The 144179-nt window shown below is 44.4% G+C and overlaps 3 protein-coding genes across 8 annotated transcripts in view; 1 reads left to right on the forward strand and 2 right to left on the reverse strand.

The window, feature by feature from the left end:
• Positions 1-850: 850 nt before the first annotated feature.
• aspa (aspartoacylase) lies at positions 851-32720 on the reverse strand. Its single transcript, XM_078422187.1, has 6 exons — positions 32298-32720; positions 16991-17186; positions 15216-15309; positions 10875-10982; positions 6973-7082; positions 851-4501 (listed from the first exon to the last, which is right to left on the reverse strand). The coding sequence occupies exons 1-6, from the start codon at positions 32534-32536 to the stop codon at positions 4304-4306; spliced, it is 945 nt and encodes a 314-aa protein (XP_078278313.1). The 5' UTR covers positions 32537-32720; the 3' UTR covers positions 851-4303.
• A 14721-nt stretch (positions 32721-47441) lies between these two features.
• spata22 (spermatogenesis associated 22) lies at positions 47442-102527 on the forward strand. Of its 4 annotated transcripts, XM_078422079.1 has the most exons (10): positions 47442-47641; positions 48323-48504; positions 51392-51478; positions 57781-57912; positions 58404-58563; positions 69410-69511; positions 73729-74017; positions 77260-77389; positions 92965-93062; positions 100466-102527. In XM_078422079.1, the coding sequence occupies exons 3-10, from the start codon at positions 51436-51438 to the stop codon at positions 100655-100657; spliced, it is 1146 nt and encodes a 381-aa protein (XP_078278205.1). In that variant the 5' UTR covers positions 47442-47641; positions 48323-48504; positions 51392-51435; the 3' UTR covers positions 100658-102527. The 4 variants fall into 4 exon arrangements, with proteins under 4 accessions (XP_078278205.1, XP_078278204.1, XP_078278208.1 ...); XM_078422078.1 differs by lacking the exon at positions 48323-48504; XM_078422082.1 differs by lacking the exons at positions 48323-48504; positions 69410-69511.
• A 19771-nt stretch (positions 102528-122298) lies between these two features.
• Positions 122299-144179, reverse strand: part of lhfpl7 (LHFPL tetraspan subfamily member 7) — a 244771-nt gene continuing 222890 nt past the window's right edge. For 2 of the 3 annotated variants that reach the window (XM_078422209.1, XM_078422210.1), the window contains exon 4: positions 122299-124460. In XM_078422209.1, the coding sequence (XP_078278335.1) occupies positions 124234-124460 (227 nt within the window). In that variant the 3' untranslated portion in view covers positions 122299-124233. The remainder of the gene's footprint in view (positions 124461-144179) is intronic. The other variant, XM_078422211.1, reaches the window with a different exon arrangement.

Raw genomic sequence — 144179 nt, forward strand, 5'->3', positions numbered from 1 at the left:
CCCCTTTCGCCTCCGGCAGCCCCTCCCGCGGTGCCTGCTTCCCCGTCCCCACCCCCGCTTGGGCCTCCCTCTCCTCTCCGCACCCGCTCCGGTCGGGTGGTCCGGGCACCTGCCCGGTATCGCGCTGAGGGTTCTGGGGGGGGTCATGTAGGGGCACAGGGATTGGTCCAGACCATCGAACCCTCTGATTGGTCGAAGAGGTCAGGTGGTGCGCAGGGGAGGGAACAATCAGTCTGGTTTTGAACTCCAAGAAAGACAGTTGAATTTATGGTTGTCTGTCGTTTACAGCGTTGGTTTTGTCACGGTTGTTAGCCTTCTAATAAACGTCTACCTCAACGCACATCGCCTTACGACTCGCCATAAGTCTTTACTTTAGAGGTACTGCTCAGATACAGGCCCTTCGGCCCATCGAGTCCGTGCCGACCAACGATTTCCGTACACTGGCCCCATCCTACACACTAGGGACAATTTACAATTTTATCAAACCCAATTTACCTACAAAGCTGCATGTCTTTGGAAAGTGGGAGGAAACCGGAGCATCCGGAGAAAATCCCAACACAGGTCACGGGAGAACGTGCAAACTCCGTACAGACAGCACCCATAGTCAGGATTGAATCCGGGTCTCTGGCGCTGTAAGGCAGCAACTCTACCGCTGCACCATCGTGGTGCCCTATTCATTGCTAGATTTAACCAAAACTTGGTATCGTACTACTTCCCAATGAAATTTAAACTAAAATATTTCACTGTTTAAAATGAAACAAAAACAAAGGAACAACATTGAGGTTTATTTGGAGTACTGTGAACAGTTTTGGGCCCCATATCTGAGGAAGGATGTGCTGGCTCTGGAGAGCGTCCAGAGGAGATTTACAAGAATGGTCCCAGGAATGAGTGGGTTAGCATATGATGAGCGTTTGTCGGCACTGGGCCTGTACTCACTGGGGTTTAGAAGAATGAGGGGGGAATCTCATTGAAGCTTACCGGATAGTGAAAGGCCTGGATAGAGTGAATGTGGAGAGGATGTTTCCACTAGTGGGAGAGTCCATGAGTAGAGTCCAGAGACTCAGAATAAAATGAACGACCTTTATAAAGGAGATGAGGAGGAATTTCTTCAGCCAGAGGGTGGAGAATCTGTGGAATTCATTACCACAAATGGCTGTGGAGGCCAAGCCAATGGATATTTTTAAGGTGGCAATTGATAGATATTTGATTAGTATGGGTGTCAGGGGTTATGGGGGGGAAGGCAGGAGAGTGGGGTTGAGAGGGAAAGATAGATCAGCCATGACTGAATGGCGAGGTAGACTTGATGGGCCATATGGCTGAATTCTGATCCCATAATTTATGAAGATGATCACATTTTTTATTAGCACTTAAAACATTTTATTTGAATGCATTTTAATACTGTTAAAACGTGTCCAGAAAACATAATGGCAGTTTGAACAATCAAAATTGAAGAAATTATTAAGTAAAATAAATCTTTCTGTCAATTATAATGGGTAGATTTCATAAAGAACCTCGATGTTGAAAAACTGACTGCACCTTTACTGGGAAGGACTCCTCCAGTGATTATTTAGTTTGCATAGTTAGCCAATGATACATCAATAACTACCACTAAACCTCCAAAACAAAAACACAAAGTAGATCTATTTTTAAAACATTGAATTTGTAGACACCTGCAATAATAATAATGCCTGAACAAGTAAAATTAGTGAAAAATCTCTTCCTTGGATTTTACAAGAAAAAATTAGTTTGAAAAATACCATAGAAAATTAATTTCCTTTCAGTTAAAACAGTTAAAATTTGCCCTGAGTGTTGCTAAACATAATGATTTCACTTGTAAAATAAATATCACAAAACTGGCATTTTCTGAAATTATTATATTTGAAGAACTTATCAATGAGTTAGAATTAAGTAAAAAGTTATTTGGTAGTTTAGATATTAGGTGGGATAAAAACACCACATGCCTTCAAAAAATTAACTTTTCTAACAAAAGTTACATCTCAAATTACAAATGGGACACTTTGTTGGATCAACGAGACAGGGACTATCCCACCGTTTAAGAAACAGTTGGACAGGTACGTGAATAGGACAGGTTTGGATGGGTATGAACCAAACGCGGGCAGGCTGGGATATGTTGTGGGCAAGTTGGACTGAAGGGCTTGTTTCCACACTGTATGACTCACTCTATGACTAAAGTTTAGAATTAAATTTTGAGTGTAGAAACTAAAGGGTAATAGGGTATACCACCTCCAATCTGAGGAAAAAAGCTTTATATATCCGTACTTGTTGATCTCCCTACTATTATCGGTCCAATCTCGAGTCTTACTTGACTTTTAGACTTTACTTTAGACTTTACTTTAGAGATACAGTGCAGAAACAGGCCCTTCGGCCCACCGAGTCTGTGCCGACCAGCGATCACCCCGTACACTAGCACTATCCTACACACTAGGGACTATTCACAATTTTACCGAAGCCAATAAACTTACAAATATGTACGTCTTTGGAGTGTGGGAGGAAACCGGAGCGCCCGGGAAAAAACCAGGGTGAATGTACAAACTCAGTGCAGAGAGCACCCGTGGCCAGGATCGAACCAGGGTCGCGAGGCAGCAAATCTACCGCTGCGACTCCGTGTCAACTCTGATTAGTTCTTCGGAGATCAGCCAAGGTTGGCTGGCTTCTACAACACAGTGTGCTGTTCCCTACAAAATGCACAGCACCAGATCTCTGCTGAAATACAACTGCAAGTAGCATTGACAACAGTCCATGCATGAGTCTGCTGCATCCTAATCCAGAACCAGAGGGTCTATACCCTCTATGCCTTTAAGGTGAAGGGGGAAAGATTTTATAAAAATCTGAGGGGTAACCTTTTCACACAAAGGGTAGAATGTGCATGGAACGAGCTGCCGGAGGAGGTAGTTGAGGCAGGTACTATCACAATGTTTAAGAAATATTTAGATAAGTACATGGATAGGACAGGTTTAGAGGGATATGGGCCAGGCGCAGACAGGTGGGACTAGTGTAAATGGAGCATGTTGGTCGGCATGGGCAAGATGGGCTGAAGGGCCTGTTTCCATGCTGTATGACTCTAAGATTCCTCACCTGTATTAGCAAAGATTCATATCCATTAATTAAGAGTTTTCTTTAGGAACAACTTTACATTTATGTAACTGTTTATCAAAGTGCTGCACAGAAAATCAGAACAAAATAAATCTCCCGTAATGCTGAAAATTTAAGTCACAATATGCAAATAATCTAAACTAAGTACTTAGTGAAAAATTAATTAAATTTCAATCAAAAATAATACTCGACTGATGTAATCTTTAGTCAGCACAGTTCCAATCCAACTGGTCTTGTGTCCAGGAAGTCATGGACAATGGGTTAAGGTAAACGATTTTCACATTTTAAGGGTGGCACAGCTGGTAAAGTTGCTGCCTCACAGCACCAGAGACCCGGGTTCAATCCTGACCTCGGGTGCTGCCTGTGTGTGGAGTTTGCACCTTTTCCCTGTGACCTCGTGGGTTTCCTCCGGGTGCTCCGGTTTCCTCCCACATCCCAAAACGGGTGCCGGTCTGTAAGTTAATTAGCCTGTTAATTGCCCCTAGTGTGGATGAGAAAGTGGGATGAAACAAGTGTGAACGGATGATCGATGGTTGGTGTGGACTCGGTGGGCCGAAGGGCCTGTTTCAATGCCGTACCGTTGTATCAATCAATCAAGTTGAGTGGACATACAGTACTTAATATCTTGTGGCAACTATGTTCTCCCACATTGTCTGGGGAAAAGAATACATTATACATATCTCTTATATAGATGTATATATATATATATATATACACATATATACACACACACATATGTGTGTGTGTCTGTATATTAACATGTGTGTGTATGTATACACACACACACACACACACACACATATATATATATATACATATATATATATATACACACACACACACACATATATATATATATACATACAGACACACACGCATATATACATATGTGGGTGTGGGTATATATATATATATATGTGTGTGTGTGTGTGTATGTCTTTGTGTGTTATGACTGTCTATATATATATATAGATAGATCTATCGAAAGATCAGCCTTGATTGAATGGCGGAATAGACTTGATGGGCTAATTCTGCTTTTACAACTTATGAATATATATATATATATATATATACTGTATATATAAGAGTAATTAAAAGCAGCACCAGTTTTCCCATTCATTGTACGTGCTACTGTTGGGACCCATCTTTGGTCTGACATCATTTAAGACTTTGAGGAGGATTCCTTGAGTTAATGTTTGGACACCTTCACACTGTTTGCCGTCAGCGTGACTTTCTGAGTTAACAGAAAGGCCGAATCCTTCTCGTAATAAGCCGCTTCGTTCACGAACACGGGGTACACAGCTCTCCTGCCGCTGTAAGGAATGGTCTTGCCATCCAAGGTCAGGAACGAGGGGTCACCCGGATTCAGCTCTTTCCAGTCATTGTCCTGGCAAAGAAACGAAAAAGTGTTTATTTAACTACCGAACGTGAACACTAGTGCCAGAGTCTGCACCAAAGATACTAGAGGAACAAGATGGACCACTCCGTTAAAATCGCCTATACTGAAGTGTAGTACGCAAAGGAGCGTAACGTCCGCCATTTTAGTAAGCAAAACCCGCCGTTCGCTATGCCTCTCGCAGTGTAATCAGTGTTGTGGTGGAACAGTATGTGTGATGATACCATTAAAATGCAGAATATATCTCATCTATAAATTCACAGATTTTTGTTATTTTTCCTTTTAAATGTTTCTGCAAGTTTCTGCCTACTAAAATGGCCGCCGTGACATACTACGGTTTTTAAGGTCGAGTGGTCTATCTTGTTCCTCTAGTATCTTTGGTCTGCACTTGTTGTCCACCCTAACTTGCCCCCAAACACAGAACATAGAACAGTGCAGCACAGGAACAGGCCCCTCGGCCCACAACGTCTGTGCCGAAGGTGATGCCAGGACCAACTCTTATCTGTCTGCATATAATCCAAATCCCTCCATTCCCTGCATATCCATGTGCCCATTCAAAAGTCTCTTAAACACCACTACAGGTGTTCCTCAACTTATGATGGGGTCACGTTCCGGGAAACCCATCGCAAACCGAAAATATCATACGTCGAAATGCATTGAATACACCTGATCACGTGGCCGGAAGTGGGCGGGGGCTCGCCACGGGTCACTGCCGTTTGCACCATCGCAAAGTCGAAATATCACAAGTCGAAGCATCACAATATCACAAGTCGGTAAAATATTGTCTTCTCTATATTAACTTTATTAACTTTATTTATATGCTGTAACTGTAATTCTTTTTTTGTGCACAATCCGCAGGCATTGCCACTTTCATTTCACTGCACATCGTGTATGTGTATGTGACAAATAAACTTGACTTGACTTGATCGTTAGTCGGGAAGCACCTGTATTATATCAGGCCCCAGCAGTGCATTCCAGGCACACACCAACCTCTGGTGTAAAAAACCTGCCCCGCACATCTATATCCTAAAACTCTTGTTTGTTTGTTTGTTTGTTCCTGTACTACAGCCAAAACGGTACACGATAGCGCGACAATTTTAGGCCCACCTTAGATCACCGTCGTCCCTTTGGTGCTAATGGAAGAAGTTTCATTGAAATCGGTGTTATATTTTTAAAGTTATTCACATTTTAAAGTTTAAATCTATCTCCTAGAGAGGGAGGGGGTGGAAGGAGGGGGGGGAGGGAGGAGGGTTGGAAGGGGAGGGGAGAGGGGGTGGAGGGAGGGAGGAGGGTTGGAAGGGGAGGGGAGAGGGGGTGGAGGGAGGGATGGAGGGTTGGAGGGTTGGAGGGGGAGGGGAGAGGGGGTGGAGGGAGGGATGGAGGGTTGGAGGGGGAGGGCAAAACGCTTCTCACCGTACCTCGGTACACGTGGCCATCATAAACTAAACTAAACTAAATTGGTAACTTTTGTTGGATTAAAAGCAATGAATCTTGCAACCTGTTGTGCACTCACACGTACAACTTAGACGGTGGTTGCGCAATTTATACCTCGGTGGTCCAATGTAACAATTAACCAACTAATCTGGCTCAGAAAACACACATCGGACCAAGGAATTAAGTCATAGGTAGCCCCACAACTCAAAAGAATTGGTCTTCTGACCTTAACAAAGTTATGGGACAAGGTCATTCAGAAAGCTGTGTTGCTCTGTTAACCTGGGTGAGGTCTTGTACATTTGTCAAACATTTATCAAACCCGACATTCAAACGTTCAGCTCCTCTTATTAGTTGACGAGGGTAAAGCCAAGGATATTGTCCATTAGGGTTGCCAACTGTCCTGTATTAGCCGGGACATCCCGTATTTTGGGTTAAATTGGTTTGTCCCGTACGGGACCGCCCTTGTCCCGTATTAGGCCCGGACGACGCTGTAGGCCCAGACACTGTAGGCCCGCACACTGTAGGCCCGGACACTGTAGGCCGGGGGCCGCAGTAGTCCTGGACAGTGTAGGCCCGGGCGTCGCCTTACGGAGGTTGCATAGCAACCCGCCTCCCAGCCCAGGCGGCCGCCATTGGTGGAGCGGGAGCACGTGGCCGCTGGCTGGGTGAGGTCATGTGGGGCGCGGGTCGGTGTTGTCACCCTTTGTCCCTTATTTGGGAGTGAGGAAGTTGGCAACCCTATTGTCCATATGGACTTCAGCAAGGCATTTGATTAGGTTCCGCATGGTGGGCTGCTCTGGAAGGTTAGATCGCATGGGATCCAAGGAGAGCTAGCTGACTGAATAGAAAATTGGCTTGATGGAAGAAAGCAAAAGGTAATGGTGGAATATTGACGCAACAATCATTTGCATAATGTGATCATTTGGATAAATCTCTTCTGCATCCCTCTACTTGAACGAAGGGCAGATTTCTCGAAGGCAAGAGAGTGTGAGCCAGCCAACGGTGAGGAATACCCATTTCACACGTACCTGCAGCTGAGGGTGGATTATGCCAATAATCTGCCCTTCCGAATCCCTGGGGTAGTTGACCTTCTCAAAAGCCTTGTAAACGTCAAGCGTGCATGGTGGAAACTCCTTGCCTACATGGATATAAACATTGGTCCCATGAGTTTCGTTTAGTTTATAGACAATAGACAATAGACAATAGGTGCAGGAGTAGGCCATTCAGCCCTTCGAGCCAGCACCGCCATTCAATGCGATCATGGCTGATCACTCTCAATCAGTACCCCGTTCCTGCCTTCTCCCCATACCCCCTCACTCCGCTATCCTTAAGAGCTCTATCCAGCTCTCTCTTGAAAGCATCCAACGAACTGGCCTCCACTGCCTTCTGAGGCAGAGAATTCCACACCTTCACCACTCTCTGACTGAAAAAGTTCTTCCTCATCTCCGTTCTAAATGGTCAATGGTGACCATTTAGTTTAGTTTAGAGACACAGTGCGGAAACAGGCCCTTCGGCCCACCGAGTCCGCACCGACCAACGATCACCACACACTAACACTACCCTACACACGCTAAGGACAATTAACATTTGCACCAAGCCAATTAACCTATGCACCTGTACGTCTTTGGAGCGTCGGGGGAAACCGAAGATCTCGGTGAAAACCCACGCAGGTCACGGGGAGAAGGTACAAACTCCGTACAGACAGCACCCGGAGTCAGGATAGAAACCGGGACCCGGGACTCTGGCGCTGCAAGGCAGCAACTCTACCGATGCGCCACCGTGCCGCACTATCACAGCTTGAATCACAGAAGGATTTAGACCAGTGGTTTAGACCAGCGGGCAGCATAGCCGGACTCCGTTAGACCGCGGACGGTCGAGGGAAGAAGCTGCCGCTGAACCCGGCCCTGCTCATCCCCGGCTCCTCATGGAGGTCACCATTGATCGGGTAGATGCACAGAGTCTCTTGCCCAGAGGACATAGGTTTAAGGTGAGGAGGGAAAGATTTAATGGGAACCCGAAGTGTAACTTTTTCACACAAAGGGCAGTGGGTGTATGGAACAAGCTGCCGGAGGAGGTAGTTGAGGCTGGGACTATCGCAATGTTTAAGAAACATTTAGACAGTACAACGATAGGACAGATTTAGAGTGATATGGGTCAAAGGCAGGCTGGTGGGATTAGTGTAGATGGGATATGTTGGTCGGTGTGGGCAAGTTGGGCCGGGGGACCTGTTTCAATGCTGTATGACTCTGTGACTGTAGCTTCCTTGGGTCATCTCCATGACTCACTCTCCTGCTGTGTCTCTCTGGATCACCGGCACATTTAGCAAGCTAACCTTCTGTCCCTTCATCCACGACTTCATTGGTGCTCCATTCCAAATAAAAGACAGGTACATGGATAGGAAAGATTTAGAGGGATGTGAGCCAAATGCAGGCAGGTGGGACTAGTGCAGATGGGGCATCTTGGTCAGCATGGGAAGGTTGGGCCAAATGGCCTGTTTTTAAGTTGTATGACTCGATGGCACTCAAAACATCCTACCAACGTTAAATACCCATCTACGCCCACTCTCCATTTCCCAATAGCCATCCCATCTTCTATCCATGCCAACAGGTCCTTAGAATGACCACACAAAGAACTGCAGATGCTGTTTTACAAAAAAAAAGACACAGAGTGCTGGAGTATTTAAGTGGGGCAGGAAGTACCTCTAGAGAACATGGATAGGCAGCCATTTCTTCCACGATGTCATCCCTTTCCTCCTGTCTCCTTCCACCTACATCCCTTCCTCTGGCTTCACATTTCATGCCTCGTCTCTCTTTATCTCCTTATCTCACAGCCTTTTGTCCTTTCATCTCTGGCATTTGTCCACCCACCTGCCAAGCAACCCACCCCCCCCCCTCACCTGCATCCACCTATCACTCGGCAGGCTTTGTCCCGCCTCCACCTCTCTTCCAGCTTTCTCCCCCCTCGTGCAATCAGTCTGAAGAAGGATCCCAACCCAAAATGTCACCTATCCACGTTCTCCAGAGATGCTTTACCTCCCCTTCCCATTCCCACACTGACCTTTCTGTCCTGGACCTCCTCCATGGTCAGAGTGAGGCCGAACGCAAATTGGAGGAACAGAATCTCATATTTCACGGGTAGTTTACAACCCAGTGGTATGAATATCGTTTTCTCTAACTTCAAGTAACCCTTTCATCCTCTCTCTCTCCGTCCCTCCCCCACCATAGTCGTTGTACTAGTTTCACTGTCGTCCTGGTGAGTTTCATCGTCTCGTTTTCATCTGGCCCACAGCTAACAATGGCCTGTTTCCTTTATCATCATTACTTGTTTGCATATCTTTCAATCATTTGCTCTATATCTCTCTAAATCACCATCCATATCTCTCATTTCCCTGTCCCCTGACTCTTAGTCTGAAGAAGGGTCTCGACCTGAAACGTCACCTATTCCTTTTCTCCAGAGATGCTGCCTGACCCGCTGAGTTACTCCAGCTTTTCCCGTCTTTCTCCGGAGATGCTGCCTGACCGGTTGAGTTACTCCAGCTTTTCCTGTCTTTCTCCTGAGATGCTGCCTGACCCGCTGAATTACTCCAGCTTTTCCTGTCTTTCTCCGGAGATGCTGCCTGACCCGCTGAGTTACTCCAGCTTTTTCCTGTCTTGCCATTGTTAACAGAATGACGTCTGGATGGCAAGGGTTAAGAGGAGAAATTATTGAAACTGGAATTGTACTGGTCGTGTGTTTGTAGGGGTAAAGGTTGATCTGATTCAGGTTTTCAATGAATGGTGGAAACAAGATGAACTAGATAGAGCCGGTTGTGGAATTCAGGCCGAGGGGACATAGTCTAAAAATTCCCCAGGCAGAGAGTGGTAGGAAATGCAACTCTCTACTGCAAACTGTAATACAGTGTAGATACTAGGTTAATTATTCATTGAGAATCTGATGTTGCTATCTTATTGCTAAGCAAAACTATTCAAAGGTAAAGAAGGAGACAAGTGGTATTTGGAGTGGGGCCACAGATTACCAACAGCATTGACAGGCTCAAGGACTTAAAGGGAAAGCCCCCATTTAGTTCTAGTTTTAGACTGCTCTTAAGACTTTAGACTTTAGAGAGACAGTGCGGAAACAGGCCCTTCGGCCCACCAAGTCCGCACTGACCAGCGATCCTCGCACACTGCCGCTATCCTGCACTCACTAGGGACAATTTGCAATTTTACCAAGCCAATTAATCTACAAACCTGTACATCTTTGGAGTGTGGGAAGAAACCGGCGCACCCGGAGAAAACCCACGTGGTCACAGGGAGAACGTGCAAACTCCACACAGACAGCACCCGAGGTCAGGATTGAACACAGGTCCAGCACTGTGAGGCAGCAACACTACCGCTGCGCCACCGTACCGCCCTCAATACGCCACTGTGCCACTCTTTAGACATGCAGCGAAGAAACAGGCCCTTCGGCCCACCATGGCCGCGCCGACCAGCGATCATCCGTACACTGGTGACAATTCACAGAGGCCGGTTAACCTAAACACCTTTGGAACCTGAGAGGAAACAGGAAAAAAAACTCCACACTGACAGCACCCAAGGTCAGGATGGAACCCGGGTCTCTGGCGCTGTGAGGCAGCAGCTCTACTGCTTGTCGGTGTGTCTCCATTTCTACTATGCCATTGTATGGCAGCTCAGTAGCTCCATGTTATCCCCCTTTCTCATCCACTCCCTGCACAGCAGGGGCCATTTCACAGAGGGGCAATTAACCTACAAATCCACACGTCTTTGGGACGTGGAGGAAACCCAGGTGATCAAAGGGAGAACGTGCAAACTCCACACAGGTAGCATCCGTGGTCGGGATCGAACCCGGGTCCCCGGTGCTGCAAGGCAGCGGCTCTACCAGCTGTGCCACCGCACCGCTCTGAACCAACACTGGCAAGGCTCGATCTCACCTTCATTGTAGAAGTGTGTGAAGTCCAACGCGCTATTGACCAGCTTCCTCATGCTCTCCAAAATGTTTGCCCTCACCACACCCTGGGGCTGGGGTCCCACTTCCAGACCTGTGGAAGGCAAAGGGAAAAGACATTTCACACGGTGGTGCAGCGGTAGAGTTGCTGCCTCACAGCACCAAAGACCCGGGTTCCATCCAGACCGCGGGTGCTGTCTGTACGGAGTTTGTACGTTCCCCCCGGTGACCGCATGGGTTTTCCCCGGGTGCTCCGGTTTTCTCCCACACTCCAAGGACGTACAGGTTTGTAGGTTAATTGGCTTCGTTAAATTGTAAACTGTCTCTAGCGTGTGCAGGATAGTGTTGGTGTGCGGGGATCGACGTGGACCCGGTGGGCCGAAGGGCCTGTTTCCGCGCTGTAACTCTAAATTCTGAAGTCTAAAAGAAGGTATTTGACATCCTTGCTCATTCTGACCTATCCCCACTCACCCTCCACGGTGCACTCTGAAATGGCCTCAGTTGTACCACCACACTGTTTAAACATAGAGCATGGAACAGTACAGCACAGGAACAGGCCCTTCGGCCCACAATGTCTGTGCCGACCATGACGCCAAGACCAACTCTTATCTGCCTGCACCATAATCCATATCCTTCCATTCCCTGCACATCCATGTGCCTGTCTTAAAGTCTCTTACACGCCCCTATCATATCTGCCTCCACCACCACCCCCAGCACCCTCTGTGTGATAAACATCTTTAAACTTTGCCCCCCACACCTTAAAACTATGCCCTCCAGTATTTAATATCTCCATCCTGGAAAAGGTTCTGACTGTCTACCCTATCTATGCCTCGTTAATTTTATACACTTCTATCCGGTCTCGCCACAACCTCTGGCATCCCAGAGCAAACAATCCGAGTCTGTCCAACCTCTCCCTGTAGCTAATACCCCCTAATACAGGCATCAGGAAGGGCCCCGACCTGAAACGTCACCCATCTTTATCTCCAGAGATGCTGCCTGTCCCGCTGAGTTACTCCAGCATTTTGTGTCTATCTTCGATATAAACCAGCATCTGCAGTCCCTTTCTACACATCATTCTTGGAAAGCTCCTCTGAACCTAATTTGAGGAAGGACGTCCTTGCTATTGAGGCAGTGCAGCGTAGGTTCACCAGGTTAATCCCCGGGATGGCGGGACTGTCATATGAGGAAAGATTGGAAAGGCTGGGCTTGTATTCACTGGAGTTTAGAAGGATGAGAGGGGATCTTATAGAAACCCGTATAAAATTATAAAAGGACTGGACAAGCTAGATGCAGGAAAAATGTTCCCAATGTTGGGGCAGTCCAGAACCAGTGGACACAGTCTAAGAATAAAGGGGAGGCCATTTAAAACTGAGGTGAGAAAAAACTTTTTCACCCAGAGAGTTGTGAATTTGTGGAATTCTGTGCCACAGAGGGCAGTGGAGGCCAATTCATTGGATCAATTTAAAAGAGAGTTAGATAGAGCTCGAGGGACGAGTGGAATCAAGGGGTATGGGGAGAAGGCAGGCACGGGTTACTGATTGTGGATGATCAGCCATGATCACAATGAATGGCGGTGCTGGCTCGAAGGGCCAAATGGCCTCCTCCTGCACCTATTTTCTATGTTTCTATATTTCTATGCACCCTTTCCAAAGCCTCTACATCCTTGTGAAGGCTCAGTGAAAACCTCATGTGCTGGTACAAGTGAGAGTCGTCATTGTTCAGTTTCGGTACATGTGACTATGAAACACTCGACTCACTTGACTTGATAGGGGGAAAGAATAAAATCCTGTAGGAAGGAACTGCAGATGCTGGTTTACACTGAAGGTAGACACAAAATGCTGGAGTAACTCTGAGGGTTAGGCAGCATCTCTCTGGAGATAAAGAATGGGTGACGTTTCGGATGGAGACCCTTCTTCAGACTGAGAGTCAGGGGAGAGGGAAAAACAGAGATATGGAAGGGTAAGGTGTGGAAACGAGACATCAAAGGGAACGTAGATCAGGGAAAATGTAGAATAGATCATTGGTAGCTAGGGGAAGATGGCAATGGAAGCATACAATGATAAATTAATTTTAATTTCCCAACGGGATCCCACCACTAGCCACATCTTCCCATCTCCAGCCCTTTTCGTTTTCCACAGAGGGAGACGTAGAGTTCTCTCATTTTCACACCTTACCCTTCCTTATCTCTAGTTGCCCTCTCCCCAGCCTCTCAGTCTGAAGAGGATTCTCGACCCCGAAATGTCTCCCATTCCTTTTATCCAGAGACTAGACCAAGTGGACCTGTTGGGCCCAAACTTCTCCTGCATTGGTGCAGTAACCTCTCCTCCCCCTTTCCCCTCCCCCCTCCCTCCCTCCCCCTCCCTCCCTCCCCTCCCCTCCTCCCCCCCTCCCCTCCCCCTCCCTCCCCCCTCCTTCCCACTCCATCCCCCTCTCCCCTTCCCCTACTCCATCTCCCTCAACCTCCCTTGTTCTCCCTCCTCCCCCCTCCCTCCCTCCCTCCCTCCTCCCTAGGAGATAGATTTAAACTTTAAAATGTGAATAACTTAAAAAATATAACACCGATTTCAATGAAACTTCTTCCATTAGCACCAAAGGGACGACGGTGAGTAAGGTGGGCCTGAAATTGTCACGCTGCCGTGTACAGTTTTGGCTGTAGTCCGATCACAAACAAACAAACAAACGAGAGTTTTAGTATGTAGATGTTGCCTGTCTCACTGAGTTTCTCCTGCATTTTGTGTCTCTCAAAGAATAGAATCGGACAGACGTCCTGGACGAACTGAATCTGGCAGAGTAAACTCAACCCCTTAGACCTTGCAAGCCCCTCCTCACAACATCAGAAAGCAGAGTATCAGGTGAGTTGGGTTTGCCTCACGTGGCTGATGGACTCTAGCCTCTCACATCTCATGACTTCCATGCTCCAGCTACCCTTCCCAATCAAAGAGCCCTCTCCTCCAGTTCCCCCCCCCCCCCCCCCTCGACTTTCAGTCTGAAGAAGGGTCCTGACCCGAAACATCACCCATCCCTTTTCTCCAGAGATTCTGCCTGACCCGCTAAGATCCCCCAGCACTTTGCATCTATCTTCAGCATATACCAGTATCTGCAGGTCCTTTCTATACAAAAAGTCCTCTAGTCCATTTATAATAGTTTGGTACTTTGAATCGGCTCCAAAATGCATTAGCTGGGGTACGAGGGTCATGAAAAACAATGGACTAGGGGCAGCACGGTGGCGCAGCGGTAGAGTTGCTGCCTTACAGTGCCAGAGATCCGGGTTCCATCCTGACTACGAGTGCTGTCTGTACGGAGTTTGTACGTTCTCTCGGTAACCATGTGGGTTTTCTCCAGGTGCACCGGTTTCCTCCCACACTCCAAAGAGGGAGTGGATGAAACCTAATCCTACTCCAGGAAGGGAAGGAGGTTTGGAGACAGCACATGGAAATAGGCCCTTCGGCCCACTGAGTCCACGCCGACCATCGATCCCAGTTTCGATTCCTACACATTAGTGGAAATTTACAGAAACCAAATAACCTACAAGCCTGCACGGCTTTGGAATGTGGGAGGAAACCGGAGCACCCGGAGAAAACGCACCCGTGGTCAGGATGGAACCCGGGCCTCTGGAGCTGTGAGGCGGCAGCTCAACCAACTGCGTCAGTGTGTCGGAAATTTTCAGCATTCGGCCGTCTAATTCACTGCAAAGTCCACACCAAAGGTCGGGGCCGAGTCACAGAGCCGGCTCTGTGAAGTGTGTACATCTGCACTAAATAAACTTGCACTGAAATCAGTGCAGGGAAGCATCAGGTTCCACATCTATTGCCAGTGCATTCGGAATGAACTTTGTTCTGGTGTCAGCCAAAAGCATCACTCCGTGCTGGCTGTAAGCCCGTGCTCACTGCGTCCACTTCCCACCCCTCCCGCTCGGATTGTAAGAAGCACAGGCAACATTTTTTGTTCAGTTTAGTTTAGTTTAGTTTAGAGATACAGCGTGGAAACAGGCCCTTCGGCCCACCGAGACCGCGCCGACTAGCGATCACCCCCGCACACTAACACTACCCTACACACACTGGGGACAATTTACAATTTATACCAAGCCAATTAACCTACAAACCTGCTCGTCTTTGGAGTGTGGGAGGAAACCGAAGATCTTGGAGAAAACCCACGCAGGTCACGGGGAGAACGTACAGAACACCACAAGGAGATCCATTTTCCCTGTGGCTATCAAACTGTACAACTGTACCCCCGTTCTGTCGTGGCGCAGAGGGCAGTTTTCCCAAACAGTAAATCGTGATCCTTCTTGCTGAAATGTGCGTGCATTCCTCAGGTCAATGCTTACCCACAGAGTGTTTTGCAACCATTCTTATCGCACCGTATTGAACCGCTGGGTTTTCAAGCAGTAACACGTTACAATTACTAAACGCCAACGTATTCTGGGTAGGAAAGAGCACATTAATTAGATATTAGATTCATTCCAATTGTCCATGGAAAATCATTGTCTCCCCTGTTCTTTCCTTATCTCATATCATTTTCATCTCTGGTCTTTACCCACCCATCTACTAATCACCTGTATCCACCTATCACTTACAAAGGCACAATGGGCTGGAGTAACTCATTGGGTCAGGTAGTATCTCTGGAGAACATGGATAGGTGACGTAATAAAAAAGAACTGAGGTTTTAAAACAGACTATCTTTAATCAGACTTTACTGGACATTATCTTGCCCTGAACATTATTCCCATTATCATGTACCTACACACTGTGGACACACTGCAGTCTGAAGAAGGGTCTCGACCCGAAACGTCACCCATTCCTTCTCTCCTGAGATGCTGCCTGACCCGCTGAGTTACTCCAGCATTTTGTGAAATAAATACCTTCGATTTGTACCAGCATCTGCAGTTATTTTCTTACACACTGTAGACAGCTTGTTTGTGATCATGTATCGTTTCTCCGCTGACTGGTCAGCACGCAACATACGACAATAAAATAAACTAAAGATATTAAAGTGGAAAACTGGCACTTCTTGCATTTTATGACACAGTGTTCATGACTGCATTGCAATCCCATTTTCCCTCTTGTTTTCTGAGGTACTGAGGTACAGTGAAAAGCTTTTGTTGCGTGCTAACCAGTCAATACAACAGACAATACATGATTACAATGGAGCCATCCACAATGTACAGATACACGATAACGTGAATAACGTTTAGTGCAAGATAAAGCCTGTAAAGTCAGAAGTGATAGGAGCCGAATTAGGCCATTCGGCCCATCAAGTCTACTCCGCCATTCAACCATGGCTGATCCATCTCTCCCTTCTAACCCCATTCTCCTGCCTTCTCCCCGTAACCGTGACACCTGTCTTATTATATTCCTCTATCCCGTCACACAGCACGGGGACAGGCTCATCCATATCAAAGATAGTCCAAGTGTCTCCAATGAGGTGGATAGTAGCCGCTCTCTGGTTGTGGTGGTAGGATGGTTCAGTTGCCTGATAACAGCTGGGAAGAAACTGTCCCTGAATCTGGAGGTGTGCGTTTTCACCCCCAAGGTATATTGCAGTGTAGAATCATGCCGTAGATCATAATGGTTACATTATTTTCCCCCCCGGGAGCTCTACAATCTATTCTCTCTCAAAGGCTCATCAACCATGGGCGGCACCGTGGCGCAGAGGTAGAGTTGCTGCCTTACAGTGCTTGCAGCGCCAGAGACCCGGGTTCCATCCTGACTGCGGGCGCCGTCTGTACGGAGTTTGTACTTTCTCCTCGAGACCTGCGTCGAAGATCTTCTCCGAGATCTTCGGTTTCCTCCCACACTCCAAAGACGTGCAGGTATGTAGGTTAATTGGCTTGGTAAATGTAAAATAAAAATTGTCCCTAGTGTGTGTAGGATAGTGTTAGAATGCGGGGATCGCTGGTCGGCGCGGACCCGGTGGGCTGAAGGGCCTGTTTCCACGCTGTATCTCTAAAGTAAACGAAACTAAAACTAAACCCCACTGTGAACCTTTTCACTACGTAACCACACTTGCGGCAATGTATCGTGGCCAATTAACCGACAAGCACTTCTTTTAAATGAAGGACTAAGAGCGACTGTGCACAATGCAGTCATTGAGGGCACTCACCTTGATATAATGAATCAACTGGATGGTAAAGTCATCGTTGGAAGTCTTCAGGATCAGGCAGTTTCCCATGTTGGACGTGGTGTTGTGAAGATCAAGGGCAAGGTCGTAGGCATTTTCGCTGCCTTTTGGTCCAAACCTCTGGTTGATTTGCTGTGCAATCCTAACCTCGTGAGGCATGGAGTCAGACTGCGACATGCTGTAGAGGACAAAGATTACTCACTCGGAAGAACGTGTTTTGCTAAACCTGTAACAAGCTCATTTAATTAGCTGGGTCACACTCAACAAATGAGTGTTATTTGAACAGTCTGACGAAGGGACCCGACCTGAAATATCACCTATCCAAGCACTCCAGAGGTGCTGCCTTGCATCTATCCATGCTCTCCAGGGATGCTGCCTTGCATCTATCCATGCATCCTTGCATCTATGCATGCTCTCCAGGGATGCTGCCTTGCACCTATCCATGCATCCCTGCATCTATCCATGCTCTCCAGGGATGCTGCCTTGCACCCATCCATGCATCCTTGCATCTATCCAAGCACTCCAGAGGTGCTGCCTTGCATCTATCCATGCATCCTTGCATCTATCCATGCTCTCCAGGGATGCTGCCTTGCACCCATCCATGCATCCCTGCATCTATCCATGCTCTCCAGGGATGCCACCTTGCATCTACCCATGCATCCTTGCATCTATCCATGCATCCTTGCACCTATTCATGCTCTCCAGGGATGCTGGCTTGCATCTATCCATGCTCTCCAAAGGTGCCACCTTGCATCTATTTTTCTCCTCCTCCTCCCTTGCTCCCCTCCCCCTCCCCCGACATTCCTTCCACGCGCTGCACAAGTTGCAACTCTTCAATCCTTTTGTCTCACACCTGCACGGTGGCGCATCGGTAGAATTGCCGCCTTACGGCGCCAGAGACCCAGGTTCGATCCTGACTACAGGCGCCGTCTGTACAGAGTTTGTACGTTCTCCCCGTGACCTTCGTGGGTTTTCCCCGAGATCTTTGGTTTCCTCCCACATTCCAAAGACGTACAGGTTTGTAGGTTAATTGGCTTGGTAAATGTTTTAAAAAAATTGTCCCTAGTGGGTGTAAGATGGTGTTAATGTGCGGGGATTACTTTTCGGCGCGGACCCGAAGGGCCTGTTTCCGCGCTGTATCTCTAAACTAAACTAAAGATCCAGGTTTGATCCTGACTACGGATGCTTGTCTGTAAGGAGTTTGTACGTTCTCCCCATGACCTGCGTGGGTTTTCTCCGGGATCTCCGCTTTCCTCCCACACACCAAAGACGTTCAGGTCATTGTATGCTAATTGCCTTGGTACAATTGTAATTTGTCCCTAGTGTGTGTAGGATAGTGTTAGTGTGCGGGGATCGCTGGTCGGCGCGGACCCTCGCTTTTCCTCGCTGAATCTCTAAACTAAAACCAAACTAAACCTTCCGTGTTAACATCTCTGGCCTTTGTACAACTATCTGCCTCTCAACAACCCACCACCCCCTTGTTGTGTTCACCTATTACCCGCCAGGCTTTGTCCTGCCCCTTCCCTCCTGCCCCTTCCTGCTATCTTTCCCCCCACTCCCCCCCCTCGCTCTACAAAATGCCTGACGAAGGGTCTCGTCCCAAAACGTCACCTATCCGTGTTCTCCATGATCCGCTGGGTTACTCCAGCACTTTGTGTCTTTTTATTTGTAAGCCAGCATCTGCAGTTCCTTGTTTACCCTTGCCGGCGGTATCTGGCTTCTCTCTCGGCTGCCTCTGGGGCTGTCTGCACACATAATGCTGGAGCCCTCCTTTCCCTGTTAACCCAGTGAACTGCAGGGGAACATGGTGCTGAATAAACCCAGTGATCACCAGTGTAAAACACTCCACCTAGTCAATTCCAGAGCAAGATGCAAATGTCTCAGAAGTTTATCCAGCTCCAGAAATAAACATGCCAGGTAACATTTGCAAACGACCACTATTAGTAAAAACAAACATTATTATTTTTGTCCACATTTTTTAGAAGGCCGTGCTGGAATTTAACAAATTGCTTGCCTCATTCACAAATCCAGCGCTGCTGAACCGACAAAAGAAAAAGACACAAAGTACTGGAGGAACTCAGTGGGCCAGGCAGCGTCTCTGGAGAACATGGATACTGAAGAAGACTGAAGGACAGCACGGTGGCACAGTGGTAGAGTCGCTGCCTCACACGCCAGAGACCCGGGTTGGATCCCGTCTTCAGGTGCTGTCTGTGCGGAGTTTGTACGTTATTCCTGTGACCTGCGTGGGTTTTTCTCCGGGTGCTCCGGTTTCATCCCACATCCCAAAGACCTGAGGGTCTGCTGGTTAATTGGCCCTGGTGTGTGGGGAGCAGATGCGAAAGTGAGATAACATAGAACTAATGAATGGGTGATCAATGGTCGTCACGGACCTGGTGGGCCGAAGGGCCTTTTGCCATGCTGTATCTCTCAATTAAACTAAGTTCGAAACGTTGGGGCGGGTTCTTTATTTAGTCTGAAGAGGGGTCCCGACATAAAACATCACCAATCCATCGGTCTTAAGAAAGATCCTGAACCGAAACATCGCCTGTCTACGTTCTCCATAGATGCTGCCTGGCCCACCGAGTTACTCCAGCTCTTTGTGTCTATTTTTTTGTAAACCGGCATCTGCAGTTCCTCGTGTCTCCATTGCGCTGCTGAACTGACCGATATTTCTATTCTGGTCAAATGCACACTCGTGTGCTTTGTGGCAACTTGACCCGAAGGCCGGCTTTTGCCATTCCCAGTTTCCACGTCCACCCGGATCAGGTGCAGCAGTTTGCAAGCAGTGGCTGGGATCCCAGGATCGGAAAGTCAATCTGAAACAGCTGCACTCCGTGTTAGAGATGCCGGTGCGATCAGAGGACTGGAAATATGTTTGTACGTTTGTGAGCTTCATTCAGGAGCGCTGCCGTTAAGAATTAAGGGCTGGGGTAACAACACGTTGGAGCAATGACTCGAGTAAACATTTTCCGTTATTAGTTCAGTTCGGTTTAGAGATACAGCGTGGAAACAGGCCCTTCGGCCCACCAAGTCCGCACCGACCAGCGATCCCCGCACACTGCCGCTATCCTGCACACACTAGGGACAATTTGCAATTTTACCAAGCCAATTAACCTACAAACCTGTGCGTCTTTGGAGTGTGGGAAGAAACCGGAGCACCCGGGGAAAACCGACGCAGGTCACGGGGAGAACGTACAAACTCCGTACAGACAGCACCCGTAGTCAGGATCGAAGCTGGGTCTCTGGCGCTGTGAGGCAGCAACTCTACCGCTGCGCCACCATGCCGTCCATTACCATTATAGACAGTACAGACTACAATCATCGACCAATAAAATAAATTCTGCTCACATTCCCGCCATCATTTGCTCATCAGCACAGTGGTGCAGCGGGTAGAGCCGCTGTCTCACAGCGCCAAAAACCCAGGTTGAATCCTGATGTCGGGTGCTGTCTGTGTGGAGTTTGCACGTTCTCCCTGTGACACGTGGGTTTTCTCCGGGTGCTCTGGTTTCCTCCCACATCCCAAAGATATGTGGGTTTGTGGGTTAATTGGCCCTCTGTTAAATTGCCCCCAATGTGTAGGGAGTGGATGCGAAAGTGGGATACCATAGAATTAGGGTGATCGCTGGTCGACATGGACTCGGTGGGCTGAAGGGCCTGTTTCCATGCTGTCTCAGGAATCAGAATCCACAGACAAAGGAGCAATGCTGCATAAAATACCATGATCTCTGAAAATACATCAAGGTGACATCCAGGCCCTCTATGGGAATGACCCCTTCTCTTGTCTCCACCAGTCCCCCTCCTCTTGGACTCCCCCAGATGGCCATCTACCCTCTTTAGACCTTTTCATAGAGTCTGAAGAAGGGCTCAACCCGAAACGTTATCTATTCCTTTTCTCCAGAGATGCTGCCTGACCCGCTGAGTTACTCCAGCATTTGGTGTCCATCTTACATTAAGAATACTGCTCGCTTACACAAACATATTTATCTACCATCCATACCTTCACACAGTCTCACAAATTGGTGGTCACGGTGGCGCAGCGGTAGAGTTGCTGCCTTACAGCGAATGAGGCGCCAGAGACCCAGGTTTGCTCCCGACTACGGGTGCTGTCTGTACGGAGTCTGTACGTTCTCCCCGTGACCTGTGTGGGTTTTCTCCGAGAATTTCGGTTTCCTTCCACACTCCAAAGACGTGCAGGTTTGTGGGTTAATTTACTTGGTAAATGTAAAAATTGTCCCTATTGGGTGTAGGGTAGTGTTATTGCGCGGGGATCGCTGGTCGGCGCGGACCCGGTGGGCAGAAGGGCCTTTTTTCGCACTGTATCTCTAAACTAAAATTGATTTTCAATCCACTCCCACCACATACTCCGCCCTTCCTGAGACCATCTTCCAATCTCACCACAGCACTGTTTTTCCAACCCTTTCTCTCCTCAATTACAGGCAGTACGTTGGCACACCATAACCCTTGCACCCAGGGTAAGAGTCCGGTGACAGACCTGTGACATTTTGTTAACTGGTTGCATTGATGAGATATGCTTGGAGCTTAAGCCAAATCGTTCTGCCTCCATTCAGTCTGCAGCTGAATCCAGCTTGGTTTTTAGTTTAGATCAGAGACACAGCGTGGAAACAGGCCCTGCATCCCACCGAGTCCACGCCGACCATCGATCACCCATGCACACTAGTTCTATGTTAGCCCATTTTCTCATCCACGCCCTACACATTTTTACAAAGGCCAATTAACCTACACACCTGCACGTCTTTGGGATATGGGAGGAAACCGGAGCACCCGGAGGAAACCCACGAGGTCACAGGGAGAACGTGCAAAGTCCACACAGGGAGCAACTGAGGTGGGGATCAAGCCTAGGTCTCTGGCAGTGGTGAAGCAGCAACTCCACCAGCTGAGCCACACTGCCTCGACCAATTATGTTCCCCACTCCAATCCAGCGGTTTAGTTTAGTTTACAGATTCAGTGCGAAAACAGGCCCTTCGGCCCACCGAGTCTGCGCCGACCAGCGATCCCCGCACCCTGATACTATCCTACACCCACACAAAGGACAATTTACAATTTTGATCTAAGCCAATTTGCCTACAAACCTGTATGTCTTTGGAGTGTGGGAGGAAACCGAAGATCCTGGAGAAAACCCACGCGGGTCACAGGGAGAACGTACAAACTCCGTACAGACAGGACCAGCAGTCAGGATAAAACACGGGTCTCTGGTGCTGTGAGGCAGCAACTCTACCGCTGCACCTCCATTGACTCTTGACGATTGTGTTTAGCTGGTGTGGCTGGAGTGTGGATTGGTGTAAACCCACAGATAATTCCCTCAGAGGGTACAGAGAAGATTTACGAGGATGTTGACAGGACTTGAGGGTCTGAGCTATAGGGAGAGGTTGAGCAGGCTGGGACCACTATTCCTTGGAGCGCTGGAGGATGAGGGGTGATCTTCTTGAGGTGTAAAAAATCATGAGAGGAATAGGTCAGGTGGATGCACAAAATCTCTTGCCCAGAGTAGGTGAAACGAGGACCAGCGGACATAGGATTAAGGTGAGGGGGAAAAGATTTAATAGGAATCTAAGTGGTAGCTTTTCCACACACAGAGTGGTGGGGTGTATGGAACAAGCTGCCAGAGGAGGTAGTTGAGGCTGGGACTATCCCAACCTTTAAGAAGCAATTAGATAGGTACATGGATAGGACATGTTTAGAGGGCTATGGACCAAACGCGGGCCGGTGGGACTAGTGTAGATGGGACATGTTGGCCGGTGTGGGCAAGATGGGCCGAAGGGCCTGTTTCCACGCTGTATCACTCCATGTTGGCAGCTGGAAATATCTTGTTAGTGTAGACTCCCTCAAGATGGGTCATGGAAGTGCCAAAAAGAGCACAGCATTCACCATTGCAAAATTCTCCTCATGATCCATGATCAGTTGGATATTTAAGATGTGGAAGCTGTTTAAAACCGTGAACAGGAGTAATCTGCAAGGCTGTAATGCGGGGAAAGAAGTGGGTCAATTTCTGTTGACCCGCTCTGAAGACTTTCTTTGCCAACTTCGTTCTTAATGCAACTCTTTCACTGCCCATTTATCGAACGCTGTGTTATATTTCACTTTACAATGGCACAGCTCAGAATTGTGCAATCAGCATGTTGAGAAGGAAACTAGCCAGCGACTGTGGGAGCACATATTCAAACGCTCAACGTTGAGATCAGTGGTTTTTAGTTTATAGTTTAGAGATACAGCGTGGAAACAGGCCCTTCGGCCCATTGAGCCCGCACCGACCATCGATCACCCCCGTACACTAACACTGTGCTAGACACCAGGGCCAATTCACCCTACTAAACCCGCACGTCTTTGGAGTGTGGGAGGAAACCGGAGCACCCGGAGAAAACCCACGCTGGTCGCGGGGAGAACTTGCAAACTCCGTACGGACAGCACCTGTAGTCGGGTTCAATCCCGGTTCTCTGGCGCTGGGGGCAGCAGCTCTACCCGCTGCGCCGGTTGTTAGTAAAAGGACACAAAGTGCTGGAGTAACTCAGCGGGTCAGGCTGCATCTGTGGAGGACATGGATAGGCGTCGTTTCGGGTCGGGACTCTCCTTCAGATTGATTGTGGGGGGAGTGGGCAGTCGGAGAATGCTGGGTGAGAGGATGGATGACTCCACTTCACCATGGAACCGAATTAATCTCTGAAAACATTACAATTTGCATAAGATGCAAGATATGCTTCATTTTTAAATATTAGAGGCAAAACTTTCAGATGAGATGGGAGTTTTAAAAATGTTAAATTAAGCCATAGTTATAGTTAATCGGCCTTAAAATATACCATTCTGTGCAGACCACCATTACCAACAGTTATATCGACATTCTGGTTTTTAATAGAAAAAATATTTTTTAACAGTTGCATTATCAAGCTTCCATCTGAGCTCATGTACATTTAATTCATATTTCTTTACCATTAAGTCATTTTCATTTAATGTTCCATAAATATAGAACATGAAATGAAAAAAACCCATATAAATTTAGAACATAGAACACAGAACAGCACTGGGTCAGGACCAGGCCCTTCGGCCCACAATATCTGTGCCCAACATGATGCCAAGACCAACTCCTGTGATCCATGCCCCTCCATTCCCTGCGTATCCATGTGCCTATCCAAAAGCCTCTTAAACACCACTACTGTATCTGCCTCCACCACCACCCCTGACAGCACGTTCCACGCACCCACCACCCTCTGTGTAAAAAAAACTTGACCCGTACATCTTTAAACGTTGCCCCTCTCACCTCAAAGTTATGCCCTCGAGTATCTTTGATGTTAGTTTTAAATTAAGCTTTTTGCTTCCTAGTTTGCCGTCTGTGGAAAATTGCTGAGTCCAATTGTTGTTCAGCCTGCTTAATGATATCATTGCCTGCTGGGACTCTGGGGTGACTTTGAGCTAATAGAGTCATACAGCACGGAAACAGGCCCTTCAGCCCAACCTGTTCCCACTGGCCAACACGTCCCAACTTCACTAGCCCCACCTGCCTGCGTTTGGCCCATATCCCTCTAAACCCGTCCTATCCATGCACCTGTCTAAATCTTTGTTAATAGTTGATTGATAGTACCTGCCTCAACTACTTCCTCCGGCAGCTCGTAATGTCTTCCAGCAACCAACAACAGGTAAGGTGAAAGTAAAAAATGCAGCAGATGTTGAAATCCCGAAATAAAAAAAATCCCAGAAAAATGCTGAAACACCCAGCTGGTCAAGCAGCATCTTTGGAAAAAGAAACAGTCTTGACATTTCAGATCAAACCTCCATGCTTTTATTTCAGGAAATGTGGAATTATTAGCTCTATTTTCATGATCGGCCACAAGTACTGTTGCTTTCCTATCGTGCACACTGTCCAGTCCATCACAGGTACTGACCTCCCCACTTTCGAGGGGATCTACAGGAGTCGCTGCCTCAAAAAGGCAGCCAGCATCATCAGAGACCCTCACCACCCTGGCCACGCTCTCATTCCACCCCTGCCATCGGGAAGAAGGTACAGGAGCCTGAAAACGGTAACGTCCAGGTTCAGGAACAGCTTCTTCCCTACAGCCATCAGGCTGTTAAACACCGCAACCTCAAATAGGCCCCAAACGACATTGACTTGGGGCATTGATTTTTTTCTATTATTATTGTATACACATATATGTGTGTCTATGTGTGTCTCTGCAGTTCCTGCCCACACACATATATACATACATACATACAAACATGTATGTATGTGTATGTATGTATGTATATGTGTGTGGGAAGGAACTGCAGATGCTGGTTTAAACTGATGATAGACACAAAATGGATAAGATAGACACTAGAGTCCCCTGAAGAAGGGTCTCAACCCGAATCGTCACCCACTCCTTCTCTCCAGACATGCTGCCTGTCCCGCTGGGTTACTCCAGCATTTTGTGTCTATCTTATATGTGTGTGTTTATTATATGTGGATATATATATCTATATCTTTCTCATATATATTATATAACGGAGAGAGGGAGAGAGAGAGAGAGAGATACACCAAACGCTGTTGTTATTTATTATGTTGTTTACAGAGTACTAAGTTATATCTGTTTCAGTACATATCTGGCAGTAAGAGTATCATTGTTCTGTTTAAGGACATATGACATTAAAACATTCTTGACTCTTGAAATTGGACCATTAAATTAGCTAGATGCTGCACTTTAGATCTCCATCTGGTGATTAATCTTTTATTGCATGCACTGTCTCTACTGTTCTTGCTATCGTGATAACATCAGCAAAGGCCTCAGGTTTATGGTTAGTCCAGGGCACTAATGTCAATGAAAAGCAACTGCAACTCCCACAGGACTCCACTTAGTGACAGTACTCTTCACCTGAGCACTTTTTCAATTACTTTTAAAACTATCTCCTTACCCCTCCTTTCATCAGTGGCTTGTAATGCAATTAGCAACTTCGTTTTTTTAGTTTAGAGATACAGCGCGGAAACAGGCCCTTCAGCCCACCGAGTCCGCACCGAACAGCGATCGTCTGCACATTAACACTAACCTACACACACTCGGAACAATTTTTTGTTTACATTTACCATGCCAATTTACCTACATACCTGTGCGCCTTTGGAGTGTGGGAGGAAACTGAAAATCCATGAGCGGTACGGTGGCGCAGCGGTAGTGTTGTTGTCTTACAGCGAATGCAGCGCCGGAGACTCGGATACGATCCCGATTACGGTTGCAGTCTGTACGGAGTTTGTACGTTCTCCCCGTGACCTGCGTGGGTTTTCTCCGAGATCTTCGGTTTCTTCCCACACTCCAAAGACGTACAGGTTTGTAGGTTAATTGGGTTGGTAAATGTAAAAATTGTCCCTCGTGGGTATATCCTATAGGATAGTGTTAATGTGCGGGAATCGCTGGTCGGCGCGGACCCCGTGGGCCGAAAGGGCCTGTTTCCGCGCTGCATCTCTAAACTAAACTAAAATCTCGGAGAAAGCCCACGTGGTCACAGGGAGAATGTGCAAACTCCTTACAGACAGCACCTGTAGTCTGGACCGAACCAGGGTCTCTGGCAAGCGTTGTAAGGCAGCAACTCTACCGCTGTGCCACTGTGCCGCCCAAACTTCTCCTGTTGGTAAAATGATTGTCAGATAGTTCCATCTACATCAGAGATTAAAACGTAGCGACATGGTGGCGCAGCGGTAGAGTTGCTGCCTCACAGCGCCAGAGACCCGGGTTCCATCCTGACTACTGGTGCTGTTTATACGGAGTTTGTACATTCTCCCTGTGACCAGGTGAGTTTTCTCCAGGTGATCCAGTTTCCTCCCACGCTCCAAAGACGTACGGGTTTGTAGGTTAATTGGCTTTGGTAAAATTGCAAATTGTCCCGAGTGTGTGTGTAGGATAGTGCTCGTGATACGGGGTGATCGCTGGTCGTCGTGGACTCGGAGGGCAGAAGCCCCTGTTTCCACGCTGTATCTCTGAAGTCTAAGGTCTAAAGTCTAAAGGATATCTCCTGTTTTCTCAGTCAATGCTTCGTGATGACATCCAGTACCCTGAGAATTTTATCCCAAGATGATTTATCACCCAACAAACAGCTAACAATCGCCTGTTTCCTTTTTTGCACATCTTTTATTCATTGTTCTTTATCTCTCAACATCACCGTCTATATCTTCCGTTTCCCTTGCCCCTCACTTGTCTGAAGAAGGGTCTCGACCCGAAACGTCACCCATTCCTTCTCCCAGAGATGCTGCCTGTCCCGCTGAGTTACTCCAGCATTTTGTGTCCATCTTCGGTTTAAACCAGCACCTGCAATTCCTTGTTTCTAGCTCTCAAATAAACCTCCCTTTCCCATAAAAAAAAGGACACAAAGTGCTGGAGTAACTCAGCGGCTCAGGCAGCATCTCTGGAGAACACGGAAAGGTGACGTTTCGGGTTGGGACCCTTCCTCAGACTGATTGCACTATGGGAGGGGGGGTAAGCTGGAAGAGAGGCGGGGGCGTCAGAAAGCCGAGCAAGTGATTGGTGGATACAGGTGAGTGGGGGTGGGGAGAGGGGGGGAGGGGAGGGGGAGGGGGAGGGTTGCTTTGCAAATGGTTGGACAAAGGCCAGAGATGAAAAGACAAAAAGTGTGAGATAAGGAGAGAAGAGGCGTGAAATGTGAAGCCAGCGGAAGGAATATAGGTGTAAGGAGTTGGCGGGATTTTGGGAGAAATTAGTGCGCAGGTGGGACACAGGAAAGGGAGGGGCAGAGGGAAAGGAAGGGGAGGGTGTGTTTGTAGATTGGAGCATTCAATGTTCACACCATTGGGTTGTTAGCTACCGAAGTGGAATATGAGGTGCTGTTCCTCCAGTTTGCGTGTGGCCTCACTCTGGCCACGGAGGAGGCCCAGGACAGAAAGGTCAATGTGGGAATGGGAAGGGGAATTAAAATGGTGAGCAACCGGGAGATTTTATCTTAGACTTCAGTTTAGTTTACTTTGCTTTAGACTTTCAAGATACAGCACGGAAAAAGGCCCTTCGGCCCACCGAGTTCGCGCCGACCAGCCATCACCCCGTACACTAACACTATCCTACATACTAAGGACAATTTACAATTTTTATCAAAGCCAATGAACCTACAAACCTGTACTTTGGAGTGTGGGAGGGAATGGGAGTGTCCAGAGAAAACCGAGGGAGCAGTCCCAGGGAGAATGTACAAATTCTGTACTGACAGCACCCTTAGTCAGGATCGAACCCAGGTCTCTGGCGCTGTGAGGCAGCAACTCTACCGCTGCGCCACTGTGCAGATCCAGCAGGTCTTGGTGGACTGAGCGCAGGTATTTGGTGGCAAACTCAACACAATCTCCCAACAGAGGCAGCGTGAAGTGTAGATGGAGTCAGTGGAGTGGGGAGTCTGGTCTGTGTGATGGACTGGGTTACATCTACAACGCCCTGCAATTGATGGACTTGATTCACTTTACTTTGGAGATACAGCACGGAAACAGGCCCTTTGGCCCACCGAGTCCGCAACAATCAGCGATCGCCCCGTAACACCAGCACTACCCTAGTCAGTATTGAACTTGGGTCTCTGGCGCTGTAAGGCAGCAACTCTACCGCTGCGCCACCGTGCCGTCCCCTGTGCTAATCTGATGTCCATCCACATACAGTATGAAGACCCTCACAACACATTCCTGCAGCAAGTCGAACTTGCATTGTTGCATTTCCCCTGCAAGACTATGTCGTTGCACGGTCTCGGACATTTTTGTTAAAGTCGGTGATGTTCGGTTGGTCTGTCCGCTATAACCAAAATCTGTTATAAAGGGGTCCGTTAAAACATGGGTTTATTGCATGCAACATCAGCGGAGAGAAAAACCATATTGGTGTTTCATGTTACTTCGTTGGAAAAGAAACATGAGAAAATGAAGGGACCATACCCACTAATCCCCTAGTCTTTCATCTCCACCGACCATTTCCCCTTGTGTGGCACTTTCCCCTACAGCACGGGCCTCCAAACTTTTCAGCATGAGGGTCACATTATATATTTGGCACATTTTTGCGGGCCGTAGGAAAATATAAAGAAGTGTGAGTTGGCTGCCTTTCTGAGACAGCACCTCCTGTAGATTCCTTAGATGGTGGTGAGGTCAGTACCCGTGATGGACCATCGCCAAGTTTCCCTCGTTTGCAGCAACAATCCCGGGCAGCTTACAGCACGCAGACCAGTGTCCCTGAAGGGAAGCAGTTGTTTCAAACACAACTCTGTTTCTGTAGCACTCCCGTTTGATCACAGTAAACGTCGGCAAGATCCATTTCTTGCGAAGAACATTTAGTTTAGTATAGAGATGCAGCACGGAAATAGGCCTTTCGGCTCTCTGAGTTCACACCGACCATCGATCACCCGTTCACACTGGTTCTATGTTATCCGACTTCCTCATCCACTCTCTACGCACTAGGAGGGATTTGCAGAGGGCTAATTGTCCCACAAACCCGCACGTCTTTGTATTGTGGGAGGAAGCTGGAGCATCCGGAGGAAACATACAGGGAGAACGTGCAAACTCCACACAGACGCAGACAGCATCCGAGGCCAGGATCGAACCCGGGTCTCTGCAGCTGTGAGGCAGCAACATTCTCTATCCGCTGCGCCTACGGTAGTCGCTGCAAGCAGGGCCTGTGACATTTTGGGACTGAAAGACCCGAAACGTCATCTATCCATGTTTTCCAGAGTTGCTCTAGATCTCCCTGTTCCTGTGCGGTTCACTGTTCTAGATCTCCCTGTCCATGTACAGTTAGTTCACTGTTCTAGATCTCCATGACCATGCAGGCTGTTCTAGATCTCTGTCCATGGGAGGGAGATCTAGAGTTCACTGTTGGTTCACTGTTCTAGATCTCCATGACCATGTGCAGTTCACTGTTCTCGATCCCCAGGTCCATGTGCAGTTCCATCACTGTTCTAGATCTCCACGACCATGCACGCTGTTCTAGATATCCCTGTCCACGTATAGTCGGTTCACTGTTGTAGATCTCCATGACAATATACAGTTCACCGTTCTAGACCCCAGGTCCATGTGCAGTTACATCACTGTTCTAGATCTCCATGACCGTACATGCTGTTCTAGATCTCCATGCCCATGTACAGTTGGTTCACTGTTCTAGATCTCCATGACCATATACAGTCCGCTGTTCTAGATCCCCAGGTCCATGCACAGTTACATCACTCTTCTAGATCTCCATGGCCGTGGACGCTATTCTAGATCTCCCTGTCCATGCATAGTTGGTTCACTGTTCTAGATCTCCCTGTCCACGCATAGTTGGTTCACTGTTCTAGATCCCCAGGCCCATGTGCAGTTACATCGCTGTTCTAGATCTCCATGACCATGCACGCTGTTCTAGATCTCTTTGTCCACGTATAGTTGGTTCACTGTTCTAGATCCCCGGGTCCATGTGCAGTTACATCACTGTTCTGATCTCCCTGTGCATGTGCTGCCCACTGTTCTAGATCTCCCTGTCTATGTGCTGCCCACTGTTCTAGATCTCCCTGTCCATGTGCTGCCCACTGTTCTAGATCTCCCTGTCCATGTGCTGTCCACGGTTCAAGATTTCCCTGTCCACGTGGTGTCCACTGTTCTAGATCTCCCTGTCCATGTGCTGTCTACTGTTCTAGATCCCCAGGTCCATGTACAGTTACATCACTGTTCTAGACCCCCATGTCCATGTGCAGTTACATCACTGTTCTAGACCCCCATGTCCATGTGCTGTCCACTGTTCTAGATCTCCCTGTCCATGCATAGTTGGTTCACTGTTCTAGATCTCCATGACCATATACAGTTCACTGTTCTAGATCTCCATGTCCATGTGCTGCCCATGGTTCTAGATCTCCCTGTCTATGTGCTGCATCCTGTTCTAGATCTCCCTGTCCATGTGCTGCCCACTGTTCTAGATCTCCCTGTCCATGTGCTGTCCACTGTTCTAGATCTCCCTGTCCATGTGCTGTCCACTGTTCTAGATCTCCCTGCCCATGTACAGTTGGTTCACTGTTCTAGTTCTCCCTGTCCATGCACAGTTACATCACTGTTCTAGATCTCCCTGCCCATGTACAATTGGTTCACTGTTCTAGATCTCCCTGTCTATGTGCTGTCCACTGTTCTAGATCTCCCTGCCCATGTACAGTTGGTCCACTGTTCTAGATCTCCCATGTTCATGTGCAGCCACATCACTGTTCTAGATCTCCCTGCCCGTGTACAGTTGGTTCACTGTTCTAGATCCCCAGGTCCATGTGCTGTCCACTGTTCTAGATCCTCAGGTCCATGTGCTGTCCACTGTTCTAGATCTCCCAGGTCCATGTACAGTTACATCACTGTTCTAGATTTCCCTGTCCATGTACAGTTACATCACTGTTCTAGATCACCCTGTCCATGTGCTGCCCACTGTTCTAGATCTCCCTGTCCATGTACAGTTGGTCCACTGTTCTAGATATCCCTGTCCATATGCAGCCACATCACTGTTCTAGATCTCCCTGTCCATGTACAGTTGGTCCACTGTTCTAGATCTCCCTGTCCATGTGCTGCCCACTGTTCTAGATCTCCCTGTCAATATGCAGCCACATCACTGTTCTAGATCTCCCATGTCCATGTGCTGCCCACTGTTCTAGATCTCCCTGTCCATATGCAGCCACATCACTGTTCTAGATCTCCCTGTCCATGTACAGTTGGTCCACTGTTCTAGATATCCCTGTCCATATGCAGCCACATCACTGTTCTAGATCTCCCTGTCCATGTACAGTTGGTCCACTGTTCTAGATCTCCCATGTCCATGTGCTGCCCACTGTTCTAGATCTCCCTGTCCATGTACAGTTGGTCCACTGTTCTAGATCTCCCATGTCCATGTGCTGCCCACTGTTCTAGATCTCCCTGTCCATGTACAGTTGGTCCACTGTTCTAGATCTCCCTGTCCATATGCAGCCACATCACTGTTCTAGATCTCCCTGTCCATGTACAGTTGGTCCACTGTTCTAGATCTCCCTGTCCATATGCTGCCCACTGTTCTAGATATCCCTGTCCATGTACAGTTGGTCCACTGTTCTAGATCTCCCTGTCCATGTACAGTTGGTCCACTGTTCTAGATCTCCCATGTCCATGTGCTGCCCACTGTTCTAGATCTCCCTGTCCATGTACAGTTGGTCCACTGTTCTAGATCTCCCTGTCCATGTACAGTTGGTCCACTGTTCTAGATCTCCCATGTCCATGTGCTGCCCACTGTTCTAGATCTCCCTGTCCATGTACAGTTGGTCCACTGTTCTAGATCTCCCTGTCCATGCACATCTCTGTGTTGTGGGACTGACTCACCTCAGGTTCTCCGCGGTGAAGGCTCGGTTTAAATCACAGTCCACGTATCGGGCGCACCTCTGCACGGCCGCCGGGTTAGCGAGGAAAGGGTGGACCTCGCACGTCTCCCTGTGGATCTCCGTCGTGTCCCGGAGCCAGTGCCTGACCAAGAATACCCCCGACAGCTCATTGCCGTGGGTGCCCCCGAACACAGCGATCCTCCTCACAGCCGGCAGGCAGGCAACTCCAGCAGAGGCCATGTCCGCTGGCAGTCAGAGACAGACACAGCAGCAGCAAACAACTAACTAACTCTCTGCAGCGAGCAAACTTTCACACACGAAATAAACTTGGGACCAAAGTGAAACTCCACTCGTTTGTCGACTGAGTTTAACTTCCTCAAGACGTGTAAAGGCCAACTCAGTCAGCAGGTGTCTGTTACTGACATAACCATCTTTATTAAACATATGGGCGTTACTAAACACGCCCTGGTAATGAATATGAATAGACCGCCCAGCCTACTCTGTCTCTGGTTAAAAGTACACCAACTGCTGGAGGATGTTTCTGGTTCTTTTTTTCAAAATGAGATTTATTCAAGTATTTATACTACTCTTTACAATACTAAATAATTCAAAACAAAACTCACCCCCATAGTACAAATCAAACAAATATTCTTAAATATCAAATATACTATTAAACAACTATTTCCCCATCCTTACTAAGGATACATTCCACCCCCCCTGTGCCCAGCGGCCAACCTGAAAAAGCACCTTTTACTGCAACTCTTTGCCTTCTGCCATCCAGCCAACCCATGGACTCCAGCAGTCCAACAGCATGGACTCTGTGGACCAAAGGGCGAATTTCCGTGCTGTCTCTAAACTAAACTATAGAGTTTCATCTTGGCCCGTTATCCTGGGTTGGAGGGGTCGGCCTGGCCTGGGGATGCTGTTGATGGCCAGGAAGGAACTGCAGATGCTGGTTTGCACCAAAACGCTGGAGTAACTCAGCGGGACAGGCAGCATCTCTGGAGAGAAGGAATAGGTGACGTTTCAGGTCGGGACCCTTCTTCAGACTGATGTCAGGGGCTTGGGCGCTACAGGGATAAAATGCAGTCGGAGACAGTAAGTCTGGTTGGAGAAGTGGGAAGGGGAGGGAATGGAGAGAATGGGAAAGCAAGGGCTACTTGAAGTTAGAGAAGTCAATGTTCATACCGCTGGGGTGTAAGCTGCCCAGGCAAAATATGAGGCGCCGTTCCTCCAATTTTCGCCTGGCCTTGCGATGCTGTTGATGGGCAGGAAGGAACTGCAGATGCTGGTTTACACCGATGGTAGGCACAAAATGCTGGAGTAACTCAGCGGGTCATGCAGCATCTCGGGAGAGAAGGAATGGGTGACGTTTCGGGTTGGAACCCCTCGATGTTGTCGTTGTTCTCCACTGCTGCTCCGCGCCGCCGCAGGCCGTGTCCGACCCGCACGCCCGTCTGACCTCTGTGTCACCTCCAGGGGGTCTCGATCCACTCGATCCCCAGGCTGCTACAGGGCCTCCACCCACACCTTGACCCGCGAAGCACCATCCCCTCGCCTCCCGCGGCCCACCTCAGAATCCCCCAGAGTATCTCATTGGGGGCTAAGGTGACGGGCCCCACCCCCCTCACCGGCAACAATCCTCTCCTCTGTCCACCATCACTATCTGACCGCCAGTTTTAGTGAGGAAAACACAAAATGCCAGAGGAATTCAGCGGTTCGAGCAGCATCACATTTAATTCACATGCACCTCCTCTAACCTCGTCCACTGCATCCAGTGTTCCCGACGTGACCTCCTGTACATCGCCGGCGAGACAGAGCGTAAACTCCGTGAACGTTTTGCCGAGGACTTGCGCTCAGTCCGCCAAGGCCTGCTGGATCTCCCGGTTGCTCACCGTTTTAACTCCTCTTCCCATTCCCACACTGACTTTTCTGTCCTGGGCCTCCTCCATTGCCTGAGTGAGGCCACACACAAACTGGAGAAACAGCGCCTCATATTCCGCTTGGGTAGCTTACAACCCAATGGTACGAACATTGAATTTTCCATTTTTAGGTAACTACAAAATTCCCCCCCTCTGCATTCATCCCCACAACCTCCCCCCTCCTGCACTTCACCTCGACATACTCCTATTTCTCCCCTCCTCTTCCCTCTCACCTTCATTCCTTCCTCTAGATTCACAATTCGCAACTCTTCAATCCTTTTGCCTCACACCCTCTGTCTTTTCATCTCTGGCCTTTGTCCAACTGTCTGCTATCAACTCCATCCCAAGAGGGGCAAAACATTTCAACTTCATGTTTATATTGCAAACAGCTAACTTGCCACCTCAGCTCATAAACATCTGCACTCACCTGTTTACCACACACTGGCTTTGTAAGCTGTTTACTAAAATGCTCTGTAGCAGATAAAAGGCAAATGTAGAGAACAACATAATGTAAAAAGTTTCCACTTGAGAATTACAGTAGCTTTCTTGTTGTTTGCTTTGCTTTAAGTTTAGTTTAGTTTAGTTTAGTTTAGAGATACATCGCAGAAACCGGCCCTTTAGCCCACCGAGTCCACGCCGACCAGCGATCCCTGCACATTGACACTGGATAGAGCTCTTAAGGATAGCGGAGTCAGGGGGTATGGGGGGAAGGCAGGAATGGGGTACTGATTGAGAATGATCAGCCATGATCACATTGAATGGCGGTGCTGGCTCGAAAGGCCGAATGGCCTCCTCATGCACCTATTGTCTATTGTCTATTGTCTACCCTACACACACTAGGGACAATTTACAATTTTACTGAGGCCAATTAACCTACAAACCTGTACGTCTTTGGAGTGTGGGAGCAAACCGGATATCCTGGAGAAAACCTACGCAGGTTATGTGGAGAACGTGCAAAGTCCATACAGACAGCACTCGTGGTCAGGATCGAACCTGGGCCTCTGACGCTGCAAGGCAACAACATTACCACTAGGCCACCACACCGCCCTTGATCTGGATCCAGTTAATGCACTGGATCAATTACATTTTGACCAGCAGGCATTTAAATACTGGACACGTTCTGCAGCTTCAATTACCCATTTAGTACTGGTTTACCGTCAACACAATTCTTCTATTCGATACGCTGCAATGTTTGGTACATTATAACATGGGGAATTATTTGCTTAATAGTAAATGGAAATATATGTGCCTTGGAAATATGTTGCACTAAACCCAGAAATGAGCATAAAATGTGTTAAATTACTATTTAATTGTTCACAAAATAGGACATAACTGCTGCCTCAGAATGGCCGGAGACCCGGGTTCGATCCTGACCTCGGGTGCTGTCTGTGTGGAGTTTGCACGTTCTCCCTGTGATCACGTGGGTTCCCTCTGGGTGCTCCGGTTTCCTCCCACATCCCAAAGGAAGCCCGGGTTTGTAGGTTTATTGAATCTGAAAATTGCCACTCGTGTGCAGGTAGTGTTTGAAAAAGTGGGATAACATAGATCGGGTGTGAAGGGGTGTTCGATGGTCGGCATGGACTTGGTGGGCCGAAGGGCCAGTTTCCAAGCTGTACCTCTGAACTAAAACTAAACATTATATCTCAAAATCAGTGACTTTGTAATTAGCATTGGTGAAATTAGATTTCTTGAAGTCCAGGATAATATCTAGGCTTCAGATTGGACATGTTAAAGAACCTTGTACAAAGAACTACACAGAGAATGATATACACTTGTGCTGTCTATGAGATGCTTACCTAAGAAGTATCTAAGTGCTTATGCATAGTGATATGTACTGAACTGTATATAAAAATGAATTTCACTGTACCTCGGTACAAGTAACAAATAAAGCATGTCATTGTCAGTGTCATATTTAGAAACATAGAAAAATAGGTGCAGGAGTAGGCCATTCGGCCCTTCGAGCCAGCGCCGCCATTCAATATGATTATGGCTGATCATCTAAAATCAGTACCCCGTTCCTGCTTTTTCTCCACATCCCTTGATTCCTTTAGCCCGAAGTGCTAAATCTAACTCTCTCTTGAAAGCATCCAGTGAATTGGCCTCCACTGCCTTCTATTTGAGTTCTGTGTGGTTGGCCCAGTTATGCTCCAATGATTCAATGGTTCAATAGTCCAATGGTTCGTTATTATCACTTAAATCATAAGATCATAAGTGATAGGAGTAGAATTAGGCCATTCGGCTCATCAAGTCCACTCCGCCATTCAATCATGGCTGATCTATCCCTCCCTCCTAAACCCATTCTCCTGCCTTCTCCCCATAACCTCTGCCACCCATACTAATGAAGAATCTATATCTCTGTCTTAAATACATTCACTGACTTGGCCTCCACAGCCTTCTGTGGCAAAAAAATCCACAGATACACCATCCTCTGACTATGGAGAAGATGTTATCCTGGACTTCAAGAAATTCCTCCTCATCTCCTTCCTAAAAGAATGTCCTTTAATTCTGAGGATATGACCTCTGGTCCGAGACTCTCCCACTATTGGAAACATCTTCTCCACATCCACTCTATCCGAGCCTTTCACTATTCTGTTCATTTCAATAAGGTCGCCCCTCATCTTCTAAACTCTAGCAAGTGCAGGCCCAGTGCTGTCAAACGCTCCAAGATACAGCAAAATTATTTTTTCACATGGCCACAAAGTCCCGTTACAACCATTGCCTCCATCTAGATCGTCCCACAAACTGACGTCCCTCTCCCCGCCCGACCACCTTCTGCCTTTGTTCTTGCCTCCCGCAGCCGACCTTAGTTAGTTAGTTAGTTTAGTTTCGTTTATTGTCACATGTACCAAGTTACAGTGAAATTCATTTTCGTACACAGTTCGGTGAAAAGCTTTTTGTTGCGTACGAAACAGTCAGCGGATTATAATCAAGCCTTCCGCAGTGCAAAGAAACAAGATAAAGGGAACAATGTGCAGTGCAAGATGAAGTCCGGAAAAAGTCCCACAATAAGGTAGATTGTGGCCCAGGAGTGGCCACTCTCCGGAGTGATATTGGGTGCTTCAGTTGCCTGACAACAGCTGGGAAGAAACTGGCCCTGAATCTGTGTTTTCACACTTTGATGATGCTGCTGGCCTTGCCGAGGCAGCGTGAAGTGTAGATGGAGACAATGGAAGGGAGGTTGGTGAGAAGATAAGAGCCCTAGTTCTTCTTACCGGCCCTTTGTACTAACGACCGCCACAGTTGCCGACTCCCTCCGGTTCCCAGGCTCAGCGGCTTCACACTCCAGACCGGTTTCTGGTTCGAGTTAAAATTGGTTTTAGTCTTGGATTTGGTGTAAAATGGAAGAGCAATGATGCAATTTCAGAAAGAAAGAACTACCTTTAAGATTCGAGATTCAATTTAATTGTCACGTGTGCCAATTAAGGCACAGTGAAATTCGAGTTACCATACAGCCATACTAAGTGAAAAGCTACAAGACGCACAACCACATAAAATAAAATTTAATATAAACATTCACCATAGCGGATTCCACATTCCTCACTGTGATGGAAGGTAATAAATTGCAATCAGCTTCCTCTTTGTTCACCCGCGGTCGGGGCTGTTGAACTATCTGCAGTCGCCACTGCCGACTGTCCAAAGCCCTCACGTCGGGATGATAGAATTCCCGCATCGGGAATCAGACTTTACTGGGCTTTGCCTTGCACTAAACATTATTCCTTTGATCCTGTATCGGTACACAGTGACTGTACCTGTTGATAGACACAAAATGTTGGGGTAACTCAGTGGGACAGGCAGCATCTCTGGATAGAAGGAATGGGTGACATTTCGGGTCTTGACCCTTCTTCAGACTGAGAGTTACGGGAGAGAGAGACACAGAGATATGGAAGGATAAGGTGTGAAAACGAGACATCAAAGAGGATAAAATCAGAGAAAATGTATTAAAGATCATTGTTAGCTACGGGAAGATGACAACGAAGCATACAGATATAAAATTTAATCAGGAAGACAGTCAGACTGGTCGGAGAACTAGGATGGGGGAGGGATGGAGAGAGAGGGAAAGCAGGGTTTACTTGAAGTGAGAGAAGTCAATATTCATACTGTTGGATTGTAAGCTGCCCAAACGAAATGTGAGGCGCTGTTCCTCCAATTTACATTGGGCTGTACTCTGACAGTGCAGGAGGCCCAGGACAGTATTTAGCAACCTGTGATAGTTCAATTGTAATCATGTGATGCCTTTCCGCTGACGGGTTAGCATGCACAAAAGCTTTTCACTGTACACATGACAGTAAACTAAACTCAACTAAACAATATGGTGGTAACATTGGTATAAAATCATTAGGGGAATAGATAAGGTGAATGCTCGTACACAGTGCAGTGAAAAGTTTTTGTTGTGTGCTAACCAGTCAGCGGAAAGACTATACATGATTACAATTGATCCATCCACTGTGCAGACACAGGCTAAAGGGAATAACGTCTAGTGCAAGATAAAGACCAGTAAAGTCCAATTAAAGATAGTCAGAGGGTCTCCAGTGAAGTTCATAGTGGCTCAGGATCAGTCTCTAGTTGTTCATTGGATGGTTCAGTTGCTTGATAACAGCTGGGAAGAAACTGTCCCTGAATTTGGAGGTGTGCGTTTTCACACTTCTGTAACTCTTGCCTGATCGTAAGGTCATATGGTCATGTGATAGGAACAGAATTAGGCTATTCGGCCCATCATGTTTACTCGCCTTTCAATCATGGCCGATCTATCTCTCCCTCCCAACCCCTTTCTCCTGCCTTCTCCCCATAACCCATGACATTTGTACATTCTCCCCGTGACCTGCGTGGGTTTTCTCCGAGATCTTCGGTTTCCTCCCACACTCCAAAGACGTGCAGGTATGTAGGTTAATTGGCTGGGCAAATGTAAAAATTGTCCCCAGTGTGTGTAGGATAGCGTTAATGTGCGGGGATCGCTGGGCGGCGCGGACCCGGTGGGCGCTGTATCTCTAAAAATCTAAAACAATCACCTGATGGGAAAGGGGAGGAGTGGGGAGAAGAGGGAGTGGCCGGGGTGAGACTCATTATACAGCAGGGTGCAATTAAACCCCTTGGCCACATGAAGCTCCCAGAGTAAACAATATACATACAACAATACAGCAACAAGCACACTGCCCACAATGTGTGTGCTGAACATGATGTCAAGACCAACTCTTATCTGCCGGCACATCATCCATATCCCTCCATTCCCTGCATGTCCATGCGCCTATCCAAAAGTCCCTTAAATACCACTCCATATCTGCCTCCACCACCAACCCTGTCAGCATTTTACTGGCACTCACCACCCTCCGTGTACAAAACTTGCCCCGCGCATCTCCTTTAATCTTTGCCCTTCTCAACCTGAAGCTTTCTGCTATATACAGGGCAACGCTAAATACAACTAGAATTACAACAACGAGTGCAAAACAGCAAAGATTGTCTTGCAAAATTCAAGTTGTGCAAACGAATAATAAAGTAAAGTAACAGAATGATGGAATGAGAGTAAGAATATGGGGCAACACCTCCGGAAATAGGGTGTGAAAGAGGTAATTGGTTCAGGAGGCAGTTAACCGTGGGGAAGAAGCTATTCTTACGTCTTGCAAGCTCTTGTATCATAAGTTAATTAGTCATAGGAACAGAAGTAGGCCCTTCGGCCCATCATGTCTAATCGTGTGTCTTTCCCTTACCAACAAAGGGGTTTGTTCTTCTTCGGCTCATAAGTTGAAGGAGCAGAATTAGGCCATTCGGCCCATCAAGTTTACTCCACCATTCAATCATGGCTGGCCTATCTTTCCCTCTCAAACCCATTCTCCTGCCTTCTCCCCATAACCCCTGACACCCTTACTAATCAAGGGGCGGCACGGTGGCACAGCGGTAGAGTTGCTGCCTTACAGCGAATGCAGCGCCGGAGACTCAGGTTCAATCCTGACTACTGGCGCTGTCTGTACGGAGTTTGTACGTTCTCCCCGTGACCCGCGTGGGTTTTCTCCAAGATCTTCGGTTTCCTCCCACACTCCAAAGACGTACAGGTATGTAGGTTAATTGACTGGGTAATATGTAAAAATTGTCCCTAGTGTGTGTAGGAGGGTGTTAGTGTGCGGGGATCGCTGGGCGGCGCGGACTCGGTGGGCCGAAGGGCCTGTTTTGACACTGTATCTCTAAATCTAAAAAAAAATCTAAATCTAAAAATCTAAACCTATCAATCTCCACCTTAAAAATCACCATTGACTTGGCCTCCACAGCCGTCTGTGGCAATCAGTTCCACAGTTTTGGTTCCGTTTTGAATCAATGTTTCAGGCTGGGACCCTTCTTCAGACCATATGTATTCTTTGGAGAAATAGTGAAACAGTTAATGTAAATTGGTTGAGTACCAACACAGATAGACGGTGGTTCTTTGAAGATAGACACAAAATGCTGGAGTAACTCAGTGGGACAGGCAGCATCTCTGGAGAGAAGGAATGGGTGACGTTTCGGGTCGAGACCCTTCTTCAGACTGATGTCAGGGGAGTGGGCGGTATATAGATAAGGAAGTGTACAGATAAGGAAGTGTAAGGTGTGAAAACAGGACAAAGGGACTGGAGATCAAGGCAAAGTGGAGCAGATCATTGTTAGTTGGATCTTTGAACCATACAATCAAAGCCTGGATTGTTCTGGGCTAAACAGATTTGAATAAATGGCCTAGATTCTTTTGTGACCAATTTGCGCTGTGGAACAACTCAAAATCATTGCAATCATTGCATCCTTGCACACCTGTAAATATTTTAAAACTTTTTTTGCACTTTTTGTTACTTTTTGGTGTAACAGCAACATTTATCTGAAATAAAATGTTACAAAATGGCGACCGTGCATGAATGAAGGGTGATGATAGCATCTAGTTGTTAGGCAAATCCGTACCCTATTATGAACTACAGACTGTAATTGGAACCAGTCTGATGTAGGGAGGCGCATCTGATGTTTGTTAGGTGCGTTCACTTAGTCAGACTACCAGCCCCTCACCCCCCCATTCTGTACTTTATCCCGTTTGTTGAGTACATGTTTTCAAATTCATATTTTAGTTTAGAGATACAGCACAGTAACAGGCCCTTCGGCCCACCGAGTCCTCGATGACCATCGATCATTTGTTTGCACTCTTCTTCTTAGGCCCCCTCGGTCATGGCTGACCATGGGTGATGCATCCTAGTTGGCTGCTTGCTCCACACCTCGGCTAGAGCAGCGTCGCTTGTGGCTGAAGAGACCAATGCGGGAGTGACAGTCTCTGACGCAAAGGTCACATTTGTGTGTGGTCTCTAGTCTGTTGAAGTTGCTGTGTTCCTTTCTGCGTGCCCGCTTGTCTGCCGCTGCGTTCATTAGTTTCTCTTCCCCCGTTTTGAGATGTTGGTTCGGGATACCTCTCCACCTCGTGTGGTCAGCTGCAAGGCTCTCCCAGGACTCCACATCGATGTCGAGCGCCTTCAAATCTCTCTTGCAAATCAAATTATTTTTCACTATTTCTATGTTATCCCACTTTCTCATCTGCTCCCTTCGTGTTGGAGGTTAATTTACAGAGGGCCAATTAACCTTCAAGCCAGCATGCCTTTGGGATGTGGGAGGAAACCGGAGCACCCAGAGGAAACCCGCATGGTCACAGGGAGAACGGGCAAACTCCACGCAGACAGCACCCGAGGGCATGATAGAACCCAGGTCTCTGGCGCTGTTGGGCAGCAACTCTACCATCTTGCTATTACTTCCTTGAACCGCAGGACAAAGATCCCTGCTCTGAGTCTCACCAGTAATTCCTACAATTGCTTGATCTCCCACCTCACACAACAGAGATGTTGTTTTGTGAACTTCTTCACACACCAGTCTCATTCTGACTGGTCTTTGTTGCTACTGTAATGATTCAAAACTTTGTAATGCCTTCACGTCTCTGCCATTCACCTCCATGGATGCTGGCCCTAGTTACAAACTAAAGTGAAAATCAGAATACTTGGTACTTGAATACTTAGAACATTCTTACTTAGCGCTGATGAACCACTCCACCAATGCTTTGTCAGTAAAGGACACAAAGTGCTGGAGTAACTCAGCGGGTCAGGCAGCATCTCTGGAGAACATGCAGCAGTAGAGTTGCTGCCTTACAGCACCAGAGATCCAGGTTCGATCCTGACTAAGGGTGCTGGCTGTACGGAGTTTGTACGTTCTCCTTTTGACCGTGTGAGTTTTCTCCAGATGCTCCAGTTTTCCATCACATCCCCAAGACGTACAGGTTTGTAGGTTAATTGGCTTCCATAAATTATCCCTGGTGCGGCTGCGTACTCTCCCCTCTCCTTTACTCTCTCTACACCAACGATTGCACCTCCACAGACTCCTCTGTCAAGCTCCTCAAGTTTGCGGATGACACTACCCTAATTGGACTGATCCAGGATGGGGAGGAATCTGCCTACAGATGGGAAGTGACACAGCTGGCATCCTGGTGCCATTGCAACAACCTGGAGCTCAATGCTCTCAAGACAGTGGAACTAATTGTAGACTTCCGAAGAGATCCCCATCCCCTCCCCCCACTCACCATCAACAACACCATAGTCACATCTGTGGAGTCATTTAAGTTCCTTGGAACCATCATCTTCAGGGACCTTAAATAGGGGGCTGCTATCTACTCCACAGTCAAAAAGGCCCACTGCGGCAACTGAAGAAACACAATCTGCCACAGGTAGATTCTATACTGCTATCATTGAGTCCGCCCTCACCTTCTCCATCATGGTCTGGTTTGGCTCAGCCACCAGGCACAACATCCGGAGGCTGCAACGGATCGTTCGCACAGCTGAGAAGGTTGTTGGCTGCAACCCTCCCCCCATTGACGAACTGTACACTGCAAGGGCCAGGAAGCGAGCGGGCAAGATCATCTCTGACCCCTCTCACCCTGGCCACAAACTATTTGAAGCACTTCCCTCTGGAAGGCGACTCCGGACTGTCAAAGCAGCCACAGCCAGACATAAAAACAGCTTTTTTTCCACGAGTGATAGTTCTACTCAATAACCAAAGTCTGTAATCTCTTTTTAGCTCTGGTTTATTTTCACCCACATGTTTAGACCGTAATGTTGTATCCTTATTGTTTTGATGTGTTTATGCTTTATTCTTAATTGTTAACTGTATGTTTGTGTTGTCATTTGTGACGGAGCACCAAGGCACATTCCTTGTACATGCACATACTTGGCCAATAAACTTATTCATTCATTCATTCATAAAAATAGTGTATGGGTGATGGTTGGTTGGCAAGGGCTTGGTGGGTTGAAGGGCCAGTTTTCACTCTGCATCTCTGAACTAAACTAAACTAAACATGCAGAGGTGACGTTTCGGATCGGGACCCTACTTCAAACTGATTATAGTGGGGAGGGAAAGAAAGCTGAGTGAGAGGACAGACAGGACAAAGCATGGCAGGTAATAGGTGAACACAAACAAATGGGGGGGGGGGGGGTTGATAGGCAGATGGTTGGACAAAGGCCAGGGATTAATACAGATGGTGTGAGACAGAAGGATTGAAGTGTTACGAATCACCAGCGTAATAGTCATTTGAGATTTTGGTAGCATAATCCTTCTATATTTTCAGTGGAATTAGGAGTGTCAAGTAAATGATAGAGACAGACAGGGAATTTGATTTCTTTAGGAGACATTCTGCACTCTTCAATATTAATCACGGTATTAGATTAAATTATTCTAAATGGCCACTTCTTCATCACACAGACTGTTTTAGTCTTTTGGATTTTAGCTAATAACCTAAGATGCTTAGCTTAATACAGGTCTGGCCAAGTTAATACGTGGCTTGACCTGACTGATATTTTCAAGCGCGCAGTATTAAAGAGTCAGATTATAGCTGGAACTAAAAATGTTAGTTATTTCGAATTAACTTCAATGATAAGCCGTATGGAGATACTGAGTTGTGCTTTTTTGCTTCCATCTTGTGGTCATTTTAATAACATCGCATTTATAATCATTCAATTCTTGGTTTGGTTTGTAGGTTGATTACATTTTCAGAAGGGCATAGTTAGCAAAATGTTGCAAAAAAGGTAGTAATTGTGGGAAGGAACTGTGGGTGGCACGGTGGCGCAGCGGTAGATCTGCTGACTAACAGCGCCAGAGACCCGGGTTCGATCCTGACTACGGGTGCTGTCTGTACGAAGTTTGTGCTTTCTCCCCGTGACCTGCGTGGGTTTTCTTTGAGATCTTCAGTTTCCTCCCACACTCCAAAGACGTGCAGGCTTGTAGGTTAATTGGCTTGGTATAATTGTAAAATTGTCCCTAGTGCATGTAGGATAGTGTTCGTGTGCAGGGATCGCTGGTCGACACGGACTTGGTGGGCCTAGGGGCCTGTTTCCGCGCTGTATCTCTAAACTAAACTGCAGATGCTGATTTACATCAAAGATAGACAAAAAATGCTGGAGTAACTCAGTGGGTCAGGCAGCATCTCTGGAGAGAAGGAATAGGTGACATTTTCACCTTTCCTTGATCATCGGTGCTGGTTTTGATTGGTTCTTTTTATCTGTACCCATCCAGGGTAAAGCATCTGCTTGACTGGACCCCATCCATCACCTTAAACATTTCTTTTCGCAGGCCAATAGTGCACATTAGCTGCTGTGGCATCACCTCCAACATGCACTAGGCTACTTTTACAGCACTTTCCAAAGCCATTGCCTCTCCCACCAAGAGGGGCAAGGGCTTCAATGGATGGGAGCACCACCGCCTACATATTCCTTTCAAACAACATACTACTGGGAAACATGGTAATCTTTCTTTCATTATCCATGGGACCTTAGATGGAATCTAATGGAATCTATGGAACTGCTGTAAAAAATGACAGCACTATGAAAGTATATTCAATAGAAGGGCTACCTTGATTCAGATAGAGTGCAAATGGAGAGGATGTTTCCAGTAGAGGGAGAGTCTAGGATCAGAGTGCACAGCCTCAGAATAAAAGGATGTACCTTTAGAATGGAGATGAAAATGAATTTCTTGAACCAGATTGTGGTGAATCTGTGGAATTAATTGGCACAGACGGCTGTGGAGGACGTCACTGGGTATTTTTAAAGCAGAGATTGACATGTTTTATTGATTAGTAAGGGTGTCAAAGATTATGGAGAGAAGGCAGGAGAATAGGGTTGAGAGAAAAAAATAAATCCGCCATGATCAAATGGCAGAGCAGACTCGATGGGCCGAATGGCCTAATTCTGCTCAGATGTCTTATGATCTATGATCTTATGAAATGTGCTCACCTTACGAGTAACAAATATAAATAGGCAATAGATGCTGATACTGGAAACCTAGAGAACATCTTACATCAGGTGATAAGTGGCAAGTAATATTTGTCAGACAAAGGCCACCTTCAATCAGAGAGTGTCTGACCATTTACCCTTGATTTGAAATAGTACAATGTACATTGTAAAATTTTCCCTCCATCATGGAAGTCACTATTGATCAGGATCTCAAAGCCTAGATCCTATACAATGAAAACATTTTTAAAAAACTTATCATACCATCCATTACAAATCTATATTGTACTGTAACCAAAAGGAAGATTTACATTGAAAATATTGATTTTCTTTAAATCGAAGGTAGACACAAAATGCTGGAGTAATTCAGCGGGACGAGCAGCATCTCTGGAGAGAAGGAATGGGTGATGTTTCGGGTCCTGACCCTTCTTCGAAAGAAACTTGCAGATTATTTTTTGTGAGTAGTTTAGTTCAGTTTAGAGATACAGCGTGGAAACAGGCTCCTTGGCCCACCATGTTCACGCCAGCAATTAAACTAAATAAACCAAACTAAAGATGGTGCTGTACGACTCTTTTTTTTCAATGCAAGGTTTAATTTTATTTTTAAAAAAATTAAAACAAATTGTTCACTTGGTTATGGGAAGCAAAACAAAATAAATTAACAGTTTCAGTTGAGTTTATTGTCACATGTACCGAGGTACAGTGAAAAGCTTTTGTTGCATGCTAACCAGTCACCGGAAAGACAATACATGATTACAATCAAGCCATTTACAGAGTATAGATACATAAGGGAATAACGTTTAGTGCAAAGTAAACCCAGCGCAGTCTGATTAAAGATAGTCTGAGGGTCAGCTATGAGGTTGCAGTAGGTTCTGTGTCACATTGGGACTGGTTGCTTCAAGTCAAGAACCAAATGAAGAAGGATCTCGACCCGAAAAACATCATCCATTCCTTCTCTCCAAAGAAGCTGCCTGTCCCGCTGAGTTACTCCAGCATTTTGTGTCCATCTTCGGTTGAAACCGGCATTTGCATTTCCTTCCTACACCAGAATGGCCAAGTATTCATTGGTACTTTATTGCATATCTTTCATTCATTGTTCTATATCTCTCCACATCATCGTCTATATCTCTCTTTTCCCCTCTCCCGTGACTCTCAGTCTGAAGAAGGGTCTCGACCCGAAACATCACCCATTCCTTCTCTCCAGAGATGCCGCCTGTCCTGCTGAGTTACTCCAGTATTTTGTGTCGATCTGCGGTTGAAACCAGCATCTGCAGTTCCTTCCTACACCTTTCTCATCCACTTCCTACACACTGGGGGCAATTTATAGAGGTCAATTAACCTGCAAACCTGCATGTCTTTGGGATGTGAGAGGAAATTAGAGCACCCTGAGGAAAGCCACGCTGTAACATGGAGAAGGTGCAAAGATTATGTCTATCTTTGTGTAGGAAGGAACTGACGATGCTGGTTTAAACCAAAGATAGACTGGTGTAACTCAGCGGGACAGGCAGCATCTGCCTGAAGAAGGATCTCAACCAGAAACATCACCCATTCCTTCTTTCCAGCGATGCTGCCTGTCCGGTTGAGGACGTTCTTTTAGGAAGGAGTTGAGGAGAAATTTATTTAGTCAGAGGTTGGTGAATCTGTGGAATACAGAAGGCTGTAGAGGGCAAGTCAGTGGATATTTTTAAGGCTGATATAGATTCCTGATTAGTACGGGTGTCAGAGGTTATGGGGAGAAGGCAGGAGAACGGGGTTAGGAGGGAGAGATAGATCAGCCATGATTGAATGGCGGAGAAGACTTGATGGGCCGAATGGCCCAATTCTACTCCTATTCCTTAAGACCTCATGACTTTATGATTCCAGCTGTTTGAGCCTACCTGCGTGACTGTCTTTGGCCAAGTCAATGACGTCAGTTGGCATGACGTCACGCGAAGGGTGGCCGGCGGGAACGTGATGACGTCGCGGGTGAGGCCGGGCTCCCGCCGCGCCTCGTGTCACCGCCGTTTGCCGCCCGTTGGGCGGGAGAGAGGCCGAGGCGGAGGCGCCGACGACACCAACACGGCTCCACTCGCAGGGCCGAGCGTCGCCTCGCCTCGCCTCGCCTCGCCTCACCGCGGAACAGCTCACCTCTTGCTCAGTGTGGAAAAGCACAAACGTCTGCGCCCGAGGTTCGTCAGCCGGTTTGTGACTGAATGAAATGGCGTTGGTTTGGAGCTTCCAGTCGGGAGAAAATAAAACTATACATTGGATGCACTGAGGGGAAATAAATCTGTGCATTGGATGTATTGAGGGAAATAAATCTGTGCATTGGATGTACTGAGGGAAATAAATCTGTGCATTGGATGTACTGGGGGTGGGGGGATATAGAACTGAGCATTGGATGTACTGGGGGAAATAAATGTGCATTGGATGTTTGAGGAAAATAAATCTGCATTAGATGCACTGGGGGAAATAAATCTGCATTGGATGTACTGGGGGGAAATAAGTCTGCATTGGATGTACTGGGGGAAATAAGTCTGCATTGGATGTACTGGGGGGAAATAAATCTGCATTGGATGTACTGGGGGAAATAAGTCTGCATTGGATGTACTGGGGGGAAATAAATCTGCATTGGATGCACTGGGGGGGATATAAAACTGCATTGGATGCACTGGGGGGAAATAAATGCATTGGATGCACTGGGGGGGATATAAAACTGCATTGGATGCACTGGGGGGAAATAAATCTGCATTGGATGCACTGGAGGGGGATATAAAACTGCATTGGATGCACTGGGGGGAAATAAAACTGCATTGGATGCACTGAGGGGAAACCCAGTTCGCTGATGGCCTCTTTGTGTGTTTTGAAAGGGCAAAGGTGCTTGGAAATGGCCAGCATCCTTCCAATGGAAAAGGTTCCCACAGATGGACACAAAATGCTGGAGTAACTCAGTGGGACAGGCAGCATCTCTGGAGAGTAGGAATGGGTGACATTTCGGGTCGAGACCTTTCTTCAGACTGAGGGTTGGGAGAGGAAGACAGAGATATGAAGGGTAAGGTGTGAAAAGGACAGATCAAAGCAGACTCTAATCAAGGAAATGTAGAATGATTCATTGTTGGCTGAGGGGAAGGTGACAACGAGGCATTTGATGTAAATTTAATCAGGGGGAAAGTGAAAATAGTCAAAACACAGTGACAGAGAGAGAGAAAGGGAAAACAAGTTTACCCATTGACCTTCAGCAAGGCAATGGATGGTTTGCTGCAGCTCTCTGCTCCACATCTTCTTGGAGTGTAATATAGTTTTGGAAATCAGTAAGAGTTGCTTTGGGGAGACACAAGAGGCACCAGACACTGGCATCTGGAGCAAGAAAACAAACTGCTGGAGGAACTCAGTGGGGCGGGCAGCATCTATGGAAGGAAATGGGCAGATGATGTTTCTGGTTGGGACCCTTTTTCAGATATTTGGTATTCAAGCAACTTGTCGTGGAACCGACTGGAGTTCTGTGCCCCTAGTACTCGATCATCAATGCTTAATTTCAGATTAAGGGTGAACTGACAATAGACAATAGGTGCAGGAGGATGCCATTCAGCCCTTCGAGCCAGCACCACCATTCAATGTGATCATGGCTGATCATTCTCAATCAGTACCCCGTTCCTGCCTTCTCCCCATACCCCCTGACTCCGCTATCCTTAAGAGCTCTATCTAGCTTTCTCTTCAATGCATTCAGAGAACTGGCCTCCACTGCCTTCTGAGGCAGAGAATTCCACAGATTTACAACTGACTGAAAACGTTTTTCCTCATCTCTGTTCTAAATGGCTTACCCCTTATTCTTAAACTGTGGCCCCTGGTTCTGGACTCCCCCAACATTGGGAACATGTTTCCTGCCATGAACGTGTCCAACCCCTTAATAATCTTAATATGTTTCGATAAGATCCCCTCTCATCCTTCTAAATTCCAGTGTATACAAGCCTAGTCGCTCCAGTCTTTCAACGTACGACAGTCCCGCCATTCCGGGAATTAACCTAGTAAACCTATGCTGCACGCACTCAATAGCAAGAATATCCTTCCTCAAATTTGGAGACCAAAACTGCACACAGTACTCCAGGTGCGGTCTCACTAGGGCCCTGTACAACTGCAGAAGGACCTCTTTGCTCCTATACTCAACTCCTCTTGTTATGAAGGCCAACATTCCATTGGTTTTCTTAACTGCCTGCTGTACCTGCATGCTTCCTTTCAGTGACTGATGCACTAGGACACCCAGATCTCATTGTTTGTCCCCTTTTCCTAACTTGACACCATTCAGATAATAATCTGCCTTCCTATTCTTACCACCAAAGTGGATAACCTTACACTTATCCACATTAAACTGCATCTGCCATGCATCCGCCCACTCACACAACCTGTCCAAGTCACCCTGCAACCTCATAGCATCTTCCTCACAGTTCACACTATCACCCAGCTTTGTATCATCTGCAATTTTGCTAATGGTACTTTTAATCCCTTCATCCAAGTCATTAATGTATATTGTAAATAGCTGCGGTCCCAGCACCGAGCCTTGCAGTACCCCACTAGTCACTGCCTGCCATTCTAAAAAGGACCCATTTATCCCCACTCTTTGCTTTCTGTCTGTCAACCAATTTTCTATCCATGTCAGTACCCTACCCCCAATACCATGTGCTCTAATTTTGCTCACTAATCTATGTGGGACCTTGTGGAAGGCTTTCTGAAAGTTGAGGTACATGAAATCCACCGGCTCTCCCCTATCAATGACAAAATGACAAGGATACAGCAAGAAGTCTTCTGCACCCAGTGCAAGTTTATATATCTGACTATTATACTAAACCTTCCTGGAATAACTGATACAATTTGGTTCTATTTGAGGCTAGTCTAAGTTACAGATACTCCAAGTAGAATTTAGAAGAACAGAAACACAAATTATGATCTTTGTTCACCTGAAAATGGGAGGTTTATTAACAAATTGCAGAGCTAACTGTTAGATTTAGGCCATGGTTTTCCAATGACTTGTTTTATTGGTTCTCTGTTCAGTGAGCAAAAGATATGTTCTGACAAAGTGATTCCTTGTCTTGTTTTCAATCTGATCTCAGCGCTGATGGGTGAAGTGGTGTGACAAATAGCCCTTAAAAATTAACTGGCCTCAAAATACTTCAGTGCAGGAATTATTTTATAATCCAGTGGTGTTATTTTGTACGAGGTACATTTTGTACTAGGTTTGAAAAATATATTACTATAATGTAGGTAACAAGTCATTTCATTATAATTTATTTCTGAACATATAGAACTATCCTGATGTTGTTTAATGTTGAATTATGATATTACATCATAAGACACAAAATATTGGAGTAACTCAGTGGGCCAGGCAGCATCTTTGGGGAATGGATCGATGACGTTTCGGGTGGAGAAAGGATCTGAAGAAGGGTCCTGACCCGAAACATCATCTATCCATGTTATCCAAAGATTCTCCCTGACCCACTGAGTTACTCCTTCACTTTCTGTATTTTCTTTGGTAAACCTGCATCTGCAGTTCCTTGTATCTCATTTTTACTGCTCTACTGCAAAATCTCAAAACCTAATTTGAAGAAGTTCTCCTCGTCTCTCCGACGAGAGTTCTGTGAGACCCATTCTCACTGCTCCCTCTCCGTGATGCCTGCCCAGTCAGAAAAAGGGTCCCGAACTGAACTATCACTTATCCATGTTCTGCAAATACTCCAGCACTTTGACTTATTTGTAAACCAGCATCTGTAGTTCCTTGTCTCCTGATGATATGTTTTTATCTAAGTTCAAAGGACCCTACTTTTAAATGTTAATTACAATCAGTGTTAAATCAGTGGTATTTTTTTTCTTATGAGGTTAGTGGATTCAAATATACATTAAATCGTGATTTTTGCAATTGCCATTAATACTGGTCTTCAATCCTATAGGTTGCCCAATATATGGCTGTATTCTGTAATACGGAGATTTAACCATGAAGAGAAATATTAGTGAAAATTCTACACGAGCTATGTCAGGTACTTTTATTTAGCAATTGTTTTTCATCTATGAAAAAAAAATCTTATTTGAAGTATTCTTTACAACCTTTGATGTACTCTTTGTAATTTTACAATCACATTCGATGTGATCTACTATCCACCACTATGAATCTGTTTTTATTTTTTAATTTATTCCTTCCTTCACTTTTGAGTCAATGACACTAATCACCAATAATAAGTACTGCAAGGGAAGTTGCCATTAGATTTTTTAAAAGTTACAGGGTGGAAACAAGCCTTCTCGGCCCAGCGAGTCCACGCCGACTAGTGACCACCCCGTACACTAGCACTATCCTACACCACTAGGGACAATTCACAATTTTACCAAAGCCAATTAACCTAAAACCTGTGCGTCTTTGGAGTGTGGGAGGAAACCGTAGCATCCGGAGAATTGCTACGCTTGTCACAGAGAGAACATACAAACTCCATACAGACATTACCTGCATCAGGATGGAACCCGGGTCTCTGGCACTGTAAGCAACTCTACCGCTGCAGTGCAATAAACCTGCAGGTGATGCCTTTGGCATGTCTAGAAGTCCAGATCAGAGCTTCTTAAACTATTTCAGTGTCATTCACCCTTGAGTCTTTATCACAAAATTTCATTCACTTAACTAAATTCTCTTATGTTTTTTGGTAATTTTCGTCATATTCTCCCTTGTGTATTAATTTATATATAATTTATTTTGTCACATGAGCAAAAAACATAAATCAACTAATTTATGTGTTTATTTTATTCAACTTTTTGAGCATCCTAAAAATATGTTAAAAAAAACTAGGAGTGAAAAAAAAGAAGTTTAATTACCACTGGAGTAAGAAAATCATTCTATTAGAATGATAAAAAACCATTCCAACGTCTAAATATTGGGCTTCAGCCCCATCCTACCATTTTGGGCTTTGATTACTTGGAAAATAAATATTTTCTTAGAAAACGAGCTAAAAAAACCATGGAGTATGTGATTTAATATATTAGTATCCAACTATTATAACTTTCTATACCTCTCCCTTACGAAAGCTCACAATACCACCAACTTGCCATATTTGATATACTTCTCTCCAGAAGCTGGCTCTTCCAAATCCAGATATATTTTAAAAGTTGTGCATGTGTACTGACATGTATATGTTTACATAAAGTAAAGTTAGTAAACAACTGTCTTAGAACTTAGTATTAGATTCGTAGAAACTCAATGTTTTCTTATTGGGTATGTTTACCACAAATAAATGACAAGCAGTATACTTCTACACTTATCATCAATGACTAGGATGTTCCTGTACTCCTGTGACAAGCTTCTCAAACCGAGGTTCAATTTCCTTCTTCAAAGCCACCCGCATTATCGAATCAACATACTGAAGTGAATTGCGTTTTTTGGATTTCAATTCTACCAAGGTCGAAAATCCTTGTTCAGACAGGAAAGCTGTTGTCATCATTACTAGTGGTTGAAGGGCTTTCAAGGCAATTGCTTTGTATTCAGGGAAAGCAAGTAATCCAATCCAATAATCTCCATAGTAGGAATACATCTCAAAAGATGATTTTTGAGTTAAGTCATAATGAAGCTCCATCAACACTTCTGACATTTCCCCAAAATCTGCTCGCTTGATGTGGCTGGTGATAAAAGGATTAACTATCCACATCTGATTTTCCAAGTTCTGCAGATGCTTCTGAGGAAAATATGTTTCAAATTTTTTAGACAGCAACTGCAGATGGTCGGAAATGATGTCCTTCAGTGTTTTCTCCAAATCAGGTTGCTTTTCTTCCCACTCACACTCTTTGAGGAAGCTTTCCAAATGTGGGAAATTGGTGAAATTGCCTTTACGAATGTTAATATGCCACATGATGATCTTCATTTTCATGGCTTCTAGTTCCCCAAGGACATCGAAGATGTCACCTCCTTACCTTGAAGTGACAAGTTGAGCCGATTCGAATGTTCAAAAATAGAAGTCATGTAACACAATTTGGCTAGCCAAAAGTCATTGTTGAAATGCATTGCTTTCATAATAATAATAATAATATATTCCTTTATTCGTCCCACACCGGGGAAATTTACAGTGTTACAGCAGCAAAGTGGATGGCAAGAGAGCAAAAGATCATTCATTATAAATAAAAGATACATAAATTGTGATCAGTTTGTTGTGTGTTCTTGCTGTTATTGTTGACTCGTCTGCTGGGAGCAGTGCTGGTTGTGCAGTCTCACAGCAGCGGGAAGGAAGGACCTACTATATCTCTCCTTCACGCACTTGGGGTGAAGGAGTCTGTCTGAAGGAGCTACTCAGTGCAGGGACAGTGTCCTGCATGGGGTGGAAGTCGTTGTCCAGCAGCGATGTTAGGTTTGCCATCATCCTCCTCTCTCCCACCACCTGCACTGAGTCGAGGGGGCAACCCAGGACAGAGCTGGCCTTCCTGACCAGCTTGTCGAGTCTCTTCCCTTCCGCCGCTGAGATGCTGCTGCTGCAGCAAACCACTCCATAGAAAATGGACGATGCAACCACCGTGTTGTAGAAGGTCCTTAGGAGTGCCCCCTGCATGTCACGTTGCTCAATAAAAAATACAGACAGTTCATTCTTCAGGGACAGTACTCTTTCAAGGACTCTTCCACGTGACAACCATTGAACCTCAGAATGCAGGAGGAGAATCATGTGATCTGCAGACATATCCTTGTATAGCTCTGAAAACAGCCAACATTTTTTTGCTTGTGGGCGAATAGCATTGACAATTTTCACCACATCTTGCAACAATTCTTCCAGCTCATTTTTCTGGTCATTGCAACAAGTGTTCAGTTTCTTGGCAGCCAGTGAGTGCTTCTCGATGTAAACAACAATGTAATTATGGGATTTTTCTTTGATGCGAGCGGTGGCTCCTTTATGTTTCCCCGGCAGCGCCATCTGTAGTCACAGCAACACATTTGCACCAAGATAAATTTTCATTTTCCATGAATTCATCAAGCTTGGAGAAAATAAATTCACCTGTAGTTTGCTCTCTGACTGGCAAGCAAAAGAGATAATGTTCGACAATTTTTCCTAAGCTTTGATCCGGGAAACGACAATACACAATGAGTTGTGCATCGTTTTCAATGTCCGTAGTTTCATCAAACTGCAGAGCGTGAAATGGTGCTTCCAACAGTTTTGCCATCAGCTGATGCTTCAGATCTTCAGCAATCATAGTAGATCGAAGTTTCATTGTGTCATTGGACAAAGGAATTTGCACTACTTTATCCACTGCTTGTTTTCCACCATGTTAGTAGATTGGCAACGATTTTCAAACACGGTTTGACAACTTTGTCAGCCTCTGTGTATGGCTTTTTTTCTTTCATGAGCACATGTGCTATTTGAAGAGAGGCAAGAAGAAGAGGTTTTTTAATTGCAGTGTCATTCTTTACCATCGACTGGAAGCGCAGCGGTAGAGTTGCTGCTTTACAGCGAATGCAGCGCCGGAGACTCAGGTTCGATCCTGACTACGGGTGCTGCACTGTAAGGAGTTTGTACGTTCTCCCCGTGGGTTTTCTCCGAGATCTTCGGTTTCCTCCCACACTCCAAAGACGTACAGGTTTGTAGGTTAATTGGCTGGGTAAATGTAAAAAAAAAATTGTCCCTAGTGGGTGTAGGATAGTGTTAATGTACGGGGATCGCTGGGCGGCACGGACTTGGTGGGCCGAAAAGGCCTGTTTCCGGCTGTATATATATGATATGATATGATATGAAATTCTGCTGCTTCTACAAATACAAGTGTTTTTGAAAAACTGTATGGACTTGTTTTGATGATTGCTATGCTTTGTTCTTAAATGTCTGTAATTTTGAAGGAGCCAGGCACTGTTTGCTATATTTTACATTGTAAAACATGCACTGAGTTGAGCGAGTAGGACTTGTTAGTTCATCTTGGGGAAGGAAAAAAGCTATACTTGATATATTCTTTGTTCCACTTTCTTTTCTTGAGTTTTGAGGAGAGGGTACTTTGGTCCTGGTATTTTCTCTTGAGATTAAGTTTTTCCTTGCCCGTATCAATAACAGAGTCATCATCTGTAACATACGTAATTGCACTTTTAAGTTCGTTATCCTCAGTTTCCTTGTTACCCTTCACAAGTGACTTGTCTCCTGAACATACCTCCTCTTGAGTCCTGTTTGTTTTATTTTCTTTCAGAAATGAACTACTTCTTTCTGCACACTCTTCCTCTAGAGCTGGTTTCTTTAGGTACTTCAACAAAGACATAGTGTCTTAATCTGCAAATCAAACTCACAAAATACTGAAGTCGTTAGAATAGAAAATGCAGAATATTAGTACAAGAAAATGGCACAATCTAACTTTATATTGCCTAAAAACGGGGCTTAAATCTTAATATAGCTGGAATTCATGTTGTTTGATGCAAATAAGTGTTGGTAGATTGAAGTACAGTAAATATGTATAGAATTCTAGTTCTAGCAGAAAAGTAGCTAAATTGGCAACACGAAGTAAAGTTGCAGTTAACCAGTTGCATACGGCGATCCACCAATGTTGCCATTTATAAATTTATGATCCCACTACCTCGTCTGGTCTTCCCTAAAAGGTTATATTGCAGTAAATTTGGGAAATATCCTGCTACCTTGAAATTAGAAAAACATAGGCAGAGAGAAAAAAACATATCAAATTTCCAGCTCCACTGCCATTAAAATCAATAAGAGCGTACTAACCACTTTAGTGGCAATGCCTTTTTTAAGTATAGAAAAAAAATATATATATATCTGAATAAATTAAGTCATTCACCCTTCATTCACCCCTCTAGTTTCATTCACCCCAAAAATAATTTAATTCACCCTTGGGAGAACCATTCACCAGTTTAAGAAGCACTGGTCCAGATCATGGCCAAAGTTTTTTCTGCCTTCCTGCAGATGAATCGTCACCATTGAAACATCTGGATTTTTGAATAAAATCTGAAAATAGTTGGAACCCCACATTGCAATACACTTTGATGCATTGGAAACTGTCATCGATATATTGTAATAATTAACTGTTTTAGCTAGTCATGATATGTTAGCCTGCACATGTTAACTTGTGAGCTTTAAGACTTCTGTTCCTTTTAGTTTACTTATTTCTTGATGAACAATCCTAACATTAATCAACCAACATGCAGTCTAACAAGAGGAATCTAAACCAATGCTTTACAAATTTATTATGTTTAGGGTCCCCTATAAATGTTAAAGTACTTAAGAGGCCACTATTAATATTAGTGGAGTGGGGGGGGGGGGGGGGGGTGAGGGGGGTAGAAAGCTGGAAAAGAGGTGACGGTGGGGCAAAGCCAAGAACATGAAAGATGGATGTAGGTGAGAGGGGGGAAGGATGTGATTGGCAAATGGGTGGAGTAGGTTTGAGGTGAAAGAAGACACGTACGGTAACATGGTGGCGCAGCGGTAGAGTTGCTGCCTTACAACACCAGAGACCCGGGTTCGATCCTGATTATGGGTGCTGTCTCCACGGAGATTGTACGTTCTCCCCGTGACTGTGTGGGTTTTCTCTGGGTACTCTGGTTTCCTCCCACATTCCTTACAAGCTTTCTACGTGTGTTTGGCTTCGTTAAAAAAAATTGTAAATTGTCCCTAGTGTGTAAGATGGTGCAGTATATAAGGATAGCTGGTCGGCGTGGGCTTGGTGGGCTGAAGGACCTGTTTCCATGCTGTATCTCCAAACTAAATTAAACCCATCACTGACTGGCCTGTCTCACTTCTCCCCTCTCTTCCTTATGTTGGCTATCTTTCCTCTCCACTCTCAGTCCTGATGCAGCATCTTAATTCTGAACTCTGACAGTTCTCCTACTATCCGCGGCCTATTCCACCCCTGACTTCCTCCAGCAAATTATTAGTTGCTCCAGATTAAAGCATCTGCAGCCTGTTGTGCCTCCTTCATCACAGTGACAGACCTTTTGGTCTATATGGCCCAATTGTGTGGTAAATATACAATCCAATGCAATGTAAACTAAATATTGGTGGTTTCCCCATAACATTTAATGTTATTGTAGAAGAATAAAGGTTAAATCTGTCCAAAGTAACTTTGCATTAACAAAGTAATTGTTTAATCACTGAATTTCTTTTAAGTGATCGTTGCCCTTTGCCCTGAAGCCTATCTAGAAATTGCGTCTTCATATTATCCATTTGAGATATTCTCAAACTATTTTACTTTGATGTTTTTGCTGAAAGGCTAGGGTATAATGAAAGCACGTTTTGGCCATGTTTGACAATTTCCATATATTATTTGCATTTTAATTAGACTTCTGGTAATTATGATTATGGAGATTGCACTAATTTATTTAAATTGTGTTTTTCAGGGTGTCTTCCTTTATTGCTTTTCAACCAAAAGAAAAGAACCCGATTGCCATTAACTTCAAATCCTAAGGAACATGAGTTGGGCTCCAGTAGTAATTTTCCTACGCCAGAGAGTTTTGATTCACCGCCTGCGGGTATCTAAGTTGATTCCTTTCCAAACATTCACCATTTTGTTGTGCTCTGCTTGTTTTAATGGCTATTTCTCCAAATGGGATGATAACTGTCCATTAGTTTGCTGGCTTACAAACTCTTATCATTGTTTCTCTGAGCATGTTTATCCGAGGAATGTGAAGGTGCTTAGAACAACACTTAGAAAACAGTAATGCTTCTGTTTTCTTTCAAAGCAATTGGGAAATGTCAAGGTTCCACATGGTGACATTTACTGCTAAATTTGAAAAAAAAAACACCTTAAGAATCATGACATATTTTCACACTGTCACAATTTGGCTGTTTAGAACAAATACATCTTTATTGTGATGGCAAAAAAATTCTGCCATTGTACAGCGTATGTTACCACAAAACTATCCTAATTAAATAGATATATCAAATGCTATTGTAAAAAGATCCTTTTTCTATTTCAAATCTCGAGGAAAAAGTTTGACACATTTATTTGTTAAACTTTAAGGCAGCAGAGGACCGCTACAAAGCAAGCAACAAGACAATCAGACAACAGTACAGAACAATTATAGGACCCAGTTTCAATATCCCAATGTGAGGAGCAATCTGGGCAATACAAGTAGTGGGATGACACCAATGCCAAGTTCAGCAAAAACCACAAAAACCAGGTAGGTTATGCAATATTAATTTTGAGCGTATATTTGTATTTGAATTGCTGTAAACATAAAAATCTATTTTAAATCAGCATTCTTAAAGTTGATGAAGGCTTAAAGAAGCCTTTAGAGACGTTTCTATAAAAACACCAGCATATTTTGATTTTTTTCCTGTATTCAATTTAAACATTAAAAAATTGGAATCATTAGATTGCTGAATGGATTTGGGGAACTAAGGCAGCCTGTGAGCATCATATTGTGACCATTGCAGGTTTTCTAGTCGGATATAAAAACATAATTTGCTTCATCAGGAACATAAAATGTTATTCTTTGCATACTGCAAGCTTGATGTTCTTCCTAATTGCCTACTTTCTAATTGAGGAGTAAAAACATGAGCAACAATTTACAGTGTTATGTGACCAAATTCCCAAACGACATTCTCTGGTGGTTGATTGGGGCATGAGATGGGTATCTTTGTTTTTCTTTTGTATCTTTCCCAGATTTTCACAAAGATGATTAAAGACCCTTTTGAAGCCTCTCCCTAAAGCACAGCCTTCTGGCGTGGCTCTTCCTTAGGTTTCACTTTTCTTTTTAAAAGCAAAATATTGCAGACTCTGGAATACAATGAAACCTTCTGGAGGTATTGAGCAGGTCAGGCAGCATCTGCGGTATGAGAAATAGGGTTAGCATTTTAAGTCTTCCATCAGAATTTTTATTTATCTGATCATTGTCGGTATCGCTTTTCTTTTCCAGCCCCACCTGCAATTTTCACACAGAGATACACCAAGATTTGTTTTTAAATGCAAGCCCTATATCCATGTCATGTAAAAACTGGCATCAGCTTCATCTATTGGCACCCAGTATCTGTATAACACCCAGTGTCTATGGTATCTGTATAAAACACAGTGTCTATGGTATCTGTATAACACCCAGTGTCTATGGTATCTGTATGCCACCCAGTGTCTATGGTATCTGTATAACACCCAGTGTCTATGGTATCTGCATACCACCCAGTGCCTATGGTATCTGTATGCCACCCAGTGTCTATGGTATCTGTATAACACCCAGTGTTCATGGTATCTGTATAACACCCAGTGTTTACGGTATTTGTATAACACCCAGTGTCTATGGTATCTGTATAACACCCAGCTCTCCTCTCTGAGTAGTTCTAATTTCTGCCTCTATGCTGCCAAATTGCGTCACTGATATTTGTCTTCACTGACTCATAACTTCCTTCAGATGAACATTGGAAAGATGAAAGTCATCGTCTTCAATCCCAACTACAATTTCAGTCCTTTGCCTTGTCAATATCAAAGATTACTTATGCTTTTGGTACCTGGTTATTAGTTGTACTGAATTTACACGACTATACTTTAACCCTTGTAATGTGGCCCATAACTATATTGACTAGGGTTGCCAACTGTCCCGTATTAGCCGGGCCATCCCATATTTTGGGCTAAATTTGTTTGTCCCATACGGGACCACCCTTGCCTCATATTAGGCCCGGGCTGCAATAGGCCCAGACACCGTAGGCTAACGGAGTGTGTTTGGGGAGCGGGGCCGAGTGCGCTTGCCTAACGGACGTTGCGTAGCAACCCGGCCCGGGCGACCGCCATTGGTGGGGGAGCACGTGGTCACTGGCTGAGTGAGGTCACGTGGGGCGCGGGCGGTGACGTCACCTTGTCCCATATTTGGGAGTGAGAAAGTTGGCAACCCTAATATTGACCTCTGTATGTTTTCTATGATAAGCAGGTCTCTTGTTACATGTTTTATTCATCAGTAAACTTGTGCCTTGTGAAATCCTGATGCACAAATGGAATATTATGGTTCACAATCACAGATAAAGCTATTTTTGTGGTAGATATAATCTAAACTTGTGCTCAGTGAAACAGATGCTGAAGGCATTTAAGATGCATCTGTATGTGAAGACTCAAAGTGCTATTTTCCCATCACTTTATCCCCACAGTTGCAACTGTTTTTCCTCGCGCAGAGAAATGTTGTTGTGAGACCACAGCTGTTAGCGGCAGGGGAGAAATAGTGTTTGCAAAGAAAGTAGTCTGGTGTTGCAAAAATGCGAATGCAAGAAGTATCAAAAGACAGAAAAGTTAAAGGAACAAAAGGCACAGTTTTACATGAGGAGCCATTTCCATATGGTATAAGGTTCTTTATATTGTCACGTGTACCAAGGTACAATGATATTTTTTATTGTTTACAGATCAGTAAGATTATTTCCATGCATTTGTACATTCCCTAATTAAGTGCCGAATGCACAGAAACAGACCAATAAGTCGACATGCAATGGTAGCCAGGTTTCGGGACCATTTTCAAAGTCCCAGCTGCAGCTGGCCATAAAGGCCCGTTGCGGCCCTTGCCTCCATCTGGAACATCCCGTAAACCGTCGTCCCTCTCTCGCCTGGCCTTCAGGCTTCATGTCCTGGGTGGGTGCCTCCCGCAGTGGACCTTGAGGCTGTGGAAGGTAAGACTCCCCCTCCCCTCCTGGTTCTCCACACCGGCCCTTTGTTCAGCGTCCAGTACCATTGACGGTTCCCTCCACCATCTGGTTCCCTGAACAGGAGACGAGCTTTGGACGAGGCTCCCACTCCAGGCGGCTTCCCCAGGTTCTGCGGCGGGTGAGCTGGGCCTGCTGCCGGGGCACGGCAGTAGCCCTCGGTCCTTCGGGAGCTCCGGCCACACGTGACCTTCTCCCAACTTGGTTAGCTTTATGTTAAAATAACAAATCAAACAGACATTGTGGGAGGCTTCAAAAATATACTGGGCTCAAAATTGAATTGGCAGTTATAATTTGGACTCCTGGACTGCTAAATTGGGTGAAACGTGTACCTGGAGCTATTCACATGACACACTTTCACTCAATCTGATTTCTTAGCAATATTTCAATAGACAATAGACAATAGGTGCAGGAGTAGGCCATTCGGCCCTTCGAGCCAGCACCACCATTCAATGTGATCATGGCTGATCATTCTCAATCAGTACCCTGTTCCTGCCTTCTCCCCATACCCCCTGACTCCGCTATCCTTAAGAGCTCTATCTAGCTCTCTTTTGAATGCATTCAGAGAATTGGCCTCCGCAGCCTTCTGAGGCAGTGAATTCCACTCTGTGAGGCAGTGAATTTCGTTAATCAAGCTGTCACATAATTTTCAGCTTTTATAAAGTTTATTTTGAAGGTTACTTGTGCTGTAGAATTCTGTAGGATAAATCCAGTCAAGTAAACTTTACCATTATAGTCTTAGAAAATTTGCCATTGATCACCTGCCTTTGAGGTCTTTGGCCTAGCTGCAATTAGCAGATAAGATGAAAGAACATTCAGGGTTATATAAATATGCTATTGGAGAAAACACATAAATACTTTGTCCTGAAGTTAGTCAAGTGAAATTGTGAAACGTGCAGTCTTATCTTTGCAATAGCTTTGTGGATTTTCTGGAAAAAAATCATTGTAGACTTGATCCTTTTATTTTTGAAGAGGGAGACAATTGAGATAACTGAAATGAGGAAAAACTTTTTCACCCAGAGAGTTGTGAATTTGTGGAATTCTCTGCCACAGAAGGCAGTGGAGGCCAATTCACTGGATGTTTTCAAGAGAGAGTTAGATTTAGCTCTTAGGGCGACGGGAATCAAGGGATGTGGGGAAAAAGCAGGAACGGGACACTGATTTTGGATGATCAGCCATGATCATATTGAATGGCTGTGCTGGCTCAAAGGGCCGAATAGCCTACTCCTACACCTTTTTTCAATATTTCTATGTTTTTAATTGTAGCATCTCAGAAGTTTTGGTACACAGGTCTTCCTCCCAAATGTTTGTTATGATGTTATAAAATGCATTCAGATTCTCGTGACCAGATGGTTTGAAGAGTTCAGCAGGAAGATTGAACATACCTGGTGCTTTGCCTGATCTGGTTTAGCTAATTACTTTTTTATCTTTGTCCAGAGCTGGAAGTGTCAAGGTTGTCTACAGTCAGCTGCTGTGGGTTCATGTCTAGAGCAGCAGTGTCAACTGTAGAGTCTGTTGAGTTTGGAGAAATGTTGTCTCCAATGCTTGTGTTGCTTGCTTTGTCAATAAACAAAATGGAGCAATTGGAGGAGGGTCTACAGAGGCTGAGTGCACAGATTGGACGCGGCCTGCAGCAGCAGGGAGTAGCAGAGCAGCAGTGAAGAACAGCAGTTCTGGTTAATGCCGGGCTTCGGGAGTCCATAAACCACTTTTAACAAACTGAAAAACTCCGTTGAGTAGTTCGAGTTGCCACCAGTGCTGGACCTCATCTGTCACGTGGTCTGACTAATTGTTCTGCATTTCATGGAGTTCTCACTGGACTTTGCCCTACAAGTGCTAGAAGCTTGTTGACGCAGAGGTAACATCGTGCTGCTACTCATCAAAGGCATTGCACTTTTCTTGCAGTAGTTTGTTGATCTCATTGTTCACGTCAAACCAGTCCCGATAAACCCACCGCTCAGATCCATTGCGGCACCGTGCGCAATTTCCAACTGTGGCCAGTAGAAAATTCAACTGTGGCCAATGTGTACCATTCCAACTGTGGCCAGCAGAAAATTCAACGGCGACCAGGGAGCACGCAGGGCGGCGACCAGGTGCGAGATGAGCAGGGAGAAGAAAGAAAGACCGGTGTGGGACAAGTCCTTTTTATGTTGGCTGCTTTCTCATGGCAATATGAAGTGTAAATAATAATAATGATAATAAACATTTATTTTATATAGCGCCTTTCCAGATGCTCAAAGCGCTTTACATAAACAATCATAACATAAAAACAAACAGACAAACTATCCTAACGGAGAAGCGGCGAATAAACAACGCCAGCGTCCTCTCACGTCAGGGTCCGGCAGTAGACAGCAAAAAGCACAGGACACACAGATACAAATTTTTACACAAACAGCCATCACAGTGATTGCTCTAGGCACACCCTCACTGTGATGGAAGGCAAAGTCTTATCTCCTCCTGATTTCTTCTCCTGTGGTGCCACGAGGTGATCGAGGCTCCCAACTTTTTGAAGCCCCCACCGGGCAATGGTAAGTCCCAGGGCCGAGCCAAGCAGGCCGATGAAGGTCCTGAGCCCCCACCGGGCGATGGTAAGTCCCAGGGCCGAGCCAAGCAGGCCGATGAAGGTCCTGAGCCCCCACCGGGCGATGGAAAGTGCTGCGGTCAGGCCACGCAGGGCGATGAAGGGCCTGCGAGCGGGTCGATCGTACCTCGCGCTTCGGGGCGGTCGAAGCTGCTACGGCTGGAGCTCCCAAAAGCCGGTCGCCAGCCAGGGACCTGCGAACTCCCGATGTTGCGGTCTGCAGGGCCCACGGCCGAAGCCTCCGAGATGGTAAGTCCAGGCCCTGCGACCGGAGACTTCAAGGTCGATCCCAGCTGGAGGCCGCCGACTCCACGGTGTTAGGCCGTAGCGCGAACGGAGATACGACACGGTAAAGGTCGCATCTCCGTTGAGGAGGAGATTTGAAAAAAGGTTTCCCCCACCACCCCCCCACATACACAGAGTTAAAAATAGAACAAAACGTACATTAAACGATGACAATAGACAAAAAACAAAAAAAAGACAGAGAGACTGCCGGTGAGCCGCAGCTGCAGAACACAGCCACGCCCCCTCAGGAGTCAATAATAATATCCCATGTTTGCAGCTATTGCCTGTGGGAGGGTGAACCAGATAATGCCTCCAGTGTCTTCAAAGTTGGCTGTAGCAGGTGCCCCCCCTCCCCCGGGACACAAAGATGGCTGGGCGAGGAGAGAAGAGGGACGTCGGTTTGCGGGGACTGCTCCAGTATACCGAGTGACCAGACTTTGAATAAGAGCGCCAAAAATGGCAGCGCCAGCACATGTAATATATGCAAAACGAATTTCACTGTGCAGTTGCATATGTGACAAAGCTACCATTGAACCATTGAAGAACAAACTTTGCTGATTCAGTCACCATCTGCTTGAACTGGTTCTACTTTCCAGTTGGGTCTACAGTTGATGGCCTATGAGCAGCCAGAGTGTCATCAAGGTGGAACTGGTATTTCCCCCTCACTTCTGAGCGCTGTAGCTTCATAGTGTTGAACATGGCTTGGGTAAGCTTTGGCTGCACTGGGACAGTGTGGAAGCTGACGATAGATTTGACCAGTCTGTGATCTATCCAGTTATTTCACATGGCTCTGATGATCCTGCCTGCAAATAATGACATAATCTTTAAGATGCGACTGCGTGGATCTACGGGATCTTGTACCCATTGGATAGTCTGAAGAGTGTGTTGGTGATGGTGAGACTATTCTTAGCACATGTTGTCAATAGGGGCAGCCCGATGTCGTACTATCGAACAGTTTTTATGTCTGTTCAGACATGCCCACTCAGACAGTGCATTGCTAGGTCACTTTCCTGGGCGTGAGTCACCCTGTTGATTTCACTTCCCCCTCTCACCCCCTCCTCAGTCTACCGACACAGTTTTTGGTATAAAACTTCTTCGGCTGAGGCTTATTGATAGTAGAATATTGCAGCAGAGAGCCAATACACAGAATTGTGAAATAAAAAGTACTGAGTAACTCAGCGGGCCAGGCAGCATCCTGACTGATACTGCTTGACCTCCAGCACTTTGTGTTTCATTCAACATTCTAGCATTTGCAGTTCCCTGTGACTCCAAAATATAAAACATGTTGCAGTAAATCCAACCCATATCCAACAACATATCTGTCCAGAACAATTTCTGGCGCATCATAATTTGCAATGTTATTATAAAATTAGAATAAGTAGTTTCAACAACATTTACTCAGCACTATAGATTAAATGACAGTAATAAAAGACAATAGATTCGCCAACAAACATAATTAGAACGGTGGGATGATTGAAGCCTATTATGATCAAACCATATAATTCTGCACTAATTTATATTGAATTTGTTTTATATTCTATATGTATATGTAATATCTGAGGACGAAACATGATATGGTTAACATCAACAATGAGACTAGCAATTAGCAGCTTCAAATTCCTGGACATTAACATCTCGGATGACCTGTCATGGGCCCAGCACATGGATGTAATCATGAAGAAGGCACACCAGTGCCTTTACTTTCTTAGAAGTTTTAAAGTGATTCAGTGTAAGATTGAACATTCTAACAAACCTTTACAGATGTAATGTTGAAAGTATCCCGACTGGTTGCATCGTGGCTGGTGCAGCGACTCCAGTGCACAGAAACACAAGAAACTGCAGAGAGTGGTGGACTCAGCCTGGTCCATCACGGGCGCAGCTCTCCCCACCATCAAAATCATGAAGAGCTGCCTCAAGAAGGCATCATCTATCATCAGCGATCCCCACCATGGCCTCTTCTCATTGCTACAATTGAGCAGGAGGTACTGAAAGACTAAGACTGACGTTCCACTCTAGTAGGTTGAGGAACGGATATCTTCCTGCATCTATCATCACGTATCCTCACCATCCGGGCTGTGCCCTCTTCTCACTGCTATTATTAGGCAGGAAGTACGGAAAGTACTGAGACTGAAGTTCCGCACCAGCAGCTTGAGGAACAACTATCTTTGTGCATCTTTCGTCAAGGATCCTCGCCATCTGGGGCTACAACTGCAATGGAGCTACTGAAAGTATTGAGACTCAAGATCCACACCCCCAGGTCGAGGAACAGCTATCTTCCTACAACTTTGTAGAAGGGTCTCGACCCGAAAAGTCACCGATTCCTTCTCTCCAGAGATGCTGCCTGTCCTGCTGAGTTGCTCCAACATTTTGTGTATATCTTCCTACAACCTCAAGTTTAGTTTAGTTTAGAGATACAGTGTGCATTAACACTATCTTACACACTCGGGCCAATTTACACATATACCAAGCCAATTAACCTACATACCTGTACGTCATTGGAATGTGGGAGGAAACCGCAGATCTCGGAGAAATCCCATGCAGTCATGGGGGGAAGGTAAAACTGCGTAATTTTTGTTTAATTTGTTTTCTGTATGAGTGCATGTGCCTGTGACACTGCCTCAAGCAAAACTTCTCGTTATACTTGTACCTCACTGTACTTGTACATTTGACAATAAACTTGACTTAACTGGATACGGTTAATACAGGGCTGAATCATATGTCCCCTAACTGGCTGGCCACATGTGCCTTTATGCTGGTTTCATGGGTGCACTTACTTCTTGCTACATTATAGAATGACCCATGTTGGAGGTCTCCATCGTATGGTCCTTCTATGCAGTAAGAGGGGGACAGTGAGTAAAAATAGGCCACGGTCTTGGAACCTGGGTCTCAACTCCCATCATTGCCCTGGTGACTACAGGTAGCTTGCTTCTATTGAAGTCATCCTGATTGAAAAATACTTAAACACAGTTGAAATTGATTATGTTTTCAACATAATTTAACGTAAAAAGCTGGTTAATTCAAAGTAATTATTACAGTGAAATAACCCCCCCCCCAAAAAAACGAGCTAAATTTTAATGACTTTTGGGAACCCTACTCAAATGAATGGAGTTACTACTTGTTCCACCAACCATGGTCAGCACAAATCGGAAAAGCCAAATGCAAAGTACATCATAACTGAATATATTCTGGAGCCAACATTGGACCTGGTGGTAAATCCAGTGGTAGAGCAGGAGGTTGGATGAACTGTACCTGACATGTGGAATATCTCTAACTCCAGAGTCAGAGTGTGCAGACTTAGTATTGAAAGAGGCGCTGAGCTGTGGAGAACCGAGCACGATCTGACCTATTGAAGCTGGCATTACATTTTCAGATTTTGCCTCAGGTTTTGATAGTGGAAAATAAATTGCATCAATTTTGAGGGTTTTTTCTTCTGTGCTATTAATAGTCTTAACAAATTAAGTGTTAATTACTCAAAATCCTGCCATTTAGTCAACTTCTGCAACCAGTACTTCAGCATCAACAAACCCAAGAATATAGGACGTTTTCATTTGGATCTAATGTCGTAGGACAAAATAGTAAAAGCAAGTGAGTTAAATTTGTTATTAAGTTGATTGTATCAAACTGGCAGAAAATTTGGTGTGGCACACCTTATTTATAGAGATATAATCCTTTGAAGAGAATGTTCAGAAGGTGGCCCAAATGCTGCAAATGGACTCCATTATCTTCTGTTAATCTTTGCAGCTTGTTTTCAGAAGCACCTGATTTGGCTATGATTTTGGACTTTAACTCCAAGAAGCTGTTGACAGCATGTTTTTCCTGTTGGGAATTTTACTGAGGTGAACTTTCATATCTTTTTAGAATCCTTATCTATTTTAATATTCCACTATTTGGCAGGTATTGCTGCTTGCCTTTTTTTTAATCAAGTATTGCAGCTCGGCAGCACGTTCGCTATGAAGTCATGAGGATGTGATTATCGTATTCCACAGAAGGACTTGATCTGGGCCCAGAGTAAATTTGAATAATTTGATTAATACATATCACTTCAAAATGATTGATTTCCTACTACTTTGCTGAAACTTTGCTCTTCAAATTTTATTAGAAGATATTACAAAATGTAACAAAATCAAGGGATCAAATAAAACCTAGGCTTGGGCAGCTCTGTAACATAATTTGAGCTGGTTTAAATTTGTTTATTAAAGAGATAATAATTATTGCAAGAAGTAGGGAGAGAAGTAGGCTACTCAGCCTCTCGTGCCTACTTGACCATTCGGCAATATGGTTTTTTCTTACTTTAGTAGCACCTTTTAGTATTAATCTTATGCCCCTTGATCCCCTAATACCTAAAATCTGTTTATCTCTGTCTTGAATATACTCAGTGGCTGAGGTTTCACAGCCCCCTTGAACAATGAATTCCAGTCATTTTAGTGCAGGTGACAAAATTTAATCTCAGTTCCATCCTGAATAACTTGCTCTTTATTTTGACAATGAGCCCTGGGAAGGACGCTGGGATTGACCACGGGTATGCTGCAAAACAAGTGCTTAGTCTCTACCTGGGCTTGCCGATATAGAAGAGGCTGCAACAAGAGATGAGGTGGGAGGAGCTACTTGTGATTCCTTGCCTCACCTGGAAGGGATGTTAAAGTACCTTGATGGTGGTATTGGGGAAATTATTGCATCTTCAATAGTTGCCCTGTGTCGTTGTATGCCATCTTTTAATCTCTTGCTATTTAAAGAATCCTCTGTTTCTATTTTTTCTACCATAAGGGATGGCCTCACATTTTTCACCTATATCTTGCTCATTCACAGCTTATCTAAAGGTCTCTGAATTTCTCGGCATCGTCCTTTATCGCCCACACTGGTGTTGACCTTAATACAGTTAGTAAACTGACATTCAAATTACCTGCAAAGGAAAGCATTTATTATTAAGGCAATTGTCCTTGTTAACCAGACTAGCAATTTGTCAATGCCCGAGGTGGTGGTGGGGGTGAGCTGTTACTGTATTCCAAGTGTTATCATCGCCGCTGCTTTATACCAAAGGCAATTGAAAGGCCTGCATCTTGTTGTATTATGAAACTAGATAGCTGCAACAGTTTTTTTGCAACAGTTTTTTTACAACAGATTGTGAACATGCTTTCTTATCAGCATCGTTTGGCAGCAAGGAAGTGTTTTATATTTTCTGTTCTGTCGGATTTAGATTACCTTTCAATATTTATATAAAAAACTCATTGCCTAATAATGATGGATTAAAATGTTGTCATGCAACATGAGGAGCTCATCAATAATTTCTTTACCTTAAGATATATTGGTGCTTTTGAAGTGTGATATTTTTGTTATGATTTTAATTTCTCTGTTCTTCTGTGCAAGGATGTCATGACAAATATCGGACCGCCAAAACGTGATTTATTAAATAATGACAGGTGTATCATATCATTTGATAAGAGAATATTATAACTGAAGAGATAATCACACAAAATGCTCATTTGTAGCCAGGTTCATCAACAAGGAGCTCACCAGAAACAAAGTCAGGAACAGAGGCAATTTTCAAGTGGATCCAACACTAAAGGGCAAAGCAATAAAACTAGTTGGAAGTAAGTGAATTGCACAGCCTTGCAGACAGCTGTTCATTTTATTTACTTATGTTTTTTAACTTCAGTCACATTTGGCCATTCTTCAACAGCCTTCAGATCTTTCTGACATGAAGCAATGTTCCGAGCCTTCCTTAAGCCAATGTGACGTTTCTCCATAATTCGTAAGATCTTATGCTGTTTAGTTTAGTTTAACGATACAGCACGGAAACAGGCCCTTCGGTCTACCGAGTCCGTGCCGACCAGCTATCGCCGCATATTAACACTATCTTACACACTAGGGACAATGTTTACATTTAGCAAGCCAATTTACCTACGTACCCGTACGTCTTTGGAGTGTGGGAGGAAACCAAAGATCTGTATCTGTATCCAGTCTAAGTTTGTAAGCTTGCTATGTAGATAATGAATCTACTTTCGATTTAAATCAACATCTGCAGTTCTTTCCTACACATGTAGATAATGAATTTCATTTCCCATCTGAGATGGGATTTTGCTGACGTTTTAAGCTTTAAAATTGCAGTCACACCTGCCTCTGCTTCCAAGTGAATATATTTCTCTGCCTTGACGGGAGCTTCCAGGATCACTCTCAATATCTCTGTACTTTGGACGTCTATATGGCTTTATGACTTATAGTGCCTCATGACAGATGTTGTGACTCCTTATGTTGGATTCCTGCCCTCAAGTAGTTTCCCAGGAAAACTGGAATGCTTAACTCGCATTCTGATTTCCATGAACCAGAATTCTTGAGTGCCCTGGTTTTGTTCTCTAGTTATTTTCTTTTATTAAAACTTCGATATTTAACAATTATTTATTTGCTCTTGAGGTACTTAGAGCATTTTGAGACTATGTGAGCTTTAGTGTTAATTCAACCTGTTTCATTCTTATCATTTAGTTTGTTTCAACTGAGTCACTAATAACGACAGTGTTGACCTTTACATCCTCGACAGGAGATGAGAAAAATTCAGCCTGGAAATCCCCTTGTATTTGGCTGCATTTCACTTTAATTGGAAATTTAACTGTGCATAGAAAAGATCGTAAAAGGACAAGGTTTCTATGCTATATCTCTAAACTAAACTAAAAAGTAATTGGAAAAACTACAAGTGCCAGAATGTTATGAAAAGGAACTGCAGATGCTGGTTTGTACCAAAGATGGACACAAAACGCCGGAGTAACTCAGCATGTCAGGTAGTCTCTGGAGAAAATGGATAGGTGACATTTGGCTTCGGGACCCTTCTTGAGACTGATTGTAGTTTGGAAAGCTGGAAAAAAACTGAAAGCGAAAAACGGCAGGGAATTAAGGGCCGGCAACAGATGACCTCAGGCAAGGAGGTTCCCTGATAGGCAGTTTGTTGGATGGAGGCGAACTGTGCCAGAAATCTGATTTCCAGCAGGTTCTTGCAATACCTTGAACGTTTCTTTTGCATTTGTCTAATGATATGTAAAACAGAGATCTAAATGTAAGCAAAATACAATTTCTTTGATAAAACAGGTAAACGAAAAGGAAACGGGAAAGTTGGTATATTTTGTTTAAAGGACAAAGATACTTTGGGGATAGTCTTCCCACCTGCCAGGCAACTTTGGCTGCATATATTCCTTAATACCTTATAGAGGTTCATGACTGGTGTTGTGACTTCTTGTAATGCGATTTCTGGCCTCAAGTAGAGTTACCCTGGAAAACTGGAATGCTTAACAGTCATTCTGATTTCCACAATTAATTATTCCAGAGTGCCTTTCCGTTTGGTGCAGTATTCCTTTGGTGCAACAATCTCTCTGGAAACCTGATCGTACATGCTTATCGGATTAGGGGGTACTCCGTGTTGTTCATGTTGTTTAGAAGCAGGCAATCAACTCATTCAAAAGCCTCAACTCAGCCTCAAAGCCTGTTACAACAGGGCTATGTTAGAGTATACCTTTTGGTGTAAACTTTAACATTTAAAGTGATAGTAATTCAGTTGTTTAGTGTGGTTATATTTAGTCTCTGTGGATTTATGCGACTCTCTTCCACTTCAGGGATTAGCAATGGACCCGGTGTTGCAGGAAAGTTATATATAGGAAGGAGAAAAAATGAAAAACGCATTGAACCTAAGTTGTTGTTATGATCATTCATGTGACTGGAGTTATAGATCATAATTGATGAAATATATTTTTTTGTGACATGTTGGGCAAAAGGGGAGTATATATATTAAAAATAAATACTCTTGTAAAACTGCTTTTTCTATTGCAGAAACACTGGGAGGCAGGTTGTGGGAGTATGATATGAGAGAATGTTTGATAATTTCTACATTTGCTTACAGTGCATTCAGAAAGTATTCAGACCCCTTCACTTTTTGCACATTTTGCTACATTGCAGCCTTATTTTAAAATGGAATAAATTCATTTTTTTAATCATCAATCAACACACAATACCCCATAATTAAAAAGTGAAAACAGGTGTATAGAAATTTTTGTAAAATTATTAAAAAGAAATAACTGAAATATCACATTTACATAAATATTCAGACCCTTTGCTATGACACTCAAAATTCAGTTTATATTCATCCTTGAGATGTTTCTACAACTTGATTGGAGTCCACCAGTGGTAAATTAAATTGATTGAACATGATTTGGAAAGGCATACACCTGTCTATATAAGTTCTCACAGTTGACATTGCATGTCAGAGCAAAAACCAAGCCATGAAGACGAAGGAATTGTCCATAGACCTACGAGGCAGGATTGTGTTGAGACACAGATCTGGGGAAGGGTATAAAACAATTTCAGCATTGCAGGTCCCGAAGAGCACAGTGGTCTCCATCATTCTTAAATGGAAGAACTTTGGAACCACCAGGACTCTTCATAGAGCTGGCCGCCTGGTCAAACTGAGCAATCGGGGGAGAAGGGCCTTGGTCAGGGAGGTGACCAAGAACCCGATGGTCACTCTGACAGAGCTCCAGAGTTCCTCTGTGAAGATGGGAGAAGGACAACTGTATCTGCAGCACTCCACCAATCAGGCCTTTATGGTAGAGTGGCCAGACAGAAGCCACTCCTCAGTAAAAGGCACATGACAGCCCGCTTGGAGTTTGTCAAAAGGCACCTAAAGGCCTCTCAGACCATGAGAAACAAGATTCTCTGGTCTGATGAAACCAAGATTTGAACTCTTTGGCCTGAATGCCAAGCGGCACTGCTCATCACCTGGCCAATACCATACCTACGGTGAAGCATAGTAGTGGCAGCATCATGCTGTGAGGATGTTTTTCAGCGGCAGGAACTGGGAGACTAGTCAGGATCGAGGGAAAGATGAATGGAGCAAAGTACGGAGAGATCCTCAATGAAAACCTGCTCCAGAGCGTTCTGGACCTCAAACTGGGGCGGAGGTTCACCTTCCAACAGGACAACGACCCTAAGCACACAGTCAAGATAACACAGGAGTGGCTTTGTGACAAGTCTGTGAATGTCCTTGAGTGGCCCAGCCAGAGCCCGGACTTAAACCCAATCGACATCTCTGGAGGGACATGAAAATAGGTGTGTATCGAGGCTCCCCATCCAACCGGACAGAGCTTGAGTGGATCTGCAGAGACGAATGGGAGAAATTACCCAAATACAGATGTGCCAAGCTTGTAGCGTCATACCCAAGAAGATTTGAGGCTGTAATCGCTGCCAAAGGTGCCTCAACAAAGTACTGAGTAAAGGGTCTGAATACTTATGTAAATGTGATATTTTAGTTAATTCTTATTAATTACTTTGCAAAAATTTCTAAACACCTGTTTTCACTTTTTTTATTCTGAGGTATTGTGTGTAGATTGATGATAAAAAATTTTTTTAATCCATTTTAAAATAAGGCTGTAACATAGCAAAATGTGGAAAAGTGAAGGGGTCTGAATACTTTCTGAATGAACTGTATATGAGAGTAAGCCTTTTATTCATTTATCAGTTAAGCGCACTGTGGACTTCATGCTTGGACTTTGCCTATTTTGCTTTAGCTTTATTTTTGGCTGTTTAGTTACATTATGTAATCTTTTAGCTGGTCAATGGTTCCACTGTTTGTTTAGTATTCTGTGTACAGTAAAGCAAAGCCCCATTGATTTTTTTGTCTGTACGAATACACAAAGATTGTATTGTGTTTATTGAAATCTTCTCAAGAAAAATGGTTTCATTGTCTGGCAAATTTAAAGTTGATTACATTTTAATGCAATTAAGTTTTATAATGTTTATAATATGTTCAAACTCGTTCTTTAAATTTTAGCACAGGTGTTAAACAACAGTTGGGAAACACTTGGAAAGAAAATAGTAGGCCTGCAATAAATGAAATAAAGGAATTTGCATCTACTACTGACACAAATCGTTCACAAATGAAAATTGCAGACAATTTCAGATCATCTGACTCTTACAAAGACCAGACAGAGTCTTATCTGCAAAAGCATCAGAGATTCAAGAATTCACCCCAGAATATAGCAAGCAGTAGGCACTGTGGTCAACAAAATAAATTTACTGAAAATCAATTGGTAAATAATGCCGATGATGGTGTGGATCAGGTACGTTTCCATAAATTTTGCTTAAAGTGAGTTTATCTATATTGAAATGCAATTTGGATATAGTGTTTTGCTTGACCATGATACTAATATAAACTTAAAATTAAGTCATGTAGGATATTTCCACATTCCGGGAGAAATTTATAATTGAATAATGACCGACCGATATTTTAGTGTAGAAACACTCTGAGGTGTGTGCATATGTGTGTGCATCCATGTGGCTCTTGTGCACCTCCTAATGGGAGTTGTTAGAGTAATATTGGTGGGGTGTGTAGGAAGGAACTGCAGATGCTGATTAAAACCGAAGATAGGCACAAAATGCTGGAGTAACTCCGGGACAGGCAGCATCTCTGGAGGGAAGGAATGGGTGATTTTTTGGGTCGAGACCCTTCTTCAGGGTCTTTAGTTTTCTATGACTTTCAGGATGTTATTTTGTGGGTTTGCAGTGCTTTAGATTATTGGATTATTAGATGATCAATTTGCAGAAAAACATCTTGTATTTCCAAAATGATGTCTTCAAATGATAAATAAGATAAAAGACACATTTAAAGTAATTTACTTTTTTATTTTGTTTTCTAATCACCGCACCATTTTTTATCCTTTTCTTGTTTATTTAATCCCTACTGATGACACATTCAATTACTCAAGCTTTCATGGCTTCTGCTTCCAAAACGTCCCACAAAGACTCACAACATTCATGCTTTTGTACTTCCAACACTTGGCATCCAGTTCCACATTCTTCTCAAAGCTGTTTTTGTAATTTTTTTCAAACGTTGTTAGTACTTGTTTGTATGAACGTGTGTTTTTACAAAGTTTTCCTCGTTTGCATTTACTTTAAATTCCTTCAATCTTTGTAGAATCACTTCATTTTCTTTCCTTTCTTGTTTTGTCCTCTGTGCCATTATGTCTTTCATTTGGTATTTGTTCTTTTTGACTTCATTTATCGTTTCAATTTAAACATAAATTGATATTATTACAAATCATTTAACTCGGAGTAATGTCAACGTACATGGGCAGTCTCCAGGTTAATGAAAATTACCATGGCATCAGGGCATTGAGTGAATTCTGGCCAAAGGGTTATCCACTGCCTGCCTATCATTTCCCAAGTGCTTTGTATCTTGGGCCCTGATACTTCTGGGATGATAAAACGTACATGGCATTCTGCAGATGCAATCAGTTATAGCACAGCATAAATATGATGACGTGTATGGTACTGAGTGGTCTCTCCTGTAGAGTCAGTTTGACAAAATCCCAAGGATTCCTGAAAAGCCTTGTGTGGTGAGCTCCTGGCAGTTGTGATATATGTATATATTTCCCCACACGGTATTTGAGATTCAGCGCGGAAACAGACCCTTCAGCCCACCTAGTCTGCGCCGGCCAGCGATTCCCACACAACACAAGCCTACACGCACAAGGAACAATTTACACTTATATCAAGTATACAAACCCAAGCCAATTAACCTACAAACCCGTACGTCTTTCGAGTATGGGAGGAAACCGAAGATCTCGGAGAAAACCCACGCAGTCACGGGGAAAACATACAAACACGGTACAGACAGTTCCTGTAGTCGGGATAGAACCCGGGTCTCTGGTGCTGCAAGCGTTGTAAGGCAGTACCTCTACCGCTGCGCCACCGTGCCGTCCTAGTTCTAGTGACAGCAATCATGAGCAAGAGTGCATATATATGCACATGGGGCAAGAATGGAGCACCAATTGCTTAAGGTTCCAGTAATTTCCTTAAAATAAGCTTTTAAATGTGACCTAAATAAAGTCTCAATTGCAGGTAAGTTCTTGTCAATGATATGAATGTTTGAGAAGTATGTTTACATAGAAATTATTGAATTTTAAGTAGCATATTTAGAGTCATACAGCATGGAAACAGGCCCTTCGGCCCAACTTGTCCATGCTGACCAAGATGCCATATCTAGGCTAGTTCTGAGGGATGGAGTGGGAGATGTTTAGGCAGTGTTTGTTCACACCCTCTCCTGATCACAACTCTAAAATTAATCTTGATAGGGCCTTTGTTATAAAATTTGCCCTCCACCCTTACAGCACAGAATGAGAAGCTAGCTCCAAAATTACAGTGCCTCCAAAGACAGAAGTAAACGGTAACAACAAAAATCCCTATCTTTGCACATGTTGATTTCCTCCAGAGATCTTATTATGTTTTCTAAAACACTGGGCCTTAATTAACAGCGTTTCATCGTGGCCTCTTTCAGCACCAGCCTTTGAATACAGTGTGCTCATTTTAAAAACGGAAGAATTTGTATATTTCTAATTAATTTGAAAGTAATGCATCTTTAAATTTAACAGTCTTAATTTGGGTCAGTTGATTTTGAGAAAAAAAACTTGCTTTGATTGTAATGCGTCCCTAGATTCACAAAGAAACACGTGTATCTGTTGTAAGCATTAGCTGATGGCAAAGCAAAAGTATGATAAGATAGTTTTTGCATTGCATAGCCAGTCTTCCTTGATAGGGTTGAAAGAACATTGGGATACCTCAACTAAAGTAATCATTGCAATTAATAGAGATTGCCAGTAGGAATACTCTTGTTTGCTATTTTACTGGAGGAAGACAAAATAGAATACGACAAGGTAGAATAGACAAGACTTCCACAAATGCAACTGGTGCATCATGTCATAAGGAATAGGAGTAGAATTGGGCCATTTAGCCCATCAAGTCTACTCCGCCATTCAATCATGGCTGATCAATCTCTCCCTCCTAATCCCATTCTCCTGTCTTCTCCCCATAACCTCTGACATCTGATCTAACAGTGCCTCAACTTTAAAATCCACATCCTTTCTTTCAAAAACCTCTCCCTCCAAACTCATCTCTACTTTCTCTACATAATCCTACACTCCTTCAGATGAGCAAAGACTATGTTTTATCCATTTCTGGCCTCTTTCATGTCCCAATTTCCATTGCCCCACCTACAGAACCGTGCCTTCAACTGCCTTAGCTCAGCTTTGACTCCCTCCCTAATACTACAGGTCTAGCTGTTGCTCTGCTTTGTAAGGTCTACCTTAAAATGTACCTCCCTGATGAAACATTTGATTACCAACTCTTTTGTCTCATTATTTTGTGGTTCAAATATTCCTTTTTCTTTAATAATATTTTGGTGCATTATCTCAGGATTGTTTATAATATTGAAGGTATAGCAATTAAGTAAATTGTTGTTTACACCATCAATATTTCTATTATGACTAATAGAACAAGCTGAACCTTTGCTTTTCTTTATAAACAGAAGTCAAAGACGGTTCAGATGAAATTTGCACAACCAGAAAATTCACTACGTGTTTTGACTACAACTTTAGAAGGGCTGAAACACTGGGCCCAGTACAGTGACAGATTTGCATTGCTATTTGAGGTCTTTGGTATGTGTGCTTATCTATCTTTCACTCTTTATAAATGCATGATTAATTTCTATATTAATGTTATGCCTAGATTTAAATTTCCTTAGATGCCAGGTGAAAATATCCAATTTGCATTTCTTTGTACTATGAACTGTTAATCAATCATTTAGAAATTTAATCTATATTCATCAGAAACAGGCAAGACTGAAGTAATGCTATAAGATTGTAAAATACATAAACTAGTATAATGAGCATTTGAGTTGAACATTTTTCAGTTAATCAAGATTTATATCATTTAGGTGGTGTTGGTATGGCAAAGTTGCAGAGCACTGGAATTGTTCAGGTCAGCTTGAGTCTTTGGAGAGAAAAACAATTAACTTTTTCTTCACTAATGATTTGTTAGAATTAGAGTGAATGAAGCTTTGTTTCTTTAGTGTTCCATTTTTGGCAAACCAAACACAATTGGGTGATGGATTTGCAGAACCCCTTTACGCAAGTGTGACTGAGTTTCCACTTGTTTGTCACTTTAATTGTTTATTACACTCCCACATTCATCTCTCTTTCTTTAGCCCTCATTACTGTTTCAACAAATCTCAATGTAAATTTGAGGAACCAAGCTCCATCTTTCAAGTAGGCATATCATTGCCTTCTGGATACACCTTTGTATTCAACAATTTCAGGTGGTTAACTGTTCAGCCTTGCATCTTTCCAGAGTTCTTTTTTTTCCCCTACTTTTCTTTTAATTTCAAATTTCATTAACTTGCTCTTGTTTACATCATCCTCAGACAACCCTTGTGTTAAATACTAATCTTTACCATCCTCGGTCAGTTGGCACTATCACCACTTGTATCATATAGAAAATAGAATAAGAAAATAACTGCAGATGCTGGTACAAATCGATTTATTCACAAAATGCTGGAGTAACTCAGCAGGTCAGGCAGCATCTCGTCACCCATTCCTTCTCTCCCGAGATGCTGCCTGACCTGCTGAGTTACTTCAGCATTTTGTGAATAAAACAGAAAGTAGATGCAGGAGTAGGCCTTTCAACCCTTTGAGCCAGCACCGCCATTCAATATGATAATGGCTGATCACCCAGAATCAGTTCTTGCCTTCTCCCCATATACCCTAATTCTGTTAGCCCTAAGAGCTATATCCAACTCTCTCTTGAATACATCCAGTGAATTGGCCTCCACTGCCTTCTGTGGCAAAGAATTCCACAGATCCACAACTCTCTGGGAGAAAAGGTTTTTCCTCATCTCAGTCCTAAATGTCCAACCCTTCCTGATCTGAAACGTCACCTGTCCACTTCCTCCACAGATGCTGCTTAACCCACTGAGTTCCTTCAGCACTTTGTGCTTTGACAAGAATCAGTGGGCCAATCTCTGATTTTTCTATCTAATTTAAAAATCCCCACTTGTCTACATGTTAATGCAAAACTTTAATAAAATAATTATGGGCTATGAAAGTACTGAAGGAACTCAGTGGGTCAAGCAGCATCTGTGGATGAATTCTGGCTATGAAAGAAGGGTCCTGACCCAAAACTTCATCTGTCCATTTCCCTCCAATGATGCTGCATGACCTGCTAAGTTCCTACAGCAGTTTGGTTTTTGATTCCTACCTCTGTAGTTTCTTTTGTCTTCATAGGCTATGAATAGTGAACTAACTTATTATGTTCAAAAATAATCTGAGGAAGGCAGATTTGTAAATCAACAGTAGGTGGCGCAAAAATCTAAAGTTTAATTCTCGAATGCAGTGCAGGAAAAATGAGTCCTTGACCATAAAGCTGTAGTAAGATAGCTATGGAAAGGACGAGCAGGGGTATTATTTAAAGTCATCAATATTTCAAAGATTAGAATCTACTGTGATTCACAGATTACTAAATTGTTCAGGGTAATAAAGATTTTTTGTGCTGAATACCAGCAGCATTATTGTAGTCACGGTTTGCAGGAGGGATATTAATATTTGACCTGAACCCTAAATCTGGCTTTCACATGAGGCCTAGTCCTTTTATATAGGGCTCAAATCATGGCTGCACACAAAACAAATCTCGTAGAGCAGTGGTGAGTTTCTCGAACAAGTTAGTTTATTCAGGCTGTGACAATATATACTAGGAAGCACTTGAAGAGGTCCCAAAGTACTTCACTGACTCAAAGCATGTGCAATATTTCATACTATTCGCTTTACAATGGTTACGCATGAGTATTAGATTTTGCAATATTTCACCAGTCACCTACTTTTCTGTATAGTCTTTCATTCTTGTTTTATCTCTGCTGCAATTGCCTCTATCTGACTGACAGCTGGGACTTTTCTTCCTGTTCTTAGAATACCATTCTCCCATTTGCTCTGTCAATAGGTGTCATAAAGCGACTCCTCTTATCGTACATCAATTTTATTGCTCTCAGCCTGGTTTACAAACATCCTAATTTTATCTTTGCTCCCCCAATTCTGGCTTGTAATACATATCTAATACACTTTCTTGGAGTAATCGCTGCTATCTCAATTCCTGTCCGCTTGTCAAATATTAGGGTCTTCAACTTCATATATTGCTTTTTTATTGTGCCAAAATAACAAAAAATCAGAACACTTGCAATCTAAAGTTTAATTCTAATACTAAATACTAATACATGCAATTTAATCTTAATCCATGGGTGTACATTAGCATTCAGTTCCCAGATTCAGATCCTAGTTTCCCATAGTTTTTCCCAAATGTTCTCTACTTCTGAGCAATGCTTCCAAATAGTCTCAGTGCTCTCGAACTATTCATGAACCACCATCTCACCCTCCTTCACTAGTGCCATCCAGTCAGTGTGGCGGTGTGGTATAGGAGGACACGTCACGAGAAATCTCCTTAATGTCTCATCCGTGTCATTTCTTGACGTAATAAAGTCTACTGTTATCAAATGTCCATCCGATGGCACCTTCCGTTTCTTGCCTCTGATGGTGATGTGTCTCAGGAGACCCTGGATTATGAAATTATGACTAGGGTACAATTCCGGACATTTTTATCATACCATTTAGCAGAGTAACAGCATAGTATTTTCCCTACAATAGGGCAACACTCACAAAGGATTCATTAGTTTTTAAATCAATCGCAAGCTTATAGTTACCATAATGTGTACATCCACGACCAGACTCTATTGCATTATTATCTCTTCTGGGCAGGCCCAGTGTTTTCCACCTTGATGACATTTTTCGAACCTAATTCCCTAGATTTACGGTTAGTATCACGTGCAACGAGGTACAGTGAAAAGCATTGTTTTGCAAGTTATCAAAACAGATCAGATTTACTATATATCAATGCAATGAAATCAAACTGAAGCATGGGGAAGATAACATGTGCAGAATACAATTCTCAGCATTGTCGCAATAAGTTCCACAATGGGGAAGATGTGAATCAGACTGCACCTATGAGATCCTCCACTCTAATCCCTATCACTATCTTTCAGGCTAGGAGAGGCCAATCCCCAGCATCATTGGTAATAGCTGGATCTAATGAGCTGATATTGGTTTGGCCACATGAACCTTGTCAGCCTACTCACTATACAATCCAGGTATTCCAGCTAGAGGAAGGAGGAGGAGGAAGGAGAGATAAAGAGTGTCATCTTCCCACTAGCTCGGTTCACCTGTTGCAGGTTTGAGGAAGACTGTGCCACTGGGACAAACCAATGTGCCAGTGCCACATTGTGGTCAAGAGTGGACTGCTGGGAAGAAGCCCTAGACAGCCTGCTCCTCTACTGAGGCTAAGACTAAGTGGCCGGAACAAGCCTGAGATGCCAGTTCCTCTTCCTGCCCGCGGACAATGAGGAACTGTGCCCACACATAGAGGCAAAGACTGAGCTGCCAGGATAACCCAAAAACTGCCGGGACTGTCTCTTCAATCCCAAAGCTGAGCAGCCAGGATAAAACTGACCACCAGCTCCTCCTCTCAAGGCAAAGGTGAACTGTAGGGAGAACCCTGATATCGCCACTCCTCCTTCGAAGTCCAGGACTGAGCTGCCGGAACAAGCCCAAGATCGCCAGCGCCAGCACACATGTGACTTGACTGCAAGGGATTGAGTCTCCATGCGGTCCTGGATTTTCTTACCACTGTAAATAAAATATAACACTGACCACTGACAGGTGAAGTGAATAACATTGGTTATCTTGTCACAATGGCACCTGTCAAGGGGTGGGATATATTCGGGAGCAAGTGAACAGTCAGTTCTTGAAGTTGATGTGTTGGATGCAGGAGAAATGGGCAGGAGTAAAGACCTGAGTGACTGACAAGGGCCAAATTGTTATGGCCAGATGACTGGGTCAGAGCATCTCTGAAACAGCAAGGCTTGTGGGGTGCTCCCGGTCAGCAGTGGTGAGTACCTACTGACTGTGGTCCGAGGAGGGACAAACCACAAACCGGCGACAGGGTGTTTGGCTCCCAAGGCTCATCGATGCGCGAAGGAAATGATGGCTATCCCGTCTGGTCCGTACCGACTGTGGGAAGACGACAAGCCGGTGGAGGGAGTGTGATACTCTGGCCAATGTTCTGCTGGGAAACCCTGGGTCCGGCTATTCATGTGGACGTCAATTTGACACGTGTCACCTACCTAAACATCGTTGCAGACCAGGTACATGGCAATGGTATTCCCTGATGGCAGTGGCTTCTTTCAGCAGGATGCCACACTGCACACATTGTTCGGGAATAGTTTGAGGAACATGATGAAGTTTTCACGGTGTTGCCCTGGCCTCCAAATTCTCCAGATCTCAATCCGATTGAGCATCTGTGAGATGTGCTGGATGGACAAGTCCGATCCACGGCGGCTCCACCTCGCAACTTACAGGACTCTGAAGGATCTGCTGCTAATGTTTTGGTGCCAGATACCACAGGACACCTTCAGGGATCTTGTAGAGTCCATGCCTCGGCGGTTCGACGCTGTTTTGGTGGCATACGGAGGACCAACAGCATATTAGGCAGGTGGTCATAATGTTTTGGCTGATCGGTGCAAGTTCACGTTGTCACTGCCAAACCCATGTAATTTCCGATGCTACACTGTTAGAGGATGCGGGAAACACTCCACTGGCTACTCACATGATGGAAGAAGTTCAAATGGAGGATTGCTAATATGTTGATTGGACTTCTTTATCTGGATGTGCCACTCCATACATTTGTCTCCTTGTAGCCACAGTACCATTCAGAAGGACTTCTCTTGAAAAGGAATACTGGATGTTAAAGCACCTTGAGACTGATTGATGCCATAGTCTCTGGTGCTGAGCAAACGTACTACCATATTTGCACTTGCTGCAGAACTCTGTATCTCCAGGGCCCTCAAAGGAATTGCTTTTAGAGATATTTAACTAACTAATTAGACAACTGCTGTTGGAAATATGAACAGAAAATGGTGAGAAACTGACGAAAAAATAACTCTAGTTAGACCAGGACTGAACTGAAGGGACGAGCCCAAGATCGCCATCGATTGATTGACAATAAGAGCTTGTTCTCCACATCCCACACCAGTTGAAGAATAAGGAAGATCCATCTTGCATCTGCCACAGTAAGATGTCAGCCCCACCCGAGACTATCATTCCGGTGCCAAAGAAAAGTAAGCTAGCGTACCTCAATGGTATGCGCCATTGTCTCATTAAGGATTGGGATGGTCCTGGAGTTTTTCCCCTTGTATCCATCGCCAATGTTGGTTGTGCGTTTCTGGATTGCAGATCTGCAAGACTGCAGAACCGATCATACCTGCTGGTTGGGGGATAGTGTAGGCCTGACTATTGCATGCTCCTTCCGTTGCTTAGCACATCTGATCCTGTATTCTAGCTTAATCAATTTGGCATATCACAGGCATATGCTTTTACATCCATCAAAATAGTATTGAACCCCTGATGTGATAGTATTGAGAGACCCAGAGATATGGCAGGCTATGCTATTATAGATTACAGTAGAATGCTGTTCTGTTATTGCTGGTGATACACAGTGGTTTGTGGATGCCAAATTTTGAGCTGTCAGGTATGTTTTGAATCTGTGCCACTTAGCACAATAATAGTGCTCTAGAGGTGGAACTTTTCTTTCTTCAGTGCTGTGGTCACCTACCAATATTGTTGTGAGCGTTTACCAATCTCTTGTAAAGCATTTAATTATTCTGCATTTTAGTTCCATATCTATGGCACCATCTGAAGGTTTTGATGGCAAAACAGGGAGATAAAAAGCAAAGCTCTCACGGAAACAAATTGAAATGATTGTTATTTCAAGCTGAAGAGTAAATGGAAAATCTGAAGATAATCAACAGGTCAGGTATCAATGGAGAGGAAAAGTCATTGCTAATTTCAAAACGTTTGAAAAGGAGGTATTATACTTGTCAGAACTGCTAAATAAAAATGTAATAAGTGGATGTTTGCTAAGTGCATGAAAGTCTTGAGGCTGCTGATATGGAAAAGTGTGCAGATGGTTGCAATTCTTATGAGAAAAAACAAATCAGTGAATCAGATTTGATGTGACTGTGTTAAACTATATTATCCATGACAGAAGGTAGCTATTCTTAGGCAGTTCTGGGGATTGAGGAAGACTTGCTTTCACTCTAGTTTCAATCTGATATAGAAAACGTTGTCTTACTATGGTGACATTTTGCAAGCCACACAACAGGTCAGGATCAAATATAACAGAACTGAATTTCCACAGGTTAAAGAAACAGCACAAATCAGCGCTGTAAGCAACAAGTTGCTAGTCCATTTAAATGGATTAACGTTCTTGTGATCTACCTGCGGGAGCGGAGTTAACGACTGTAAGGGAATCCCAGACGGCAGGGGAATCCTCGACCTTCTGAAAGATTGCACTTACCGGGAATACATGGCCAAGAAACACTGGGGATGCCTCCATATACCCGGAAACGTGATAAATGGGGCGGCCTGCAAGTAAGACTGAAGCACGAGGGAAAAGACTCCCTCTTCCCTGCCATCCTACTGGCCAATGTACAGTCTCTTGAAAATAAGTTTGAGGACTTAAGGGCTGTTTTGCCAAAGGGAGATGAGGGAATGCTGTGTGCTCTGTTTAACAGAGACATGGGTTACCCTTTGTTCCCCCGACTCAGCCCTTTAGCGCATTGGTTTCTCCATTTATCGCAAGGACCGAGCATGGCATCGGGGAACAGTGGAGGCGGAGGCATCAGTTCATGATAAATTCTTTGTAGTGCTTAGACATAGCGGTCTTGTCTTGCCCTTGTTCTCTGCACCTAGAACTGGCCGGTGAAGTGCCATACCATCGGACTCTTGAGGGAATTTGCCGCCATCATCATGGCAACAGGTTGCATTCTGCGCCAGGCAGATGTTCGTCTAGCATTGGAGGAGCTGCAAGCTGTGGTCAACAAACTCCAGATGATGTACCCCGATGCCTTTCCCATCGTAACCGTGACTGCAACAAGGCCAATTTGAAGTTGCTTCCTAACCACCACCAGCACGTGTCCTGCAGCATTGGAGGATAGAACACTTTTGATCACTTTATTTCACTATCAAAGATACCTATTGCTCCATCCGTTGCCCACACTTTGGGAAATCAGACCACTTGGCTGTGTTCCTTCCTGCGTAAAGGCTGTGACTAAAGAGTGCAGCTCCAGCAGTGGGGACTACACACAGCTGGTCAGGGAAGGCAGAGGAACGGAACCACAATTGCTTGGAGTCGGTTGACTGGGTGATAGAAACATAGAAACATAAAAAATAGGTGCAGGAGGAGGCCATTCAGCCCTTCGAGCCAGCACCGCCATTCATTGTGATCATGGCTGATCATCCCCAATCAATAACCCGTGCCTGCCTTCTCCCCATGTGATGTTCAAGGACTCTGTAAATGGTTCTGAAGGAATTACCGACCTGATAATGTAATGTCTGGAGGTGTATGTTCCCACTCAACCATCCGGGTGTTCACCCAACCAGAAGCCTTTTTGAACCAGGAGGTCCGCAATCTTCTGAGAACCAGATCTCGGACATTCAAGTCTGACAATGCAGGTTCATACAGGAAGTACGGGTACAACCATGATAAGACCATCAAAAAGGCAAAGAGACAAGCAACAGCGAGACATCACTCATGGACAAATTCAATGCATTCTACGCATGCTTTGAAAGGGAGATCAATGCTGTGCCTTCTCGCGCTCCCATAGGCCCCATTGCATTGTAATCTCAGTCACTGCGGCTGACAGCAGTAGATCCTTCATGAGGGTGAGGCCTTGTCAAGCATCTAGACCTGATTACATACATTTCAAAATTTGTATGTTAGATCGCGTGGAGGAAAACTAGACTGCAAGAAGATATAAAGTTGGGTGAAAAAAACAAATGGAATTCCATTCTTAACAAGGTATATGCTTTTCCATCCATCAAAATAGTATTGGACCCCTTGCTTGGTAGTATTGAGAGACCCTGAGATATGGCAGGCTGTGGTGTTATTGATTACAGTTAAATGCATTTCTGGTATTACTAATGACACACTGTTGCTTGTAGATATCAAGTTTTGATTTGTTGGATATGTTCTGAATCTATGCCCAATAATAGTGCTGCAAACACAATGTTCTAGAGCTAAAACCTTTCCTTACAGGGACAGTGCTGTGGTCACTTCTGCCAAAATTGTTGTGAGCATTTACCAATCTCTTGTAAGGCATTGAATTGATCTGCAGTTTAATTTCATGAGTCAAGAGTGTTTTATTGTCATATGTCCCAGATAGAACAATGAAATTCTTCCTTGCAGCAGCACAACATAAACAAAATATGAATGACACTTTTTGAAGGTTTTGGTGCTAGAGCATGGAAATAAGAACCAGTGAGAGCACGGAGAGAATTAAAATGATCTTTCAGGCCAGGAGAGCAGCGAAGAGTAAATGGAAAATCAGAAGATAATCAGCAGTATCTATGGAGAGGAGAATTAATTGATCTAAAATATTTTTGTGTCTCCTCAGATGATGTCAGACCTGCTGGGCATCTTCAGCACCTTCTGATTTCTAGCACATCCAATCTTTGTTTTTCCATTAAAATAATCAAGTATGGCAGAAGGGAAAACTTAAATGTTTCAAATGTACGTCAAAGATTGGCAAAGTTATTGAGGTGGAAGAATGTGAGATGGTGTGAATGCGGTTTCAGAAGCTTCACTGGGGGGGTCAACTAACCTAGAATAGTAGTTGGCAATAAATATATGTTCAGAGTTCTGACAGCTCTAAATATTCTCCAAATATTCTACTTGTGATAATGCAAATTGGAGAGTGACCAAAGATAAGATTGATTCATTGATTGGTTGATATAACGTGGAAACGGGCCCTTTGGCCCACCTACATCACGGCGACCATCGACCACCCGTTCACACTAGTTCTATGTTATCCCACTTTCACACCCTCTCTCTTTATATTAGGGGAAATTTCTAGGGGCCAACTAATGGACAGACCCGCACGTCTTTGGGATATGGAAGGAAATCCACATGGTTACAGGGAAAGCTTGCAAACTCTGCACATACAGCTCCCAAGGAAGGATCGAACCTGGGTCTCTGGAGCTGTGAGGCAGCAACTCTATCAGCTGGACAACTGTATTGCCCTTTTATAAGATGAAAAGGACTAAAATGAATAAGAAAACCAAATTTATACATGTGCTATCACATTTTTGTGCACCTAATGATGAAGTTACCCATTCTTCATTAGTATTTAATTAGGTTCATTCTCATCAATAACTTCAGTTTTCTGTAATGAAGATAGATGAATTGAATTAAGTAAAATGGTAATTGCATTATTAACCATGTTAATTTCAAAATATTTGAAAAGGAGGAATTACACTTGTCAGAAACTGCTAAATAAAACTATAATGAGTGGATGTTTGCTAAGTGCATGGCAGTCTTGAGGCCACGGATATTGGAAAAGTGTACAGATGGTTGCAATTCTTAAGAGAAAAAACAAACCAGTGAATCAGGTTTGATGTGACTCTTTGTTAAACTATATTATCCATGACAGAAGGTAGCTATTCTTAGGCAGTTCTGGGGATTGAGGAAGACTGGCTTCCACTCTAATATAAAAAAATGTGCCACACATTTTGCAAGCAACACAACAGGACAAGATCAAATATAACAATTCTGAACTTATACAGATAAAAGGAACAGCATAAAATCAAGCTGGCAATTGACACGCTGCTGGTCCATTTAAGTGGGTTATCGCTATTGCGATCTACCGACGGCAATGGAGTTACTGATAGTAAGGTAATCCCTGACCTTGTGGAGGATCGCACTTTACAAGGAAACACAAGGGAGGTCTCCATTATGCCCGGAAAAATGGTCAACGGTATGGCCCGCAAGAAAGACTGAAACGCAGGGGACTATGACTCCTTCCCTACTATCATTCTGCCCGATGTACAGACTCTAGAAAACAAGGTTGAGGACTTGAGGTCAAGGCTCTTTGCCAAAGGGAGTTGAAGGAATACTGTGTTTCATGGAGACATGGCTCACCCCCAGCTCCCCAGACTCAGCCCTCCAGCCGAAGGTTTCTCCATTCATCGCATGGCTCACTGCCAAGTGACTTGTACCTGCTGGAAGAGGCAGGTTGTGGATCAGCAAGGAACCCTGATCTGATGGAACCCTCATTGAGCATCGGGGAAAGGGAGAGGTGGAGACGTCTGCTTCATTGTGGAGCTCAGACGTAGCGGCCCTAACCAACTCCTGCTCTCTGCACCTAGAAATAGACCGGTGCAGTGCCATTCCTTCTATCTCCTGAGGGAATTCACCTCCATCATCATGACCATAGTTTACATCCCGTGCCATGCAGATGTTCGTCTAGTGCTGAAGAAGCTGCACGCCCTGGTCAACAAATACCAAACAGCGTGTGTTGGCGCCATTCCCATCATAGCCGGGGACTCCAGCAAGGTCAATTTGACCTTGGCTCCAGCAAGGTCAATGCCTGCAGCTCCAGAGCATCAACACCCTCAGCCACTGCTATTCCACTATCAACCACTGCTATTCTACTGCTGCATCCCTCACCCTTTGGGAAATCAGACCACCAGGCTCTGCTTCCTATTTATAGGCAGCGCCTAAAGAACGCAGCTCCAGCAGTGAGGCCTGCACAGAGCAGGTCGGGGAGGCAGAGGAATGACTCCACCCTTGCTTGCAGTGGGTAAATGTTCAAGGGCTCGGCGAGGACATGAACGAATATGGCACGGTTGTTACTGACTTTATAAGGAAATGCGTGGATATGTGTGTTCCCACCATCCAAGTGTTGGCTTGGATCCAAGCCATCCAGAAAGGCTTCAGCTAGAAGGCTTGGAATGACCAGGAGTTCTGCAATCTTCTGATGAATTCAAGTCTGCCGATGGAGGTTCATATATGAAGTCCATGTGCAACTTCGAAAAGGCAAAGAGATACTGGAGGGTGAATATGCAAATTCCTAAACAGCACCTGAGGTCAGGATCGAACCCGGGTCTCTGGAGCTGTGAGGCAGCAGCTCGACCAGGCAAGTCACTGTGCCACCCTAGTTATCAGCATTTTCAACATCTGTTTAGAGTATGGGGAAGGAGGTGGCTGAAGAAGAACCTGGTTATGGTTTTTCCTGTGGCAGATATCAGCTGTCTTAGTTAGTAAGGGTTGACATCTGGATTTGTCTCTTTTCTGAAGATGATCACAATTACAGCATACGTTGACTTTTGTAGATGGTGGTTTACAGGCAAGAATAGTTTAGCATAGCATATATTTAAAAGATCATATTGTTCTAGCTTCTTAATCATCTTTTGCTTCGGTATGTTCATAAAAAGTCTGAACTCTACTCCAATTGGACGTAGCCACTGGCAGTGATGAAAAATATTCTAAAGGAACAGTGAATTCGTTTTCGAGTTATCTAATCTTATGTGATTGAGGGACCTTTCTATGCACAAATTGACTGCCACATTTGCAAGAACATCTAACAACAGTGGCGACAATTAAGAAGTAATTAGTTTGCTGTGAAATATTTGGTACCATCTGAAGATGTGAACGGTGCTTAAATGAATACAGATTTGTACTCTCTGCCCATCTCTCCCTATGCATTGGTTCTGGGTTGACTTTTCACAGGAATACCATACGTATAGTGATTTTCCTCAGAGTGAATGCTATGTAAGCTTATATCCTGTGATTAAATAATTGATCTGATGATGATTTTAGTGGTAAGGTCCCTCTTAAATTTTACGCTTGCAAGAATTTGGGGGACAGTGATGGTTTGGTGATTCAAGACACTGGATGGAGAGTGTTAATGGCTTGGGGATTATAGGAGACTGGTGTTTGGTGGGACCCGCCCGAAGGTTCATCGGTCGGCAGTACTGGGATCCTGTCCGAAGGCTCGGCAGACAGCGGGACCAGGAGGGAGTTGGAGACGTAGTATGCGAGGGACAAGGGCCGGTAGGAAAGTGAACTGGGTTAATGCCTCTAGCGCCTTCAAGGTTGGCTGGAGGAGGCGTCTCCAGGACACAAAGATGGCTGGACAAGGAAATCAACGTTGGTTCGCGAGAACTGCTCTGGTACATCGAACGAGCGGGCCGACGTTGGAAATGATGACAAAACATGGTGGCACCTGCATGTGTAATATATGCAAAAATAACTTCACTGTGCAGTTGCATAAATAACAAAAAGCACCATTGAACTAGTTGTAGGAATGTGAAGGTTGGATGTGTTGTGTCAGCAGATCACTGGGTGGCAGTAGGTGGGTAAAGAGTTGTGACTTTCAAAAGGTGGCTGGGGTCACTCAGTAAGATAAATTATTTACATAAGAGGGAACATATACAAAGTGATTTTCAGTACTTGCTTCCTTCCCATAAATTACACAAAAGCAGGTTACCCAGCTTCATTGTGATGGTTTGTTGTGCAAGAGTGGACAGTATAGGCCATTGAAACAATTACAAATGACAGAAGTGGTGCCCAGGCATGTGTTCAACACTATTGAATAACATTGCAATTGTCAAGGACTTCTAAGTGTTGGCATATCAGATGCAAGGAGGATTCAAAATAAAAATAATGGACATGCATATTACACAAATAACTAACCCAGAAGAATATTTTAATTTTCATTGAAATTAGATCGTCAAATGCACAGAAACAAGAGGCTCTACAATCCAGTTTTTAAAAGCATTAAGCCTCTTTGGGAAAACGTGTCACCTGGAAAAAAATGCAGGATAACCATTCATTATAGACAATAGGTGCGAGAGTAGGCCATTCGGCCCTTCGAGCCAGCACCACCATTCAATGTGATCATGGCTGATCATTCTCAATCAGTACCCCGTTCCTGCCTTCTCCCCATACCCCCTGACTCCGCTATCCTTAAGAGCTCTATCTAGCTCTCTCTTGAATGCATTCAGAGAATTGGCCTCCACTGCCTTCTGAGGCAGTGAATTCCATAGATTCACAACTCTGACTGAAAAAGAATAAAGAACATAGTACAGATTGACACAAAATGCTGGGGTAACTCAGCGGGACAGGCAGCATCTCTGGAGAGAATGAATGGGTGACATTTCAGGTCGAGACCCTTCTTCTAAAGAAGGGTCTTAAATGCCACTAACGTATCTGCCTCCACCACCACCTCTGGCAATGTGTTCCAGGTCACCAGCACTCAATGTGTAAATGAAAAGCTTGCCTCGCACATCTCCAATAAGCTTTCCCGATTTCACCTTCTATCATGCCTCCCCTCAACCTCCGATGTTCCAGAGAAAACAGTCCACGTCTATCCTACCTCTCCCTGTGGCTGAAACCCTCTAATTCCGGCAGCATTCTGGTAAACCTATGCACTCTCTCCAAAGCTTCCACATCTTTCCTGTAATGGGGCGACCAGAACTGCACGTAATACTCCTATATTCTCATTATTGTTCTGGTCCAAAGGCCTAGGTCCCAAAGAACCATCTGGAAGCAGAGCTCCTACTTCCTCTGACCATGCTAGAACATTTTCAAAGGCAACCATAACAGATCTCCTACTGCCTATAGACAGAGGTCCAACCACACACCTTTGCTTAGACCACTCTGCCCATAGAGGTGAAGTTTGCTGAACTACTTCTTTGATTCATCCGCCTGACGTTTGCTAAAATTGCTGCATATTGCAGTTTGCAACATATTTCTGAATTCATATGGAGGCTTACCTCTTCAGGAGAGAGGAATTCATCTCTCTCTATGATCGGAAAGCATCATGCAGCATTGACACATGCATTTGACAAGACAGACATCTCTCAGGAAGTTCAGGAATTGAAATACAACACACATTTGTTGCTAAAGATTGAGTATGTCAAGAGCATTTTGTCAACAGAAGGGGCTGAAGGATATCATCTAGATAATGCATAAGTGAGAGGACAAACCATTGATCCCTCTTCGACTGTTATACTGTGGCTGCTGTATGAACTACAAATCACATCTCAGTTACTTTCCTAAGTATCTAACTGTACCTTCCAAACCTGCAATCATTTATTAAAAAGGATAAGGGAAGGTGCTGCATGGGATTCCAACCATCTATGAGCTGCTTTCCAAAGCACGTAGCATCTGGACCTGGAAATGTATCCATCATTATCACAAGGTTTGAATGCTAGAACTCCATGCTCAATAGCAATCATATCTGGTATAGCACCATCAGAGATTCGTTGCAGTGCAGCAAGCAGGAGAGAACGCCATCACCAGACCACAGATGTACCACATCCCCTATTCAGCCATGAACCCGCAAAGAGTCGGCTAAAGTCCGGGAAAAGCTTCCTCAACAAAGTTGAACCAAATACTCAAGCTGAAGGTTCTAGAGTTGCATTATGGGAAGAGGGACTAGCCAATCTCTCATCAATGCCATCCATGTCCATAAGTGCCAAAGAAGAACATCCTCCTGGGGTCGAACCAAGCTGGGCTGAATGGAAATGCGTCAAAAGACTGAGAGCTGGTACTGGTCGTTGTAAAGTGACTCTCAAGAAGTGGGGTTATATAGACACTGAAGACGTCATCTGCACACGTGGCACTGAAGCACAAACTATGGAGCACCTATTGAGATGTCCTCTATTGGAACACGAATGCAAAGCTGACGACCTAGCAGAGAACAATGATATTGCTCAGAGCTGTGTTCAGTTTTGGCTGAAACACAATATCTAGCATATGTGGGCACGATAAGAAGAAGATAGGAATACGTTCAGAAGAAATACAGCGGTCCACGAAGGTGGCTCACCACCACTGCCTCTAAGATAGGAGGGGTGGGCTATAATTATTGGCTTTTTAGCCACACCAACATTCTGATAAATACAATCCAGAGGCTGTGATAAGACTTAATCCATGAAAATGAGAATTGTTAGTTTCTCACCACAAAACCTGTCTCAGAAAATAATAAATCTTATGGTCAAATAATTTCCCTTTGGTTTTTTAATACTGAATGGTCTTCTATATTGATTATCTGTTTAGCTATTTTATGCACTTTGTTCATTCAAGTAATGACAAATTGAATCAGTATTAATCTGCCTTGGTTTTTTTTTCTAGGGTTGTAAATGCATCTTATTTTAACATGTATGTTTGTTATAAATGAAGATTTAAAACATTATTAAATATGGTTTCCTTGTGAGAAGCAAAAATCAATTATTAATGAATAAATTCATAGTAAATTTACACCTATTTACATCTGAATAATCATTTCTGTTTATAGCTACTTTAGATTCTGCTGTAATTTCTGGAGAATACAGTGCTAAAAATTTTCTTCTGAGAGATAGAAAAGAATCGGCTCCTTGTGTGTTCTATGAAACAGTAAGTATAACACTTCATATTGTTTAGTGACATTGGAACATGGGATTTTTTCATGATCATAAATCACCTCTGGTTCATTAGTGCCCCAGCTGCACCCAAGTATTCCTGCAAAAAATTTTTTTCAAAAACAGTATGTCTCAAATGCCTATAAACACCTAAGAAAATAACTAGTGGTTGCATATGAAATTTCAATAAATCAGTTAAAATAAGACGTTGGCGAAGCTGCATTTAGAGTATTGTGTTTAGTTCTGGGCACCATATTACAGGAAATATGTTGTCAAGTTGGAACAGGTACAGAGAAGATTTACGAAGATGTAGTAAGGGTTTGAGTTATAGGGAGAGGCTGGGACTTTATTCCTTGGAGCGCAAGAAGATGAGGGGGATCTTATAGAAGTGTATAAAATCATGAGAGAAATAGATCGGGTAGATGCACAGAGTCTCTTGCCCAGCGCAGGGGAATCGAGAACCAGTGGACATAGGTTTAAGTGAAGGGCAAAAGATTTAATAGGAATCTGAGGGGTAACTTTTTCACACAAAGGGTGGTGGGTGTACGGAACAAGCTGCCAGAGGAGATAGTTGAGGCAGGGACTTTAAGAAACAATTAGACAGGTACATGGATAGGACAGGTTTAGAAGGATATGGGTCAGACGTAGGCAGGTGGGACTAGTGTAGATGGAACATGTTGGTGTGGACAAGTTGGGCCGAAGGGCCTTATTTCCATGCTGTATGACTGATTTTAATAACTGGGGAATGGGAAAGACACAGATTGATAATACAAGACCTTTTCCGAAGGGGAACCCAGGCAGATCTGGTACACTTTGAAGAATATCTGAGAAATGGAAAGTGGTGAAGAGGATCTCATGAAATGGGGGTAACAAAGGGAGGTGCACCTGAAACAAGGCAAATAAATTGTATGCATGGAAATAAAAAATAAAATAAAACTCACAGTGATGTCAGAAGTAAAGATACAGTATATTATGTTCAGTCTGGAGAAAAGTGGGAGTCTGGAAATGAGATTCCGTGCTGACCCACAATCCATGCACACTGGTACAGGACAGTTTATAATTTTTACTGTAGTAGCCAATTAACGTACAAATCAGTATGTCTTTGGAATGTGGGAGAAAACCGGAGCACTTGCGAAAACCACATGGTTATGGGGCGAACATACAAACTCAGTACAGAGAGCACCCATAGTTAGGATCGAACCTGGTCTTTGGCGCTGTAAGGCAGCGACTCTACTGCTGAGCCACCTGGAGATACGAGTGAGTGAATCTTATTAAGTATTGTTAAGAATATCGAGAAAGTAAACACTTCAATTTAGCTGCAGGATTCTAAACCAAATTAGATGAAGCTACTTTTAGATTCCCCCCCACCCCCTTCCATCCAGTACCATGTTTACAAAACTGTTGTTCTGCTGCTGAAAGTAAGTCAAGTCAAATTAATTTGTCACATACACATACACGATGTGCAGTGAAATGAAAGTGGCAATGCCTGCGGGTTGTGCACAAAAAGAATTACAGTTACAGCATATAAATAAAGTTAATAAGTTACTATTAGTGTCGACAAAAATTTAGTCTCTGGGGTTATAAAAGTTGACAGTCCTGATGGCCTGTGGGAAGAAGCTCCGTCTCATCCTCTCCGTTTTCACAGCTTGACAGCGGAGGCGTTTGCCTGATCGTAGCATCTGGAACAGTCCGTTACTGGGGTGGCAGGGGTCCCTCATGATCTTGCTTGCTCTGGATCTGCACCTCCTGATGTATAGGTCCTGCAGGGGAACGAGTGTAGTTCCCATGGTGCGTTCTGCCGAACGCACTACTCTGCAGGGCTATCCTGTCCTGGGCAGAGCTGTTCCCAAACCAGACTGTAATGTTGCCGGACAGGATGCTCTCTACAGCCCCAGAGTAGAAGCAATGAAGGATCCTCAGAGACACTCTGAATTTTCTCAGTTGTCTAAGGTGGTAAAGGCGCTGCTTAGCCTTACCCACCAGTGCGGCAATGTGCGTTGCCCACGTCAGATCCTCTGCGATGCGGACTCCCAAGTATTTGAAACTGCTCACCCTATCCACAATAGACCCATTTATCTCCAGTGGCGTGTACGTCCTTGGATGTTTAGCCCTTCTGAAGTCCACAATCAGCTCATTTGTTTTATTTTATTGTTTGATTTTATTGATCTTTTTGGGACATATGACAATAAAACACTCTTGACTCTTGGTCAGGATTGAATAGTGGAGGAAAAGAAATCTATAACTGGATGATGTTCAGGAATGTCAATTTTTAATCTAATTGTAATTTTACAATTTGGCCACACGATGGAGCATTTTACTGTTGGAAAAAATTGGGTGTCATTTAGCTTTCAATCCAGTAAGTAGATCCTTAGCTTTTTAAAAAATATTAGGACATTTCTCGTAGTCTATACCTCTGTTGGATTATCATTATTTTTTCAACGTGAATCTAGTGTTCATTGATGCAGGGAATGATGATCATCAGCTGAGAAGACAGTTGCAGCATCAGATGCTCACACATGATGATGGGTGCAAAATGCAGTTTAGAACACTTGACACTCTTCAAGTGGGCAACCTTGAAAGCTATGTGGTGTTTACACAGCCTTAGCAAATTGTTATCACTTCACTAACACCCCCAACTAGCACTGTGTCCATTTGTCAATGATGAAACAAGTGGCCATTTGGTTACATGAGGGAGATTGGATATTTGCCGCTTTGCAGTGTTTGTTCCTTCAACCTTGAGTTTATACTTGCCCCTTCTTCAGCCAAAGTTCCTTAAAGGAGAGTGGATTTAATCAAGTGATGTAATGGAGAAAAAACCCGTTGAAGTAAAAATTATTAGTGACTTTATATAGGCCAATAAAATAGAAATGGAAGGGTTAATTTACTTTGAGCTTCACTTGTTTTTTGGGCAAGTATCAGAATAACAAAATATGCTGTTCGAAATCTAAACAGCATTAATAATTTAAGAATGAAAATAAATATCAGGTAATCTTGTCCATCTGATAATTGATATACGTTAATACTCTTTAAATGTAAGTGAAAAGGTGTTTTTTTACACAGCTGCCTTCCTTTTCCAAATAGATATCAGAATAAAATAGCTTTATTCTGCGGATACAGTTTACAGTATTTTCACCATAAATTAGTTTTGCTTGAGTTCACGTAGGAGGTGTGAAAATATATTTTCTTATCATAAATATCCATTCGGTCAAACCTGTCAAACCTTTTTAAAATATTTTTGATGTATTTGCATTGAAGGAAAGAAAAATTAATGTTAAAATTATTTGAAGAGTAACTGACTTAACATTAATAATTGCAAAACACATATAAAACCATAAAGAATAATGACATGTAATATACTCAATGCCATTATTATTTATGATATTTTAACAGTGGCATTAACCCAGTGCCTTCATCAGTACTATAAACAAAAATGCTTCTAGAACATGTAAAAAGGTTTTCAAGTAATATCTCTGACATTTACTAATAGTCTAATTCATACATTATTAAAACTTCTTACAATGAAGTAAGAAGCACATTTTCTTTCCATAAATCTTATTCTCATTTATCACTAATTTAGATTCTGTTATTCTGTCAGCATGTACCATGGTAAATTAAGATTTCACCATTTCTCATTTCAATTTGCTATGTCATCAATCACTACACAGTTCTGAGCATTGAGTGATTTTGTTCCAAGAACTTCTGAAATCTCACTCTTGACTCAGTTCAAATATTAAATGTATAGAATCTTATACATAATCTTACCAGATGATTGGTCATGACAGGGAAAATTATACAGTTCTTTCCCTTACCAACAAAGGGATTTGTTCTTCTTCAGCTCATAAGTTGGAGCAGAATTGGGCCATTCGGCCCATCAAGTCTACTCCGCCATTCAATCATGGCTGATCTATCTTTCCCACTCAACCCCATTCTCCTGCCTTCTCCCCATAGCCCCTGACACCCTTACTAATCAAGAATGTATCAATCTGCACCGTAAAAATATCCATTGACGTCCTCCATGGCAATAAATTCCACAGATTCACTACCCTCTGACTAAGTAAATTCCTCCTCATCTCCTTTCTAAAGGTGCTTTTATTCTGAGGCTATGGCCTCTGGTTCTAGACTCTCCTTTTAGTGGAAACATATTCTTTACATCCACTCTATCCAGGCCTTTCACTATTCGGTAAGTTTCATTGAGGTCCTCCCTCATCCTTTAAACTCCAACGAGCGCCGTCAAACGTTCAACATATGTTAACCCAATCATCCCTGGGATCATTCTAGTAAGCCTCCTCTGAACCCTCTCCAATGCCAGCATATCCTTCCTTAGATATGGGGTTCCAAACTGCTCATTAAAGAATGAGTTAAAGAAAGTAAAAATAAAGAAAAACAAAGCAGGCAAAATTGTAATATTCTTTGGCATAAATAATTCTAATACTTCAATAAGCTTTAACTTGTTTTATATGTACCATAATCAATGAAAATAATTCTAGCACAATGCTTTTCATAAGCAACTGATCTGTTTGTCATACGGTCAGGAAACAAAAATCATACTTGATAAATTGCATTTTCTAAAGTTCAGTGGAATTGTAGTCATTGGTCTTGATTTCACCAGTAAAGGCCTACCACTTGTAATCATGCATTGGGCACAAAGGAACAATTTGCTTGCGGGAAGCATTATAAAGTGGCATGTCCCTGAGTGACTGCAGGGTCACAAACAACACAGTGGAAAACCCAAGTTGCTGAAACTCCTGTGGCAGCTCTCGCTGCTGGTAGCCTTGCCCTCAGCTCGACCAGCTGCCAAAGCTATCAGGATCTTTTTCTTGACAACTAGAAATATATAAAACCATTGAAATTAGATGGCAATTTTTTTTTAAAAATAAAGAAAATTATCCAAAATTGTTAAAATTCTTTTAAATATTAAGAAAGTAAACAAATCTTTTTTTAAAACCAGGATTCTCTGCTTCCCTCTTCCCCGCAGAGCTGCAATCCCTATTGAAAATAATCAGATGCTGTGCAGGGTTTAATCTGGCACAGGACCCAACATTTGATTCCTCAACAGAAATGATGAGCAAATCAGTAAGATCCACTTCTGTTGGTGATCTCCATGGACACTCCAACAGTGAAGCATATTGGATGATATCATGTCAGCTATCAGTGAATAAATTTGAGACTGTGTTTGTCTAGACATGTGAAATGCTAGCACAGTAGACAGTTAAATGTTAGCAAGAGTGAGCATTTACCAGTAACTCCCAGGCCATTGTATTGAGGGTTTTGACATTTTAGCTTTCTAGAATATATTGGGATACAATGGCCAAGGGACAAGTGGTGTCAGTAAATGAAAACCATTTCTTCAGCTTCCATTTCTGCCAGGTGCAAATTCCTCATTTTTTACTTTTCTGGTCTGAAAGTTAAAGCTGGGTCTTTCTAAAACACAAATGGGAAACATTTTTTAATGCAGTGGGGAAAAAAAAGATGGCAACTCCTTAATTGGTTGTCCAGATAGACTTATCTATACATAGTAGGTCTTGTATCTTTTGTCCTGATTTTCAAGGTATCTCTACCAAAGTTTTCAAAATACTACTGCCAAATTGCCTCAGAGATTCTCACAGGGAAGCATTATGACTTTGACAGGTTTTAGGAAAATTGTGAATAAAGCTCCTTTTTACTTCTGTGCCTATATTAAGAATGATACTGAATTCTTGTGGTGCTACTCTTTGAAGGTTAATTTGGTTTAGTTTAGAGATACAGCGCGGAAACAGGCCATTCGGCCCACCAAGTTCTCACCGACCAGCGATCCCTGCACATTAACACTATCCTACGGGACAATTTACATTTATACCAAGCCAATTAACCTACAAACCTGTTCGGCTTTGGAGTGAGTGAGGAAACCGAAGATTTCGGAGTTCTTAATATTCTTAAAGCAGATGTTGTTGTGAAGAACTACCTCCTTTCTTATGCTTCAGAACTCGAAGAGTTCAATCGCCTCGAGCTTTGTAACCTGCTTGCCCCTCGCCGTTCCACCCAACTCCATTGAATTTGACCATTCCCTTCCCACTCTACTTCCAATGCCCACTCTTTGCCCAGCCTCCACAACATGCCAAGAAAAAAATGTCCACACTTTTTAATATGTGCCTGTGCTGTTACCATATTCTCTTGCACAAATAGCAATCAAAACTTGGTTAGCCATCAACTTCAAATAGAAATCTGATAGATTTTTACTACAGCATGAAAACATGTCCTTTGGCCTGACCAGATGTGTTTCGGTGCTGGTCCCATTGGCTTGTGTTTGACCCATATCTCCCCTCAACCTTTCCTATTCATGTACCTTTCATTTAAACGTTATAGTCTCAGCCACTTTGTCTGACAGCTCATTTCTAAAAAAAAGGTGCCCCTCAGCTTTCAGTGAAATCTTTCCCCTCTCACTTTAAGCCGGTGCCATCTAATTCTTGATTCTCCAACCCTGGGAAAGATGTTCATTTACCCGTTCTACCCCCCCCCCCCCCCGTGATTTTATACACCTTTATAAGATAATCCCTCAGTCTCATCCACTCCAAGCAATAACGCCCTCACCTTCCCATTCTCTCCCTCAATGATTCTATACCTCAATGATCCAAGTGTTTGTTTTCCATTTTGAGCGGCCATGTGCCAGGGAATATTATGATGGTAGGTAGAGATATGGCACCTTTTCAGGGTGGCTTTGAGAACATCCCGAATATTTTAGTTCCTCTCCCTGGTAATATCTTATTGTGATAGAGGTTGGATTTGAGTGTTTATTTCAAGAATCTGGTGTCAGGTGCATTAAAGATGGTGCCCATGGAGTATGCTGAGAGTAATTTGGACGTCGATTGTGGGGATTTTGTTCTGGAGGAAGACGCTGATGCTTATGCTGCCAGTGGATTTGAAGGATTTTTGCCAAGTCAGCTTTGGAGTATCTACAATGCATTGAGGTGCCTGTTGCAGGTCGCCATGTGTCACAAGGGGAGAGGAGGTCCAAGTGCTGTCCTGTAGACCATGAGAATTGTGCCACACGTGAGATCTTAATCTTTCTCCTCAGATGACCAAAGACTGTGAGATGTGCTGATGACTCCCAAGATAGGGCAACCTATCCTTTCAAATTGTATAAGATCTTATATTATCCTTATTATCCTATTATATGAAAAAATATTTTTATTATTTTATAACTGTACTAACAACTTAATCTAAATTTTATATAACATCCATTTACTTTCTAATGAATAAATGTAGCACTTGAGAGTTGTTTCTATTTTGACTTTTGGCACTGTTGCCATTAGCATTAATGTTGGTAACATTTGTAGTCTCCAAGTGTCTTCCCAATTTTTCCCATTGAATGCTAATATGATGGTTGATGCTGTAAAGCCTTGTATTTGCTATTTTCAATAGGACCGTAACCTTCCAAGACTGATCAGAGGACAGATGCACAGATGCATGGGCACCTATGATAAGAAAAGAAATCTCTTTAAATGCGTCTCGGTCAGGCCTGCTTCAATTGTAGAACAGAAAACCTTCCCCGAATTTGTCAGTGTAACAGATGCTGAGATGACACAGTTTGTTAAGGCTCTGAATGAAGTCTGAGTACTCTTTCATAATACAATGTACAACATGGGAGACTTAAATGTCTGCGGAAATGTTGTTCGGAATATAAATTTCACACTGTTTAGAAATCTTAATTTAAAAATTGCAACTGGAGATACATACAGGTGAATTCATGTGAATAAATAGATGTGCATTCAAAGATGTCCATAGAACCTTTATATCTCTGGTTTAAAATTGAATTTATGTTTGCAGAATCATTTGTTTAATTCCATTACATGGGTTTAAAAAAAAGTTTGATTTACCATGTTGAAGTGTGGTACCCGTTGTACACTTCCAATCAACCTTAATTTAGATTTGTTTGCCTGTATCTTCGTAAAAAAGTATTTGTTGAAAAGGTTTCAAAAATTCTCACACATTAATTGAAGGTCAAAAGAAGTTCAGAGGAGCAAACAAATCTCAAGTTTTGTCATCTAAGTTTTGGGATGTTATTTCTACTTATGTAATATGTAATTCTTAAAATTTGTTCAGTTCTTGTGATTTTACAGATAGTCAGTGAGCTCCTTATCTGACTTTATAATGATCACATCAGAGGATTAATGCCTGTGACGTTATTGAGCAGTAATCATCTTTTTGGCATAAAGTTTTCATTCTGTATGTTTTCCGTAAATGCACCAACATATATTCTGCATTGTTCGCTGTTTAATACATTTTGATTTTTATCTTCATTAAAGCCTACTGATCCGTTGCATTTATGGCTCTTTACTGTACTTAAAAATGGCTTCTGGGTTACAAAATAATAATGCTGTAAAAAATGTATCAGCACTTATGTTACTAACCTGTTTTGTAAACTTTCTGTTGAGATCAGTTAAAATTCTTAACTAAATGCTTTATGTTGGCTTACATACAAATCACTTCCATTGATTTCACATCAATAAGAGTTCACCAATTCTACTGGGATGTTAAAAGGACCTCAAGAAGAAAGGGGAATCTAGGAGAGCAGCTAGTTGTTCTAATTTTGTTTATGTAATGGGTGTTATATAGATGATGTGAGTGGTGTCCATTCAAGTCTTGAACATGTCCTTCAGATACTTTGCTCAAGGAAAGAAGACTTTTTTAAGGGCAGAGCTAAATATTGGTGACATGTTGAACAAATGTTTAGATTGAGCCAAGAAATGTAACAACAATTATCTTTTACATAATGCAAGATGAGGTTTTGTTAACATTGGCTGATTAGATTAGATGTTTTGTAAATCTCACATGCTTTATCACAAGAGGGTATGACACAGATTGGTTGCTATTCTTGGCTGATAACTGGGGAAAAGCATGCGAGAGACCATTTCACAAGGCTTGCAGGTAGGGTGGTACCCTACCCAATTGGAACACAGGAGACAAGGCTATGCCTGATACCTCCATTTAGCTTTGCCCATAGAGCCAAACTGAGAGAGGATTTTAATTTAAACAAAGTGAATAGGTCAGAAGGTGGTTGGAAAATTCACACAATGCCTCCTGACAAGTAGCTGTTTTCAACTTAGTATTTTGTTTGTAAGGCTTTCATCTTTGCCATAATAAACACAATCCCAAATTTGCACCATAATGTCTAGGCAGCTAGATACCCTTAGGGGTGATCTTAATCGAGAACTAATTTAGACAAAAATGACACCTTGTACACTGTGGACGGCTCGATTGTAAACGTAGTCTTTTCATTGACTGGTTAGTACGCAACAAAAAGCTTTGTACACGTGACAAAATAAACTAAATTTCTATGATTCAGCTTCAGATACATTTTAATGTAAAAATGAGCTTGCTGGTAATCGGAATGTAGATCATTGTGTCGGGAGTATGAAATGTGTTAAATAGTGATTGGTATTTTTGGCGACTCTTGCAACATTGAATTGCTCTGCAGTATCAATGGGACAGGTCTATTAAAGGTGATACAACGTGTTCAGATGTTGAATTCATATTATAACTCAGTTTAAATGAAGTACGTTTCTGGAAACGAGATGTGATTATGTTTGATTCCAATAATGCAGCCTCAGTAACATGATGTTATGTCACGGTTTCTTCATAATTGTACAACCTACAGGATCTCTGGACTGGTGCATGGAGCTGCAGCAATTCATTTCTCCAGAGAAGTACCATCAGTAATTTCTATCAAATCATTTTATGGTAAATCAGTCATGCTTATCATGTGTTTCATTTACTTTAAGATGATTTGCTTAAAAGGCTCGCTTTTTAGTGAATGTACATTATTATCTTTCAGATTTATTGCCATTTTTTTGCCATTTCATCTGATTTGATAGTCTGTGCCTTCTATAGGCGAATCTGCTTAAAACAGTTGCAAACTAAATAAGTAAGTTAATTTAAACTCTCAGATCCAGTTGTAATAATAGACATTGGAGCATGGGTGGATTACTGAAAATAGATAACTTGTGTTTTGATCGACATAATTATCTTTAGCTTGAGGCATCTTTGAGTTATGAGATTAGTTGCACTTGATTTATTTTTCCACAATCACCTTGTATTGTCGTAAGGACTTGGTTAAATAATTAACCGCTGATACGGAGAGTAAGAAAAATAATATTTGACATCGCAGAGTCCCTTGCCCAGAGTAGGGGAATCGAGAACCTGAGGACATACTTTTCGGTCAGGGGGAAAAGATTTAATAGTAACCTGCGGGGTAACTTTGTTACACAAAGTGTGGTGGGTGTCTGGGACGAACTGCCAGAGGAGGTAGTTGAGGCAAGTACTATCACAACATTTGTAAGAAACATTTAAACAAGTACATGGGTGTAGAGGGATAAGGGCCAAAGGCAGGCAGGCAGGTGGGACCAGTGTAGATGGGGCACGTTGGTCAGTGAGGGCAAGTCGGGGATGGACCTGTTTCCATGCTGTATGACTAGAGCCATGTTTAAGTCACAACCTAGAGAAAGCTAGAGATTTCCAGTGGAAATAGAAATGTTTGCCCCTTTACCAGAACAGACTGAAATTAAACCCGTTGGCCAACTTGTCAATTAACATGCATTTCCCTCTACATCAAGCATTAATCTATTCTTTTTGTAAAAGTCATAGTGTCTTACAGCATGGAAACAGGCCCTTCGGCCCTACTTTCCCACACCGACCAACAAAACCATGTTGATAATCCATAATCAGCCCTTGTTCATCTAAGTGCATGTGTATCCTACCCCTCTGAATACTCCAGTAAGTTGCCGACCACAGATGTTAAGCTCACTGGCTTGTAGTTCCCATCCTTTTTTCCTGCAGAATAGAGGCTCAACATTTGCCTCCCTCCATTCTTCTGGCACCTCGCCTTTATTTAATGACGACTCATAAATCTCAGTGAGGGCTCCTGCAATTTCCTCTTGAATATCGATGTATCAATGGTCTCTGTCTCACATTTTTTTTATAACAGTCCAAGCTGCAACAACTCTGAGTAATATCATTGGGGCACAAAATGTGTCCTCAGTCAAATATTGTTAAAAGTCCATTCTGTTAGTGGCCTAGTGAATCTGAAATTCAGAAGAAGAACTACAATGTAAAACCACAAGTATATTGCGTGCTTAATGCATATGACCAAGCATCCATTTTTACTTCAATTTTCCCAATGTTTGACTCACTTAGTGTTAATTTTAAGTAGATAACCGCACTTATTATTGATTTTCCACCGGATTAAATTATCGTGACTCGCTATCAAATATCTTTGCAATTTAAAAGCCTTGATTAAATTGCCTCTTACAACAGAATCCCTGTTACAACAGAAATAATTCAAGAATCACAAATCCCTTCATGTGATTATATTTTCCTGTGCCTGGCCTCACCTTGACAAACCTACAGTATACAATTTCAGTGCCTTTAATGTTCTCTCTCCTCACTGTTTCCACGTTCTCTATTTTCGCGTTGGCACTAAATTGAGATGATGTTCCCTTTGCCAAAATTCAGATAATTATATTCCCTGAGAAGAAAATTGTAGTTAATTGTACATATATATTTATTAATTGAATAACTCATTGCATGCCCTATATTACTTGTAATGGATGCCGGTAATAGAAATAAAAACAGAAAATGGAAGCAGGTATAGGCCATTTGGCCCTTCAGGTCGATGCTATCATTCGATGGCTGATTCGCCCAGTGCCATATCTCAGTCTTGTTCTGCCTCCATTCCCATTGTTTACATTCACATATTGAAATCTACATACCTGCCTCCTCAAATACATTCAATGTCTTGGCCTCTAGTAGAAAATTCCACGGCGTCAGCACAATGAAGACATTTCTCCACAACTGAAACACCATGCTAAATTTCTGACCCCATAGCCTAAAACTGTGACCCCTTATTTCAGAATCCCCATCTGGGGAAATGGTGTAAACATAGCCAATCTCTTTAACCCTGTGTGCCATTTCAATGATATCCAACTCTAGTGTAGACATGACTATTCCACTCAATTTCTCCTCATTAAACAGCTGTGCCATTCCCAGGAATCAGTCTTGTAAACTTTTATTTCATTCACAGTACACGGCATTTAAAAAATAGATGGTTAACAGCCATTTTATATGTGCAAATCCTGCACAAAAGTGATTTGATCCAGATTGGATTGTGCTAGCAATCATTCCTGGATGGCATTGTGTCCACTCGTAAATTTGCCTGGGTACTTTCATAAGTCAGGGCATTGAATATAAGAATCAGGAAGTCATGATGCGGCTTTATAGGACTTTGGTCAGGCCACATTTGGAGTATTGCGTGCAGTTCTGGTCAACCAATTATTTTAGTTTTAGAGATACAGTGTGGAAACAGGTCCTTCAGCCCAAATAGTCCACGCCGACCATTGGCTCGAAGGGCCGAATGGCCTACTCCTGCACCTATTGACCAGCGATCACCTGTGCACTAGTTCTATTCTACATACATATAACATATAACAACTACAGCATGGAAACAGGCCTGTCCGGCCCTACCAGTCCACGCCGACCATTCTCCCTGACCTAGTCTCATCTACCTGCACTCAGACCATAACCCTCCAATCCCCTCCTATCCATATACCTATCCAATTTATTCTTAAATAATAAAATCGAGCCAGCCTCCACCACTTCCACCGGAAGTCCATTCCATACAGCCACAACCCTCTGAGTAAAGAAGTTCCCCCTCATGTTACCCCTAAACCTTTGTCCCTCAATTCTGAAGCTATGTCCCCTTGTTGGAATCTTCCCCACTCTCAAAGGGAAAAGCCTACCCACGTCAACTCTGTCCGTCCCTCTCAAAATTTTAAAAACCTCTATCAAGTCCCCCCTCAACCTTCTACGCTCCAAAGAATAAAGACCCAACCTGTTCAACCTCTCTCTACAGCCTAAGTGCTGAAACCCAGGCAACATTCTAGTAAATCTCCTCTGTACCCTCTCCATTTTGTCGACATCCTTCCTATAATTTGGCGACCAGAACTGCACACCATACTCCAGATTCGGCCTCACCAATGCCCTGTACAATTTCAACATTACATCCCAACTTCTATACTCAATGCTCTGATTTATAAAGGCAAGCATACCAAACGCCTTCTTCACCACCCTATCCACATGAGATTCCACCTTCAGGGAACAATGCACAGTTATTCCCAGATCCCTCTGTTCCACTGCATTCCTCAATTCCCTACCATTTACCCTGTACGTCCTATTTTGATTTGTCCTACCAAAATGCAGCACCTCACACTTATCAGCATTAAACTCCATCTGCCATCTTTCAGCCCACCCTTCCAAAAGGCCCAAGTCTCTCTGTAGACTTTGAAAATCTACCTCACTATCAACTACTCCACCTATCTTAGTATCATCTGCATATTTACTAATCCAATTTGCCACACCATCATCCAGATCATTAATGTAAATGACAAACAACAGTGGACCCAACACAGATCCTTGGGGCACTCCACTAGACACTGGCCTCCAACCTGACATACAATTGTCAACCGTTACCCTCTGGTATCTCTCATTCAGCCATTGTTGAATCCATCTTGCAACCTCACTATTAATACCCAACGATTTAACCTTCTTAATCAACCTTCCATGTGGAACCTTGTCAAATGCCTTACTGAAGTCCATATAGACAACATCCACAGCCTTGCCCTTATCAATTTCCCTGGTAACCTCTTCAAAAAATTCAAGAAGATTAGTCAAACATGACCTTCCAGGCACAAATCCAATGTTGACTGTTTCTAATCAGGCCTTGATTATCCAAATAATTATATATATTGTCCCTAAGTATCTTTTCCATTAATTTTCCCACCACAGACGTCAAACTAATAGGTCTATAATTGCTAGGTTTACTTTTAGAACCTTTTTTAAACAACGGCACAACATGCGCAATGCGCCAATCTTCCGGCACCATCCCTGTTTCTAATGACGTTTGAAATATTTCCGTCATAGCCCCTGCTATTTCTGCACTAACTTCCCTCAATGTCCTAGGGAATATCCTATCAGGACCTGGAGACTTATCCACTTTTATATTCTTCAAAAGTGTCCGTACCTCCTCTTCTTTAATCCTCCTAATTTCCATCACTACTCTACTTGTTTCGCTTACCTCACATAATTCAATATCCTTCTCCTCGGTAAATACCGAAGAAAAGAAATTGTTTAATATCTCCCCCATTTCTTCCGGCTCAGCACATAGCTGTCCACTCTGACTCTCTAATGGACCAATTTTATCCCTCACTATCCTTTTGCTATTGACATATCTGTAGAACCCCTTGGGGTTTACTTTTACATTACTTGCCAAAGCAGCCTCATATCTTTTTTTCGCTTTTCTAATTTCCTTCTTAAGATTCCTTTTACATTCTTTATATTCCTCAAGAACCTCATTTACTCCCTGCTGCTTATATTTATTGTATATCTCCCTCTTTTTCCGAACCAAGTGTCCAATTTCCCTGGAAAACCACGGCTCTTTCAAATTATTATTCTTTCCTTTCCACCGAACAGGGACATAAAGACTCTGTACTCTCAAAATTTCACCTTTAAATATCCTCCATTTCTCTATTATATCCTTTTCATAAAACAACAATTTCCATTTCACTCCTTTTAAATCCTTTCTCATCTCCTCAAAATTAGCCTTTCTCCAATCCAAAATCTCAACCCTTGGTCCAGATTTGACCTTCTCCATAATGATATTGAAACTAATGGCATTATGATCACTAGACCCAAAGTGCTCCTCAACACATACCTCCGTCACCTGACCCATCTCATTTCCTAACAGGAGGTCCAACACTGCCCCTTCTCTGGTAGGCACCTCTATGTATTGCTGCAAAAAACTATCCTGCACACATTTTACAAACTCCAAACCATCCAGCCCTTTAACAGAATGTGATTCCCAGTCTATATACGGAAAATTGAAATCACCCACAATCACCACTCTGTGCTTACTACTAATATCTGCTATCTCCTTACATATTTGCTCTTCCAATTCTCGTTCCCTATTTGGCGGTCTATAATACACCCCTATAAGTGTTGCTAAACCTTTCTCATTTCTGAGTTCCACCCAAACAGCCTCCTTAATCGAGCCTTCTAGTCTGTCCTGCCAAAGCACTGCTGTGATATCCTCCCTGACAAGCAATGCAACACCCCCACCTCTTGCCCCTCCGATTCTATCACATCTGAAACAATGAAATCCTGGAATATTTAATTGCCAATCGCAACCCTCCTGCAACCATGTTTCACTGATCGCCACAACATCATACTTCCAGATGTCAATCCAGGCTCTAAGCTCATCCACCTTTCTTACAATGCTCCTAGCATTAAAATATACACATTTAAGGGACCCATCATTTCTTATTCTCAGTTTATTTGTTTTCCCTTCTTTCTCTCCTACATATTGGGTCTGAGTGTTTCCCTTTTCTGCCTCCTGCCTCACACACTGCCTATTAGCTATCTGTGTTTGAGTCCCTCCCCCCAACCGTACTAGTTTAAAGTCTCCGCAGTTATTTTAGCAAATCTCCCCGCCAGGATATTGGTTCCCCTCGGGTTCAGATGCAACCCGTCCTTTTTGTACAGGTCATACTTCCCCCAGAAGAGGTCCCAATGATCCAGAAACTTGAAACCCTGCTCCCTGCACCAGTTCCTCAGCCACGTATTTATCCTCCACCTCACTCCATTCCTATTCTCACTATCGCGTGGCACAGGCAGTAAGCCTGAGATTATTACTTTGGAAGTCCTTTTTTTTAACTCTCTTCCTAGCCCCCTGAATTCTCCTTTCAGGACCTCTTCCCTTATCCTACCTATATTGTTGGTACCTATATGTACCACGACCTCTGGCTCCTCTCCCTCCCCTTTCAGGATATCCTGGACACGCTCAGACACATCCCGGACACCGGCACCAGGGAGGCAAACCACCATCCGGGTCTCCCGACTGCGTCCACAGAAACGCCTATCTGACCCCCTCACTATAGAGTCCCCTATTACTACTGCTCTCCTCTTCCTTTCCCTACCCTTCTGAGCAAGAGGGCCGGACTCCTTGCCAGAGGCCCGGGCACCGTCGTTGCCCCCAGGTAGGCTGTCCCCCCCAACAGTACTTAAACAGGAGTACTTATTTCCAAGGGGTACAGCCACCGGGGTACTCCCTAGTCCCTGCCTCTGTTCCTTGCCCCCCCTAACAGTGACCCACTTGTCTACCTCCCGTGGTCTAGGAGTGACCACCTCCCTGTAACTCCTATCTATAACCTCCTCACTCTCCCTGATCAGACGGAGGTCATCAATCTGCCGCTCCAGGTTCCTAATACGGTCCCTTAGGAGCCCCATCTCGTCACACCTGGCGCAGATGTGGATGTCTGGAAGACTATCAGACTCCCAGATTCCCCACATCTGACACCCAGAACAAAAAACTGCCCTGGCAGTCATACTCTCCAAACAAAGCCCCGCGCTCGGTTACTAAACCTACCGCCCGGCCGCTACTCCAACCGCTCCAACCGCCCACCCAAAAGAACTGAGTGATCTCCTGGGAGAGGCGAAAAAACGGATTAAAAAAACAGGCCAATTTGGGAAAAAATCCGGGAAATTCCTCTCCGACCCCAAGCTAGGCGATCGAAACTAGTCAGGGAGATCACACAGGTCTTACTCCTTACTATCCCCACACAATCCCCACACACTACTTCCCAAGCAACACAGCTTGGTGCTGCTTGCTGCTACTGCTGCTTGCTGCTGCTGCTGCTGCTGCTACTGCTGATTGCTGCTGCTACTGCTGATTGCTGCTGCTACTGCTGATTGCTGCTGCTACTGCTGATTGCTGCTGCTACTGCTGATTGCTGCTGCTACTGCTGATTGCTGCTGCTACTGCTGATTGCTGCTGCTACTGCTGATTGCAGGGGCAATTGCCAGAAGCCAATTAACCTACAAACCTGTATGTCTTTGGAATGTGGGAGGAAACTGGAGCACCCGGAGAAAACCCATGCGGTCGGTCACAGGGAGATCGGATAAACTCTGTACAGAGAGTGCCCGTAGTCAGGATCGAACCCGGGCCTCTGGCGCTGTAAGGCAGCAACTCTACTACTGTGCCACCTTAACTTACAGGAATGATGTGGAGCCTTTGGTAAGGGTGCAGTGGAGGTTTACCTGAATGATGCCTGGATTAGGGGTATTAGCTGGATTAGGTTGGACAGAGTGGAACTTTTATTTCTGGATGCCGGAGGATGCAGCAGGGAGATCTGATAGAAGTATGTAAAATGATGAGAGGCATGGATAGGGTAGACAGTCAGAATCTTTTCCCAGGATGGAGATGCCATCTACTAGAGGACAGCTTTAAGGTGAGAGGTGCAAAGTTTAGGCAAGTCTTTTTACACAGAGGTTGATAAGTGCATGGAACACACTGCTGGGATTGGTGCTGGAGGCAGATACGATAGTGGCGTTTAAGAGACTTGGATAGGCATATGGATATGTGGGAGATGGAGGGATATGGATCACGTGCAGGCAGAAAAGAGTTGGTCGTGGCATCATGTTCGACACAGACATTGTGGGCCAAAGTGCCTGTTCCCGTGCTGTATTCTATGTTCTACTATGCACCAATCACCTCAGCAGGTATGACAATTTTTTCTCTGGAGAACATGGATAGGCAATGTTTTAGGTTGGACCCTTCTTCAGAGTGAGGAATGGTCACCTATCCATGTTCTCTAGAGATGCTGCCTGACCCGCTGAGCGACTCCAGCACTTTGTCTCTTTTTTACCGTTTACTCTATATGTTTAATTTAGAAATGCAACATGGAAACAGGCCCTTCAGCCCACCGAGTCCACAGTGACTATTGGTTACCTGTTCATACTAGTTTAATATTGTCCAACTTTCTCACCCACTCCCTACACACTAGGGGCAACCTCCAGAGGCCAATTAACCTACAAACCCACGATTGGGATGTCGGAGGAAGTGGGAGCACCTAGAGGAAATCCACGCGGTCATAGGGAAAACATGCAAACTCCACACAGACACACACTGAGATCATAATCGAAACCCAGGTCTCTGGTGCTGTGAGGCAGCAGCTCCACCAGCTGTGCCACTGCGGCGTTTCACGTGAGCAAGGCGTTTCATTGCACCCTGGTGTACATAAGATTAAACCAATCTGAACCTGACACACAAAAGTTCCAGTGACCACCAGGTGAAATCTCGGATAACAGGCTTACCGACATTGTTGGGTACTGATTAGATGGCCTGCCACTTCACGATCTTGCTATCTGAAGACAGCAGCCAGTGTCAAATTATAACAAACCAACCTGGAGGCTGAAGGAAATAAGGATTAGGCTGAAGGACAGCAGAAGCCCAAAGAGATTAAGGATGAGGAAGGCTACAAGGGGAGAAGTCTGAGTAGATGTTAGATGTCCAGCGGCCTCATGTCCCAGAGCAGCTGTGATTTTTCAAAACCATTAAACCACAGTCTAAACAAAGTGACCCTCTGCATACTCCAATAATTAATGCTGGCATGGTTTGCCAGTTATTAACATTTCAAACACTGCAACTTCTAACAAATGATGGAACAACCGAAATTCAAGCAAACACAATTTCAAGCATTTATTTCAAGAGGGCTTTTATACAAAAACAAAAAGGATGTAATGCTGAGGCTCTATAAGGCGCTGGTCAGGCCCTATTTGGAATATTGTGAGCAATTTTGGGCACCTCTCCACATCCACTCTATCCAAGCCTTGCACTATTCTGTACATTTCAATGAGGTCCCCCTTCATTCTTCTAACCTCCAGCGAGTACAGGCCCAGTGCTGTCAAACGCTCATCATATGTTTAATGATGTCACAAATTACTTTTTTTTACCATCAAGACATAGTTTCATCTTGATTCCTGATTCATCACATGTGGGTGACAAAATTAAATTATCTGGATTTGTATATTAATCGATTTTTGATATTTGATGCAAAAAATGAAAAAGCTAAGGCCTCATTAAACACAGTTTTATTCAATAACAGGTAAGTTACATAAACCTATTAACATCGTGGAAGATGCAGACAACTTAGAACACGTAAAGTAAACTAATCTGGTAATGTACTTTAAAATCCATTTGTACTTGACAACATAAGAATCATACATTTAGAATGTGAATAAACCCAAACATTCAGTTTGCTTTTTTAAAATTTACAACAAAATCACTGTACAAAATCGAGTTCACACCAAACATTAGAGTGGTCCATAATAGAGTGGTTTACCCATGTCTGCAACTGCAGTTCTGAATACATGTTGAATAGGAAAGTTCCTTAACTTTGAAGCAATTTGTTTGCGCATGGCAAGGACAGATTAAAAATAATAATTTATTGCAGTATTACACTGGCACCATAGACTATCAGGAATGTCTTATATGACCAGCTCCTTGACAAAAACTGAACAGTGTAGTCTCGTGAAAAGTTATAGATTGGTCGTTTCAAGCTTGCATCACACATTTTAATCCAGTTTTAAGACACAGAGGAGATGTGACATCATTTTTTCTGCTCTCTACGGACAAATAGTTTAGAATACTGAAACTTATTTTAATAGACTATGTTGTGAAGCTAATTTTATTTTTGTGTATATAATATGCAAAAGACAAAGGCTAAAAATATTCACCATGTCATTCAGCATCTGTGGAGAGAAACAGAGTTAATGTTTCAGGTCAGTTCTGACCTGCCAAGCAGTTCCTGTATTATTTTACTTTCGATTTCCAGTAACTGCGGTATTTTTAGTTTAAATATACTTTAAACATTTTGTGCATAAGCATCTCCATTTCCAGCCGATTACATTGCAAAGAGGATTATTCAATTGATACATTTAGTGTTATTCCGAACAGTGGGAAATAGAAGTTCATGCAAGTTTATTTCAGTTGGGATAAGATGCATTTATCTTGACTATTTTTCTTTTCCAGTTGCAGTTTCTTGCAGAGTTGTGTTAATGAATAGATCATCAATACCAATCTTTCCCCTTCCCCATTCCCTTCCACCTATGTCCCTTCCTCTGACTTCACATTTTGTGCCTCTCCTCTTCTCTTGGCCCTTTGTCCACCCATCTGCCAAGCAAAACCTTCACTTGCATCCACCTATCACTTGTGTGGGAAGGAACTGAGGATGCGTTTAAACTGAAGATAGACACAAAAAGCTGGAGTAACCTGCTGAGTTACTCCAGCTTTTTGTGTCTATCCACCTATCACTTGTCAGGCTTTGTCTTGCCCCCACCTCTCTTCCAGCTTTCTCTCCTCTCTACTACCCTGACTACAAACAGTCCAAAGTAGATCGCGACTTGAAATGTTGCTGTCCATGTTCTCCAGGGATGCTGCCTGACCCATTGAGTTAATCCTGCACTTTGTGTGGTTTTGGTAAACCAGCATCTGTTGTTCCTTGTGTTTATTATTTATTCTATCATTACTTTCAGATTGCCATTGACAATGCATAGCTAGAGATAACTAATATGTGGTTTGATAGACCAGATTTAGATCAGAGCAGAAAATCAGGGCATCATACTGATTTGCAGTTATCAGAGAAGGTGAAAGCTATTTTGGGACATATCCTGCAGTCTGTTTAATTTTGACAATCTGAAGCACAAAATTAACTAGCAGTCAAAACAAGAAAGTAATCCTTCCCAAAATTAGTGTTCTTTATTGCTCACACTGAATACCATTTGGCTGTATTTCAAATGTTTCCTTCTGATCTAACTTTTAGTTTAGTTTAGTTTAGAGATACAGGACAGAAACAGGCCCTTCGGCCCACCGAGACTGTACCAACCAGCAATCCCTGCCTATTAACACTATCCTACGCACACTAGGGACAATTTACACATACATCAAGACAATTAACCTACAAACCTGTACGCCGGAGTGTGGGAGGTAACCGAAGACCCTGGAGAAAACCCATGCAGGTCACGGGAAGAATGTACAGACTCCATTCAGGCAGCACCCATAGTCGGGATCGAACCTGGGTCTCGACAGCAAGCACCCGTAGTCAGGATCGAACCCGCTGCAAGTGCTCTAAGGCAGCAACTCAACCGCTGCGCCACCGTGTGGCCCTATTTCCTATAAAGGTCTTATGCACAATTCTGGATTGGAAAGGTTTAGAGGGGTGTGGGCCAAACATGCGCATGTGTGATTTGTGTAGATGGGGCATCTTGGTTGGTCTGAAATGCCTGTTTGACCCTATTCCCTTACCACAGATGCTCCTTGACCTATTGAGTGTTCTTGCATTTTATGCTTTAATTCAGATTCCCAGCATCTGCAGCTTTTTTATTTCCATGGACAGTGTGTATTTATGCTTTAATAAACTCACTGTAACTTGTCTCAAGTTCCTCAGTTCACCCTCTCTCCGCTGGAATCCCCAACCAACTCGCATTAAAAAATAGAGTCGCTTCCCTGCATTGTCATTTCTTCTACTGTTCACCTTCTTGCTGAAAGCTCTGGACCAAGGGAGGGGTGGTAATTACAATCACTTCTACATCTCATCAGTTGTTAACATTTTCCATTTTCTAGCGGCACGGTGGCGCAGCGGTAGAGTTGCTGTCTTACAGCGCCAGAGACCCTGGTTCAATCCTGACCACAGGTGCCATCTGTACCGAATTTGTACCTTCTCCCCGTGAGTTTTCTCCGGGATCTCCAGTTTCCACTCACACTCCAAAGACGTACATGTCTGTAGGTTAATTGGCTTGGTATAATCATGAATTTTCCCTAGAATGTGTGGAACTACTGGAGATCGCTGGTCGGCACGGACTTGGTGGGCCGAAGGGCCTGTTTCCGAGCTATATCTCTAAACTAAACTTAACATAATTAGATAAGTAAAATCAGTAGCAAGAAAACAGCCGCAGGACTAGGTATTCCTCTTTTTAACTAGTAATCTAATTGCAGCAGTCCTATATCACCCTATCTGATACCAATCACATCAGTACAAGCCAAGGATCAGAGTGTGAGACCTATCCATTGTACAGATCTTAGTGCCACACATCCTGCAATACCTTGATCATAAGTTCATAAGTGATAGGAGCAGAATTAGGCCATTCGGCCCATTAGGTCTACTCCGCCATTCAATCATGGCTGATCTATCTTTCCCTCTCAACCCCATTTTCTTGTCTTCTCCTCATAACCCCTGATGCCTAATCAAGAATCTACCTCTGCCTTAAAAATATCCATTGACTTGACCTCCACAGCCTTCTGTGGCAATGAATTCCACGGATTCACCACCCTCTGACTAAAGACATTCCTCCTCCTCTCTTTCATAAAGGAACGTCCTTTAGTTTTATGGTTATGCTATCTGGTCATAGATTCTCCCACTAGTGGAAACATCCTACCCACTCAGTCCAGGCCTGTATAGCTGCAGTCAATGTTAAGCTTAATTTCTTGATGCTAGAAACTATCAACTGGATGTTTCAAGGCTGCTCTACACTTGGCATTTGTCATAGAAATATTATGCCTAACCGATCAACGTACCAAGATTACAGCCAATAATTTATGTAATATTTTAGTTTACTATACACTATCTGTACTTATTTGCTGATGTAGCAAACCCTTTAACAACGCAACTCCTGCCCACAGTATTCTGCATAAATCACACTTCAAACCAATGTGCTGATTAATATCTGATTAAAAAAGAACATTAGTATTCTAACCGTGTGAGAGCCCTGGTGGACAGCTTGGATTTCAAGTGAGATGAATTACATTTTATTACGTTTAAAAATAAACGCTGAAATGTATTAAGAAATGCCTTCAACTTATCACAATTGGGAATCGCACTTACCCAATGAGTCACTTACCCAAGTAGCAAAAACTTCAAGCTTTAATGTTTTTATTAATATATTAAAAGTATCAGAAGATTAAATTAAAAGTGGTGTATCGCTTCCAGGAAATGATAGCACATCACACCAGGCACTGGAGTCTCATTGAAACCACAAAAAATATCAAGGATCAGAGAAACGTTATCAGCCAGCCAGCAGAAAGATGTTCCTTTACCAAGGTAGCAACAACAGCCAATTATATTTTAACAACTTCCATCTCACACCACACTCTGTTATTCCGTCTGATTATTCCAGACATTACTCATCTCTCGAGCACAAGTAATTGTTCACAAACCTAATTGATTTATTTCTAAATTTCCAAACACGTGTTTTACACTTTACCTGCTTAATTATGAGTAGCTGGATTCTGGGAAGTCAGAACCTTCATAGTGAAGTAGAGTGCTGTAGAGCAGAGAGATCTTGGTGTACAAGTTCATAGTTCCCTGGAAGTGGCTTCACAGATAGAGAGGGTGCTGAAGAAAGCTTTTGGCATGTTGACCCTCATCAGTCAGGGAATTGTGGTTAGAGGTTGGGTTGTTAACCTACAATTGTAAAAGACGTTGGTGAAGCCACACTTGGAAAACTGTGTAGAAAGGAACTGCAGATGCTGGTATATACCAAAGATAGATACAAAGTGCTGGAGTAACTCACCGGGTCAGGCAGCATCTCAGGAGAGAAAGGATGGGTGACGTTTCAGGTTTGAACCTTTCATCAGACTGAAGAAGGGTCCCGACCCATCCTTTTTCTCCAGAGATGCTGCCTGACCCGCTGAGTTACTCCAGCACTTTGTGTCTATCGTCGAATACTGTGTTCAGTTTTGGTCACTCCATTATAGGAATTATGCCTTTAAGCTAGAAAGGGTGCAGAGAAGATTTATGGGGATTTTGTCAATACTCAAGGGCTTGAGCAATTGGGAGATGAGCAGACTTGGACTTTATTCCTTGGAGCACAGGAGGCTTAGTGCTGACCTTACAGAGGTGCATAAAATCATGAGGGGAATAGATTGGGTGAAGGCCAGAAGGCATAGGTTTAAGTTGAGAGGGAAAGGTATTATTAGAAACCTGAGGGGCAATATTTTCACTCAGTGGGTGTATGGAACGAGCTGGCAGAGGAGGTAGTCGAGGCAGATACCATAACAACATTTAAGACATTTGGACAGGTACATGGATCGGAAATATTGAGAGGGATATGGGGCAAACATGGGTAGTTGGGACTAGTTTAGATGGGGCATCTGGGTCTGCATAGACAACTCGGGCCATCAAGGATATGCCATCTAAGCCAGTCTCGACACTATGACTAATTGAATTTGAACAAAATTCTGTGATCATCTATCAAAGTATATTTTCTTTATAGAAGTTGCATATTTTTTTTTAACCGTAAGGTGAGATCAACATCTAACATTACTCATGGCACCTTACAACAGACGAGTATTACACTTAAACAGTCATCAATTAACTTTTATTTACCAGAATGCTTCCCGGGTTAGGGAGTATGAGATACAAGGAGAGGTTGGCCAAACTTGGATTTGTTTTCTCCCTAACACCAGAGACCTGACAGAAGTATACAAAATTACACGAGGCCTGGACAGAGTAAACAGTCAGAATATCTTTCTCTTGGGTGGAAATTTCAAAGGCTAGAGGACATAGCTGGCAGGCGAGAGGGGCAAAGTTTACAGGAGATTGGTGGGGTAAGTTTTCTTACAGGGAGGGTGGTGGGTGCCTGGATGCCACTTCCAATGGCGGGGGGAGTTGTGATGTCGTGGCATTTGGAGACTTTTCGATAAATGATGGGGGCGGCACGTTGGCGCAGTGGTGGAGCTGCTGCCTCACGGCGCCAGAGACCCGGGTCCCATCCTGACCACGGGTGCTGTCAGCAGAGTTTGTACAGTACGTCCTCACCGTGACCTGCGTGGGTTTTCGCTGAGATCTTTGGTTTCCTCCCCACACTCCAAAGATGTAAATGTTTGTAGGTTGCCTAGCTTGGTGTCAATGTAAATTGTCCCGAGTGTAGGATAGTATTAATGTACGGGGCGGCGCGGACTCGATGGGCCGAAGGGCCTGAATCCGCGCTGTATCTCTAAACCAAATCCATCTCGAAACATTCCCTGCTGGGAATGCAGGGGTATGAATCATGTGGAGGCAGACGAGATTAATTTAACGTGGCATAACATTCGGCCAAAGAGCTTGTCTCTGCATTGCGTTTTTCTATGTTCTATCTTTATTGTTGTTGGAATTGTCACTCAGTTATTTGGAACCTGCTTTCGATTGTTTTTTGTCGTTTGCCTTAATTTGGTCAATTCGTAAAAGGATTAATATTGATTGCCAGAGTAATTATCTGCAACCCAATGCAATGTTAGCCATGCCTTGTTTTCTCCCTCCCCGACCAACAAAGAGGTGTTTTGGAAGCACAAACATTGGTATTCAATCACCACTCTTCCTGCTGTCAAAAAGTAACAGCCATTTTACACAACAAACACTTTAGAAATCAGTTCACACACATAAAACATAATTTCAAACATAGAACACTTTCTTTTGTACATAATGAACAAAACTTTCTTTTGAACGGCCTATTAAGTCAAAAAACTGGCGATCTCGTTTATTGACTAGTCTCGCAGTTTGATAATAAAAGGCACAAGTTGGTTTGGTCGGAACACAGAACATGGAAAACAGAGTAGTAGAATCGGCCTGCAGTTTTTTTCTTCTACATCAAGTGCGTACAATTGAAAATGCAACAATACAGGTTTGGATAAAACTCTGCACTTTAAATCGCAGAGAATGGCAGTAGTAAACTCGTGTTCACATTCCAACTCACATGGAATGTATAATGCATTTGAACCGTGAGCCAGAATGTTGGACTCCTTCTTTTGATCTGCGACGAACTGAAATTTCGGAAATGGATGGACTTCCCTGCGCTTCTATTCTAAAGTAAACCCCGGTTGTTCCCATGACGAAGATGGACACAAAATGCTGGAGTAACTCAGCGGGACAGGCAGCGTCTCTGGAGAGAAGGAGTGGGCGACGTTTCGGGTCGAGACCCTCCTTCAGGCCCACGACGTCAAGCACAGTGTGATTCTGCCAGCTTCTGGCTACGGTTCTTCTTGACAAGAGCTGGACGTGCCACAGTTTGACCGGAGGAGAGAGGGTGAGGGTGGCAAAGACCTGGTGCTGTTACTGTGGGTTACTGAGGTGAGGTGAGAGAGAAGCTGATACCTGTGGCAATCTCTGGGCTTTACTCAGCCACTGCTTTGTTCAAGGAAGTGGACAGGACAATGTGGTACAGTGCAAGTGGCAATACAAGTACAAAATAAGTTCACGAGACAGTCATAGAAGCAGAATTAGGCCACTCAGCCCATCGATTCTACTCCACATCTCAATCTTGGCGGATCTGTCTTCCCCTCTCAGCCCCATTCTCCTGCCTCCTCCCCGTAACCTTTGACAACTCTACTAATCAAGAATCTGTTAATCACCTCTTTAAAAACACCCAAAGCCCGAGCCTCCACAGCCGTCTGTGTCGGTGAATTCCATCGGTTCACCACCCCTTGGTTGAAGAAAATCCTCCTCGTCTCCTTTCTATTGCTACGTCCTTTTATTCTGAGGCTGTGCCCTCTGGTCCTAGTCTCATCCATCATTGGAAACGGCCTCTCCACGCCCACTAATTCTCGGGTCCAACGTTGATGACAGTGAGATTAGAAAGCAGGCTAAGGCTCTGGAGCTATACATCTTGGGTGGTACAGCTAGAAATGTGGGTGGCACGGTGGCACAGCAGTAGAGTTCCTGCCTCACAGCGCCAGATCCTGACTATGGGCGCTGTCTGTACGGAGTTTGTACGCTCTACCCGTGACCTGCGTGGGTTTTCTCCGGGATCTCCGGTTTCCTCCCACTCTCCACTGACGTACAGGTTTGTGGGCTAATTGGCTTGGTATACATGTAAAATGTCCCTAGTGTGTGTAGGATAGTGTTAGGTCGTTGGTCAGTGTGGACTCGGTGGGCCGAAGGGCCTGTGTCTGCGCTGTATCTCTAAACAAAACTAATCTAAGCTGTTGCCTTACAGCGCCAGTGACCTGAGTTCAATCCTGACCTTGAGTACTGTCTGTGTGGAGTTTGTATGTTGGGCCAGTTTCTCTCGGAGTGTAACAGTTTCCTCCCAGATCTCAAAGACAAAAAGGCTGGCCCGTTTAATGTAAATTGCACCCAGTGTGTAGGTGAGTGGTTGAATCCGACCAGAATGTGAGGGAATAAACAGTAGGTTCCATGTAAATTGGTTGATGGCCAGAGTGAACTCGGCGGGCCGAAGGGCCTGTTTTCATGCTCCATACCAGAACTACAAGGAGAAGATTATCCAGAGTAGGGGAATCAAGAATCGGAGGACATAGGTTTAAGGTGAGAGGAGAAAGATTTAATAGGAACCTGAGGGGCAACTTTTTTGCACAGAGGGTGGTGGGTGTATGGAACGAGCTGCCAGAGGAGGTAGTTGTGGCAGGTACTATTACAACATTGAAAAGACACTTGGACAGGTACATGGATAGGAAAGGTTTAGATGGATATGGGCCAAACACGGGCAGGTGGGACCTGGGGTAGATGGGGAATCTTTGTCGGCATCTACACGTTGGGTTGAAGGGCCCGCTTCCATGCTGTATAACTCTGTAATTCTATGTGTGTTTTGCAAGCACCTGTGTTAAGTATGTTCTGGCAATTTTACCACATTAAGTCCCGTCAAAATCGATTGTTCCACAGTGCACAAAGCTGTACAGTTGGTGATTTTGTTATGACAAAGAAATGAAGTCACAATTTCTCCATGTTGGAAACAGCACTGCGGAGACTTGAGTAATCACAGGGCAACGTTGGCTTATTGACACAACTTTCAAAATCACAATGATCAATTAAGATTCAATTTGCTTTTCTATTGATCCAAAGCGGCATTGAATTTTGAGAGTCCAGGAAAGACATTATGGATGTTGTTGAATCATTATTGGTGACACACTACTTAAACGGATTGCTAATGGAGTTTTAGTCACACATTCCTTGCGGAGTGGCCTGTTAAGTTTGTATGCGTGACATTTGTTCACCTCATGCCGGGAACTTGCGATGCATGCCCTCTCGATGGTGTCCCTGAAGCTTTGCAGTCAGAAATTGATTTATGCGGTTTTCAAATAACGTTGTTGGCACGTGCAGTCCTTCCAAGAGATAGACGCAAAATGTTGGGGCAGCTCGGCGGGACAGGCAGCACCTCTGGATGGAATGCAGGGCTGATGTTTCGGGCCGAGACCCTTCTTCAGACCGAGAGTCAGGGGAGAGGGAGACACAGAGATATGGAAGGGTAAGGTGTGAAAACGAGAGATCAAAGGGGACGAAGCTCATGGAAAATGTAGAATAGATCACTGTTAGCCAGGAGAAAGTGACGCCGAGACAGACAAAGATAACATTTAATCAGGGGGACTGGCAGACTGGGACCCGGAAAACCGGGATGGGGGAGGGATGGAGAGAGAGGGAAAGCAAGGGTTACTTGAAATTCGAGAAGTGTCCGTGTTTGGATGTATTATCAGCTGTTTAACAGGTTCTAATCATTATTTTAATCTTTTCTAACACACAGTGACGTAGCTGGTAGAGCTGCCGCCTCACAGCGTCAGAGACCAAGGTTCGATCCTGACCTCGGGTGCTGTCTGTGTGTGGTTTCTGCACGTTCTCCCCGTGACCTGGTGGGTCTCCTCCGGGTGCTTTGGTCCTCTCTCAAATCCCAGAGACGTGTGAGTTTGTACGTTAGGTTTAGTTTAAAGATACAGTGCAGAAACAGGCTCTTTGGCCCACCGAGTCCGTGCCGACCAGCGATTACCCCACACACTAGTACTATCCTGCACACGAGGGACAATTTACAATCTTTACCAAAATCAATAACCTGCAAACCTCTAGGTCTTGGAAGTTCTGGAGCACCTGGGGCAAAGCTACATGGTCACAGTGAGAATGTACAAACTCTGTACAGACAGCGCCCCTAGTCAGGATCGAACCCGGGTCTCTAGCGCTGTAAGGCAGCAACTCTACCGCTGCGCCACCGTGCTGCCCCAGGTTCGATCCTGACCTGATTTGTTGTTCGTGTGTGGAGTTTGCACATTCTATCTCTGACCGCGTGGGTTTCCTCCGGGTGCTCTGGTTCCCTCCCACATCCCAAGGACGTGCGGGTTTGTAGATGAATTGGCCGCTGTAAATTGCTCTCCCCAGCTTGTGGGCTGTGAGATCACATGGACGCGTCGCATCTAAGAGACAATATTTCAAGTGAGAAACAGTAATTAGCTTCATTCAAATGATAACAAGAAATCTGATAAATCTAAAATTAGAGGTAAGACATGAAGTTACCTTCTTTACAGAAATATAGAAATGTAACTTAACTTTAGGGCAGCACGGTGGCACAGCGGTAGAGGTGCTGCCTTACAGCGCCAGAGACCCGGGTTCCATCCTGTCTATGGGCACTGTCTGTACGGGAGTTTGTACGTTCTCTCTCTGAGTGTGTGGGTTTTCTCCGGGTGCTCCGGTTTCCTCCCACACTCCAAAGGTGTACGGGTTTGTAGGCTAATTGGCGTCTGTAATTGTAAATTGTCCCTAGTGTGCAGGATAGTGCCAGTGTACTAGGTTGACCTGCGCTCGGTAGTCCTAAGGGCCTGTTTCCACACTGCATCTCTGAACGTCTAAAGTTATATAAACTCAGTTAATACATTAACTGAATACTCACAGAAAGTGTAAGAGATGTGGGATTCTGTGTAATATTCCTGGCTGATTTCCATTTGGCATCAATTCCACTAAAGTCCCTGGGTCCCAGCTTGCTAGATTTTGTGAAATGGATGCTGGTCACACAGCAAGTGGCAAAGTAATGGTTATGTGCAGTGTACGAATAATAAAGAATATTAAGTCAATAAGGAAGTAATTTTGCTGCGTGCTTAGAGGGCACCGCTGTAATCCGTAACGAAGATTACCTCCAGAGCGTATACTTGTGTAGGAAGGAACTGCAGATGCTGGTTTAAACCCAAGTTAAACACAAAAAGCTGGACTAACTCAGCGGGTCAGGCAGCATCTCTGGAGGAAAGGAATAGGTGACGTTTCGGGTTGAGACCCTTCTTCAGACTGAATAGGTGACGTTTCGGGTCGAGACCCTTCTTCAGGCTGATAGTCAGGGGAAAGGGAGATGGGAGATATAGACGGTGATACAGAGAGATGTAGAACAAATGAACGAAAGATATGCAAAAATGTAACGATGATAAAGGAAACATTTGTGTACAGTATATCTAAATGTTCATTCTGAACGTTTCATTATGGCTGGACTACAAGGCCTGACATGCCTTCACACTGACACCAAGGTCAGACAGCTGATTCGCGGGGCCCTTTATTTAAAAGTTAAACATTCGGGATTGAGTGTTGAAACCATTCATCAAAAGAGCTGCGTGAGTAGAAAACGCGCTCAGAAGATCTTAGTAGATTGCCAGCCCTATTGAGAACTTGCACACCGCAGATGTGATCTTCTACCCTTCAACAGAAGCATCTGCATAAGGAATTGTGGGACCAAATTTCATTTGTTTTCATCCCCACATCCACCAGAGAGATTTCAGTGTGAGGTGTTTGGCAGAGATTCTGATCGTACACAATGGGCAGTGACATCCAGACCTCCAGTCATCTGATAAGCTTGCCTCTAAAGCTGGAGAAGTCTGACATCTCTCCAGCCTATTCTCTCGTTCCAGTGCATTAAAAACACCCCAAACACTTCGCAATTTGGACCTCAGAAAGAAGACATTGACTTCCGTCCACTAGTTAAGAGCTTATCTTGACGTTCAGAGGCTTCGGACTGACAAAATATCCTGGTTGAAAGGACAGAATTTTTTGTCCCATTTCCCAAGTTGTTCAGTTCTTCTTCAGCACGAGCCCCCATTGTCTTCCTGCCACACCACACCGTCGTTCTGTTGCTCTGGTCTTTTCACTGACCCCATTCCTGTTATCATGTTCGCAACAACAGGGGTTCTGCAGCAAATTGAACCCTCCAATCTCCGCAAATAACCCAGCTCAGCGCTGCGGTGGAAACTACCGCCGATCCCTGTGAGAATTACAAACGGACTGGAGTTGGCAGGACCACTGTTTCAAGTTTGGTTCGTGTGGTGTGGCAGTAACTCACAGGACTGTTACTTCCTTGTAATGGATTCCCTTTGCGGGGATTGCTAGTGTCTTGTGGAAATCAGGAAGACCGTTTCACCTAAATGCACTTGGGCCACAATCCAAACTGCCCTTGTTTTTTCAGCTGTTTTCCGAGCTCTCACTGAGATGCCTTCATTATCTTCCGCTCATTTCTGAAAGTGTAAAAGCAGGATATCTTTACAACGGCGGCAAAACGGTCCCTTCTTCCAGCGGCGAGGACTATAAAAGGGCCGGTATTGGGGTCGGCGAGAGGGATTCCTTCGGTGCGTACTTGGCGAAGAAGGGCAGGAAGACCGCGAGCGTGACTCCGACGATCCCCAGCATGTAGCCCCACCCGATCTGGCACTCCGCTGCGTGATAGACGCTGGAATCCCCACAGTATTTCCGCACGATCGAGGAGTTCAGCCCAAAAGGATAAACCAGGAGCCCCGATGCCATGATGACTACTGCAAAAACAAAGACAAAACTCCATCAGTGTCAGAGCCGAAGCCTGCAAAATCTATACCATACCCTCCACTGAAGAACATGTTTACGTTTAGAAACATAGAAAAATAGAAAATAGGTGCAGGAGTAGGCCATTCGGCCCTTCGAGCCTGTACCGCCATTCAATATGATCATGGCTGATCATCCAACTCAGTATCCCGTACCTGCCTTCTCTCCATACCCCCTGATCCCTTTAGCCACAAGGGCCACATCTAACTCCCTCTTAAATATAGCCAATGAACTGGCCTCAACTACCCTCTGTGGCAGAGAATTCCACAGATTCACCACTCTCTGTGTGAAGAAATGTTTTCTCATCTCGGTCCTAAAAGACTTCCCCCTTATCCTTAAGCTGTGACCCCTGGTTCTGGTTTAGTTTCGGTTAGGTTAGAGATACAGTGGGGAAACGGGCCCCTTCATCCCACCGAGTCCGTGCCGACCCTCAATGCCCATTCACCAACGCTGTCCCACACACACACGAGGAACAATTTTCACAGTTTTGCCAAGCCAGCTAACGTACAAACCTACACGTCTTTGGAGTGTGGGAAGAAACCGGAGCACCCGGAGAAAACCCTACGCAGGTCACAGGGAGAACGTACAAACTCTCTGCTGCCAGCATCCATAGTCAGGATGTAACCCCGGTTTCTGGCGCCGTAAGGCAGCAACTCTACCGCTGCACCACTGTGCCGCCCTAAGGTCAAGGTACATTTCTATATTTCCGTAAAGAAGGCTTACCTCTGATTTTAGATTCATCAGATTTCTTGTTGGAATTTAAATGAAGCTAATTACTGTTTCTCACTTGAAATATTATCTCTTAGATGTGATGCATCCATTGTGATCCCAAACAATCCCACACCCAAACCCACTGCGCCACTGTGCCACCCCGTTATGTCTATGCTTAAAGGTACAGTACAGAAACAGGCCCTTTGGCCCACCGAGTCCGCACTGACCGACGATCACCCCCCGTACACCAACACTGTCTGACACACACACCAGGGCCACTTTACAGTTTTAGGAAACCTAGAGGCCTTTAGAGCATCTTCAAACATTTCTGGACAGATCCAATCAATTGGACAGGAACATGGACAGGAAAGGTTTAGGGGGATCAAGAGTCAAGAATGTTGTATTGTCATATGTCCCGAAACAGGAACAATGAAATTCTTACTTGCAGTGACACGACAGATATGAAAACATAGGACACTGTAAACATCATAGTAAACAACAACAAAAAAGTTCAGTATATGAGAAAAAAACAATCATAATAGTGCTTAGACAAAACCAATGCCCCTAGGTCTATGCGGTTCCGATCTTAGACAATAGACAATAGGTGCAGGAGGAGGCCATTTGGCCCTTCGAGCCAGCACCGCCATTCAATGTGATCATGGCTGATCATTCTCAATCAGTACCCCGTTCCCGCCTTCTCCCCATACCCCCCTGACTCCGCTATCCTTAATCTTATTTGAGGTTGTGGTGTTTAACAGCCTGATGGTCGGTGGGAAGAAGCTGTTCCTGAACCTGGACGTTACAGTTTTCAGGCTCCTGAACCTTCTTCCCGATGGCAGGAGTGGAACGAGAGCGTGGCCAGGGTGGTGTGGGTCTCTGATGATGCTGGCTGCCTTTTTGAGGCAGAGACTCCTGTAGATCCCGTCGATGGTGGGGAGGTCAGTACCCGTGATGGACTGGGCAGTGTCCACCATTTTATGATGTCTTCTTCATTCTTGGGCGTTCGAGTTGCTGATCCTCTCTATAGTTCACCTGTAGAGGTTCAGGAGAGTACTCATCGACCGACTGAATCTCCCCAATCCTCTAAACTGTAGAGGTGTTGATGGGCTTTCTTCATGGTCATGTCATAAGGAGCAGGAGTAGAATTAGGCCATTCGGCCCATCAAGTCTACTCCGCCATTCAATCGTGGCTGATCTATCTCTCCCTCCTAACCCCATTCTCCTGCCTCCTCCCCATAACCCCTGACACCCGTACTAATCAAGAATTTGTCTCTCCCTGCCTTAAAAATATCCGCTGACTTGGCCTCCACAGCCTTCTGTGGCCAAGAATTCCACAGAATTCTTCCTCTGACTAAAGAAATTTCTCCCGATCTCCTTCCTAAATGATTGCGTCAATGAGTTGGATGCAGGTGCGGGCCAGCATGGACAAGTTGGGCTGAAGGGCCTGTTTCCATGCTGTATGACTCATTTAGATTTGCCAACTATCTCACTCCCAAATACGGGACAAGGTGACGTCACCGCCCCGCGCCCCACGTGACCTCACCCAGCCAGCGGCCACGTGCTCCCGCTCCACCAATGGCAGCCACCAATGGCGGGAGGCGGTTTGTTACGCAACCTCCATTAGGCGAACACACTCGGCCCCTCTCCCCGAACACACTCCGTTAGCCTACACTGTCCGGACCTACAGCCTTCATTGAAATCGGTGTTATATTTTTAAAGTTATTCACATTTTAAAGTTTAAATCTATCTCCTAGGGAGGGAGGGGAGAGGGGTGGAGGGAGGGTTGAGGGAGATAGAGTGGGGGGTGGAGGGAAAGGGGAAGGGGTGAGGGAGGGGAGGGGGGAAAGAGGGGGAGGAGAGGAGGGAGGGAGGGGGAGGGTTGAGGGAGATGGAGTGGGGGGTGGAGGGGAAGGGGTGTGGGAGGGGAGGGGAGGAAGAGGGGAGGAGGGGGGAAAGAGGAGGAGGGAGGGGGGAGGGGAGAAGGAGAGGGTGCTGCACCTATGCAGGAGAGGTTTGGGCCCAGCAGGTCCACTTGGTCTAGTATACTCTAAATGATGTGACATGACACGCCAATGTTGCAGCATTCAGTGGCACCATCACTAATACACCGCCAGGCACTGAAACCGTGTTTGCTTGCAAAGCCTCTGTGTCAGTGGGGCCACGTAGCGAGATGAACAATAAAAGCACTTGACTACCACTTACGCTGATGGGGCTGATCAGTCTAGGAGTGTTTCAATCTGCAATCACTCAGTTCACTAAAAGCAGATCACAACCTTTTATCAAATAATAGTTGTGAGCCATCTAGCCCGTCAGTGGCATCCACGAGCACGCAATACTCTTATTAATCCTGAGAAAATGGCACCTCGTTGGCAGACAAAGGGAGGCAGCTGTAAAACAATTAGAATCTTTCAAAAGCCTTAGCATCTTAATTGGATTCCACTCCAAGTGCTTTCTGATGTATGACCCTCACTCGAGGAGTCGACTGGTTCCCGAGTCCAGCAAGAGCTCCTTTGTTTCTGGTGAAGTCTTTTCTAATTTGATACTCATTGTAGGACAAACTGCGGGTAATGATGAGTCAGAGTGCAGGAAGGAGATTGGTAATTGATTGAACGGGTGCCATCACTACAACCTTGCTCTCAACGTCAGCAAGACCAAGGACCTGATTGTTGAAGCAAGGAACTGCAGATGCTGCTTTTACAAAAAAAGACACGAAGTGCTGGAGTAACGGTCGAGCTGCTGCCTTACAGCACCGGAGATCCGGGTTCGATCCTGACTACTGGGTGCTTGTCTGTACGTAGTTTGTACGTTCTCCCCGTGACCTGCATGGGATCTTCGGTTTCCTTCGACACTCCAAAGACGTACAGGTTTGTTAGCTAATTGGCTTGGGATGAGTGTAAATTGCCCCTCGTGTGTGTAGGATAGTGTAAGTGTGAGTTGATTGCTGGTCGGCGCGGACTCGGTGGGCCGAAGGGCCTGTTTTCGCAATGTATCTCTAAACCGAAACTGAAATTAAATTCCACAGATTCACCGGCCTCTTCCGAGATTATGGGAGATTTCAACATGCAGGTAGACTGGGAAAATCAGGTTGGAAATGGACCCCAGGAAAGAGAGTTTGTAGAGTGCCTTCGAGATGGATTCTTAGAACAGCTTGTACTGGAGCCTACCAGGGAGAAGGCAATTCTGGATTTAGTGTTGTGTAATGATCCTGATCTGATAAGGGGACTAGAGGTAAAAGAGCCATTAGGAGGCAGTGATCACAACATGATAAGTTTTACTCTGCAAATGGAAAGGCAGAAGGGAAAATCGGAAGTGTCAGTATTACAGTATAGCAATGGGGATTACAGAGGCATGAGGCAGGAGCTGGCCAAAATTGACTGGAAGGAGGCCCTAGCAGGGAAGATGGTAGAACAGCAATGGCAGGTATTCCTGGGAATAATGCAGAGGTTGCAGGATCAATTTATCCCAAAGAGGCAGAAAGACTCTAAGGGGAGTAAGAGACACCTGTGACTGACAAGGGAAGTCAAGGACAGCATAAAAATTAAAGAGAGGAAGTATAACATAGCAAAGAAGAGTGGGAAGACAGAGGATTGGGACTCTTTTAAAGAGCAACAAAAGTTAACTAAAAAGGCAATACGGGGAGAAAAGATGTGGTACGAGGGTAAACTAGCAATAATATAAAGGAGGATACCAAAAGTTTTTTTAGGTACGTGAAGAGGAAAAAAATAGTCAAGGCAAATGTGGGTCCCTTGAAGACAGAAGCAGGGGAATTTATTATGGGGAACAAAGAAATGGCAGACGAGTTAAACCATTACTTTGGATCTGTCTTCACTGAGGAAGATACACACAATCTCCCAAATGTTCTAGGGGCCGGAGAACCTAGGGTGATGGAGGAACTGAAGGAAATCCACATTAGGCAGGAAATGGTTTTGGGTAGACTGATGGGACTGAAGGCTGATAAATCCCCAGGGCCTGATGGTCTGCATCCCAGGGTACTTAAGGAGGTGGCTCTAGAAATAGTGGAAGCATTGGAGATCATTTTTCAATGTTCTATAGATTCAGTTCCTGTGGATTGGAGGATAGCAAATGTTATCCCACTTTTTAAGAAAGGAGGGAGAGAGAAAACGGGTAATTATAGACCAGTTAGTCTGACATCAGTGGTGGGGAAGATGCTGGAGTCAATTATAAAAGACGAAATTGCTGAGCATTTGGATAGCAGTAACAGGATCATTCCGAGTCAGCATGGATTTACGAAGGGGAAATCATGCTTGACAAATCTACTGGAATTTTTTGAGGATGTAACTAGGAAAATTGACAGGGGAGAGTCAGTGGATGTGGTGTACCTCGACTTTCAGAAAGCCTTCGACAAGGTCCCACATAGGAGATTAGTGGGCAAAATTAGAGCACATGGTATTGGGGGTAGGGTACTGACATGGATAGAAAATTGGTTGACAGACAGAAAGCAGAGAGTGGGGATAAATGGGTCCCTTTCGGAATGGCAGGCAGTGACCAGTGGGGTACCGCAAGGTTCGGTGCTGGGACCCCAGCTATTTACGATATACATTAATGACTTAGATGAAGGGATTAAAAGTACCATTAGCAAATTTGCAGATGATACTAAGCTGGGGGGTAGTGTGAATTGTGAGGAAGATGCAATAAGGCTGCAGGGTGACTTGGACAGGTTGAGTGAGTGGGCGGATACATGGCAGATGCAGTTTAATGTAGATAAGTGTGAGGTTATTCACTTTGGAAGTAAGAATAGAAAGGCAGATTATTATCTGAATGGTGTCAAGTTAGGAAGAGGGGATGTTCAACGAGATCTGGGTGTCCTAGTGCATCAGTCACTGAAAGGAAGCATGCAGGTACAGCAGGCAGTGAAGAAAGCCAATGGAATGTTGGCCTTCATAACAAGAGGAGTTGAGTATAGGAGCAAAGAGGTCCTTCTGCAGTTGTACCGGGCCCTGGTGAGACCGCACCTGGAGTACTGTGTGCAGTTTTGGTCTCCAAATTTGAGGAAGGATATTCTTGCTATTGAGGGCGTGCAGCGTAGGTTCACTAGGTTAATTCCCGGAATGGCAGGACTGTCGTATGTTGGAAGGCTGGAGTAATTAGGCTTGTATACACTGGAATTTAGAAGGATGAGGGGGGATCTTATTGAAACATATAAGATAATTAGGGGATTGGGCACATTAGAGGCAGGAAACATGTTCCCAATGTTGGGGGAGTCCAGAACAAGGGGCCACAGTTTAAGAATAAGGGGTAGGCCATTTAGAACGGAGATGAGGAAGAACTTTTTCAGTCAGAGAGTGGTGAAGGTGTGGAATTCTCTGCCTCAGAAGGCAGTGGAGGCCAGTTCGTTGGATGCTTTCAAGAGAGAGCTGGATAGAGCCCTTAAGGATAGCGGAGTGAGGGGGTATGGGGAGAAGACAGGAACGGGGTACTGATTGAGAGTGATCAGCCATGATCGCATTGAATGGCGGTGCTGGCTCGAAGGGCTGAATGGCCTACTCCTGCACCTATTGTCTATTGTCTATTGTCTAAATTCCTCTTATTTTCCTTTCTCAAGGTACATCCTTTTGTTTTGAGGCTGTGCCCTCTGGTTCTGGACTCTACCACTCTGTGGAAACATCACATCGTTACAACCATGGAAAAAGCCCGTCCACACTTCTACTTCCTTGGAAGATCGAGGAGATTTGACGACTAACTGCTCTCCTGAACTTCTACAGGTGTGAGGAGATTTGACGACTAACTACTCTCCTGAACTTCTACAGGTGTACGTACGGTCGACAGCGTATTGACCGGTTGCATCGCGGCCCGGTTCGGCAACTCAAACGCCCGGGAACGAAGGAGATTGCAGAAAGTGGTGGACAGGGCCCAGTCCATCACGGGTACTGACCTCCCCACCATCTCAGGGATCTACAGGAGTCGCTGCTCAAAAAGGCAGCTGGCATCATCAGAGACCCACACCACCCCGGCCACGCTCGCATTCCACCCCTGCCATCGGGAAGAAGGTATAAGAGTCCGAAAACCGTGACCACCAGCTTCTTCCCTACAGCCATCAGGCTCTTGAACACGAGACAACACTGAGGAATCTGCGCTTTTTTGCACAAGTGTTGGGGGTCATTGTGTTTTTTTGTTTATTATATGTTATCTATGTATTGCGTTTACAGGCCTGTTATGCTGCTGCAAGTAAGAATTTATTTTGTTCTGACCTTTTCTCACCTCCGGTTTATTCCCCTCCCCCACCCACCACCCACCACCTCTACTTTCAGTCTGAAGAAGGGTTCCGACCTGAAACACCTCCTACACTTTTTCTCCAGAGATGCTGCCTGGCCCGCTGAGCACTTTCCTTGCCCCATTCCTTGCTCCAGCACTTTGTGTCTCTCTTCGGTGTAAACCAGCATCGGCAGTCCCTTCCGACACGGTACGTGTTAGCGTGCGGGGATCGCCGGTCACGGGGAGAATGTACGGACTACGTACAGTCGTTTTGGGCGGTCACAGTGGCGCAGCGGTAGAGTTGCTACCTTACAGCGAATGCAGCGCCGGAGACCCGGGTTCGATCCAGACTACGGGTGCTGTCTGTACGGAGTTTGTACGTTCTCCCCGTGACCTGCGTGGGTTTCCTCCGAGATCTTCGGTTTCCTCCCACACTCCAAATACGTGCAGGTTTGGAGGTTAATTGGCTTGGTAAATGTAAAAATTGTCCCCGGTGGGTGTAGGATAGTGTTAATGTGCGGGGACCGCTGGTCAGCGCGGACCCAGTGGGCCGAAGGGCCTGTTTATGTGCTGTATCTCACAACTAAACTAAACTAAACTAAACTAAACGGTAAGAATTTCATTGTTCCGATGTTGGTACTTGTGACAATCAAACACTCCTGATACTTTCACTGGTCAGATCTTGTTGGCTTTAACCAGGACCTTATCACACTGCTCTCCTGAGCTTTGCAGACTTTTGTATGTATCCTAGTTGTGGCCCCATTCCTTCCTCTGTTCTGAGATGCACAATGATACCTCTTGTCAGCCATGTCCCCATACTGGTCTTTCGAAGGATGAAACACAACTCAAGGGCAATTGGGGACCTCATCGAAACTTACAGAATGGTGAAAGAACAATGGAAAACTTACAGAATAATAATAAAGTGGATGCAGAAAAGGATGTTTCCACTGGTGGGAGAGTCTAGGGCCAGAGGTCACAGCCTCAGAATTAAAGGGCGCTCTTTTAGAAAGGAGGTGAGGAGGAACTTCTTTAGTCAGAGGGTAGTTAATCGGTGGAACTCATTGCCACGGAGGACTGTGGAGGCCAAGTCAGTGGATGTTTTTAAGGCAGAGATGGGCAAATTCTTGATTAGAACAGGTGTCAAGGGTAATGGGGAGAAGGCAGGAAAATGGGATTAGGAAGAGATCAGCCATGATTGAATGGCGGAGTAGACTCGATGGGCCGAATGGCCTAATCCTACTCCTATAACTTGTGAACTTATGAATTGAACTCCTAATAAAAAGATGCTTTTATTCAAGATGTCAGTCTGGAAATCTGGATCTTGATGGGCTTGTGATTGAGAACAGGTTACTGGGGAAGAAGTGGGTGAATGGGATTATTCTGAGGTACAGCATTACTAGATGGGCTGAATGGTATCCTTTGGTTTAGTTTAGTTTAGTTTAGAGATACGTTGTAAAAACAGGCCCTTCGGCCCACCGAGTCCGCACTGACCAGCGATCCCCGCACGCTACCACAATATCACACACACGAGCGACAATTTACAATTATACCAAACCAATTAGCCTACAAACCTGTACGTCTTTGGAATGTGGGAGGAAACCGGAGATCCCGGAGAAAACCCACGTAGGTTATGGGAAGGACGTACAAACCCCATACTGACAGCACCCGTAGTCAGGATGGAACCCGGGTCTCTGGCGCTGTAAGGCAGCAACTCTACCGCTGCGCCACCGTGCCGCCCATTTAGTTTAGTTTAGAGTTACAGCGTGGAAACAGCCCCTTCGGCCCAACCAGTCCGTGCTGGCCAGCGATCCCTGTGCAGTGACACTATCCTACACACCAGGGACAATTTACAATTTTAACCGAAGCTGGTAAACCTACCAACCCGCACGTCTTTAGAGTGTGGGAGTAAACCGGAGCACCCGGAGAAAACCCACGCCATCACGGGGAGAACGTACAAACTCCGTACGGACAGCACCTGTACCTTTGGTGGAGGCACCCGTACAGACAGCAACCGTACCTTGGGAGAGGCACCTCTACGGACAGCTTTGGTGTTCTGATGAAGTACAACAGCAACACACCTTTCAGCTGTCTGCTTTGCGCCAGGTTCTTGCGGGTTCATTCCTGATTTTTGATCAATCTGCTCTCCATTTTAATGTTACCGTAAAAGGAGTCTGGATATCTGATGCAGGGGAGACCAATATTCAGACGTTTGTAAAGGTCCAATGCTCCAAAATGGCGACTAGCTCTGATAGTGGACACCAGGGTAGTTTAGAGCATCTGATCGGGTTGACCCGCTGAGTTACTCCAGCATTTTGTGTCTATCTTTGGTGTAAAGCAGCATCGGCAGTTCCTTCCCAGGCATTTTGTTTAGAGCAACAGCTGGTAGAGCTGCTGCCTCACAGCACCAGAGACCTGCATACTAGGCTCGATCCTGACCTCGGGTGCTGTCTGTGTGGAGTTTGCACGTTCTCCCTGTGACCGCGTGGGTTTCCTCCGGGTGCTCTGGTTTCCTCCCACATCCCAGGTTTGCAGGGTAATTGGCCCCCCTGTGAATCATCCCCCAGTCTGTTGGGAAAGTGGAATAATGTAGAACTAGTGTGAACGGGTGTACGATGGTCAGCATGGACTCAGTGGGCCAAAAGGGCCGTTTCCATGTTGTATCTCTAAACTAAGGTAAACTACACATGGAAATTCTCCATTGTGGAAGAATACCAGTGACTCTGTTGTTACCATGATGTCCTGCCTGCATTGCTGCCAAGCTTTGCCTGCTCATATTTCTTTCATGCAATACAGACACCACTGAAACACAGGTGTGCTTAAACCACCACGCTGCTGGCGTCTGGTCTATATCAGGTCCAACGTGACAGGACATTGACAGAACTCACTTCCAACACTCAGACTCAAGTCTTGCCTGGGTAATCATTTAGTGAAAATGTCTTTTGTTGAGAACATGTCTTTAAATATAACCATGTCAACAATCAAGAATGTTTATTGTCATCTGTCCCAAACAGAACAATCAAATTCTGACTTGTGTGTCAACAGAATATGAAAACGTAGTACTCTGACAAAATAATACCAAAAGCAAGTTCAGTATATTTACGCGCACACACACATGCACACACACCCCCACACACACAAGCACACCCACACCCCCCCACACACGCACACACACACACATATATATACACACACACATACACCCCCACACACATACACACACATACACACACACCCACACACATACACACGCAAACATACACACACACCCACACAGATACACACACACCCAAACACACATACACACACACGCATACACCCACACACACACACACACACACACACACACATATACAGTATATATATCCACACATATGTGTATGTGTGCATATATATATATACACATGCACATATGTATGAATATACGTGTGTGTGTGTGTGTGCATATATATATATATATATATATATATATATATATATATATATATACTGAACTTCCTTTAGTTACATTGTTGTCAGAGTACTACGTTTTCATATTCGGTTTTCATATTTTTTAGGAAAGAACTGCAGATGCTGGCTTAAATCGAAGGAAGAGACAAAATGCTGGAGTAACTTCAGACTGATCTTAATGGGTGATGTTTCAGTCTGAAGAAGGGTCTCGACCCAAAACGTCACCCATTCCTTCTCCCGCTGAGTCACTCCTATATATACATATATATATGTGTGTGCACTTGTATGTGTATATATACACACTGACCTTTTTTATCTCTCTCGTTTATCATGTTGTTTACAGTGTACTATGTTTACATATTCTGTTGTGCTGCAGCAAGCAAGAATTTCATTGTTCTATCTGGGACACATGACAATAAAACACTCTTGACTCTCTTCACATACAGAAATAAACGCACACACATATATACATACGCACACACACATATACACACACATATACATACGTACACACATATATACACACACATATACATACATACACACATATATACACACACATATACATATGCACACACACATATACACACACATATACATACGTACACACATATACACACACATATACATACGTACACACATATACACACATATATACATACGCACACACATATACACACACATATACATACGCACACACACATATACACACACATATACATACGTACACACATATACACACATATATACATACACACACATACACACACACACACGCACAAGCACACACACACATATATACATACGTACACACACACATATACACTTACACATACAGATACAAACACACACATATATATACATACATAGACACACACACATATATACATACGTACACACACATATACATATATATATCCACACATACAGATACAAACACACACACACACACATATACATACATACACACACACACACACACACACACAAACGCGCACACACACACATATATATATATACATATATACCCACATATATATATATCGATGTGTATACATAAAACAAACAAACAAACAATGGTGAAAAAAGACAAAACCAATGTCCCCATGTCTATTAAGTTCAGAGCCTATTTAGAGGTTGTGGTGTTTAACAGCCTGCTGGTTGTAGGGAAGAAGCTGTTCTTGAACCTGGACGTTACAGTTTTCAGGCTCCTATATCTTCTTCCCGATGGCGGGAGTGAAAAGAGAGCGTGGCCAGGGTGGTGAGGGTCTCTGGTGATGCCGGCTGCCTTTTTGAAGCAATGCCTCCTGTCGATCCCTTCAATGGTGGGGAAGTCAGTACCTGTGATGGACTGAACAGTGTTCACCACTTTTTACAGTCTTCTTCACTCCTAGACGTTCAAGTTGCTCCCCCTCACGTAAAGCTGCCTCGGCAAGGCCAGCAACATAATCAAGGATGGGTCTCACCCCCTCATCTCCCCTCTCCCATCAGGCAAAACGTGTACAAGTGTGAAAACACACACTTCCAGATTCAGGGACAGTTTCTTCCCAGCTGTTGTCAGGGAACTGAACCATCCTATCTACAACTAGAGAGCGGCCCTGACCTACAATCTACCTCAATGGCGACCCGTGGACTATCTTTAATCGGACTTTACTGGACGTTATCTTGTGCTATACGTTTTTTCAACTTATCCTGTATCTGTACACTGTGGACTGCTGGATTGTAATCGTATACAATCTCTTTGCTGGCGGGATAGGACGAGACAAAAAAGCTTTTCACTATGCCTCGGGACATGTGACTACAAAACTAAACTAAACTAAAAAACTATTTTCAGCAAAAGCACGAGAGCTAACTTGCTGTCAGTAGGTCGTGCAGAGAGCCCCCATTCCCTTCATGCTGTAGGCATTAGAAATGAATCCATTAAGTCAATTATTTAACAGATGTTTTGATTAGTTCAGCACCATCTATGACTTTATTAGCCGCAAATGATACAGTTTTTGCAAAGCTTTGGAAACGGTTGATTAGGGATCAAAATGTTCGCTAATTTGTTTTGTGTTTGTGCTCCTCTTCGAGGGTCTTGCTAACATAGGCTGTGCGTTGCGAAGCATATTTCCTGGCACCCAGTTGATTGAGGCTGGTATTATGTTGGAATCATAATTGCTAATTTATTTATGTCAATCTGTCTACTCCAAAGTTTAAACTTTGGAGATACAGCGCGGAAACAGGCCCTTCGGCCCACCGAGTCCGCGCCGACCAGCGATCCCCGCCCCGCACGCTGGTGCTATCCCACGCACACGGAAACATTTACAGAAGCCAATTAACCTACAAACCTGCACGTCTTTGTAGTGTGGGAAGAAACCGGAGCACCTGGAGAAAAACCCACGCGGTCACGGGGAGGGGAGAACGTTCAAACTCCGTACAGACAGCGCCCGTAGTCAGGATTGAACCCGGGTGTCTGGCGCTGTAAGGCAGCAACTGTACCGCTGCGCCACCGTGCCACACTCTGTCGGTACATATTGTAGCTCGGAAAAATGAATCGACCAAAGGTAAAAAGAGACCGTTCTCCACCTACTCAGCAGGTCAGGCAGCATTCGTGTAGAGAGAAACAGAGTTATGGTCAGATTGATGGTGTGCAGCCATCAATTCATACGGTCATAAGTCATAGAAGCAGAGTTAGGCCTTTCGGCCCATCAAGTCTACTCCGCCATTCAATGGTGGTTCAGTCTGAAGACCCAAAATGTCGCCCATTCCTTCTCTCCTGAGATGCTGCCTGACCTGCTGAGTTACTCCAGCATTTTGTGAATAAATACCTTCGATTTGTACCAGCATCTGCAGTTATTTTCTTACATTCAATGGTGGCTGATCAATCCTTCCCTCTCAGTCCCATTCTCCTGCTTTCTTCCCGTAACCCCTGACACCCGTACGAACCAAGAACCTGTCAAGCTCGGCTTTAACAATACCCATTGACGTGGCCTCCACTGCCATCTGTGGCAATGAATTCCACAGATTCACCACCCTTCCAGAGAAAACCCACGCGGGTCACGGGGAGAACGTACAAACTCCGTACAGACAGCATCCGTAGTCAGGATCGAACCCAGTCTCTGGCGATGTAAGGCAGCAACTCTCCCGAAATACTAGGGGACCGAGGATCTAGTGGGAGGGAGGAACTGAAGGGAATCCACATTAGTCAGGAAATGGTGTTAGGTAAACTGTTGGGACTGAAGGCAGATAAATCCCCAGGGCCTGATGGTCTGCATCCCAGAGTACTGGAGGTGGCCTAGAAATCGTGGATGCATTGGTGATCATCTTCCAATGTCCTATAGACTCTGAAACAGTTCCTGTGGACTGGAGTGTAACTAATGTAACTCTACTTTTTAAGAAAGGAGGGAGAGAAAAAACGGGGAATTATAGACCAGTTAGCCTGACATCGGTAGTGGGGAATTTATTCACAAAATTCTGGAGTAACTCAGCAGGTCAGGCAGCATCTCAGGAGAGAAGGAATGGGTGACGTTTCGGGTCGAGACCCTTCTTCAGACTGATGTCAGGGGGGGCGGGACAAAGGAAGGATATAGGTGGAGACAGGAAGATAACTGGGAAGGGGGAGGGGAAGAGAGGGACAGAGGAACTATCTAAAGTTGGAGAAGTCAATGTTCATACCACTGGGCTGCAAACTGCCCAAGCGAAATATGAGGTGCTGTTCCTCCAATTTTCAGTGGGCCTCACTATGGCACTGGAGGAGGCCCATGACAGAAAGGTCAGACTGGGAGTGGAAGGGGGTGTTGAAGTGCTCAGCCACCAGGAGATCAGGTTGGTTAAGGCGGACTGAGCGAAGGTGTTGAGCGAAACGATCGCCGAGCCTGCGTTTGGTTTCGCCGATGTAAAGAAGTTGACATCTAGAGCAGCAGACATCTCTGATGCCCTAGTGTGAAACACCTCATCCCGGGCGCAGATGTGGCGTAGACGGAGGAATTGGGAGTAGGGGATAGACTTTTTGCAGGAGACAGGGTGGGAAGAAGTGTAGTCCAGATAGCTGTGCGAGTCAGTGGGTTTGTAGTAGATGTCAGTCACTAGTCTGTCTCCTGTGATGTAGATGGTGAGATCCAGAAACGGGAGGGAGATGTCGGAGATAGTCCAGGTATATTTAAGGGCAGGATGGAAATTGGAGGTGAAGTGTATGAAGTCAGTGAGTTCTGCATGGGTGCAAGTGGTAGCACCAATGCAGTCGTCGATGTGGCGGAGGTAGAGTTCGGGGATGGGGCCAGTGTACGTCTGGAACAGGGATTGTTCGACGTACCCGACAAAGAGGCGGGCGTAGCTAGGGCCGATTATTAAAGCTTGAGTCGATTATTAAAGATGTAATAGCAGCGCATTTGGAAAGTTGGCTCAAAGGACCGAGTGGCCTCCTCCTGCAGCTATTATTTTTCTATGCTTCTATGTTTCTACTGCTGCACCATTGTGCCTGCCTAATTCATGTTTGTACTTGTGGTCTGAGTCTACGTATGTGGTGCTGTGGTAAGCACCATTTTCATTGCACCTGCTCTCACAGTACCTGTGCGTACGACAATAAACAATCGACTCGACACACAACAGGTGGCTGCACAGCAATCACTCAACACAGGACATTAAACGCTCATAAAGCATATGGCAAAGCAGATCATGTACATACTAACCAGAATGCACAGTCTGAAAAGGCTATCATAATCTGTTACAAGATGAATTATTCATTTGGGATGAAGAGAAGTAACACATTTTTGGCTAAAACTTCAATAAAAATACTTTGCATTCTGCCAAAGCAACCTCTTTGCTTAGACCTGGCTGAAAGGGATGAAGTGGGTGGCGGATATAAGTGGATCCGGAGCATTTCCAATGTGCTGTGTGTGATTAGAGGAATGTCTCTCTCATTTTTGACCTACAATGTCTTGTTCAGGAGTGTGTGGCACCGATGAATGATCATTGCAGGCTCTCATTTCCAAGCGATGATTTCTTTTTAGTCTCTCCTGCCACCTTTCAAGGGCAGCACTGTGGCGGTGCAGCGGTAGAGTTGCTGCCGTACAGCGCCAGAGGCCCGGGTTTGGTCATGACCACGGGAGCTGGCTGAGTTGATACGTTCTCCCTGAGTGACTCAGTGGGTCAGACAGCACCTCTGGGGAACAAGGATGTCTGAAGAAGGGTTCCGACCCGAAACGTCACCTATCCCTTTTTCTCCAGTGATGCTGCCTGACCCGCTGATTTACTCCAGCACTTTGTGTCTAGCTTTCTACTGTACCTCAGCGCACCTGACAATAACAATAATAAACTGAATCCCGTGACCTGCGTGGGATTTCTCCGGGATCGCCAGTTTCCACCCACACTCCAAAGACGTACAGGTTTGTAGGTTAATTGGCTTGGTAAAATTGTAAATTGTCCCTAGTCTGTGTAGGATAGTGTTCACTGAGTCCGCACTGACCAGCGACCCCCGCACGCTAATCTACACACATTAGGGACAATTTACATTTATACCAAGTCAATTAACCTACAAACCTGTACGTCTTTGAAGTCTGGGAGGAAACCGAGGATCTCGGAGAAAACCCACACGGTCACGGGGAGAACGTACGGACTCCGTACAGACAGCACCCGTAGTCGGGATCGAACCCAGGTCACTGGTGCTGTAAGACAGCAACTCTACCGCTGCGCCACCATTTACTGTACAGGTTTTGAGATCTTTTTTGCAGCCATAGAGACATACAATGTGGAAATGGGCTGTTCAGCCCAACTTGCCCACACCGACCAACACGTCCCATCTGCACTAGTTCCACCTGCCTGCGTTTGGCCCATAAACCTCTCAACCTGTACCTGTACCATGTACCTGTCTAAATGTTTCTTAAACTTTGCGATAGTCCCTGCCTCAACTAACTCCGCCGGCAGCTCGTTCCATACGCCCACTCTTTGTGTAAAAAAAGTTACTCCTCAGGTTCCTATTAAATCTATCCCCCCCCTCACCTTAAACCCATGTCCTCTGGTTCTTGATTCCCCTACTCTGGGCAAGAGACCCCTTATCCTCCTGCGCTCCAAGGAATAACGTCCCAGCCTGCTCAGTAGTTCAGGGCCTCGAGTCCTGGCAACATACCTTTCCAGCTTGACAACGTCCTTCCTATAAAATGGTGGCCAATACTGAACACAATACATGGAACTTTTTGAAATGATGGCATCCTATTCTAAATGCATTCATTTTGTATAATTATGTGAATCGGGATTTATTGCAGGGGAAGCGAAATGGGAATAAAACGAAGATTTATTTAATCTTGCTGCATTTGGAGGAGAGCAAATTGTTTTACATTTAACCATCCTAACAATCATAGTTTGCTTAATGGCTTTGAGCACAAAAGTTATGGGCAATTGAAAGGAATAGTTTTTACATTAAAAAGCAGAAGGTTTATTACATTTCAGCTATCAAAGTATTTATTGTAGGAAAATACTACTGTCGAGAAGTTCATCTGAGTTGGTAGTTCGGAATACTTAATACAGTCCTCAATGGAATTAATTTCAGAGGCAGAGTATTAGTGCCTTTTACTGGAGATGGATTTCTAGCCATGTATGCCTTTGCTAGTGTAGATATAGAACGTACAGTCATTTATTTTTGATTGAATAAGCCTTCAGTGTTTATCATGCGTGTCCCCAGAATATTGGAGACATCGACTCATCGAGCCATACTGCATGGAGACAGGCCCTTCGGCCCAACTTGCCCACAACGGCCAACATGCCCCATCTACACTAGTCCCACCTGACTGCGTTTGGCCCATATCCCTCTAAACCTGTCCTATCCATGTACCAGTCTAAATGTCTCTTAAACGTTGCGTTAGTCCCTGCCTCAACTACCTCCTCCGGCAGCTCGTTCCATACACCCACCACCCTTTGTGTGAAAATGTTACCCCTTAGGTTCTCATTAAATCCCCCCCCCCCCCCCCCTTAAACCTATGCCCTCTGGTTCTCGATTCCTCTCCTCTAGTGCATTTAGCCGATCTATCCCTCTCCTGAAAACCATGCAAGTTTGTGTGTTTGGAAACAGAACAGTACAATGCATCAACAAGCTCTTGAATGCCTGTGCCAAACATTAGTTAAACTAATTCCCTCTGCCTGCATGTGATCCATCTCAACCCATTCTCTGCATATCCATGTGCCTGTCTAACAGCCCCTTAAATACAACTATCATAATCTCCTTCCTCCACCAACCCCCGGCAGCACGTTCCAGCTACTCAACACCCTCTGTGCAAAAAAATAAATGGTCCCAAGCATCTCCTTTAAACTTTGCCCCTCTCACCTTAAAGCAATGCCGTCCAATATTTGACATTACCCCCACCTTTGGGAAAAAAAGATTCTGACTGTCTACCCTGTCTATTCCTATCATAATTTGATAAATCTCTATCAGGTCTCCCCTCAACTTCCAATGTTCCAGAGAAAATAATCCAAGTCCGTCCAACCTTTCCTTGTTGTCTGAAGAAGGGTCTCAACCCGAAATGTCACTCATTCCTTCTCTTCAGAGATGCCGCCTGTCCCGCTGAGTTACTCCAGCATTTTGTGTCTTTTTCCCTGTAGCGAATACCCCTAATCCAGGCGTCTACACCCTTCCTGTAAAAGGGTGACCAGAACTGCACCCAATACTCCAAATGCAACCTAACCAAAGACTGTGCCGCTCCAAGTGTGTGTTTTTATGTGCAGTGGCGCAGCCGTAGAGTTGCTGCCTCACGGCGTCAGAGACCCGGGATCAATCCTGACTACGGCCGCTGTCTGTACGGAGTTTGCACGTTCTCCCCGTGACCTGCGTGGGTTTTCTCAGGGTGGATCGGTTTCCTCCCACACTCCAAAGACGTGCAGGTTTGTAGGATAAATGGCTTGTGTAAGTCAAGAGTCAAGTCAAGTGTTTACTGTCTTATGTCCCAGACAGAACAATGACATTCTTACTTGCAGCAGCAAAATAGAATATGTAAATACAGTACTCTGTAAACCATGTGAAAACGAGAACAATTTCAGTGGGCGTGTATACTGTATATAAACACACACTCACATACATACACATGAACACACACACACTCACATACATACACATGAACACACACACACTCACATACACACACATGAACACTCACAGACACTCGGACACACACTCACATACACACACACACACACACACACACACTCACATACACACACACACACACACACTCACACAGACACACACTCACATACACACACATGAACACACACAAACACACACTCACATAGACACACACTCACATACACACACACTCACATACACACCCATGAGCACACACTCACACAGACACACACTCACATACACACTCATGAACACACACACAGACACACACACAGATTATATATATATATTTATAGACACAAAATGCTGGTGTAACTCAGCGGGACAGGTAGCATCTCTGGATGGAAGGAATGGGTGATGTTTCGGGTCGAGACCCTTCTTCAGACTATATATATATATATATGTGTGTGTGTGTGTGTGTGTGTGTGTGTGTGTAAATTGTCTCTGGTGTGTGGGATGGAACCAGTGTTGGTAGGGGTTGCCAACTATCTCACTCCCAAATACGGGGCAAGGTGACCTCACCCAGCCAGCGGCCACGTGCTCCCGCTCCACCAATGATGGTCGCCCGGGCCGGGAGGTGGGTTGCTATGAAACCTCCTTTCGGTGAACACACTCTGCCCCGCTCCCCGAACACACTCCGTTAGCCCACACTGTCCCGGCCTACAGCGGCCCGCTGGACAGTGTAGGTTAACGGACTGTGTTCGGGGAGCGGGACCAAATGCTACACAACCTCCGTTAGGCGAACCCACTCCCTGAACACACTCCGTTAGCCTACACCGTCCCGTCCAACAGCGGCCCACGGGCCAACAGCGGCCCGCCCGCGGGTCTAATATGGGACAAGGGCGGTCCCGTACGGGACAAACCAATTTAGCCCAAAATACGGGATGTCCCGGCTAATATGGGACAGTTGGCAACCTTACTGGTCAGCACCGACTCGTTGGGTCGAAGCGCCTGTATCTCTGAACTCAGCTAAACATCTTCGGTTTTCACCAGTCGAAATGCAAATGTTGGTGGAGGTGAGAGCGGGGAATAGGTAGAGAAGAGGAAAGGACACGCAGAATCCACTCCCCACTAATGACAAGCAATCGCTGACACGCTCCCAGACAGAGGTTTACGTTGACTAAAGACGCTGGGTCAAAATGCCACCGCTCCCTGGACAGACTGCTGTGTCGCCTGATCACGAGGCCTCTTTTGACAAGGTCGATGATTG

This window comes from Rhinoraja longicauda, chromosome 26, assembly GCF_053455715.1.
Source record: "Rhinoraja longicauda isolate Sanriku21f chromosome 26, sRhiLon1.1, whole genome shotgun sequence".
Lineage (NCBI taxonomy): Eukaryota > Metazoa > Chordata > Chondrichthyes > Rajiformes > Arhynchobatidae > Rhinoraja > Rhinoraja longicauda.

Bases quoted from the DNA above. Each gene is read 5' to 3' on its own strand.
- aspa (XM_078422187.1), bottom strand. From the start codon at position 32,536: ATGGCCTCTGCTGGAGTTGCCTGCCTGCCGGCTGTGAGGAGGATCGCT. The intron at 15,310-16,990 runs GTGAGTGCCCTC...TTTCCTACCCAG, and splicing joins AGTTGATTCATTATATCAAG to AATACGTTGGCGTTTAGTAA. The intron at 7,083-10,874 runs GTGAGATCGAGC...ATATCCATGTAG, and splicing joins CACACACTTCTACAATGAAG to GCAAGGAGTTTCCACCATGC.
- spata22 (XM_078422079.1), top strand. From the start codon at position 51,436: ATGAAGAGAAATATTAGTGAAAATTCTACACGAGCTATGTCAG. The intron at 77,390-92,964 runs GTATGTGTGCTT...TTCTGTTTATAG, and splicing joins ATTGCTATTTGAGGTCTTTG to CTACTTTAGATTCTGCTGTA. The intron at 93,063-100,465 runs GTAAGTATAACA...TATTTTCAATAG, and splicing joins CTTGTGTGTTCTATGAAACA to GACCGTAACCTTCCAAGACT.